Here is a 144,179-nt window from a genome sequence, read left to right as displayed (position 1 = left end):
TGATAATATCAAGTGTTGCTGTGGCTGTAGAGAAATAGAAATGCCCAGACAATGTAAATTGATATGGCCACTGCAGAGGGCAGCCTGGCAGTAGCTATTAAAATTAAAAACAGGCATTTCTCATGACTCAGCAGTTTCACTTCTCAGAAAACGCTTTAGAGTTGCATTGGCAATTAGACCCAACACATCACAAACAAGGATGGCCATTGCTGCATTCTTCATAATACCAAAAATGGGACAACCTAAACATTCATCAAAAGAAGAATGTTAAATGAAATACAGCACCTCCTGAGAGGTGGTGCAAGAAATAAGTGTAAAACTTCTATCTCTATATTTTAATTTTACATTTTTATTTGTACTTTACAGGTTTTAATAAGAATAGCAAACTTCCTATGAGTCAGGGTCTGTTTCTGCATGCAATTTTCACAACACTGTCGTGAGGTGGCAAAGATGAGGAAACAAAGACACTGAGAAGTTATGTAACTTTCCCCAAGGTCCCCAGTGGAGCTCGGATTTGAACTCGGGCAGTTTGATTTCCAAGTAAGTGGGATTAATCTTTATGCCATATAGCTTTTCCTTTTTTTGTAACATACATAATATAGTAATATAACAGTTCATGTCTTAATGTGTAAACAAACAATATGCACCAACTGAGGGTTGTTTAAAGTTCAAAACTTCAAAGGGTACTTGATCATAAAAGCTTCAAGATAGACATGGGGCAGTAAACAGCCAGCCATAAGAAGGATGAAGTAAATGTTTTTAATTTTTTGAGACAGGGTTTCACTTTGCCTCCCAGGCTGAAGTGCGGTGGTGCAATCATGGCTTACTGCAGCCTCGACCTGTCAACCTCAAGTGATCCTCCCATCTTAGCCTCCTAAGTAGCTGGGACAATAGGCATGCACCATCAAGCACAGCTATCAATTTTTTTATTTTTTGTAGAGCTGGGGTCTTCCTATGTTGCTCAGCCTAAGGATGAAGTAGATCTTTATAGGCCAGTTGTATCTTAGTTTGCTTCGTTTACCCAGTGCCTGTCAAGGTGCCCACACCTAGTAAGATCTTGTTAGGTATTAGAGAATAAATGAATAACCTTCATGCAGTGTCTGCCCTAGTCTGACTTAAGGTAGGAAAAAGGAACCCAGTCCTAGGTCATCGTGCTCCTGGCTACTGCTCCTGGGGCCCTGTGGGCCTAGGCTTCTGGCTGGGCAGGTGCAAGAGGCTCAGGTTTCCTAGAATAGGGACATGGAAGTCTGTGAGGCTGGGTAAAATAACTGGAGATTCCTGGAAGAGCAATAAGGAATCTAAAAAAACAAAAAATAACTCCTGGAACTAATAAATGACTATAGCAAGGTCAAAGGATGCAAGGGCACCATGCAAAAAATGTATCATTTTCCCATATACTGGCAATGAACAATTTTGGATGCAAAATGAAAAAACAGAATGTCATTTACAATCACTCAGGGGAAAAAACACTTAGGATATAAACCTAACAAAACATATATAGAAAGTATACACTGAAAATTACAAAATATTGATGAAATAAATCAAGAAGAACTAAATAAATGGGGAGATGCACCATGTTCATGGACTGGAAGATTCAACATAATATAGATGTCAGTTCTCCCCAAACAGATTTATAGGTTTAACACAATTTCTATCAGAAGCCCAGTAGTGTTTTTTTTTTTTGTAGATGTAAAAAATTTGATTACAAAATTTGCACAGAAAGGTAAAGAAACTAAAATAGCTAAAATAATATTGAAAAAGAAAGTGGGAGATTATAGGTTTACTCTGATGTTAAGACTTACTATATAGTTAAAATCATTGTGACTGTGAAGTATAGACACACAGATCAACGGAACAGAATTGAGAATTCAAAAACAGACCCACACAAGTACCTGCAACTGATTTTTACAAAGATACAAAAGCAATAAGACAATCATAGCCAAAAATATAAACTTCAAACCAAGCCTCACACCTTATGCAAAAATTAACTCATAATAGAACATAGATATAAAACATAAAATTATAAAACTTTTGCAAGAAGATATTTGGGGAAATCTTCATCACATAGGGTTAGATGAGGAGTTCTTACACATTACATCAAAAGCACAACCCATAAAGAAAAAATTCATAATTTGGACTTTATCAAAACTTAGAACTTTAGTTTTAATGAAAGAACCAGTCAAAAAGATGGAAAGACAGGCACAGATTGTGAGGTAATATATCCAGCTGGTAACATATCCAGCAAAAGACTTGAGTCTGGAATAAACATAAAGAACTTTAAAAACTCAGTCGTTGAAAAGAAGAAATCCAATTAGAAAATGGGCAAAAGACATGAACAGACATTTCGCTGAAGAGGATATATGGTCGGCATACAAGCACATGAGAAGATGTTCAACATCTTTGGCCATTAGGGAATTGCAAAATAAAGCTACAGTGAGCTATAACAACACATGTATTGGTATGGCTCAAATAAAAAAAAATTGACATACCAGGTGCTGGAGAGGATGTGGAACAAGTGGATCTCTCAGGCATTGCTGATGGGAATGTAAAGTAGTACAGAAACTCTGGGAAAAAAAGTGTAGCAGTTTCTTGCACAGTAAAACATGTACTCACCATAGGACCCAGCAATTGTACTCCTGCATATTTATACCAAAGAAATTAAAATGTATGTCCATTCAATAATCAGTGCATGAATATTCACAGCACCTTATTTATAATAGTCCCAAACCAGAAACAACCCAAATTTCCATAAATAGATAAATAGATAAGCCAAGTGCTAGTCAGCCACAAAAAAAGAATGAACTAATGATACATTTAACAATTTAAGCGAATCTCAAGGATATAATGCTGCGTGAAAAAAAGACACTGTCAAAGGGCTATGTTCTATATGATTCCATTTATATAATGTCTTCAAATGACAAAATGATAAGAATGGAGAACAGATCGATGATCGCCAGGGGTTAGGATTGGAGACAGTGCAACTATAACGGGGTCTGAAGAGGGTATTTCTTTGTGGTGATAGAAAAAAAACTTTATCCTGAGCATGATGGTAGATACTGAAATCTCTACATATGATGACATTTCAGAGTACTGTATACTAAAGAAATTAAACCGAACGCATGTAAACACTGGTGCAATCTGAAGAAGGTGTGTAGTTGAGTGAATGTTACTGTATTAGTGTCTGTTTCCTGGTTTTGAAAAGGGACTGTGATTGTATAAGATGTTATCATGGGGGAAGCTGGGTGAAGATGGTACATGGGAACTCTACTATCTTTGCAAGTTCTTGTGAGTCTTAAACTACTTCAAATTTTAATTTTTTTAACTTTAAAGGGGATTCCTAATGAAAGTTTGGGGACAGTGATAGAGCAGTCACAGCCGCGAGAAGGGGTGAAGTATCTCTGTGGACCAGCCCTATCTTATTTGCTGTTGTTTCTCCAGCAACTTTCCCTGGTGTGTAGCAAATAGAAGTTAACAAGTAGCTGTGAGCTGGGTGCAGTGGCTCACACCTGTAATCCCAGCACCTTGGGAGGCTAAGGCAGGCAAATGGCTTGAGCTTAGAAATTCAAGACCAGCCTGGCCAACGTGGTGAAATCCTGTCTTTACTAAAAATACAAAAATTAGTCGGGAGTGGTGGCGCACACATGTAGTACCAGCTACTTGGGAGGCTGTGGAATGAGAATAGCTTGAACCCAAGAGGCGGAGGCTGCAGCAAGCTGAGATTGTGCACTACACTCCAGCCTGGGGCACAGAATGAGACTCCGTCTCAAAAAACAAAAACAAACAAACAAAAAAACCACAACAAAACAAAAAAAAACCAAGTAACTGTGAAATGAAGGAATACTCTAGTGCAATGTTTGCCCTAGTCTGACTCTGAAGGTAGCAAAAAAGAGGCCAGACCCAGGTCTTCCAGCTCAAGTTACCCCTCCCCCAGGTCCCATGGCCTCAGGCTCCTGGATGGGCAGGTGCAGGAAGGCTCGGGTTTCCTGCAGCAGGAAGATGAGTGACAGAGCTGGTGATTCCTGGAAAAGCACCAGGCAGGTGGACAGTGAGCAGCAGTGCTGCCCTAGGACTGGGAAGGGACAGGATCTCCCCACGGTTCTATTCTGGCCATTCGGTTGGGCACATTGCACTGGGGACATGGGGCCCCTTCTCCCGCACAGCTCTCCTCTCCCACAAGCCTGGGCTAAGAGCTGCTTTGAGCTGCCTGCCTGTGACTCGGAATTTTACTGCCCCCTTTGGGAGCCTCTTAGGCCTGGGTTGGAGTCCCAACTGCAACTTCCTAGTTGTGCGATCTTGGAACAAGTCACTTCACCTCATGGAGCCTCAGTGTTTCCACCTATAAATCGGGACTAACATCTCCTTAGCTTACTAGACTCGTGTGCAGAAACTGAGATCATTCAGGTCAAGGGCTCAGGGCCAGGCAGATTGTTTGTGCTCAGGGAATATGATCCTTTCACCTTACTCCTCACCATGTGCATCAGGTACCCGTGGAGAAGGTAGGCCCCAGCACTGTGGATGGGTTTGTTCTTCCCACTGATGTCTCCTTTGTATCTAGCTGAAGTGAGTTAAAACAAGCATCCTGGGGAAATCTCAAAGGGGTGTGGATCTTAAAGGGTAACCAGAGAACAGGTGCAGTGGCTCATACCTGTAGTCCCAGCACTTGAGGAGGTCAAGGCAGGAGGATCCACCTGGGCAACATAACAAGACCCTCGTTTCTACAAAAGATAAAATAAAAAAATTAGCCAGGTGTGGTGGCACGCACCTATGGTCCCAGCTACCCGGGAGGCTCAGGATCCCTCCTGGGATTGCTTGAGCCCGGGAGGTCGAAGCTGCAGTGAACTATGATCACACCACTGCGCTCCAGCCTGGGTGACAGAGAGAGACTTTATCCATTAACAATATATAAATATTGAACCTGGGAGGCGGAGGTTGTAGTGAGCCAAGATCGAGACATTGCCCCCCAGCCTGAGTGACAGAGCAAGACTCTGTCTTAAAAAATATATATATATATATTTAATTTTTTATGTGTGTGTGCGTGTATGTGGAAAGCCATTAGAATCATGCCAGGTACCCCATAGGTGCTCACTAATGGCAGGGATATTGTGACCATCATCATTGTCTTCATCGTCACTGTGTATGCACATGCAGGAAGCGACATAGAATATGCAGGTATTTTTAGCTGTGGAGCTGCCTCCTCCTCCGCCCCCCGTGTCTGTCTCTGAGAGTCACTGTCCAGCTCTCAAGGCAGAGCTGAAGCAGCCGCCCTGTGTGTTGCTTCCTGGGCGTGGAAGTTCCCATGGGCAGCATCCTCTGGGGATGGCACAGAGACTGGCTATCTGGGTTACCTGCAGCCTCCGCAGGCTCATTCCCTGGAAACGGGCCCCGGCGTTCCAGGCTGAGTGGTTTTGTCAGGGCTGAGATAACATCTTCTGCGTCCTCAGATGCCCTGAGAGTCGGGTGGATGCTGGGCATGGGGATGGGGGAGGGGAGGAGTGAGAGCCGCCTGTGATCAGCCAACAGGCAGACCTCCGTGGGCACGGTGAGGAGGGGAGCTGGGTGTTCCCAGAAGGTGGGCTTCTGCTGCCTTTGCAGGGCCTGTGGCTGACTTCCCCTCTGGCTCAGTTTTCTGGGTCTCACAGAAGACACAGGTCTTAGGAGTCAGCAGGAGCCTCGGAAAGCATTCCGTCCAAAGCCTTTATTTTCCAATGAGAACATTGAGGCCCACAGCGGGTTAGCAACGGTCCTTTGCACAAACAGTGGCAAAGCAGCCCTGTTCTGCTGACTCCCACCCAGCTCAGTGCTCTCCCCTCCGCCCTCTAACCACACTGCCACGGAGTCAGATATAGCTGGTTCAGGCCCTGGTTCTGCTATTTTCTTGCTATGGGTGCTAAGGCTGTTGTCATCATTTCTCTATGGTTCCATTCCATCATCTGTGAAATGGAATCATAATATGAACCTCATGGGACCATTCTGGGGATGAAATAAGACATGCAAGGTACATGGCTGAACGCAGTAGACAATGCAAGTGCGCGGGGGTGTTTTAAGTTGACCCTAATTGCTGATTGTGTGCCAAAAACCATTTCCATGCTCTCATTCATCCTCCCAACTGTCTCTCAAGGCAGGTGCTAGTTCAACCTCACTTTACAGATGAGGAAACAAAGGCAGAAACTCATTGAGTAAGTCACCCAAGGTGGTGGAAGAGCCGATCCAATCAGGCAGCCTGGATCCTGAGTCTGTGCTTTCACCAGTCCCTAGTGGACCCCGGAGCCACTGGGAATTCAAGCTGATTATCCAAGGTTGTGTCATGGTATGCAAGAGGCATTGATCTATCTGTAAAATGTTAAGACTTAGAGAGCAGGAATCCTGCAGGTTAGGAACGGGAGACTCCCTAGAAGTGATTCTCAACTGGGGGCTCTGAAAATGGAGTTGGGGGCGTAGGTTGTCGTGATGACCGAGGCCCACTACTGGTATATAATAAAAGTTGGGGAATGTCTTGCAATGCACAGGACAAAGAATTATACAAATAGTTGTCCTGCCCCATGGCCAGTAGCCCCAAATGAGAGACTTTCCCATTAACAAACATCCAGGGGCCAGGTGCAGTAGCTCATGCCTGTAATCCCAGCACTTTGGGTGGGCCAAGGCGGGAGAATCACTTGAGGCCAGGAATTCAAGGCCAGCCTGGTCAACATGGCAAGAGCCCATCTCCACAAAAAATGAAAAATTAGCTGAGCATGGTGGCATATGTCTGTAGTACCAGCTACTCGGGAGGCTATGGTGGGAGGATGGCTTGAGTCTACGACATTGAGGCTGTGGTGGCCGTGAACATACCACTGCACTGCAATCTGGCAAAAGAGCAAGATCCTGTCTCTAAAAAACAAACAAAAAAAGAGGCATCTAAGGCACGAGGGACTGTCTTGTGAGGACAGAGCCAAGCAGTGCAAGCCTCTGATCTGACAAGACATTTGGGGAGAGGGAGCCAGGCACCTGCAAACTTCAGGTAAGGCTCATGCGTCCCTGGGTGCCTCCTCACTCATCCTGGAAAAGAAATAAGAAGAAAGGATAGGATTAGATTAAGTCAATGTTTAGGCTGGGCGCAGTGGCTCACACCTGTAATCCCAGCACTTTGGGAGGCCAAGGCAGGCAGATCACTTGAGGTCAGGTGTTCCAGACGAGCCTGGCCAACATGATGAAACCCCCATCTCTGCTAAAAATACAAAAATTAGCTGTGTGTGGTGGCACGTGCCTGTAGTCCCAGCTACTCAGGAGGCTAAGGCAGGAAACCCTCTGGAACCTGGGAGGCAGAGGAGGTTGCAGTAAGCCGAGATTGTGCCACTGCACTCCAGCCTGGGTGACAGAGTGAGGCTGTCTCAAAAAAAAAAAAAAAAAGATTAGGTCAATGTTTCACAAACTTTGAAAAAACATTTACCATTTTAACAGTTATGTATCTTACAATGTACTAGAAAAATAACTAGCATATCAGATCCATGATTAAATGAATATTCGTATTGGCCTTTTAGTACATAGAAAATGTTACCTATTAGGACCAAGGGTAAGTGGATGGGATATTGTGACATGATAAGAAATATATATATATTGGTCTTTCTCCCGGGTCCTGGTCAGAGGTACTAAAACCCTTGTACTTTCCTAAGTGATAGGAGCGAAAGGAGCATCATGTGTGACAATGTTTGTGTTTTTGTCCCCAGGGCCTGAAATAGCTCCAGGGTAATAAAGGTGTCATTCATAACAAGCCGCTTTCATCCATACCTGGGTCTGTGTTAGTGAGCTGACTTTTTTTTATATTTTTGAGACAGAGTGTCGCTCTGTCACCCAGGCTGGAGTTCAGTGGCATGATCTCGGCTCTCTGCAACGTCCGTCTCCCCAGTTCATGTAATTCTCTTGCCTCAGCCTCTCAAATAGCTGGGATTACAGGCCTTCTCCACCATGCCCGGCTAATTTTTATATTTTTAGTAGAGACATAGTTTCGCCATATTGGCCAGCCTGGTCTCGAACTCCTAACCTCAAGTGATCCGCCCACCTCAGCCTCCTAAAGTGCTAGGATTACAGGTGTGAGCCACTGACCTGGCCTAATGAAGTGACTTTTGAAAAGGCTAGAGACTAGGAGACAGCGTCAGGATGGGGGCTGGTTGCCATGGGAACCAATCATGTGATTGGATATTTGGAGCTTTCAGCCTCATCCCTGACCTCAGGGGAGGAGAGGATCCGGAGGTTGGGTTAATCACTAATGGCCAATCTTTCATCCATCATGCCTAGATAATTAAGGCTTCATTAAAACCCCAAAGGACAGGGTTTTGGAGAGCGTCTGGGTTGGTTAACACATTCAAGGTGCCAGGAGAGTGACGTGTCCAGAGAGGGCATGTAAGCTCCACTCCGTTCCCCATATCTTGCCCCATGCATCTCTTCCATTGAACCATTGGAATTGAACTTGAATCCTTTATCATAAACCAGTAACGTACATAAATGTCTTTCTGCTTTTTTTTCTTTTTGCTGCAAGCGTCAAGTAAATATTTCTTTGAGTTTTGAGAGCTGTCTTAGCAAATTATTGAACCTGAGAAAGGGGATTATGGGAACCTCCAATTTGTCAGACACAAGTTGTGGGTAACCTGGGGACCCACTGCTTGTGATTGGAGGCTGAAGTGGGGGCAGACTTATGGATCTGAGCCCTTAACCTGTGGGGTCTATACGAACCCCAGGTAGCTACTGCCAGGATTTAACTAAATTATAGGACACCCAGTTGGTGTCTGCAGAGATTTGGAGAATTGCTTGGTGTGGAAAACTCACACTTTTGGTGTCAAAAGTGAGACATGATCTTGCTCTGTCACCCAGGCTGGAGTACAGTGGTGCAAACACGGCTCACAACAGCCTCGACCTCCTGGGCTCAAGCAATCCTCCCACCTCAGCCTCCCAAGTAGTTGGAACCACAGACACGCTCTTCTCTGTGGGTAGAGAAGAAAAAAATGTTTGTTTCCCTTTGTAGTTTTTTTTTTTTTAGTAGGTCTGCAAAAATCAGAGAAGGTTATTAGAAAATGACAGATAGCTGGGAAGCTCTAGATCTTGGCTCCCATCAGGCCCTTGCATTCTTAGAACAGACATTAAAAACCATGTTGTATCCCAGCACTTCGGGAGCCAAGGTGGGAGCATCGCTTGAACTCAGGAGTTTGAAACGAGCCTGGGCAATGTAGCAATGCCCCATCTCTACAAAAATTTAAAATTAAAAAAAAAAATAGGTCGGGTGCAGAGGCTCATGCCTGTAATCCCAGCATTTTGGGAGGCCGAGGCAGGAGGATCCCTAGAAGCCAGGAGTTCGAGACCAGCCTGGGCAATATAGCAAGACCTCATCTCTACAAAAAATGTATCAATTAGCCAGGTGTGGTGGCACATGCCTGTGGTCTCAGCTACTTGGGAGGCTGAAGCGGGAGGATTGCTTGAGCCTAGGATATTGCAGTGAGCCGTGTTCGTGCCACTGCTTTCCAGCCTGGGTGACAGAGCAAGATCCTGTATCAAAATAATAATAATAGACCAGGTACAGTGGCTCACGCCTGTAATCCCAGCACTTTGGGAGGCTGAGGCATGTGGATCACCTTAAGATCAGGAGTTTGAAACCAGCCTGGCCAACATGGTGAAACCCCATCTCTACTAAAAATACAAAATTAGCCGGGCATGGTGGCATGTACCTGTAATCCCAGTTATTTGGGGGTCTGAGGCAGGAAATTGCTTGAGCCCAGGAGGCAGAGGCTGCAGTGTGCTGAGATCGCGCCATTGCACTCCAGCCTGGGCGACAGAGTGAGACTCAGTCTCAAAAAAAAAAAAAAAAAAAAGATGAAGAAGAAAAGAAGAAATTTTAAACATAAAAATAAAAACTGCGTGGTGAGTGTGGTTCAAAATAAGGAAATCCACCATTTAAGAGGGCTAGGCAATGGAGGAGCAAAGTGGAAGGCGCTCCTTATTTCTCCCCGCTGTGTGTGGCTGTGAGTGCGTGTCTGTCTTTGCATCATCAGGTAGTCTGCTCCTGCCATTCTCCCAGAGCTCCTAGGGCTCTGCTGGGACAGAGAGAGCTCAGGCCCCAGGCCTTGCTGCTGTTTCTTGGCATTCAGGCTTTATATAGTTTGTTAGGGCTGCTGTAACAAGGTACCACCAACTGAGTGCCTTCAACAACAGAAATGTATTGGCTCAGTGTTCTGGAGGCCAGATGTCTGAAAGCAAGGTTTTGGTTCCTTCTGGAAGCTGTGAGGGAGAAGCTGTCCCCACCACTCGTCCAGCTTCTGGTAGCCCCAGGTGTCCCTTGGATTATAAATGGCCATCTTTGGCCAGGCATGGTGGCTCATGCTTGTAATCCCAGCACTTCGGGAGGCCAAGGTGGGCGGATCACTTGAGGCCAGGAGTTCGAGACCAGTCTGGCCAACATGGCGAAACCCCGTCTCTACTAAAAATACAAAAATTAGCCAGGCGTGGTGGTAGGCACCTGTAATCCCAGCTAGTTGGGAGGCTGAGGCAGGAGAATCACTGGAACCCAGGAGGCGGAGGTTGCAGTGAGTGGAGATCGCGCCATTGCACTCCAGCCAGAGCAACAAGAGCGAAACTCCATCTCACACACACACACACAAAAAAGGCTATCTTCTCCCTGTGTCTTTACATTGTCTTTCCTTTCTGTTTGTCTTCCTCTGTGTCCAAATTTCCTCCAAAACACCAGTGTTATTGGATTAGGGCCCATCCTTGACCCTATCTTGATTTGATCGTCTGCAAAGACCCTGTTTCCAAATACCATCCATTCACAGGTACTGGGAGTAAGGACTTCACCATCTCTTGTGAGGACACAATTCGACCCCTAACAGGCCTGTTCAGCAACTAGGAAGGAAGGCCCCAACGCCCCAGGCCTGCAGCCAGGACTTCTCCTTGAATCTCCGGGCCCTTATCTCCTCTACGCTTTCTCTGCTGAGCCAACCCTGCCTTTGGTCCCGGGAAGGGTATGTCTATGTCTTCCTCCACCCCATGGAGACAGAAACATGGTCGGAAAGTAGCTGGCCTTGAGCTTTTGGAGATTTCATCTCTGAAGTGGCTTTACTCCATGTTGTGTGCCTGCAAAACCACGAGTAGTGGAAGTCACCAAAGTTGCTCAGTGACATCCTAAACAAATGTAACCCCTGCACCAATGGAAGGAGACTGCATTAGAGTGCGATCCTCCCTGAGCCCCTGTGATGATCCCTTTCCTATTAACCAGGGGACGGCAGTGCAGAGGAGTTGTGTAACAACAGAGAGACACAGCCAGGAGGTGGCAGGTCACCAGGTCCACAGCTCCTGACCCCAAATCTGCTTTTATTCCAACTGACCTGCAGGCAGCACAGCCCGCTTCCTGCCTTCTTCTATCTCAGAAATTTAGCTATTTATTGAATAGGCAATTTATCCGGCCTTGGTGCAAAATGCAGAGCTGCTATCTTGGCTTTTGATAGCAGTAGAGTAGCAGTCATAAAACTCAGACCAATAAAAATATGAAAACTAATAAGCTTAGATCATGCTTACTAAAATGTGTGCCAGACACTATTTTAAGCATTTATCATATGTTAATCTTCAATGACTCTACGAGGTGTGTAATGTCAATTCCCCACTTTCCTGATGAGAAAACTGAGGCTCTGTCATGATTTGCACAAGGCCACACAAACTAGTTTTCTTTTTTTTAAAAAAAAAAGATTTCCATATAATTATTTCCATATAATTCCATTTTGGGGGAACAGGCAATGTTTGGTTACATGAGTAACCAAAGTTCTTTAGTGGTGATTTGTGAAATTTTGGTGCACTCATCACCTGAGTGGTACACACTGAACCCAATTTGTAGTCTTTTATCCCTCACCACCTTCCCACCCTTTCCCTCTGAGTCCCCAAAGCCCACTGTGTCATTCTTATGCCTTTGCATCCTCATAACTTAGCTCCCACCTATGAGTGAGAACACACAATGTTTGGTTTTCCATTCCTAAATCATTTCACTTGGAATAATAGTCTCCAATTCCATGCAGTTTGCTGCAAATGCCATTAATCCATTCCTTTTTATGGCTGAGTAGTATTCCATCATATATATATTATATATATATAAAATATATATATATATATGAGATGTCCACCAGCCTCTGGGCAGCTCCATCTGGGTGTCCCCTCAACACTTAAAACCTGTCAAGCTCAAAATAATTCTTTATCCTTAAGAATCAGCCCCAGGCCGGGCGCAGTGGCTCAAGCTTGTAATCCCAGCACTTTGGGAGGCCGAGGCGGGCGGATCACGAGGTTAGGAGATCGAGACCACGGTGAAACCCCGTCTCCACTAAAAATACAAAAGAAAAATTAGCCAGGCGTGGTAGCGGGCGCCTGTAGTCCCAGCTACTCGGAGAGGCTGAGACAGGAGAATGGCGTAAACCCGGGAGGCGGAGCTTGCAGTGAGCCAAGATTGCGCCACTGCACTCCAGTCTGGGCGACAGAGCAAGACTCCGTCTAAAAAAAAAAAAAAAAAAAAAAAAAAGAATTAGCCCCAGTTAGACTTATATATATATATATATATTCCATCATATATATGTTGAAATATATATTCCATCATATAGATATTGAAATATATATATTCCATCATATATATGTTAAAATATATATATTCCATCATAGATATATTGAAATATATATATTCCATCATATATATAGAAATATATATATAACTACCTATGTCTATCATAGTCCAGGATTTCATAAGCCTAGTGTTTTGGAATCTGGCCTGGAGTAGGATCTCAGCTCCATCATACAGTCTTAAAGCTCATGGTGAGGGTAGAGGAAACAAGAGGCATTACTACCACAACCTGGCACCCAGGGCCAGCCCCCACTGTACCCCAAACACGCTCCAGAGCTGAGTAGCAGCTTTCCCCTTTTCATTGTTTCTACTGAGCTCCAAGAAGTTAATTAGCTTGTCAAGTTCACACTGCCAGATCATCTCATTTTTTTTTCTAGAGATTCCAGAAATCTGGTTTTTATGTGAAATGTCTTGACTTTTTAATTACTATTTTTTTTAAGCAACAAGAAAAACCATTGCTGAGGCCAAAGAAAACCCATCTGTAGACCAGATGTGGCCGATGGGCCACCGGTTTGCTTTGGAGTTGGGCAGGATTGGATTTGCATCCCAGCTCTGCCACTTACGAGATGCATGACCAGGTCACGGTTGGTAATGTTCTCATCTGTAAAAGGGCAATGACAGTCACTTTGTATGATTGCGTTTAGTTGATCGATGGTTCCTGTGAAGGACCTGGCATATTGCTGGCGCTCAATAGATGGTAGATCACAGTTATTGTTATGGCAATGACATTAAATGAAATCAGGACTATGGTAGGCGGAGGTGTTGGAGGGAGGATGATTATTTTGAGCTTGACAGGTTTTAAGTGTTGAGGGGACACCCAGATGGAGCTGTCCAGAGGCAGCTGGACATGTGGGTGGGGGCTGGAGATTTTCAAATGGGGGAAGGGTGTCTTCCATTGAGAGTTCTTTTTACATGGATATGAGACTTGTTTTACTCTGTATAACTTTCTGTTTTGAAAGTTCATGGTCTTCTGATCACTGCCTCCGTATTGGGTGCTCTCATGGCTGTGGTCATTGTTTCCTGGAAAAGAGCACAGTTCCCTGGACTGGCTGCTTTTCCATCGGGAGGTAAATCTGCAAAGAAAAGGTCTAACTGGGGCTGATTCTTAAGGAGAAACCTTAAGTGCATGAGGCAGAGAAGGCTGAGGGCAGAGGCTCCTCACTTATCATCATGAACAAGGAACAAGGAGTTCAGCGGATGTCAGCCAGCATTGACCGAGAATCCTTCTCCACCTGTGGGGCTTGCTCTCACTTTTTGGAACTCCAGTTAGGAGAAAGGAGCTCTCATTTCTGTTCTGCTTTGTATTAAATATTTTCTCTGTGACACTGGCCAAGTCACCTCTACCTTTGGACCTAGGGTCGTTATTTGTAAAGCAAGTATGTTGGGTATGTTACGGTATCTCCATGCCTGGGCTGTTATTACTTTGCTGGAGATACCATAACAAAAGTCTGGGTGACTTAAACAACAGAAACTTATTTTCTTACAGCTCTGGAGGCTAGAAGTTCAAGACCAAGGTATCAGCAGGGTTGGTTTCTTCCGAGGCCTCTGTCCTTGGCTTCTAGATGGCCATCTTCTCCTTGGGTCCTCACATGGTCTTCCCTCTGTTTGTCTGTGTTCTAACTACCTCTTATTATAAAAACACCAGTCATTTTGGGTTAGGAGCCACCCTAATAATCTCATCTTACCTCAATGACCTCTTTAAATACCCTGTCTCCAAATATACTCACATTCTGAATTGCTATGGGTTAGGATTTCATCATATACATTTAGAGGCAGAGGGGACAAGATTCATCCCATAACAGACCAGATCAGCATTTCCCAAGGTATGTGCTCCTGCGGTGGTGGGACTGACTTCATATCAAACACAGAAACAGGCCTTGAGGAACAATCAATCTTTCTGATTACATGAAGAAGGAAGTGTTTGATTTAGTACTAATGTGTCTTTAATTCCTTTCTGATACCTACCAGAGCACATGGTGAGTGGGCCTCAGACACAGAGTTTTGGCAGGCAACCATATCTGTACAAGTTACCTATTGCTGCATAACAGTTACCCTCAAACTTAGTGGCTTCAACCAATACACAGTTATTATACCCCAGTTTATATGGGTCAGGAAGTCAGAAGCAACTTGGCTGGCTGGTTCTGGTTCATGGTTGTATTAGTTAGTTCTAATACTGCTGATAAAGACATACCTGAGACTGGGTAATTTATAAAGAAAAAGAAGTTTAATGGACTCACAGTTCCACGTGGCTGGGGAGGCCTCACAATCATGGCAGAAGGCAAAAGGCACATCTTACATGGCAGCAGGCAAGACAGAATGAGAACCAAGTGAAAGGGAAAACCCTTATAAAACCATCAGATCTTGTGAGACTTATTCGCTACCACGAGAACAGTATGGGGGAAATTGCCCCCATGATTCAATTATCTCCCACTGGGTCCCTCCCACCACATGTGGGAATTATGGGAGCTACAATCAAAGATGAGATTTGGGTGGAAACACAGCCAAACCATATCAATGGTCTCTTACGAGATTGCAGTGATCTAAAGGCTTGTCTGGGACCAGCGGATCCACCTTTCAGGTGGCTCTAGTAAGTGTTGGCTGTTGGGGGAGCCCTCAGATCCTTATCATATGGGCCTCTGTACAGACTGCTTGAGCATCCTCACAACATGGCTGGCTTCCTCCAGAACGGGCATTGGAGAAAGCAGGAGAGCAAGGAAAAGGTGTGATGCCTTTTATGTCCTAGTGTTGGAAATCATATGCCATCAATTTCATAGTATCCTACAGGGAGACTGTGGAATGAATACAGCACAGGTCAGCCCTATTCAGTGTGGGAGGGAACAACACAAGGATATGAATACCAGAAGGCAAGGATCATTGAGGGCCATCTCAGGCTGGTATACTAGAAATTAAGAGTTTTATTTCCCGATTAACTATTTTTCTCATTACCTTATCTATATATGTGTGCACAAATATATCTGTACATATATATACATATATGTATATGCATAATTTGGATATACAAATTATATTTGTACTACAAATATAATTTCATATAGCATATTAGCATTTCTTGCACTTTTAATTTACACTTGTGATATGCTATATCTATTATCTATTATTGTATAACTTGATTTTTTTCACTCAATAATATGTTCTTTTTTTAATCTTTTTTTTTTTTTTTTTTTGAGATGGAGTTTCACTCTTGTTGCCCAGGCTGGAGTGCAATGGCACAATCTTGGCTCACTGCAACCTCCGCCTCCCGGGTTCAAGCGATTCTCCTGCCTCAGCCTCCCAAGTAGCTGGGATTACAGGCATGCATCACCACGCCTGGCTAATTTTGTATTTTTAGTAGAGATGGGGTTTCTCTATGTTGGTCAGGCTGGTCTTGAACTCCCAACCTCAGGTGATCCGCCCACCTTGGCCTCCCAAAGTGCTGGGATTATAGGCATGAGCCACTGCACCCGGCCAATAATATGTCCTTGAGATCTATCTACATTGATATAAACAGATCTGTCTATTGCCTTAAATTATATAAGGATTAGTAAGTATTAGGTTGGTGCAAAAGTTATTGCAATTTTTAACATTACTTTCAATGGCAAAAGCCACTATTAGGTTTGCACCAACCTAATATATACCATTTGTATTTATCCATTCCCCTACTAATGGCCATTTAGATTATTTCCAATTTTTAGCTTTTATAACGATAATAACTGACCATCCTCTTACATGTCCTAGGATAAATAATAAGAGAAATCGCTGGGTTATAGAATATGTGTATTTTATGTTTTGATAGATGGGGCCAGTTGCCCTTTAGAATAGTTATACTGATTTATACCGCCATCCACAAAGTAGGAATGTTTCCATTGCTCTATAATATTACTAACTCTTTTTTTTTTTGAGATGGAGTCTGGCTCTGTTGCCCAGGCCGAAGTGCAGCGGCACAATCTCAGTTCACTGCAACCTCCGCCTCCCTGCTTCCAGAGATTCTCCTGCCTCAGCCTCCCGAGTAGCTGGGATTACAGGCACCTGCCACCACAACCGGCTAATTTTTGTATTTTTAGTACAGATGGGGTTTTACCATGTTGGCAGGGCTGGTACTGAACACCTGACCTCAAGTGATCTACCCACCTTGGCCTCCCAAAGTGCTGGGATTACAGGTGCGAGCCACCGCACCCGGCCTATTACTAACTCCATATTGCCAGATATTTTTATTTTTGCCAATCTGACAGGTAGAAAAATGGTATCTCTGGCTGGGCACAGTGACTTATGCCTATAATACCAGAGCTTTGGGAGACCAAGGAAGGAGAATCACTTGAACCCAGGAGTTCGAGACCAGCCTGGGTAAGATAGCAAGACCCCGTCTCTACAAAAACTTTAAAAACAAATAAAATAAAATAAAATAAAATTAGCTGAGCATGGTGGTACACACCTGTAGTCCCAACTACTCAGGAGGCTGAGGCATGAAGATCTTGTGAGCCCAGGAATTTGAGGTTGCAGTGAGCCATGATCACCCTGCTGCACTCCAGCCTGGGCAACAGAGCAAAACACTGCCAAGGAAGGAAGGAAGGAGGGAGGGGCGGGGCGAGGAGGGGAGGGGAGGATTTTAAATTCTGGTAAAAACACATAATATAAAATTTACCATCTTGGCCTTTTTTAAGTGTTCAGTTTCATAGTGTTAACTATACTCACATTGTTATCCAACAGATCTCTAGAACTTTTTCATCTTGCAAAACTGAAAGTCTATACAAATTGAACAACAACTCTCCATTTCCTCCTAACCCTGGCCCCCGGCAACCGCAATTATTTCTGTTCTCTGAGTTTGACTTCTTTAGATACCTCATATAAGTGGAATCATACAGTATTTGTCTTTTTATGTCTGGCTCATTTCACTTAGCATAATGTTCATCCGTGTTGTAGCATCTCATTTTCCGAGGCTGAATAACATCCATCATAGGTATCTACCACATTTTCTTTATTCATGTATCCATCAATAGACATTTGGGTTGTTTCCATCTTTTGGCTGTTGTGAATAATGCTGCTATGAACATGAGTATATAAATTTTAGTTTTTGCCAGGCGTGGTGGCTCACACCTGTAATCTCAGCACTTTGGGAGGCCGAGGCGGGCAGATCACCTCAGGTCAGGAGTTTGAGACCAGCCTGGCCAACATGGAGAAACCCCGTCTCTACTAAAAATACAAAATTAGCCAGGCGTGGTGGCACATGCCTGTAATCCCATCTACTTGGGAGGCTGAGGCAGGAGAATCGCTTGAATCCAGGAGGTGGAGTTTGCAGTGAGCCAAGATTGCACCATTGCACTCGAGCCTGGGCAACAAGAGCTAAACTCTGTCTCAAAAAAAAAAAAAAAAAAAATTTAGTTCTTTGGGGTATATATCCAGAAGTAGGTCTGCTGGATCACATGGTAATTCTATTTTTAATTTTTTGAGGAAACTCCATACTGTTTTCCATGATGCTGACCCATCTTGTATTCCCACCAACAGTGCACAAGGGTCCTGATTTCTGCACATCCTCACCAACACGTGTTATTTTCTGGGTTGTTTGTTTGTTTTTGAGATGGAGTTGTGCTCTTGTTGCCCAGGCTGGAGTGCAGTGGCATGATCTCAGCTCACTGCAACCTCAGCCTCCTGGGTTCAAGCAATTCTCCTGCCTCAGCTTCACGTGTAGCCAGGATTACAGGCACCCGCCACCACACCCGGCTAAGTTTGTATTTTTAGTAGAGATGGATTTTCACCATGTTGACCAGACTAGTCTGAACTCCTGACCTCAGGTGACCCACCCACCTGGGCCTCCCAAAGTGCTGGAACTACAGGTGTGAGCCACTGCACCTGGCCACTGGGTTTTTTTGTTTTTGACAGTGGCCATTCAACATTTTAATTTTATACCTGCATGAGAACAAGTAGGATTGGACATCTGTAGACAATCTCACTTGAACTATGGGAAAGTTACGGTTCTGGGAAGTTCAATCAGTTGTCCCAAATCACAGGGCTCATCAGTGAATGAGCTAAATCAGAGGGTTGTGTGGTTGTGTGGTTCATAAAGCATGTCCTTCCCAATAAGTTCCTTGGCCTTTAAATTTGCAGTGCTTCTTTAAGAAAAGAAAGGAAGGGGAGAAGAACACCTCCTTGCTTCTGAATTCCTGCCTGTTACATTTCAAACAAGAGGGGAATCTACAGAGGATTGTTGTTCTTGGACCCGCAGGCCAAGCAGCGTTTACCTCCACCTAGAAGGAAGCGGTATCCTTGCTAATACCCTAGACGGGAAATGTGTGCCCAGAAGATTAGCTGCATTGTGTGGGCCTGGATGCTTTCCACTGGCTTTGTTTATGGGACAGATTGTTTTTGCTAAGTTGTTTGCTCCGGTGAGTCTCCAAACTCTTGAGGCCTCCTGGCCCTGGAGAGGGTCAGATTTACGGGTAGCCCGGAGCTTGGGCAGGAAAGGCCCTCAAAGGAACGGGTCCTCTGGGAGACTTCTGGAGACTGTCTGGGGCTCCTTGGAAAAGCAAACTTGTGGCCTCATTTTATTTTATTTTTAAAATGGGATATGCAATGGGTGTTGCACTGTTCTTCCTTCTTGACTGTGGCGCTGATATTTTTGTGTTGCTGTCTACATCTTACGTCTGCTCACCTCTGCGTACTTCCATATGTGTTGCTGGGATTTGGTGGGGACTTTGGCTTTTGTTTTCCCCATTCTTTCTGCCAGAAGCATCATGCATACACGTAACAGCACAAGCTCTCAAGCACCCATTTGTTCCAAATCAGTTAGCAGATGGGTCCTATAGAATGTGTGGTTAACACTCCCCATTCAGAGGCCGCGAGGCATTTCTCTTCGGGTGGTCTTGGCGCTGTGGTCCTGTGTCTGGCATCCACCGTGGATGCCAGCTGCTAGCATGTACTCTTTCTTCATTGTTCCATCTTCCTACCCACCCACCCAGCCAACCAGACCGCCTCAGCACCCTGAGGTTTATGCTGTTCCCAAACCTCAAGAATCTAGGCCAGGCAGTCTGGCAAAGAAAGGTGTAGAAACAAGGAAGAAATATCAGGCTGCTTAGCGTCTCTGAGCCTCAGCTTTTCTACCTGTACAATGGCATGATGAGGTGGCCCTAGCTCCTGAGGTTATTGAAGGAATCAAGGATATCTTAGCTAAAGCACTTAGCCCAGCACCAGGTACCTGAAAGCACTCCATAAATGGCTCCTGTGGTCTCCTGCATGCCCACCTTGGGCCGAACCTTGTGCTAGGCACACAGGGAGATGAAATGAGACATAATCTTGCCTCTAAGAACTCACCATCAAGTGAGAAAACCTCAATGGACAGACTAATCCATATAGTGCAGTGATAGGAGCACTCAGTAGTGACTAAACCAGACTGGGCGTATCAGGGAAGTCTTCCTGGAGGAGGTGACATCTGAACTGTCACCTTATGAGACTTATGAGACTGCAAAATGACTTCCGCCATTTAGGTGATCCCACCAAAACACGCTGGAGCCTCACATGACAATACTTGGTGTCTAAGACTCCCGTAGTCCCTAGTAAAGGCCTTGTCATTTATCCATTCATTCCTTCAGTCAGTCAGTCAGTCTACTAAGTGTCAATAAACACCAACTGGTGACAAGATGATCCTCACCTAGGTTCTCCACAAGCATTAAAATGAGGCCTGTCTCTTTCCTGTCACCAAGCTGCCATTCAGGTCCCAGTTGGCTCTAGGTATCTCTCATGACAGCAACCATGGGAAGACAGTGGGGTGGAAGGCTGGGAGGGTCTTGCGGTCCCATGTCTAGCATGTGACCTTTGTTATGCTATTCATGGCGCCAATCTTCACTTTACCCTCATAATCCTGGGAGGTGGCCCTTATTATTCCCATTTTAAAAGAAAGGAAATTAAGGCTCAGAGAAGGTAAGTGGTTTTCACGGTGACTTCCAGTTTGCTTGTCTGCTACAATCTGGAGAAAGTAGGAATTCTGTGTACCAGGACTAAACAGTAGCACACACTCCCTTCACAGTTCAGCTGTGCAAAGCAAAGGTTGCTTCTGGATGTTCCATAACTGCACCAATCTTCCTCCCAAGTTTTGCCCATAAGGTCATCATTGATCTAGAGGAACTAGAACCTGCCAATGAATGGTATTGCCATATCATCTTGGTTTGAGAGACTTTGTCATTTCAGAGTTCCTTCCCCTCCTCTGTCTCATCAAGGTGGCATTCAGGATATATAGAAGAGAACCCAATGTTTCAGAATACTGCTCAGGAGGCCCTTGCTGACCTCTGTGACAATAGGGTCCCTTGCCCCAACTCTGTCCCAGCAGGCCACAGTTGCTGGGTCTACAACTGGTAGGCTCCTGGACAGCTGGTGGTCAACTTAGTCCACTCAAGGCATCTTCCCACTGACCAGCCCTACCTTGGCTCTTTCTGGTACCAAATTTCATCTGGGGTCTGGTTGCCATGCACTTTTTGCCCCTGTCTCATTTCTGGTCACCATGTAGCTCTCAGTTTGAGGGCTACTGCACCCCTCCTACAGCGAGTTCAATCAGTCTCACTTATTATCACCATCAGCACCCTTCTATAGATCCCTCCATAGGGTACCTGGAACATTCCGGAACCTTCTGGATGCAAAATTTGAGCCCTCCCTCTGCCTAACTCTGTTGTAAACTGATTTTAATGTTGTCTGTTTCCAGAACGTCACATGGAAAATGATGCAAAAGCTGTTCTGCTTTTGACTTTCTCCAAGCCCTAACACTCGCCTCCTAGGAGTTCTGCCTAGATCCCGACACAGCTGACCGCTTCTTGCCTTTCTCTCCCTCTTTTTCTACACTCTCCACTCCACTGGGCTGCAAGATGTTAGCCTTAAAAGTGAGGAGGGAGGTGACTCAGAGAGTGAAGCCAGCAGACAGATTAGAGAACATATATCAGCAGATATTCGAAAACCTTACCTGTTACACCACCTGCCAAGTTCTTGGGAGGGTTAAATTCAAGAATGTTTATATGTGCTGTCTGTACAAATGGGGAAAGACCAAAAGAACAGAAAGAACATAGGTTCCAGAATCAAATTGCTTGGATTCACATTCTACCTTCATCAGATAGAAGCAATTCATGTACTCTCCAAATCTCAGTTTGCTCCACTGTAAAATGGAAATGACATTAACCTTTGTCTCACTGACTTCTGAGAATGAATGAAATAGTACCTCTGTGTCCATTAGGGCATATGTTTGGATGCTAATAGTCAAATTGCGGTGCCTGTGTCCTCTGGTGCCACCTGAATAAAAGTGAGGTTTTTTGTGTGAAAAAGAGAGAAATAGATGTTAAGTTCCTAATGAGTGGTATTGGCTGTAGTTGGTAAAGTGGTCTCAGCAGAGTGTCTAGCAAAGAATAGATACCGGAAAATATTAGCTAGTAGCAGTAATATTGGTCATGAACTAAGTCATGTGGGATATGAAATTTGGAGCTGGCATCTACTTTGTTGCAAGGGAATTAGGAAAGAAAAACTGTGGGGTCCCTTGGAATCACCCAGTGTGACCATTTCAGTTAAGGCAGTACTTACTGTTTCCCTGTCAGATCCCTCTCTACGTGACACATAGTAGGTTATTGAATGAGGCCGGGTATGGTGGCGCATGCCTATAGTCCCAGCTACTCCGGAGGCTGAGATGGGAGGAACGCTTGAGCCCAGGAGGTTGAGGTTGTAGTGATCTGTGATTGTGCCACTGCACTCCAGCCTGGGTGGCAGAGTGAGACCCTGTCTCAAAAATATACATATATATTTTGTTGAATGAATGAATGAACCTCTTTGATCCCAGTGGGCTGTTGCCCGTCCCCCTACAACACATGTTGAATCTCCATCCCTATAAACTCCAATTGACCTCTGAGTGGCTTTCATTGGACACCAGTTGCAATGCACGGTTCTGTTCTTCTTCCCACGGTGCACAACAGCAAAACCTCATATTGGGTTTCATTTCCAGCATTTCTTGGCCTGCCCTTTGGAATATGCCAGGCTTTATGCACCCTACCCTTTTGTGTGCCAGCATCTCTCCCCCGCTCCACCCCCTAAAGGTGCTAATCCTCCAGCTCACTGTAAATGGTGATTTTCTTCCAACTGCCACGATCATGTTTCTTAATCAATAGCCTGACTTGTCAGCACCAAGTAAATACAGCTTTGATTTGAAGAGAAAGAGGAAGCCAGAGGACACGGCTGCAGAAGCACACAGAGAAGGAATCCTTTCTTCCATAAATTAATTACTTCATTAAGTCAACAAATAATAGCAATTCTTTATGCAGTGATTATGTACCAGGCACTGCTCTAAATGCTATATATAATACATATTGACTCATTTAATCCTTTCATTCTGTCAAGGTGTTGTGACGATCCCTATTTACATGTAAGGGAACTACAGAACAGACAGGTTCGTAGTTGTTGAACTCTATCATAAGTCAGGCCTTTTGCCTAGCGGCTGGAGATGTGGTTGTGAATAAGACAGACATGAATTCCCGTCTCATAGTGCATAGAGAATACTAACGGGATATGGATGAAAAACAAACAGGAAATTTACATAGGAATCTCACATCGTATGTCAATTAGGGATGCTTTTGGCTGCAAGTACCAGGCAACCTCACTATAGTGGCTTAAACCCTAGGGCTTTATCTTTCTCTCCAGAGCAGAAAATGAGAGGATGCTGGTGCTGGTTCTATGGCTAAAGGATCTTCATGTGTGTGGTCTTTCCCTTATGGTCATAGGATAGCTGGACAGCTCCAGTCATCACCCTTGTAATTCAGCAGAAAGATGAAGAAAGGGAAGGGGCAGTCCCTGTATGAGGCAGTGATAGCCAATTTCTGCATCTCTCCTGGGCCAGATGTGGGTCAGATGGCCACCTCTGCCTGGGTGGTCACTAAGGAGAAGGGCACTATATTAGTCCATTTTTACGCTGCTGTTAAAGACATACTTGAGACTGGGTACTTTATAAAGAAATAGAGGTTTAATGGACTCACAGTTCCATGTGGCTGGGGAGGCCTCACAATCATGGCAGAAGGCAAAAGGCACGTCTTACATGGCAGCAGGCAAGAGTGACTGAAAGCCAAGCAAAAGGGGAAACCCTTATAAAACCATATAGAACTCATGAGACTTATTCACTACCATGAGAACAGTATGAAGGAACCACCCCCATGATTCAGTCATCTCCCACTGGGTCCCTCCCACAACACGTGGGAATTATGGGAGCTATAATTCAAGATGAGATTTGGGTGGGGACACAGCCAAAACTTATCACTCTGCTCCCAGCCCCTTCCAAATCTCATGTCCTCATATTTTAAAACTAATCATGCCTTCCCAACAGTCCCCCAAAGTCTTAACTCATTTCAGCATTAACTCAAAAGTTCACAGTCCAAAGTCTCATCTGAGACGAGGCAAGTCCCTTCTGCCTATGAGCCTGTAAAATCGAAAGCAAGTTAATTACTGCCTAGATACAATCGGGGTACAGGCATTGGATAAATACACCCATTCTAAATGGGAGAAAATTGGCCAAAATGAAGGGGCTAAAGGTTCCATGCAAGTTCAAAATCCAACAGGGCAGTCAAATCTTAAAGCTCCAGAATGATCTCCTTTGACTCCATGTCTCACATCCAGGCCTCACTGATGCAAGAGGTGGGTTCCCATGGTCTTGGGCAGGCACTGATGGTGAAGATCAGTCAGCCAACCTACAGTGTCAGCCACAGGAAATGCAATGGAAGAAATCAAACAGGATAATGGGATAGAGGGCTCCTGGATATAAAGTGGTTGGGGGAGGTGACCTTTGAACAGAGACTTTGTGACCCAGAGCCAACTCTGAAAAGACTTGGGACAGTATTCCATACAGAGGACATCACAGTGCTAAGACCCTCACTTGGAAACAAGTGTGGTGAGGCCTTGGGAGAGAGAGAGGTCCAGGGTGGCTGGAGCCTGGGAATAATGGGCAGTGAGGCAAATCCTGACCACAGAGGAAGACACAGGGGCCAGAGTGTGCAGGGCCTTTGAGGTCCTATAAGAAGTCTGGGTCTGATTCTAAGTGTGGTGGGAAGTTACTGGAAGCTTTTAATCAGGGGAATCACATGATCTGATTCATGTCTTCAAAGGAATTATTGGGGCAGAAGAGCTGTTGTGACAGTCACAAGGCTGAGACTTAATTCTGGGTAATGATACAGCTTTTCCCAGCTTCCACCTTTTCTGCCTCTTGGACATCCACCACCCCCTTTTGATTTCAATGGAGATCGTGGAGGGCTGGACTGCATCCTGCTCATCTGTCTCCCTGGGACCTATGCAGAGCCAGGCATGTGGCAGCACTTGGTAAACATTGGTTGAGTTGAACTGGACAGAGGCTCTACTCCAGGGTTCCCAGGCTCCTGTCGATTACACTCCACTCTCATGGTTTTTGGCTATATGAGTGGCTCTTAGCTGGGTGAGTTTGCCTCCCAGGGGACATTTGGCAATGTCTGGAGCCATGTTTGGTTGTCACAACCAGAGAGAGAGAGAGAGAGAGCAGAGGATACTACTGGCATCTAGTGGGTAGAGGCCAGGGATGCTGCTAAACACCCTACAGCTCATAGGACAGCCCCCACGACACAAAATTATTCTGGCCCCAAGTGCCAATAGTGCTGAAGTTGAGAAAACCTGGACTAAATCTACATGCCAGTTCTATGACTTCCTTAACGTTTTCCTTTAAATTAACTTACTTTTTAAATGAAAAACATTAAAGAAATCATATATCACTCCCCTAAATAAGAAGCCAGTGTCACTTGTCATAAATAGATGATAATTGAAACATAAAAAATACTCAGAAAACAAAAATTGATTTTATTCTAGCTGGATATTGTTACTAGTTTGAGGCTCTGAGCCTGAAGCTTGGATTCTCTTTGCTAAAAAGAGAGTTGGGTCAAGGTCATGAAAGACTGAGGAACTGTTCCAGATTAAATGTGAGTGAAGAAAAATGACATATAAATGCAATATGATTGCGGATTGGATCCTGGATCAGGAAAAACTAAAATGACTGAAATGACTGCATTGAGACAATTGGCAGACTTTGAATATGGATTGTATGTTGGGTAATGGCGTGGTACCAATATTAAATTTGCTGAATTTGGTAACTACAGTGCGGTTATGGAAGAGAATGTCCTGTTCTTAGGAGGTACATGGAGTATTTAGGACTTTTTCTTGAGACGGAGTTTCACTCTTGTTGCCAGGCTGGAGTGCAATGGCACGATCTCGGCTCACTGCTGCCTCTGCCTCCCCACTTCTAGCGATTCTCCTGCCTCAGCCTTCCGAGTAGGTGGTACTACAGGCACGTATCACCAGGCCTGGCTAATTTTTGTGTTTTTAGTAGAGACGGGGTTTCACCATGTTGGCCAGGCTGGTCTCAAACTCCTGACCTCAGGTGATCCACCTGCCTCGGCCTCCCAAAGTGCTGGGATTACAGGCGTGAGCCACCACGCCTGGCCAGGAATTAAAGATCATGATATTGGTAACTGATTCTCAAGTGCTTTTTAAAAAAGTGTGTATATATGTTGTATGCATATGTATGTATAGATAGACTTATAGATATGCATATACCCAGAAAGACAGACAGACACACACACACACACACACACACACACACACAGAGAGAGAGAGAGAAATGTGGCAAAAATGTAAACAGAGGTAGAATCTAGATAAAGTGTATATGAGATTATTTTACAGTTCTTGCAACTTTTTCTGTAGTCTTGAATTTTTGTAAAATAGAAATTAAAAGCAAGCAAGCAAACAAATAAAAACGCTCCTAAATTTACCTCTAACATGACCAAAGTCTCCATTTTTTTCTTCTTTTTTGATACAAGGTCTCGCTCTGTCACCTGGGCTGGAGTGCAGTGGTAAGATCATAGCTCACCACAGCCTTGACCTCCCAGGCTTCAGCAATTCTCCTATCTCCCTTGACGCACGCCTGTTATCCTACTACTCCACAGGCTGAGGCAGAAGGATCTCTTGAGCCCAGGAGTTTGAGTCCAGCTTAAGCAGCATAGCAAGACCTCCATCTCTAAAAATTAAATTTAAAAGGATTGAAAGCAAACAGAAAGCGGAATGACTATCTCACTGTGATTCAGTGTTTTCAGGCAAGGGTCAGTCCAGCCAGAGGCTGCTGCTAGCTCAGCAGTCGGGTCCTCCTCTTCAGTCCAATAAAATAACTAGTTTTCAGACCGGTTTTCTCAGCTACAAAATGGAGATAACACAGCGTACTCCAGGTGCAGAATGGGGGCAGGTCTCCCTGCTCTTGGAGGTCTCGATAATACTGTCTTGACTCGCCACCTCCACCCGCATTCCAGACCTGGGGAAATTCCAGTGCCCTTGCAAAGATGTCATTGAATTCCTGGCACCTTACATTCTCACTGTCACCTAGGGCTCTACTTCCTCCTGTCTCGGCTGACTTATTGTTCTCCCTCTGATTCTTATGGCCATTTGTCTTTACCATCACAGGAATTCAGTCCCATGCTGTGATTTCCAACACACAAACAAAGACAAAGACATACACAAACACACCTGGACACACACAAGCTCGCAAACAGAGGCACATGGAGACAAAGACACACTGAAGCAGACAGACACAACAGTACACACAGACTCAGAGACAGAAACATTCACAGACACAGATGCAGACACACAAAGACACACACAGACACAGTCATACAGACACGTACCCATAGACATACAGACACACACGGACACACTCATATAGACACACACCATAGACGTACAGACACGTACACACATAGACATTCACAGACACACAGACACATGCATACATACCTATAGGCATACAAACACACAGACACACTCATACAAATACACACAGACAGACATACAGATGCACTCATACACACCATGGACATACAAACACAGAAGCACTCACACAAACACATGTACAGGCACAAACAAAGACATAGATACACTCATACAAATACACACCCATGGACATAGAGGCACACACAGACAGTACACTCATACAAATACACACACACACACACGTATGCACTCATACACACAGACACACACATAGATATACAAACACACTCGTATAGACATACATTCACAGACACACACACAAATACACTCATACAGAACACACATGCACAGACACACCAGGTCTGCCTATGTGGCAGACTTTACAAGGTTCAGGGGCTCTGGAAGGAGTTTTCAATGCACACTTATGAGTATTGGGTATCTTTCTTCAGAATCCCACACACACCCTTCCTTTCTAATCTTCTTTTATCTTGCCTCCCAAATATTCTTCTCCACCTTTTTTCTGATCAGAACAATTCATTTCTTTTCAAGTCTCTAATTTTGAACTCTGCCCTGGACTTCCCCTTACACGCCTTCCCTCTCGTGAATGTGCTCTGCTAAGACCCAGGCCTTCCAATCTGGTCTCTTCCTCTCACATCAAGTTTTGCAAGGGGAAAAGACCAGCAGAGAGATTGATTTCCCCATCGATGTGAAGCGCGCCACCCACCCTTACACAACCTTAAAATGCAACGTGGTCATACTTTGTTTTGTTATGACCATTGAGAGAGGGTTTTGCATGGGGGGTGCTGATGTTCCCTTTGTTCTTTACCTGGTAGGATTGTTGGGCGGATTACATAAAATGAGGGAAGAGGAGTCATGGTGGCAGCGGTGGTATAAACAAGGACTAAGGATTCTATCTTTTTTAAAACAATTTTTATTGGTACATAATAATTGTACATATTTATGGGGTACATGTGACATTTTGATGTATAGAATGTGTAATGATCACATCAGGGTATTTAAAATATCCATTACCTTGAACATTTATCATTTATCTGTGCTGGGAACATTTCAAATCTTCTCTTCTAGCTATTTTGAAATATACAGGCCGGGCACAGTGGCTCAAGCCTGTAATACCAGCACTTTGGGAGGCCGAGGCAAGCGGATCACTTGAGGTCAGGAGTTTGAGACCAACCTGACCAACATGGTGAAACCTATCTCTACTAAAAATACAAAAAATTAGCCGGGAACGGTGGCTCATGCCTGTAATCCCAGCTATTCGGGAGTTTGAGGCAGGAGAATCTCTTGAACCCGGGAGGCAGAGGTTGCAGTGAGCCAAGATTGTGCCATTGCACTATAGCCTGGGCAACAAGAGCAAAACTCCATCTCAAAAAAATAAAAGGAAGAGAGAAAGAAAGAAAGAAAGAAAGAAAGAAAGAAAGAAAGAAAGAAAGAAAGAAAGAAGAAAGAAAGAAAGAAAGAAAGAAAGAAAGAAAGAAAGAAAGAAAGAATAAATTGTTGTTAACCACAGTTATCCTGCTGTACTATCAAACACTTGAATTCATTCTTTCTGTCCAACTTTATGTTTGTACCCGTTAGCCAACCTGTCCTCATCCCCACTACAACACTTCTGGAAACCACCATTCTACCGTCTGCCTCCATGACAGCACTTTTTTAGCTTCCACATTTAAGAACATATGATATTTGTTTTTCTGTTCCTCGCTTATTTCATTTAACATAATGACCTCCAGTTCCATCCATGTTGCTGCCAATGCCAGCATTTCATTCTTGTTTATGGCTGACTGACATACAATGGTGTTCCATTGTATATATACATTTTTTTTTAGAGATGGGGTCTCACTACATTGCCCAGGCTGGTCTCAAACTCCTGGCCTCAAGTGATCCTCCCACCTCGACCTCCCAAAGCATTGGAATAATAGGCACAAACCACTGTGCCCAGCCCTCTGTGTGTGTGTGTGTGTGTGTGTGTGTGTGTAAGTGGATATATGTAATATCCATTTATATCATATATATATACACATTTACATTTTTTTAATCCATTTATTTGTTAGACAATTAGGTGGAATCCATATCTTGGCTATTGTGAATAGCACTGCAATAAACATTGATGTAGCATAGGCACATAGTGAGACCATGACTCTACAGAAAAAAATATTTTTTAAAAAAATTAGGCTGGGCACAGTGGCTCACACCTGTAATCCCAGCACTTTGGGAGGCCAAGGCGGGCGTATCATGAGGTCAGGAGTTGGAGATCAGCCTGGCCAACATGGTAAAACCCTGTCTCTACTAAAAATACAAAAATTAGCCAGGCGTGGTGGCGGGCACCTGTAATCCCAGCTGCTCAGGAGGCTGAGGCAGCAGAATCACCTGAACCCGGGAGGCGGAGGTTGCAGTGAGCCGAGACTGCACCACTGCACTCCAGCCTGAGTGACAGAGCAGGACTCCATCTCAAAAAAAAAAAATAGTTAGTTGTGGTGGAGGGCATCTGTGGTCCTAGCTACTCAAGAGGCTGAGGCAGGAGGAGCCCAGGAGTTCAACGCTGCAGTGAGCTATGATTGTGCCACTGCATCCAGCCTGGGAGCCAGAGCGAGGCCGCCTCTAAAATAAATCAATACACACACAAGCAACATGGGAGTGCAGATATTTCTTTGATATATGGATTTCCTTTCCTTTGGATAAATACCCAGTAGTGAGATTGCGAGGTCGTGTGCTAGTTCTGTTTTCAGTCGTTTGAGAAACCTCCTTACTGTTTGACGAGTCTATTCTAAATCGACTTACGGCCTAGTGTTCATGGTGATCTGTGCCACTGCCCTCAAACACACCAAGCTCTTTCCTGACTCAGGGCTTTGCACATGCTGTTCCCTCTGCTGGGGTTCTCCTTTTCCCATTGTTGACATGTTTAGATCCTTTTCGTTTTTTATTTTTTAATTTAATTTTATTATTATTTTTAAGATGGAGTCTCGCTGTGTCACCCAGGCTAGAGTGCAGTGGTGCAATCTCAGCTCACTGCAAACTCTGCCTCCTGGGTTCAGGCAATTCTCCTGCCCCAGCCTCCCAAGTAGCTGGGATTACAGGCACCCGCCACCATGTCTGGCTAATTTTTGTAATTTTAGTAGAGATGGAGTTTTACCATATTGGCCAGGCTGGTCTCAAATTCCTGACCTCAAGTGATCCACCCTCCTTGGCCTCCCAAAGTGCTAGGATCACAGGCATGAGCCACCACGACTGGCCCTTTTCGTTCTTTAGCTCTCAGCTTCTATGTCATCACTTTAGGAACTCCTTTCCTGACCTCCTTATTGATTTCCTTCATGGCATTTGTTACAGCTCACAATGATTTTATTTTATTTTTTGTACTTGGTTTTGGTCTGTTTTCTCCTGCTAGCTAGTAAGCTCTCTGAAGACAGGAACCACGTCTGTATGTTCACCTTTATATCCTCAGAGTCCATCATAGTACTTAATAAGCATTTATTATTGAACGAAGCTCCCCCTTAAAGTTCTCCCCCAAGGAATGGAAGCTCTGAAGGGCCTTACTTCTTATACCAGTTTTAGAACAGAGGGTTTCCAGATTCACATTGCTGCTAGAAAACCCTATCAGGAGTAAACAGGTAAACTGAGTACCTCATTAAAAAGAAAAAACCTTTTGATCTCAAAATAATTTCAGACTTAAGGAAAAGTTGCAAAAGCAACAGCACATTCCCAAAGACCCTCCACCCAACTTCTCCTAATATTAGCATGTTTTATAACTATAGAACAATGCAAAATGAACTGAGAAGTTAACATGGAGGCCAAGTGTGGTGGCTCATGCCTGTAATCCCAGCACTTTGGGAGGCTGAGGCAGGTGGATCACCTGAGGTCGGGAGTTTGACACTAGCCTGACCAACATGGAGAAATCCTGTCTCTACTAAAAATACAAAATCAGCTGGGCATGGTGGCACATGCCTGTAATCCCAGCTACTAGGGAGGCTGAGGCAGGAGAATCACTTGAACCCGGGAAGCGGAGGTTTCCGTGAGCCGAGATTGCGTCACTGCACTCCAGCCTGGGCAACAAGAGCAAAACTCCGTCGAAGGAGGAGGAGGAGGAGGAGGAGGAGGAGGAGGAGAAGAAGAAGAAAGGAGAAGGAGAAGGAGAAGGAGAAGAAGCAGAAGCAGAAGAGAAGAAGAAGAAGAAGAAGAAGAAGAAGAAGAAGAAGAAGAAGAAGAAGAAGAAGAAGAAGAAGAAGAAGAAGAAGAAGAAGAAGAAGAAGAAAGAAGAAGAAGAAGAAAAAGAAAAAGAAGAAGTAGTTAACATGGGTACAATGTTATTAACTAATATATAGACTGCATTCAGATTTCACCAGGTTTTCCCTCTAATGACCTGTTTCTGTCCAGGATCCCACATTACATTTAGCCATCAGTTCTCTTTAGTCTCTTCCAGCCTCTGACAATTCTTCAGCCTTTTCCTTGTCTTTTATGACTTTGACACTTTTGAAAAATACTAGGGGGACGTTTTGTAGGATGTTCCTCCATTTGGGTTTGTCTGATGTTTTCTCATGATTAGACGGGGGTTATGGGTTTGGGAGAATAATAATAGAGGTGAAATGCCCTTCTCTTTGAATCATATCTATCATATCAACATATCAACGTGACTTATTACTAGGGATGTTAACTTCAACCACTTGATTAATGTGGTGTCCGCTGAGTTTCCTCACTATAAAGTTACCATTTTTCTTTTTGTCATTAATTAATCTCTTGGGGGAGATACTTCATGACTATCTTGTTTCTCCTCGGATGTTTGCTCACTTAAACTTTAGCATCCATCCATGGATCTTACCTGCAGCAATTTCTACTGTGGTGTTCTAATGGTGATTTCTTTTTATTTCTCTCACTGCTTCAACATTTATTAATTGTTTTGTTTGTTTTGTTTTTGAGACAAGAGTCTCACTCTGTCACCCAGCTAGAGTGCAGTGGCACAATCTCGGCTCACTGCAACCTCCGCCTCCTGGGTTCAAGTGACTCTCATGCTTCAGCTTCCCAACAAGCTGGGATTACAGGTGTGCACCACCATGCCCTGGTAATTTTTGTATTTTCAGTAGAGACAGGGTTTTGCCATGTTCGCCAGGCTGGTCTCGAACTCCTGACCTCAAGGGATCCCCCCACCTCGGCTTTCCAAAGTTTTGGGATTACAGCTGTGAGCCACCACACCCGGCCTATTAATTGTAATTCTTCTTAAGGAAATAGTTCCTTCCTTCTTTCCTCCTTTCCTTCCTTGCTTCCTTCCTCTTTTCCTTCCTTCCTTCCTCCTTTTCTTGCTTACTCCTTTTCTTCCTTTCTTATTATTATGGACTCATGGGTATTCATTCTATGACTTATAATCCAATATTACCATTAGTTTGTTGCTCAAATTTTTCCAGCTCTGGCCATGAGGAGCTCTATATCCTTCCAATAAATCCCCATTATTTTTTGAGCAATTCCCTATTTTCTGGCATCACAAGGTATTCTAGGGGCATTTTGTATTTTCTCAGCTCCAGTTCTGGAAGTAACCACTTCTTCAAGGAGCCCTGGTCTGTCTTTTTTTGGAGAATGGTATTTAGAAACCAAGATCTGAGCAGTAGGTGTGCTCATTGCTACTGGAGAATCCTTGCTGCTGGAGTCTCTCAGTGTTCAGAGCTTGAGAATATATTATGTATACCAATCCATGCATGCATGGATATCTCTATCTATCTATCTATCATCTATCTATCTATCTATCTATCTATCTATCTATCATCTCTCTATCTGTCTAATCTATCTATCCATCCATCTATCCATGTACACCTATCTCTACATATTAAGAAACCTTTAGTTCATATCAATGCTACTGATTTCAATTCATCATCACAGCACTCAGTCTAACATCCCTCTTTTCCCTATTTGTAACTTTGTTTTTTAATTGAAAGACTGATGCTTAAATCCTGGTAAGTTGTAAAAATATGCTCCCCTCTCACACTTCCTGTCGTCTTTTCTCCTGTGGAAATGGTTAGCATAAGAATGCAACACTGAATGCTAGATATTGCAGACGGAGGCTACAGGAAAGAGAGCTGAGCTGACATCAGTGTCCTTCCTACTGCAAAAAGCACTAATTACACATTTTATACTTTATCAGCAGTGGGGGTGCAAGAGGGTCGGCCCAGGCTCTGGAATGTGAGCTCATTGTTCCAGCCAAAAAATGAGTCAGTTGAGATGGGAATGCAAATTTATTTGAGCAGTTGTGTGTCAACATAGTTCCGGAAAAAAAAAAAATTGTGTGTGTGCCTGTTTTCTGCTCCAGCCTTCTGGAAAATACTGTCACCCGATGGCCCTCTTACTTTGGCGATAATTCTCGTTCCTGGGGGCACCTTACCTCTTGCCTTTTAACCATCTCATTGATTTCTGTCCCCTTCATCTTCCAACACACATGTTGTTCCCTTTCCTTTTCTTCTGACTTCCCATCTTTATTTTCCTTTTCACAGACCCTGTGAATTTTCACCTCCAAGCAGATCTTAGTGGAAATGTTTCATGGCTGGGTCATCAGAATCTTTTCAATCCAAAAAGCCAAGCTTACATTTCCCTTTATTTTGTTGTCTGGGACTTGGTTTTTTCCTTAAGTTCCCTGTTCTTGTAATACTTTGGGTGTGGAGGAATTTTCTGTTTTTCCGTCCTTTCATAACTGTTCAGAGTTGTTCAATATGAAACCCCAAGGAAAGCTTTGCTGAAAACCCAAATTTTGCCTACCACACTCTGGATATGTTAAAGATAACTAAGCAAAGGCAAGATTGGCTCACTCTGATGGCAAATGAACACTTGTTATTCAAAACTAAAAAGTCCAACTCTGAGCTCCTCCTGGGAGGAAAGAAAATAAGCGTGTTCCAGGTATTATTCCTTTTAGTGTTATCAACAATTCCAGAAGCCCATGGGCCTGTTTGGGATCCTGCCATTCCCAGAGCCAGGGGTGGGGGCCACCTTCACAGTGACCTGAGCTGACCAGGAATAAATCCAGAATACCCCGGAGCGGGGAGATGTCAAGTCAGTGGGAGGGAGAGCCTAGGGAGAGCCTGTATTTTCTTAGCTGTATCCAGGAAGCCTGGATGGAATGGGCTTGGCAGGCACCAACTTCGTGGGGAGCCAACTGGGCAGCTTCCCAGGGGTGCCAGGAGTGCAAAATCACCACTGGGGCACTGAACCATCATAAGACAATGAAGAACTCATTTCGCGAATTCCAAGAACACTATCCGTTCTCGGAAGGAATCTTTAGCAAAGTCACTTAGGGTTGGCGGGAAGAGAGGGAGGATGTGGTGAGTAATCATAAGAATAATGGTAGCTACAAGGGCATGCTACGTAGTTCTAATAATAAAAAGAAGGCAACAATAATAGAAATAATGAAGGCAGCTGGAATTTAGTCCATTTCTTCCTTACGAGCCAGGCAATGTGCCCAAGTTTGTTGTACACATCAATCTCATTGAATTCTCACAACAACTGTGTGAGGTAGGTACTGTCTCAGATGTTTCATATCACATCTGGGAAACAGGTCCGGAAGAATGAAATACAGTGCTTGTAGCTGCAAAACTACAAAGTGGCAAAGACTGGATCAGAACTCTCAACTTGCTTTCTTAAATAGTCTTCTGTGTGGTCTTACTGGAAGGGCTTTTCTTTAAACTAAAACATATTTATTTATTTTTTATTCGTATTTGTATTTTTTTGAGAAAGAGTCTCACTCTGTCTCCCAGGCTGGAGTGCAGTGGTGAGACTTCAGCTCACTGCAACCTCTGCCTCCTGGATTCAAGAGATTCTCGTGCCTTAGCCTCCCAAGTAGCTGGGATTATAGGTGCATGCCACCACGCCCAGCTAATTTTTTCTATTTTTAGTAGAGACGGGGTTTTGCCATGTTGGCCAGGCTGGTCTCGAACTCCTGGCCTCAAGTGATCCGCCTGCCTCAGCCTCCCAAAGTGTTGGGACTACAGGCATGAGCCACTGCCCCCGTCCTAAACTAATACGTATTTAATCCTTTGTATAACTCATTACTGACATAATATTTTTTCCTTTTATTTTTATTTGCCACATAATAATTGTACATATTTAGGAGATACAGATATTTTGATACATACAGACAATGCTCAAATCAGTGTAATGATCAAATCAGGGTATTAACATATCTAGCACTTCAAACATTTACAATTTCTTTGTGTTATAAATATTCAAAATCCTCTCTTCTAGCTTTTTGAAAATATACAGTAAAGTATGTTAATTATAGTCACCATACAGTACTACAGAAGCCTAGAACTTACACTGCTCCCATCTAGCTGTAATTTTGCTAATCCGTTAATCAACCTCTCCCTGCCCCCTCTACCAAGACCCGCTACCTGGAAGGATCTGCCTTGTAAGCTATAGGCTTTGGTTTTGCTGAGCTAAGTATTCAGGTGGTCATGGCTGATATTTTAGTATAAGTGTTAGGATGCTAGTCAGATGACCCAAGGACAGGACGAAAGCTCTGCCCTCCACACAGATGTAATCTAATAACCAAGGCATCCAGTCGGCAGGTGCAAGGCCATTTGCAGGGCCACACTGTGGAAGATGGTGACAGCACATCAAACTGAGTGTTCAAGGATTATGCCTGCAAACCGTCAGTGTTCCAGTGTTTGGAGGCAAGGTTGTGAGAAAGGAGGAAAATCATGCTGGATAGAAAGACAGGCGTGAGCCAAAACACAGAGGAAATGGCACAGCATGTGCCTAGAAAGAAAAGCTTGGAGTTGGCTAGAAGATAGGGTTCAAGGTGAAGGGGAAGACAAGAGCTAAAGCTGGAGAGATAAGCAGGGGATTCGTGCAAACCAGTGGGACCTCGGACTTTAAATATGGAAGGACCTGGGTCTGAATTCCAATTCAGCCATGTGCTCGCTGTATGATCATGGGCTACATTTCAGAACCCTTCTCAACTTCCATATTCATATCTGGAAAACAGAGAGACATGTAATTTTTTTTTTTTTTTTGAGACGGAGTCTCGTTCTGTCGTCCAGGCTGAAGTGCAGTGGTGCAATCTCAGCTCACTGCAATCTCTGCCTCCTGAGTTCAAGTAGTTCTCATGCCTTGGCTTCCAGAGTAGCTGAGATTACAGGAGCCCGCCACCATGCCCAGCTAATTTTTGTACTTTTAGTAGAGATAGAGTTTCACCATGTTGGCCAGGCTGGTCTCGAACTTCTGACCTCAGGTGATCCACCTGCCTCGGCCTCCCAAAGTGCTGGAATCACAGGTGTGAGCCACTATGCCCGGCTGAGACACATAATTTTATGATATATACGCTAGGCTGAGAGCCTATGCACCCAGTCTTGGGTCACACAGTTGACGAATGGATTCGCCAGGAAGCACATCTATTTTTATTACAGGTCAAGTTTTATAGTTCATAAAGCTCTCATATATTCTCACCTCATTTCACAGGTTTCGGGTCTCTTACCCTGTTTGAATTTTCATTTTTCTCTTTCGGCACCAGTCTTCTCCAATCTATGTGGCCCTCAAGGGTAGGGACCACAACCTATTGTTCCATCACGAGTGGTCCATGGTAATGCAGGGGTCTCAGGCTTGGCAGTGCAACAAAATCACTGGGAAGCTCCAGAAATCTGCAGAGATCTGGGCCTCATCCAAGGTGTGTTGAACCGGAATCTTTAGGACTGCTGCCTGAGCTTTTTCTCTTATCCAGGTGGGGTTTGGAACCACAGCAGAAATATGTTCAAGGGAATCAGTGAGCAAGTGACCATCCTACATATATCAGGTGGGCTAGGCTAGTGCATGCTATGACAGCCATCAACCAGGAGCTGCTTAAAACAACCAAGGTTTGGCCAGGCGCAGTGGCTCACGCCTGTAATCCCAGCACTTTGGGAGGCCAAGGCAGGCAGATCACGAGGTCAGGAGATCGAGACCATCCTGGCTAACACCGTGAAACCCCGTCTCTACTAAAAATACAAAAAATTAGCCGGGCGTGGTGGTGGGCACCTGTAGTCCCAGCTACTCGGGAGGCTGAGGCAGGAGAATGGCGTTAACCTGGGAGGTGGAGCTTGCAGTGAGCCGAGATTGCGCCACTGCACTCCAGCCTGGGCGACAGCGCAAGACTGTCTCAAAAAAAAAAAAAAAAAAAAAAAAAACAGTTTGTGTTTTGTTCGTTATGTGCCCATGATGCGTTGGCTGAGGGCTCTTCTCAACAGAGCCACCGCCATCCTGGGCATTGCTATTCGCCCTGCCAGAGACAGAGCTCTGGCCCAGAAGAGATACATACTCCCTCCATTCACACCTCTTGGCCAGAGCTAGTCAGATCACCTTACCCAAGTGGAAAAGGAAGTGCAGCCGTGCATGTGCCCCGAAGCTGGGGAGCCTGAAGTCATTGGTGAACAGCACAGATAACTACCAGGTTCTATGAAGCTGGCGTCACTAACTTCATTTCACAGTGAGACTTAAGAAGCTTGTTCAAGGCCAGATAGCAAATATGGAGCAGGATTTGAGGTCTTTTTTTTTTTTTCGGTCTAGCTCAAGGTCATCTTTTTTTTTTTTTTTTTTTTTTTTGTAACAAAGCTGGATAGTGCATGGCATTCAATCTAGCGGTTAAAAGCCTGGAATCTGTACTGCCTCCAGACCCTCAGCCCTACCACTTACCAGATGTGTGAGCTAGGCAAGTAACGGAACCACTTTACACCCATCAAAGAGAGAGTCAAAGGAGGGGGAGGGCCAAGGAAGGATGTATTTTCTGGAATGAAGTGTTTGGAACCAGGTAGGACTTACGTGAGTAGGATTGGTAAGGTGGGTGGGGAGGGAATAGATTTTAAAATTGCACAGAATTTAAGGTGGTTCCTGACATAGCCAGGAAGGAGGCATGCTTATTCCCCAGAAATTGTTCCTTTCCTCCCTGTACCAGTGTAAATATTTGGGCTTCAAAGAACAGAGAAGCCAACTGGAGTTGGTTTGACCACATGCATTAGCTCAGGGAAGAGAGTGACCAGGGCTTTGTGGGTCTGAGGTCAGTCCAGCAGCTTGGTGATGTCATCAAGGACCCAGATTTTGTTTTGTTTTGTTTTGTGAGAAAGATCTTGCTCTGTCACCCAGGCTGGAGTGCAGTGGCACAATCACAGCTCCCTGCAGCCTCAACTTTCCAGACTGAAGTGATCCTCCTGCCTCAGCCTCCTGAGTAGCTGAGACTACAGGCACATACCACCACTCCTGGCTAATTTTTATATTTTTATTTTTTGTAGAGATGAGGGTCTCGCTATGTTGCTTAGGCTGGCCTTGAACTCCAGGCTTCAAGCGATCCCTGTGCTTTAGCTTCCAAAGTACTGGGATTACAGGCAAGACCCACCCACCCAGCCTCCAGGATCTTTTGGCATCTCTGCCATGCATGCCCTATGTTAAGGCTCATTCCCATCATAGCTGTGGGGAAAGCTATTGGTGGCAACAGAGGTTCCAGGTAAGCAGAGGGAGTGGGCTGGCTTCCTGGGTTCTGCCTTACAGCAGAGAAAATTTGCCTCCCCACTACCCCCAGTGAGCCCCTGTCCAAGTCTCACAGACTCTGATTGGTTTTGGCCTACAAGGAGTCGACGTCCTTGGATGGAAACACGAGCTGGTTTAAGTAGAATCGGGAATGTCATAGAGGATGTTAGGTATCCCACAGAATCACTGGGAGGGCCAGAGAAAAGAACCTGAGGCCAAGCTTCTAAGAAAAATGCCCCAAACCACCCTGCAGGCCTGGCTGGATGAACTAACCTCCACCCTGCTCCTGCGCCATGAAGCATCAGTGCCAGGAACCTGCCCTCACTGTAGCCGCTGCTGCCGTCAGCACGGGGCCCACTATGCCACTGGGAGCTCGACCCTGCAACCACTATCCCCAAAGCCAGCCACTTCTGCCACTGACACTTCAACATTCTCATGGGGTGCCTCCGGGTGACACAGCCGACATCATACGGCTTATCTTAGTTGCAAGGGAGGCAGGAGATCTGCATCTTGATATCTTCTCCGGGGTGCCTGGACTTACAATGTGGGATTTCCTCAAAGACAGATAGGTTACAGATACGACGCTGTCTGCTACATCCTGCCCATCCTTGATCCAGCACTGGGTGCGGTAGAGGTGGCAGGACTGAGCTCAGATTGACCAACAGGAACGATGAGTATCCAAGGACCAACGACGTTACTCACAACACCCTTCTGCTTCTGGTTTGGTTTCCTTCTCTCCACACTGCCTCCATGTGCTCGGGGTGCACATGTGTCTCAAGATGTCATTTTTTTTTTTAAATCACATGCATTATTATATATTATGCCCAAATCACATAATCTATTGTTTTTAAATTACAGTTTCAGGGGCACATGTGCAGATTGGTTTTATAAATTGCATGTCGACAGGGTTTGCTGTATATATTATGTCGTCACCCAGGTAATCAGCATGGTATCCAATAGGTAGTTTTTTTACCCTCCCTCTCCTCCCCGACTCAACCCTCAAATAAACCCAAGTGTCTATTGTTCCCTTCGTGTCCACGTCTGCTCAATGTTTGGCTCCCACTTATAAGTTAGAACATGTGATGTTTGGTTTTCTGTTCCTGCATGAGTTCACTTAGGACAATGGTGTCCAGCTCCATCCAACGTTCCTGTTGGTCAATCTGAGCTCAGTCCTACCACCTCTGCCACACCCAGTGCTAGGTCAAGGATGGGCAGGCTGTAGCAAACAGCTGTCGTATCTGTAGCCTATCTGTGTTGAGATGTCCATCCTGCACAGGACGTGATCTTGTTCTTTTTCATGGCTGCATAGTATTCCATGGTGTGTAGGTACCACATTTTCTGTATCCAGTATACTGTTGATGTGCATTTAGGTTGATTCTATGTCTTTGCTATTGTAAACAGTGCTGCAATGAATATACACATGCATGTGTTTTTACGGCAGAATGCTTTGTATTCCTTTGGATACATACCCAATAATGGGATTGCTGGGTCCAATGGTAGTTTTGTTTTAAGATCATTGAGAAATTGTCAAACTGCTTTCCACAGTGGCTGAACTAATTTATATTATCACCAGCAGTGAGTAAGCATTCCCTTTTCTCCACAGCCTCATCAGCATCTGTTATTTTTTGACTTTTTAATAATAGCCATTCTGACTGGTGTGAGGTGTTATCTCACTGTGGTTTTGATTTGCATTTTTCTGATGATTAGTGATGTTGAGCATTTTTTCATACGCTTGTTGGCTGTGTATATGTCTTCTTTTGAAAAGTGTCTGTTCATGTCCATTGTCCACTTTTTAATGGAGTTGTTTTTTGCTTGTTAAGTTCCTTATAGATTTTGGAATTGGATCTTTGTAAGATGCTTAGTTTGCAAATATTTTCTCCCATTGTGTGGTTTGTCTGTTTACTCTGTTGATAGTTTCTTATGCTGTGCAGAAGTTCTTTAGTTTAATTAGGTCCCATTTGTTGATTTTCATTGCAATTGTTTTTGGCATCTTCATCATAAAATCTTTGCCAGGGCCTATGTCTAGAATGGTATTTCCTAGGTTTTCTTCAGAAGTTTTTATAGTGAGGTTTTACATTTAAGTCTTTAATCCATCTTGAGTTGATTTTTGTACATGGTGTAAGGAAGGGGTCCAGTTTCAATCTTCTGCATATTGCTAGCCAGTTATCATGGCACCATTTATTGAAAAGGGAATCCTTTCCCCACTGCTTGTTTTGGTCAGCTTTGTCAGATATCAGATTGTTGTAGATGTGCAACTTTACTTCTGGGAGCTCTATTCTATTCCATTGGTATATGTATCTATTTTTGTACCAGAACCATGTTGTTTTGGTTACTGTGGCCTTGTAGTATGGTTTGAAGTCATGGTGTGATGCCTCTGGCTTTGTTCTTTTTGGTTAGGATTGCTTTGGCTATTTGGGTTCTTTTTTGGTTCCGTGTGAATTTTAGAATAGTTTTTTCTAAGTATGTGCAGAATGTCATTGATAGTTTGATAGGAATGGCATTGATTCTGTAGGTTGCTTTGAGTAGTATGGCCATTTTAACAATATCGATTCTTCCTGTCCATGAGCGTGGAATGTTTTTCCATTTGTTTGTGTCGTCTCTGATTTCTTTCAGCAGTGTTTTGTAATTCTCATTGCAGAGTTTTTTCCCCTCCCCGGGTAGCTGTATTCCTAGGTATTTTACTCTTTGTGTGGCTATTGCAAATGTGATTGCATTTTTGATTTGGCACTCAGCATGGATGCTATTGGTGCATGGAAACACTACTGACTTTCCACATTGATTTTGTATCCAGAAACTGTGCTGGAGTTTTTCATCAGATCTAGGAGATTTGGGGCTGAGACTATGGTTTTCTAGCTATAAAATCATCATATTATCTACAAACAGGGATAGTCTGACTTCCTCTTTTCCTATTTGGATGGTTTTAATTTCTTTCTCTTGCTCGGCTAGGACTTCCAGTACTATGTTGAATAGGAGTGGTGAGAGTGGGCATCCTTGTATTGTTCTGGTTCTCAAGGGGAATGCTTCCTGCTTTTGCCTACTCAGTATGATGTTGAAGATGCCTATTAAAGCCTGGTGTGATGGTGCACCTGCAGTCCGAGCTACTCAGGAGGCTGAGGAAGGAAGACCACTTGAGCCCAGGAGTTCAAGGCTGTAGCATGCTATAATCACACCACTGCACTCCAGCATGGGCAACATAGCAAGACCCTATCCCTAAAAAAAAAATTTTTTTTAATGTATTTTAAGGCTCTGGTCCACCCTGGCCTCCCAGCCACCAACACTTAGCACTGACCTACTCTTTGCTGATCTCTAGAATGCTCTCCCCTCTCCTTCCTGCCTAGTTCTCTCTGATGCATCCTTCAGAACACAGTCCAAGCAAGTTCTTTCCTACCCTTCCATCCAGCCATTTTCTTGTCATTTGTTCCTCTTTTTCGTTCTACTTACTACATTGTATTTCAACTTTCATTGGTTTAATTATTTAATTAACACCTCTCTCTTCCTCTAGACCATAAATGCCACGAAAGCATGGACTATACCTGTCTTTCTCATAGTTATTAACATACTAGCTGGCACTTAAGTGCTTAATACATTTTTTATTGAATGAATGTGCATAAAACAAACCCCATTATAGGACTTTATAAAATTCTTCTGGATCAAAACACATTTTAATAGTGCTTTTTTTTAAAACCATATCTTATTTTTAATTTTTAATTTATTTTTATTTATTTATTTATTTTTTTTTTTCGAGATGGAGTCTCACTCTGTTGCCGAGGCTGGAGTGCAGTCTCGCGATCTCGGCTCACTGCAACCTCCGCCTCCTGGGTTCAAGCAATTCTCCTGCCTCAGCCTCCTGGGTAGCTGGGATTACAGGTGCCCACCACCACACCCGGCTAATTTTTATATTTTTAGTAGAGATGGGGGTTTCACCACATTGGTCAGGCTGGTCTTCAACTCCTGACCTTGTGATCTGCCCACCTCAGCCTCCCAAAGTGTTGGGATTATAAGCATGAGCCACCGTGCCTGGCCTATTTTTTTATTTTTTAAAATCTCTTACTTTTAAGCTCTGTTGGACTTGATGGAAACCATACCTTAAACCTTTAGGGGTGTGCATATGAGATTCACCTCTGTTTGTGTTTTTGTTTTTTATAGAGATGTGGTCTCTCTCTCATGCCCAGGCTGGAGTGCAGTGGCACGATCACAGCATCCTGCAACCTCCAATTCCCTCTCCCTCCCAGCTTGGCCTCACCAGTTGCTAGTACTACAGACACAAACCACCATGCTTAGCTAATTTTTTAATGTTTAATTTTTTGTAGAGACAGGGTATCATTATGTTGCCCAGGCTGGTCTCAAACTCCCGGCCTCATTCCATCCTCTCTCCTTAGTCTCCCAAAGTGCTGGGATTACAGGAGTGAGCCACCACGCCTGGCCAGAATTACCCATTTTGTTTGTTTGTTGTTTTCAAAGAATAATGCCCCATGGTCTTGTTATGCCCACCCCTTCCCCAAGAGGATCACTTCCACAGGGAGCCATTCTCATTGATGGGAAAGTATGGCACATCTTGTTTCAGGACGGAAACCTGAATTTGGCACAGCAAGGCCTGAGGTTAGTGGCAACTTCACTTCCTATAAAACGTTCCCTCAAATCACGATGTCACTTTGGTGTTAACCCTTTTTTTTCTTTTTTTTGATATGGGGTCTTACTCTGTTGCCCAGGATGGAGTGCAGTGGTGTGATCTCTGCTCACTACCAACCTCTGCCTCCCGGGTTCAAGTGATTCTCATGCCTCAGCCTCCAGAGAAGCTGGGATTACAGGCGTGCGCCACCACACCTAATTTTTGTAATTTTAGTAGAGACAGGGTTTCACCATGTTGGCCAGGCTGGTCTCGAACTCCTGACCTCAAGAGATCTGCACGCTTTGGCCTCCCAAAATGCTGGGATTATAGGCATGAGTCATGGTGCCCAGCCTGGTGTTAACCCTTAACCACATCAAAATTCTCTTAAGTTTCAGCTCAATTTTTTCTTTGTTTTTGTTTTTGCCTATGAAGTCACTTCCAAGTCATATCTTTAAAAATATTTGGGTGGCTTTTCCTATAAAAGCAGAGTCCTTTATAAAGCAGACTGCCCTTCCCCCAGGAAATTGGGAAGAGATTGCTTCAGGAGAGCTGGTATCCTTTCATGACTAGGGGGAAGTACTGGAGTAATTCTGTCCATTTTGGAAATATTTATTGTTCTCAGAATTATTTATTTCATTCAGAAATATAATTAAAAACTAATTTTATTTTTATTATTTTTGAGACAGAGTCTTGCTCTGTCACCCAGGCTGGAGTGCAGTGGTATAATCTCAGCTCACTGCAACCTCCACCTCCTGGGTTCAAGAGATTCTTGTGCCTCAGCGTCCCAAGTAGCTGAGACTACAGGTGCCCACCACCATGCCTGGGTAATTTTTGTATTTTTAGTAGAGATGGGGATTCAACATGTTGGCCAGGCTGGTGTCAAACTTCTGTCCCCAGGTGATCCTCTCACCTTGGCCTCCCAAAGTGCTGGGATTACAGGCATGAGCCACCACACCTGGCCTAAAAACTAATTTTATTTCTGTATATGAGCCCATCCTCCTACTTGAATTGCTATTTCTACTGGGCAATGAGGAAAGGATAAAATATCTCAAAGAATCCACCCATGGTAATAATAGCTATGATTTACCGAGTGCTTAATCTTGTAAGGCACTTTTCCATATGCTTCACATATATTAAGTTGGTTAATTTTCCCTACTCATGTTCTTATGTTAGATGAGAATACTGAGGCACTGGCCACCCAGAGGAGAACATAACAGCATCTTACATTGGAGTCCTGACCTCAGGGGATTTGGGGATTTTCTGTTTCATAAAGATACAGGCTTTTGAGTTAGGGAATAGCCTTGTTGGTCACGAAAGCCAAAGTTTGTGCGTTTGGAAACAGGCTGATCTGGGGTGGAACCAACCACTTGCCAACTGTGTGTTGTTGCATGTCGTTGCGTGTTGTGTGTGTCATTGTGTGTTGTTGTGTGTGTTGTTGGGCATGTCCCCTCACCTCTTATGTTCCTGGTTTCCTCATCTGTAAAATGCGGACAACCATAACTTCCACGGGGGATTTGTGATGGTTGATTTTAGGCATCCGTTTGGCTGGATTAAAGGATACCCAGATGGCTGGTAGAGCATTATTTCTGGGTGTGTCTGTGTGGGTGTTTCCAGAAGAGACTGGTGTTTGGATCAGTGACTGAGTAAGGAAGATCTGCCCTCATCGCCATCAGTTGAGGGCCTGGACAGAACAGTAGAAGAAAGACAAATTCTCTCTTTCTCTTCCGGAGCCAGGACACTATCTTCTCCGGTCCCTCAACACCAGAACTCCAGATTCTCCAGCTTTTTTTTTTTTTTTTTTTTTTTTTTTTTTGCGACTGAGTCTCACTTGATGCCCAGGCTGGAGTTCAATGACGCAATCTCAGCTCATTGCAACCTCCTCTTCCCAGGTTCAAGCGATTCTCCTGCCTCAGCCTCCCGAGTAGCTGGGATTACAGGCACCCATCACCACACCTGGCTAATTTTTGTATTTGTAGTGGAGAACAGGGTTTCACCATGTTGGCCAGGCTGGTCTTGAACTCCTGACCTCAGGTGATCCACCTGCGTCAGCCTCCCAAAGTGCTGGGATTACAGGCGTGAGCCACTGCTCCCAGCCCAGGTTCTCCAGCTTCGGACTCTAGGACTTGCTCCAGTGGCTCCCAAGTTCTCAGGCCTGTAGCCTCGAACTGAGAGTTACACCATCAGATTCCCTGGTTCTCAGGCCAAGACTGCGACTGAGCTATGTCACCAGTTTCCCTGGCTTTCCAGTTTGGAGATGGCACATCGTAGGACTTCTCAGCTTCCATCATACATCCCCTCTTATAAATCTATATAGTTTTTTTCTTTTTTAGAGACACGTTCTCACTCTGTTGTCCGGACTGGAGGGCAGTGGCAAAGTCAGAGCTCACTGCAGCCTCGAACTCCTGGGCTCAAGAGATCCTCTCACATCAGCATCCAGAGTAACTGGAACTCCAGGCATGTGCCACCATGCCCAATTCTTTTTATTTTTTGTAGAGACGGGGTCTCACTATGTTACCCAGGCTGGTCTCAAACTCCTAGGCTCAAGCGATCCTCCTGAGTGGACCTCCTAAGGTGCTGGGATTACAGGAATGAGCAACCGTGCCCAGCCTACATCTATATCTATAACCTAGAAGTTGTATTTCTCTGGAGAACCCTAATACGCGGTTGTTGGGAGGGCTAAATAAATTAATAAATAGACAGCATCTGGAGCAGGGCTCAGCACTTTGCAGCTGCCCAGCACGTGTGATTTTCCTTCTTCACCCACTTCCTCCATCTGGTGAGTTGAGTGAGGTTGAAACACGCAAGGGCACCCACATGCTCTGGCCTGTACACAGCAATTGTTTCCGGGGAGAGTGGACAGGTTTGGAGCATGGGCAGGCCAGCACTTGCTGACATTGATGTGATTATCAGGTGGGTTGGGTAAGCCCATGCAGACCCTGTTGCAGGTGGAAGGCTACCTAGAACCTCCAGAGCTCCTGATCTTACAGCAGCCGGCCCAGATGAGCTAGCTCATGCTCGCTTGCTTGCAGAACAGGGCCTTCCTACAAGGTAGTGCTGGGCTCCGGACTCAGACACAGGTTCAAATCCTATCTCACAATGGGAACAGGCTACTTTCTCCACCTCCAGGATCGCAAGAAGATTGGTATGACCTTGATATGCCCGCAATAAATGTTAGCCCCTCCTATTTAAAAACAATTATTACTACATTTAAGACTCCTGGGAAGAACTCACACTCTTCCGTGTGCTAACATCATGTACATTCCGATTCTCTGTCCTGTGTGCCACTCCATCATGCTCTGTACCAGCTAAACGCCACCAGTCTAAGGAGGAGACAGAACCGAATAAAAATAGTCACACGGTCTTCAGAGCTTGCACAGGGGCTGGCACAGGGGCTTCACAGGCCTTGGGAAGTTTGTGCAGTGAGGGAGAAGCACTTTACTGTCGCCAGCTCCATTGAAAACAGAGAGATTGTAGCAAATGACTTCCCAGGAGCTCCTCCTCTCACCTTGGTGAATGTTGGGAGAGAATGAAGACTGGGCCTGAGAGGCAGCGCCTTGAGCCTTGAGCGGAAAGAGGGACAGGGCCTGGGGGCTGTCACTGAGGTGCAGAAATGGGTTTAGGGCTGGGCATCAGACAACCCCAGATCCCAACACTGGCTCAGCCAATTCCTGGCTGTGTGACATGGAGCCGTTACTGTACTTTGCTTGCCAGGCCTCCATTTTTCCACTCTCTAGAATGGGGAGGCTGGTAATACCCACTTTGGGGGGTAGTGTGAGGACCGAAGGGGGCTGTTAAGTGCTCGGTGCGCAGCGAGCACTCAGGACGGGTGGCAGCGGTCACCTTTGTCGCCGCCGTCCAAGCCTTTGCAGAGGCTCAGGGCCGAGCCCCGGACACGCGCATGCGCACGCGCACCCGGCCGGCCAGGTGAGAAGGAGGCGGCCCCCTCGCACCTGGGCTTTAACCCTTCCCCGTCACGGGAGTGGGCGGACTGCACGCAGGGACGGAGTCGGGGGCGAGCAGCAAGAGCGGTCAGGCTTGACCCTTGAGGCGGGGTGGGCAGCGTCCGGGGAGCGCGCCGAGCCGCTTCCAGCCTGGGGTCCGCGCGCGCCGCAGGGAGGGAGGGGGAGTGCCGAGGGGAGCGAAGTCTCGCGAGATCGCGCGGCGGCGGCGGGAGCGGCGGCGGCGGCGGCCGGGGAGGTGAGCGGCGGGCAGTGGCGGCCGTTGGGGGCTGAGGCCGGGTGAGAGCGGCCGAGACCAAGGGCTGGGTGGGGCTGCGGGCCCGGTGAACGTCCCGCGTCCCAGGTGGCCGTCCCTGTTCGTCCCCGCAGCAGCTGCGGCGCCGCTTGGTCCGCGCCGTCACCGGGACTCGCGCGGGGCGGGGCGGCCGGGGCCGCGGGCCGGTGCCTCCTTCAACCGGTTCTCGCGCCCAGGCGCGACCCCGGGGCCGCCTCAGTGTCCCTCTCGACTTCGGGGTTGGCCCCGCTGACAGTGGCAGCGGCGTTTATTGAGCCTCTGCTGTGTACCGGGCACTTAAGTTGCGCGCTTGCACGCTGGGGCTGCACAGAGAGGTGGAGCGCCCGGGCCAAAGCCACACTGCGAGGAGGCGGTGGGAGGGGACCGGGACCCCGGCGCCGCCTTCCTCTTCCCACCTCCCACTCCCCTCAGCCCTTTTCTCCTGGGGTCCCGACGGGGCTGCAGAGGGGGTGTCTGGGAGCGCCCTGAAATTGGATGCAGCTTCGTGTATGGGTTTCTTGGGAGAGAGTTTTTCCAGGGCTTTTGTCTCGTTCCTAAAAGGGTCCCCGATCCCCAAGTGGTCAAGAACCATTGTTTGGCCCTGCTTGGAAGCAGAGGTGGGCTGAGAGCAGCGGGCTAGTGTTGGTGGTGGGGTGTCAGGCCCAATGAAGTGGAATATTGGAGCCCAGGGCTTGCCTTAGGCAAAGGAAACACTTCTCTAAAAGTTCGATTTTTGTTTCAGCACGCGATTCCACTCTTGGGAACAGTGGTTCTCAACCTCGTCAGAATCAAGGTCCCTTCTTCCCCTTTGCAGCAAACATGTATGAAGCCCACTTTACTACCCTGAAGTGAAATTCATAAACAATGTAACCTCTCTACACACGTCATTGAAAAGCAGTATGATGGTGTGATTGAAGCTTAAGGGCGAAATAGAGAACAGTATATGACAGATGTTGCTGTACCATTCACATCTAGGACATACTCTTGTGCTGGAAGACAGTATATACTGGGGTGCTTGTGCCAGCTTCTAATGAGTACGTTTGTATTGGTTAAAAAAATTAGAAGGAGCTATTTCAAACAAGAGCAAGCCTGGGCAATATAGCGAGATCCCATCTGTACAAAAAAAGAAAAAATTAGTGTGGTGTGGTGACGCACACCTGTAGTCTCAGCTGGTTGGGAGGCTGAGGTGAGGGGATCTCTTGAGCCCAGGAGTTAAAGGCTGCAGTGGGCTGTGATTGCACCACTGCACTCCAGCCTGGGCTACAGTAGAGTGAGGCCACTACTTCAACGAAAGAGCAGAGATACAGACGGAGGTTGGGGGGAAAAACACCTAGGTTGGGATAACCTGTTTCTTGCAAATTAAAGAGAGAAACGATGTAGATTGAACCAGGGATAACATTGCAAGACAAATAACAGACTGTCTCAATCAACACGTAAATATTAGCATAAGCCCTCCACAGATCCATATTTTTAAACTATATTGTAGAATTTTTTTTTGTCTCACACACTCGAAGGGACAATACTGGCTTCCTAACAATTACCATTGGTAATAATTAATAAAATATTAACAAGGTTGAAAATTTTGGGTTCAATGTCAGTATCTCACTTGCTTGTATATGCTCAGTATTCTGATATTACAATTGTATGTTAACGGTGTGTGGTGTGAGGAAACGATCGCTAATGTTTAGACAGTTTTCCCTTACTCTATTTAAGCTTCCCTTGCTACTTTCTCCTACATTACTGGAGTTTCCCTGCAATTTCTTGTAAAAACTTTTAAATATTGTAAAGTAATGCCAGTTTATAGTGGGCTTAATCTGCCCGTTCATTTGAAAGACTCTCGTACCAGGTGAATCTTGATTATACAGATCTGTCCCACCTATGTGTTGTGTGAAGTCTTTTAGATCCAGGCCCCCCAAACCCTAAATGCCAGCGGTGTCCCCCAGTCTCTTTGATAACTAAAAATGTTCCTTGGGGGCAGTTCCAGCTCTTTGGAGAACCACTCCAAACATCAGTGTTATCTAGTCAATTATAATAGGAATTATAAAAGGAAATTTAACTGACAGTTTTTGCTGAGAGTTTTGTTTTGTTTTGTTTTTTCTTTCAGAAGTGTCTGACGTACAAAAAAAGGCATGCTTTTGGTTAGTGCCGCTTTCATTGCTTATTCTAGAATCTCAGATGGGAGGTCAGGTTAGTACCTATGTCCCTCTGTCTGAAAGATTGGCTGTGTTTAATGGAAATGTTGACAACTAAACACTTGAATCAAGTAGCAGATTGAGGTTAGAATGGAGTTGGGAAGCAATAGCAATAATGTGTAGAAATAAGTATTAGTTAAGTATAATCTAAACTAGTGTAATCACCTTTTAAATAGCTTCTTCTGCTTACTAATATCTGTATTAGAGAATTTGGAAAATGCAGATGTATTCAAAGGTAAAACTTAAAATTACCTGTAATCACATATGCCAGTGGTCCTCATGGTGTGATTTGTTAGAAATTGTCTTTTCATTTCAAACTCTGCTAGTCTTGCTGCATAGGGGAAAACGCAAATCGAGTTAAGGAAGTTCAGCTCAGACCATTTATATGTTACCTACGTATAAAATTTATATATGTTACAATGTTACCTGCATTGTAACATTATACATTTAACTCTTGTTTTAAAAATTGTTTATTTGGCTTTTTTTTTGTTGAATAGATGAGTTGCTTCCTGATGTAAGGTGTTTATTATTAGTTGCGTGTTACGTTTGAAAAGTGCTATGGAAACAGACATGTAGGTAATGACTGTTGTCAAAACAGAAGGCTATACTTTAAATTATCTAGAGTTAGAGACATTGAACACTTTGGAGATAGAAATTTATCCAAATTGAGAGTAATGAATTTATATTAATTTGAACAAGCAGTATCTTGTTCCAGGGTAAAAGAGGTCATTACTGGTTTTTAAAATCAGAACTTTAAAAAATATTCACCCATATGTAAAAGATGTTGATTGAAAATGTTCCATTTTTCTAGGCATAGGGGATAGATTGTTGAATGGACAAAAGTTCATGCTTTTATGAAGTTTTACATTTGAGAGGCACAAATGTTAACTAGAAAATGAATACTGTGCACATATCTCTGATTTGTAATTAAGGTGTTTTATTGATTTTTAAGATGCATATGTGAGATAGAATGACATCTTAAAATTAGCATGTGGTTGGCAACTTCTTTCTTAGTAGGACATTAAATAGAAATGTGTCTTGAAATTGATGGCATCTTAGAGTCAATGAAATAGGGAATATGTAAAAATTATTACATAATTTTACTACATGAACAGGGAATATAAAACAATGATTAATGTTTAACACCAAAAACTTGATTCAAAGGGTGACTTGCAAAATGAAGATACACAACATTTCTAGACCCTTGCATTTAAACTAGAATTCTTTACTAAGAAGATTCCTGTAGAGATTTTCCCTTCATGTAAAACAAATGGAGAATCAATGTTCGTAAATATAAGAATCATTTTTTGGAAAATGTTTAAAAGGAAACAAACTGCTTGGTGAATTTTCACGAAGAGCAGATGGTGTGGTTAGTGTGTTTGAGGTAAAGTTAATCAGATAATATAACCAGACAGTTGTATGAATATGGTTTTTTGTGTTTTGTGTTTGTTTCCATTCTGGAAGATCCACTTATAAATGAAAGTTTTCTCAAATGGGACATCCTTAAATTGGATCTCAGTGAATCATAGTTGTTATTGTTGTTTAAGAAATATATTTGAAAACATACTTACTCTGTGTGAAGTACACAGTTTACATGGGAAGCTAGTTCCATGGTATACCTTATCTAGGAAACCTGTGTAAGGACTTTTTCTGTCTAATATTGAGTGCAGCTTTCACAGCAAACTCAATCACGTGGAGACCCTTTGTGTACCTTCTTCCCCAGGTGGACTTGGGCTTTGTGTCTTAAAGTGTGGTCCCCACACCATCAGCACATCAGCAGCATCCTGGAGCTTGTTTGAAATGTAGACTCTGAGCTCCACTCCAGACCAGCTGGACCAGAATTTGCATTTTAAAAGATCCCTTCCTGGGCAATGCATATGAACATATAAAAATCACAAGACCATATCTGTGGCTGTCAAACTTGAGTGTATATTAAAAGGATTCCTAGCCTCCTCCTCCAGGGTCTCTCTCTGATTCAGTAGGTCTGGGCTGGGCCCATAGAATTTACATTGTTAACAAATTATCAGGTGATGCTGATGCTGCTGGTTCAAGGACCATAGTTTGAGAACCATTAGAGTAGAGCTCCTTCTCTTTTCGCCTTTTTCTGTTCTCTCTCCTAATTCCGCACCCCAGCATTTTAAAATAGATTATTATAATCATATACTTTGGCTCGTTTGGAGGAAACAAAAGCACCTTGTCTTATAATTTATGGTGATGGCCACACTAAAATTGCTTGTCACCAATTTCAGAGAAAACTTAGACTCTGGTTTATAGGTGGTTCTCTTTTGCTTCTTTTTGCGAGGTGCTTTTAACATTTAAAAATTCTTTTTGTGTAGATAAAATGTTCATATGGTTCAAAAATTAAAATGACACAAGGCATATTTTGAGAAATCTAAATTCCAATTGTCTTGATTCTCTCCATAAATAACCTTTCATTTGTTTCCTATAGACGTCTTTTTTTTTGTATAGATACAGATACAAGCAAATACTAATATGCTATATATACTCTTTATATAAAATATACATACTATGTGAATATTCTCCTTTTTTTTAAAGTTAATATTATCTTGACATATCTTCATATTAGTATATAAGAAACGTTTTTCTACACTTTTTTTTCTTTTTTTTGAGACAGAGTCTCGCTCTGTTGCCCAGGCTGGAGTGCAGTGGCACCATCTCAGCTCACTGTAACCTCCATCTCTCAGGTTCAAGCGATTCTCCTGCCTCAGCCTCCCAAGTAGCTTGGGACTACAGGTGCACGTGCCACCAGGCCCGGATAATTTTTGTATTTTTAGTAGAGATGGCGTTTCCCCATGTTGGCCAGGCTGGTCTCAAACTCCTGACCTCAGGTTATCCACCTGCGTCGGCCTCCCAAAGTGCTGGGATTTACAGGCATGAGCCACTGCACCTGGCCTAGAAAACATTTTTCTAAACAACTGTAAAATATACATTGTTTAGCTGTTTAGCCTCCAGTGATCAATATTTGAGTTGTTTCCAGTCTGAGACTCACAGATGACGCTGTGCTGAATAATCTTATGCACATATTATTTTGTATATTTGCAGGCATTATCTGTGGGATACATTCCTAGAAGTGGGATTGCTGGTCAGTGGGCAGTGCATTTATAATTGGTATAAATACTTTCTTCCTCCAGAGCGGCACTATTTTGAACTTGTATAAGTAATGTATGAGACTCCTTATTTCTCCATAACCTCTCCAACAGTTAACCTTTGGATTTGGGTCAGTCTCGTAGATGAGAAATGATAACTCCATGTAGTTTTAATATGCATTGCTTTCATTATGAATCGGGCTGAGCATCTTTTCATGTGCCCAAAGGCTATTTGTATTCCTTTTTCTGTGAGCTATCTGTTCATGCCCTTTGCACATTTTTCTTTTGGATTGCTTTTTCTTTACTAATTTCTGTAAGTGTATAAATTAGAGAGATTAGCCCTTTGTGAGGTTGCAGTTTCCCTCAACTTGTCACTTGTTTTTAAAAATGACTTTCATGTGTTTTGGTGTAAAGAAGGCTTAAATATGGCTTTCTTTACATTTTATGTACTTAACATTAATCTCTTACGGTATCTGGATTTTACGTCAAAGGCCTCCACAATTTCTGGAATTTGCCGATGTTTTCTTTTAGTGCTTTTATGGTTTCATTTTAACACTTAAATCTCTGATCCATTTAGGATTTATTCTGGTGTTCAGAGTGATATATAATTCAACTTTTCCTTTTTCCATGTGGCCACCAGTTATCTTTACCCATTTGTTTCCGTTTTTGTCTCCGAATCCAGTTGATGGTGGTGTGAGTTTCTGGATGTATTGGGGATACATCTCTGCACTTTCTATTCTATGACATTAGTCTTTCTATTCATATACCAGTACTACATTGGTTTTATAAAATGTTTTAATATCTTTTAAAACTGGTTTCCCCTTGTTGCTCTTTTTTTTTTTTTTTTTTTTTGGCAATTCGTGCTTGTTTATTTTTCCATGTGAACTTTAGAATCGTTTTGTCTAGTTCCAGAAAACACTTTTAAAGAATCAAGATCATGTTAAGTTTATGAACTTAAAATCTATTTGACTTCTCTGAGCCTCAGTTTCCTAATCTGTAAAAGGAGCAATAATGTCTGTAAGAATGCTGGAGGGATTGGCCGGGCGCGGTGGCTCACGCTTGTAATGCCAGCACTTTGGGAGGCCGAGGTGGGCGGATCACGAGGTCAGGAGATCGAGACCACGGTGAAACCCCGTCTCTACTAAAAATACAAAAAAATTAGCCGGACGTGGTGGCAGGCGCCTGTAGTCCCAGCTACTCTGAGAGGCTGAGGCAGGAGAATGGCATGAACCCAGGAAGCGGAGCTTGCAGTGAGCCGAGATTGCGCCACCGCACTCCAGCCTGGGCGACAGAGCGAGACTCCGTCTCAAAAAAAAAAGAATGCTGGAGGGATTAAAAGAGAAAACGTGTGAAACTCATCGCTTAGTGCCCTTGGTCCACTCCCACCTTTGTTGCCAACATGGGCTGAGATTGCCATTCCCTCATTTTTTTCCCACTGTTACCCTTCTCACTTTCAAAAAAGAAAAAAAGAAAGGACCCATAAAGAAAAAGTTACAAGACATTAGAATCCAAGTTAAAACTAAGCTCTTGTTCAGTTTCAGCAGGACAATTAATGTACCTGAAAACCAGAGAACAAAGTCAGCCTGGCGTTCAAGGCCTCCTCCTGCTTCTAGCCTTGCTGCCTTAGTCTCTCTTGGATGTACCCTAACAATGGTGCTGCTTATGTTTCCTAGAGGCCCTGTGTTTCCTGGAACCCCATTCCTCCCACCCAGAATATAGTGCTACCTAGTTCTGCCAGTTCAGATCTGTTACTGTCCCCCACCCAGTCAAAAACAGTATCTGTCTCTGCATGTAGCTTGTCTGTCATGCAGCTTAAGCCTTGATGAACTGTAAACTCTGTAAGGAGAGAAACTGTGTTCATCCTGCATGCCAAGTAATGCCCTGCACCCAGCAAAATACTGGCAAAGATTGGACATTCAGATATGTGTTAAATGAATGATAATTGACTTTGATCTTTCTTTTGCTTTATATTAGTGTCTAGGTAGCTCTTAATTTCACTCAGGACACTGTAAGCCCCTGGAATACAAAGCTTATGCCCACCCCTCTCCCCCTTTTTTAGAGACGGGGTCTCTCTCATGCAGGCTGGAGTACATGACACGGGCAGTGGCACAATTATGGCTTACTGCAGCCTTGACCTCCTAGGCTCAATCAATCATCTTACCTCAGCCTCCCGAGCAGCTGGGACTACAGGGGCACCACCACTCCTGGCAATTTTTTTTTTTTTTTTTTTTAAGAGAGACGGTATTACTATGTTGCCCCAGGCTGGTCTCAAACTTCAGGGCTCAAGCGAGTTGCCCATCTTGGCCTCACCAAGCCCGGGATTACTGGTGTATGCCACTGTGCCCAGCCAATTAATAATAATTATCATCATAAATAATGCTGGTGGTGGAGATGGCGAGAGGCAGATTTATTATTATATCATAACATTATAATAAAAATAGTATTTATTGGCCGGGCGCAGTGGCTCATGCCTGTAATCCCAGCACTTTGGGAGGCCGAGGCGGGTGGATCACGAGGTCAGGAGATCGAGACCACAGTGAAACCCCGTCTCTACTAAAAATACAAAAAATTAGCCGGGCGTGGTGGCGGGCGCCTGTAGTCCCAGCTACTCGGGAGGCTGAGGCAGGAGAATGGCGTGAACTCGGGAGGCGGAGCTTGCAGTGAGCCGAGATCGCGCCACTGCACTCCAGCCTGGGCGACAGCGAGACTCTGTCTCAAAAAAAAAAAAAAAAAAAAATTTTATTTATTGAACACATATTTCAGGAACTGCTTTAGAGTCCCCGATGTGGATTATTTCATATAATCCTCAGCAGTCCTAAGAATTGGGTGCTGTTGTTACACATATGGGAAAACAGGCACACAGAGAAGTTACTTACCCCAGATCACACAGGTAGAAAGTGGTAGAACTGGGATTCTAATGCAGATGCTCTGAGCCTAGCACCCCAACTCTTAGCCTGCTGCAGTTCTCCAAGCTTGTTTGTTAAATACAGTTCTTTGAATACAGTCGTGTATAGGTTCTTGAACAATTTAGGAAAAGTTTTAGTTACATTTTCAAATTTTTACTTTCCTTCCTGACCATTCCATTTTAATAACTTCTATTTTGTTATTTCCAGTTTATCTTAGACTTCACATTCTCCAAGAGACACAACCTTATCTGGCATGTAGTAGGTGCTCAACAAAAAGTAATTTTTGCCTTTTTTTTTTTTTTTTTTTTTCAGATTCACAATAAAGGTGCTAAGAAAGAGAATGTAAGACAGGAAAATAATTAAATATTCTTACCGAGGTAAGTTTTTTTATAATTTTTTTTTAACAAAGAAACTGTAATTTTTTAATTTTTTTTACTTCCTCTCACAGCCTGCTTTCTTGAGGTCTAACAGGGAGATTGTTTTAGGAGTGGTTAAGTTCATAAAACCTAAAGTTCTTAAGGTAGATGCCAGGAACATGGGCTGTTCAAATAAGTTCATTTGACGTTCTCGACCTCTTCGAATCTAATCTTTATTTTCCTGTTTTCTGATGGTTTTAAAGCATGGTACTAAGAAGGAAATCTAGCAAGTAGAAACCCATAGCTATTTGGTGGTTATATATACTTGCAACATTCAGTGAATACTTTTTTCTTAAAATAGGGAGTTGAAAGAATTTTAAGCTACTTTTGGTGAGATACGAACACTTAAAATTTTGGTTTTTTTTTACTATAATGATGAAAAAAATTTCTGTCAATATAAAACAACATAATGACAGAAGTTAGCATCCAACTTCTACCACCAAGAAATGACTGGTATTAATATTTTGGTGAACATACTTTTAGAAATCTATCTATGGATATAGAAGAATTTATATACAAAATTTTAAATAAATTGGTTTGCCTGTATATAGTAGTCTTTTTTAATGGAAAAATATGTTTTGTACATCTCTGTGCAGGAATTGGAAAAGATACGCATAATCCTACATGATCATTTTACTGGCTGCTTAATGTTCCATCTTTTAGAGGCACCATACTTTATGCCTTTGATGACCTTTTAGATTGTTTCTAGTTTTCCCTTGTTGATGTATTGATCAACCCTCTGCTTATATCATTATATACTTGTTCATTTCTTTTCTTAAATGTGTAACTGCTGGGTCAGAGATTATACACATTTAAAATGTTGAGACATGGCTAACCTGTCCTCTAAAGAGACTACCAGTTTATAAGCCCCCTCAGAATCCACAAGAGTCCTGCTTTCCATATCCTTGCCCACACAGAGTTTTGTTAATGTTTACGTGTATGTAACTTTTTTCCAAATTTATTTATTTATTTATTTTAAATAGACAAATAAAATTGTATATATGTATTGTGTACCACATGTTTTGAAGTATGTATATACATTATGGAATGTTTCAATCTAGCTAATTATGCATTACCTCACATAGTTACCATTTTTGTGGTGAGAACCTTGAACATTTACTCTCTTTGTATTTACTCTATTTTTGGAAGAATACAGTATATCATAATTAACAATAGTCACCATGCTGTACAATAGATCTCTTTGAATTATTCCTTCTATCTAACTGGAATTTCGTATTCTTTGACTAACGTGTCCACACCACCACCCCCACCTGCCCCCGACCTTCTAACGCCTCTAGTAACCATTATTCTACTCTCTTCTTGTATGAGATCAATTTTTTCAGATTCCTTATATGACTAAGAACATATAGTATTTGTCTTTCTGTATCAGGCTTATTTCACTTAAGGTGATGTTCTCCAGGTTCATCCATATTGTCACAAATGACAGGATTTCCTTTTTTATAGTTGAATAGTACTCCGTTGTGTATATATACCACATTTTCATTATCCATTCATCTGTTGATGGACACTGAAGTTGCTTCTGTATCTTGGCTATTGTGAATAGTGCTGCAATAAACGTGAGAGTGCAGATTATCTCTTTGACATACTGATTTCATTTCCTTTGCATAAATACCCAGTAGTGGGATTGCTGGATCATATGGTAGTTTCATTTTTAATTTATTTCAGAAACCCCCACACTATTTTCCATAATGGCAACAATTTACATTTCTCCCAACGGTGTTCAAGGGTTTCTTTGTCTCTACATTTTTGCCAGCATTTGTTACCTTTTATCTTTTTGATAGCCATTCCAACAGGAGTGAGGTGATATCTCACTGTGGTTTTAACTTGCATTTATTAGTGCAGTTTAACACTTTTTCATGTATTTGCTGGCTATTTGTATGCTGCATTTTATTTTATTTTATTTTATTTTATTTTATTTTATTTTATTTTATTTTATTTTTTGAGACGGAGTTTCACTCTTGTCATGAAGGCTGGAATGCAATGCTGTGATCTAGTCTCACTGCAACCTCCGCCTCCCGGATTCAAGCGATTCTCCTGCCTTAGCCTCACAAGTAGCTGGGATTACAGGCATCCGCCATCATGCCCGGCTAATTTTTGTATTTTTAGTAGAGACAGGGTTTCACTGTGTTGGCCAGGCTCGTCTTGAACTCCTGACCTCCGATGATCCACCTGCCTTGGCCTCCCAAAGTGCTGGGATTCAGGCATAAGCCACCGCACCCGGCCATTTGTATGCTTCTTTTGAGAAATGTCTACCAGGCTAGAGTGCAGTGATGCAATCATGGCTCACTGCAGCCTTGACCTTCTAGGCTCAAGTGATCCTCCCACCTCAGCCTCCCTAGTAGCTGGGACCACAGGCACATGCCACCACACTTTGCCAAATTTTTTGTGTAGACAGTGTCTCGCCATGTTGCCCAGGCTGGTCTCAGACTCTGGGCTCAAGCAGTCCACCTGCCTCGGCTTCCCAAAGTGCTGGGATTATAGGTGTGAGCCACCACCTTTGTCCGTTTTTTAATTGGATTTTTTTCCTGCTATTGAGTTGAGTTTCTTACATATTTTGGATGTTAACTCCTTACCAAATGTATAGTTTGCAGATATTTTCTCCCATTCTTTAGGAAGTTTCTTCACTGTTGATTGCTTTCTTTGCTATGCAGAAGCTTATTAATTTGGTATAATCCCATTTGTCAGTTTGTGCTTTTATTGCCTGTGCTTTGGGGTTCATATCTAAAAATCATTGTCCAGACCAATGTCATGGAACTTTTCCTCTATGTTTTCTCCTAGGAGCTTTATGGTTTCACATCTTACATTTAAGTCTTTAATACATTTTGAGTTGATTTTTGTATATGGTGTGAGATAAGGGTCTCATATCATTCTCCAGCATGTGGGTATCCAGTTTTGCCAACAACATTTAGAAGAGACTGTCCTTTCCCCATTGTTTATTCTTGGCACCTTTGTCAAAAATCAGTTGACTGTAAGTGCATAGATTTATTTCTGGGTTCTTTGTTCTGTTGCATTCATCTGTGTGTCTGTATTTTAAGCTAGTACCATGCTGTTTGGTTACTATAACTTCATAGTACAATTTGAAACCAAGTAGTGTGATATCTCCTACTTTTTTATTTTATTCAAGATTGTGGCTGGGTGCAGTGGCTCAAATCCCAGCACTTTGGGAGACCAAGGTGGGAGGATAGTTTGAAAACCAGAAGTTCAAGACCAGCTGGGCAACAAAGTGAGACCCTGTTTCTGCAAAAAAATAAAAATTAGCCAGGTGTGGTCATTTGTACCTGTAGTTCCAGTTACTCAGGAGGCTAAGGTGGAAGGATTGCTTGAGCCAGGAGTTCGAGGTTGCAGTGAGCTGTATGATCGTACCACTGCACTCCAGCCTGGGCAACGGAACAAGACTGTCTTAATAAAATAATAATATATAAATAAAATAAAGTAAATAAAATGACAAGATTGCTTTGGCTGTTCATATCCTTTGGTAGTTCCATATAAACTTCAGGATTTTTTTTCTGTTTCTGTGAAGAATGTTATTGGTATTTTGATAAGGATTGCATTTAATCAGTAGTACACTTTGGATAGTATGGGCATTTTAAAAATATTCTTTTGATCCATGAGCATGGGATTTCTTTCCGTTTATTTGTGTCTTCAATTTCTTTCACTGATGTTTTATAGTTTTCAGTGTAGAAATCTTTTACCTCCTTGGTTCAATTTATTCCTAAGTATTTTATTTTTTGGTAACTGTTGTAAATAGGATTGTTTTCTTGATATTTTTTTTTCAGATAGTTTGTTAGTATATAGAAGTATTACTGATTTTTGTATGTTGATTTTATATCCTGCAACTTTATTGAATTCATTTATTAGTTCCAACAGTTTTTTTGGCGGAATCTTTAGGGTTGTCTATATATAAGGTCATGCCATCTGCAAACAGGAGCAATTTTACTTCTTCCTTTCCTAATTGGATGCCTGACTCCTGAAGCCACTGAGGGTATCAGAAGCCCAAGCCTGCTGTAGTTGGCTGGCAGTGATGTGGACTGGAAATGGAGTCTGCCTCATAGGGGATGCAGGCTTCCACCTGGCTCCAGGACAGGTCTGAAGGCACAGTGCCTGGGTACTGGCCTAGAGTCAGGGGCCATGGAGGTCTTCTGGGTACTGGGTTTTATTGTGTTGGGCCTGGTGTTAGGGTTCAAGGCAAAGTCCTATGCTTACTTCCCTCTCTTTCCCTCATCTGATGGTATCTCTCTCCATGCTATGCTGCCTAGGGTTGGGGGGTGGGAGACGCGGGTAACGTAAAACTAACCTTTCTACCACCTTCAGTGTGTCTTTTAAAATTTTTGTGCTACAACCAGGTACTGTAATCTCTCGCCTGTTTCTCATAGCTCTTGTGAAGGTGTTTTCAGGGCTGGATAGTTGTTCAAATTGATGTTTCTGCCCTGGGACGAATACCGGAGAGTCTTGTTCTGCCATCTTGCACCACCTTCTTTTGTATGTAACCTGTTAATCTTTTTAATCTTTGACAATCCAATAGGAGACAAAAAATAGTATTTTTTTGAGATAGCAAGGTTTCTAATTGGAATATACCTTTTAGGTTTTCAAAGACCTCCAATTTGATATTCTTATTAACGTGAAGAGTTTTCTTACTGAGAAGATACCTCTGGTTCTCATGCATAGATGAAATACTCTTGGACTTTAAATGTGATGAGAGTGTTGAAGTATGTTGAGTTCTTTGTTTTTCAGTCTATTGCCTTCATTAACTCATAAATATTTTTAAACTATAGATCAACTGACTGTTACTATTTCGAATACTGAAAGTTTTCCTCCATAGAGAACTCTCCCTTTGTTTTTTATTCACTTATAGTGCAGTTTCAAGAAGCTTTAAGGCTAGGCACGGTATCTCAGAACTGTAATCCCAGTATTTTGGGAGGTTGAGGCAGGTGGACCGCTTGAGCTCAGGAGTTCAAGACTGGCTTGCACAATAACATAGTGAAATCCCATCTCTGCAAAAAATGCAAAATTAGCTGGGCATGGTGGGTCACGCCTGTAGTCCCAGGTGTTCAGGAGACTGAGGCAGGAGGATCACTTGAGGCTAGGACATGGAGGTCGCAGTGAGCCAAGATCATGCCACTGCATTCCAGCCTGGGCGACAGAGTGAGACCCTGTCTTGAAAAAAATTAAAAAGATAAATAAAGAAGCTTTAGAGACTAATTTCTTAACATGCCTCAAACATAGATATCAACTGTGGAATAGCATATAGAATATGACTTACAAACTTGGGTGATGATTTTATTGAGGTATGTGGATTACGTGACTATGCGTTCATAGGTAAACCTATGTTTACTGATGTTGAATCTCTTCTGTCTAAAGGATTTTAACAGTTTCTGATATGAGTGTGATCTTTAATTTTATATTTGCCTTAGATTTTATTTTAATCAAATAAGATTTACTTGAGGAAGGTTTCATATGAAGCATATACCAACTTTGTCATTGACCAATGGTTTGTTCTTTAACTTAATAAAAAGCCAATTAACTATCAGGAGCTATTTCAAACAAGAAAATCAGAGAACCAGGGTAGGCAATATAGTGAGACCCTGTCTCTACAAGAAATATTTAAAATTAAAATAAGAAAAAATTAGCAAGGTATGGTTATAATCCCAGCTACTCAGGAGGGTGAGGTGAGATGATTATTTGAGCCTGGAGTTGGAGACCAGCCTGGACAATGTAGCACGATCTCATCTCTTAAAGAAAAAAAAGCCAATTAAAAGTCACCTTTTTTTCTTCAGATAGAAAATACATCTTCTGGCCAGGTGTGGTGGCTCACGCCTGTAATCCCAGCACTTTGGGAGGCTGAGATGAGTGGATCACCTGAAGTCGGGAGTTCGAGACCATCCTGGCCAACATGGTGGAACCCTGTCTCTACTAAAAATACAAAAAATTAGCCAGGTGTGGTGGCAGGCGCCTATAATCCCAGCTACTTGGGAGGCTGAGGCAGGAGAATCACTTGAACCTGGGAGGTGGAGGTTGCAGTGAGCCGAGATCGCGTCACTGCACTCCAGCCTGGGCAATAAGAGCGAAACTCCGTCTCAGAAAAAAAAAGCAAAAAGGAAAATACAGCATTTAATAATATAGATTGCCTTTAATACTTTAATATTGATGCTTTTCTTTTCACTCCAAGTTAACATTGTTGACCATATACCACCAAGATAGGGAACAAGTAGTACAACTGGTACTTTATTCACTGGTTTACATCCAGCACCTAATATAATACCTGGCATGCACATGGCAAACACCCACATTGTGTTTGAAGGAATGAATGGTTGGTAAATATTGTCATGGTTAGAATTAGGATGGAAATGAGAAGTGCCCTAAATTTTGGATAAGAAAACTAGCATCTGCGATTTTTATACGTACCTAAATCTAAACATAGACAATTATAGTAATACTTGCTACCATAACGTTTTGTGACATTTTGTTTGAAATGTTGAATTGGCCTGTATCCCATTTATTTTCCAACGCTGCTTTTTTGTTTGTGTGTTTTTGTTGTTGTCAAGGGAAAAGTAAGTATCTAAACTAGGTAGGGTACTAGAGCTTGTTAAATAATCATGTTTATGTTCATAGTATAGACATGGGAAAGTTTTTCATAGTTATATTATTTGAAGACAAAGCTAAAATGAATGTCCCAAAATATATTTTGAATTATAATGGAGATAAATTGAGCTATATTTTAATTGTGGCTCAGCATTTCATTAAAAATAGGAGAGAAATTGATTGCCAGCCTTTGAGAAGAATGTATAATAAATCTTTGTCCAGTATCCTGTCTTTTAAGCCTTTCTGACTCCCAACCAATTTTTCACAGCCAAACTAAACAAAGAAGATGGAATAATTAATAGATTTAAGTAGTGTTTTTGCGTCTCTTTTCATATACTTTGTTTCTGTTGGAATATGGGATTCCAAAGAGTTCATGAGCTAGTTTTAATCAGTATTCGAGCAGCAGTTATTTGCATGTATAACATCTTAAATTGATTAAATAATCCCCTAGCAATTTTTATTTGCACTTTAATTTGCTTAGCATCCCCTTTCTTAATAAATAATCCAAAATTAAATGTAGGCAGACTTGAAATAATTGAGTCTTCAATAGTAGAGTCTAAATTAATGAAGTTTTTCTAGACTTTAAAACTCTGATATCTTCTTGTGGCTAATGGTATAATCTTGTATTTGTTTTCTAAAATAACCAAATTTCTGGTTTCTTCAATCTCTTTTATGTGGCAATGCAGGAATTTGCTTAAACGGTAGTTTTCATTTTAGTGATGACTTAATTTATTTAATTGCATGCTTTAAAGCCCTGATTCTAAAAATACTCCTGGAAAGCAAGGAATTACTAGCACTAGTTAAACAGAAGTCTTAATTAAAATTAAGGCTTTATTATTTATTTCTCCTCTTAGCTGCATTTGTAATAATTTTTACATTGTACTTAAACAAAGTTTTAAGAATTTTTGCAGCATCTTTAATGACTTGGATTTTGTGCATTTGCAACAGTTTCTTCCTATTTTAGGCACAAAGCTTAAAGTTTACACTGGCAGGGGAAGTAGTCATTTGATTGGAAAGTTGGGCAGAGGAGAAAAATTTTGTCTTCATATACAGAATTTGTAGCAGTAGAATATTCAGATGGAATTGTATTAAACTCTAACCCTAGGAAAAAAAAAAATTGGAGTACTTGTATGCAGTACAGAGAATAGATCCCTAGCAAAGCCAACACTCAGGGCTTACTTCTGTAGTATCTGCAGCTGAATTGGTCTCTCCCAAGAGTATTCTCAACTCAAAGTCTTAAGAGTAGAGTTTGGAAAGGGGAGGAGAGAATAGTAGCTTTGGGCCATAAGTTCCATGATGAGCTCAATAGTCAGTGAAACTCTCTAGGTTAAGTATATGTACTTAACTTCTGAATGTCCTATCCCCCTTGAGAAATTTCCTTCCTTCCTAACTCTGGGCACTTTGTTTAGTGTTGTGGCATGCTGGAAATTTATCTTGAGTTGAGGAAAGGCAGTCTGACTGTATTGCTGCAGAGTCTAGGCTACTCTCTTTAAATAGATGTCCAATGTGGAAATATGGCTGAAAACCATCAGTTCCTCCCTTATCATAGCTAGGCAATGGCAAATATTAGAATTTCATGCAAGCTTTTCCTTCTTCAGTTTGCTCAGAGAGGACACCTAGTTCAAGGTGCGGATTAAGTGTTTGTGTATGTTAAACTCAGTAAGTTTTATTTTAAATATATTTCAGTCTGCTCTAATGTAACAAAGTTCTTCAGTCTGATTGTTCTAGCAGCTATCACTCAAACATTAATTGCTGTCAGTGTGAAAGGATATCCTCCTACATCTTTTCTGGAGTACTTGAAACCATCCCACTTCCTTTTTCTTTTACCTTAAGAACTGATTACTGACACTTGGGAATTACAATCAGATTGCATCAATCTTTATGGAAAGGTTGCCAATTATTGCACTGCAAAATATGCATTTCCCTCTAATAGTAAGTGTTTCTCTTGGTGTGTCTCTCAGTTCAGTGCTTTTAAATACCTCTTAGGTGAATGAATGCTTTGTGCCATGCCCTGATTTAATATATTTAAAAGACTTTATTCATGGCTTTGTTACCTTCAAGTCTATGGGAGGTGGAAATGGATGGAGGGGAATAATTTATGTAATACGAAATCTTTGTAGGATCTTTTGATTGATTAGATGTCCTTGGATAGAAGAAGGATGGCCGGTGACCATTACTTATACTGTGATATAAACTCTCAAATGAGCATGTTCTTTGAAGAGTTGAGAGCAGTGAGGAATTTTATGGTGGGGATGTACATTGAGCCTTGTGCAATGTCTTTTTTGTGCATTACCTTGTTTTGTTTTCACAACAGTTCTTTGAGGATAGATGTAATTACCTCAGTTTTAAAGAGTAGAAGGGCTCAGTGAGATTGTGAAATCAGGACTTGGGCATGCAGCTAGTAGGTTAAAAACAAAACAAAACTGTGACTTCAATACAGATCTCTCTGGCTCCAAAATCTATGCTTTCTTCCCTAGGACAGGGAAAGGTGGTGTTAGAATGCTCGAAAGTTCTTAGAATGTTGACCTCATAGACCATGGAAATGCTGAACAGAATGAAGATAATGCTACTTTATGAGCACCCCCAGCATTATTTTCACCATCCTCTATTTCTAATGCTCTTCAACATCAACTCATGAAGCCAAGGAGCCTGCCAGGGTGTCTGGCTCATCATGTTCAATACAGCAGAGACTTGTTTAATTTAGCAGCACTCTGAGATGAAAGGTTCATGACTGCCAAGTACAAACAGACCTTCTGCAGGATGTTAATTTGGTTATAGGAGAGAATGCTTGTTTTTCCCTGCTCTGTGCTAATAAAGAAGCTGGCACATTTTTTCATGAGCAAAAAGGACTTTGACTTATTAAATCTGTGTAATCAAAGAGAAGCAGTTCTAATAAATATTTTTCTTTGTGCAGCCTTTGGTTAATTCCATTCTGTACCTGCCAGCAAATTACAAATTGCATGCTTTTTTGTTCTTTCTTCTTTTTTATTTTGGATTTGGTTTTATGGTTGGTCACTGTAGGGATTTATTGGTAGAAAAATAAATTATTTCCTTACTTGAACAGATTGTGTGTTTTTACAACAGGTTATCTTGTAGCAAGTAGAATGATTCAACCAGGCCTCTGCACAGAGGTGTGGCTATATGACTTTGACCGTTTTAAATAATAACAGCTTTATTGAGGTATAATTCATATACCATAAAGTTTACCCTTTTAAAGTGTAGAACTCAATGATTTTTAGTATTCTCACAGAGTTGTACACCCATCACTTCTGACTAACTCCAGGACACTTCCATCACCCCAAAAAGAAATCTCATACCCACTCTCCATTCTCCCCTCTGTCTCTCTCGCCTCTAGAAGCCACTCATCTACTTTCTGTCTCTGTGGATTTGCGTGTTCTGGACATGCCATGTAAATGGAATCATAAAATATGTGACCTTTTGTGTCTGGCTTCTTTCTGTGCTGCAGCATGTATCAGAAATTCATTCCTTTTTATTGCTGAGTAGTAGTCTATTGTATGGATAATACTACATTTTGCTTATTTCTTCATCAGTTGATGGACATTGTGGTGGCTTCCACTTTTTGGTTATCATGAATCATACTGCTGTGAACATTTCATATAAATTTTCTAGTGGACACAGGTTTTCATTTCTTTTGGGTATATACCTAGGAGTGGAATTGCTGGGTTATATGGTAACTCTATATTTAACTTTTTGAGGAAATGTCCAATTGTTTTCCAAAGTGCACCTGCTTTTGTGTGAAGGTGCACCTTTTTCGTTCTCAGCAACATTTGAGGGTTCCAATTTCTCCACGTCCTTGGCAACACTTTTCCGTGATTGTGTTTTTCATAGTAGCCATCCTAATGGATGTGAAGTGGTGTCTCATGATTTTGATTTGCATTTCCCTGATCATTAATGATATTGAAGATCTTTTCATGTGCTTCTTGGCCACTTGTATATCTTTGTTAGAGAAATACCTACCCAAATTATTTGCCCATTTTCAAAATGGACTGTCTTTTTATTGAGTGGTGATAGTTCTTTATATATTTTGTATACACACACATACACCCAAACGCCCCCACACTTATCAGATATATGAATTGTAAAATTTTCTCTGCTATTCTGTGATTGTCTTTTCACTTTCATGTTGTTCTCTGAAGCAAGTGGTGTTTTAATTTTGATGAAGTCCAGTTTTCCAATTTGTTTTGGTTGCTTGTGCCATTCTCTCTCTGTTGGAAATTTTCTTTAAGTTAAAAAATTACACTTTATTTCTAGACATCTCCCATTTAAAAAATTTGTACAAAATTAGTTTATTAACTATACAATGAGTAAGAGGTATTAAACATCTTTTGTGTTTTTAGATATTCTCAGCTCATTTAGTGTGAGGAAACAAACTTCCTAACCTTACACCCAGTGTGCTTTTTTGTTTTTTAAATCAGAAAGATGTCTTTCATTGTTCTGCGTCGCTCAAAATGCACACATCATCCCATGAACATTTATGTGTCTAATACATACTGAGCACTTTGCAGGGCTTGGAGATCCAGAGGTGAGTGGGACGTGGCCCTATCTTTAAGGAACAGGAGCTCACATGCCATGCTAGAAGCTTCCACAGAGGACTGTGGTGGTGCCAGGAGGGGGAAGGGAGCAGTCTCCTGTTTGGGGTGAGAATTCTTTATAGAAGAGTTGGTGCTGGTGCTCAGTCTGCAAAGATGGGTGGGTGATCAGAACTTTTTGTTGTAGGGCTAGATGGTTGACAACTCTTGAAAGTTATTGGGGAAGGGACCTTTATAAAACTTCAGATGTTGTCTCGACCTGTGATTTTTATGTCCAGGTAATGAAATTGTGCCTTTTCTTTACTTTTTTGTCCTGTTTAGTTTTTAATGCCAGTAATTATCTGCTGACAATCCTGCCAATGATTTTTTTTAAATTTTGTTACAGATTATGATTAGACTTGTGATAGATAGGAAAATAAAGGTGATAAAGACAGATTCTATTTCCTTTTTAAGAATAACTGACTCATGGGATGAAACCTTGGATATGATTTCAGATCACTCCTGTAAACTCTCACAAGAGATGTTTATAAAACACTTGGAACAATACAGATTGTACTAAGAAAATGTGCTTTGATCAACTCTGGAGATACAAAGCAGGAAACTTAATAAATCAAGTCCTATTTGTGAATGGAAAGGACTGGAAGTTCACCTTAAAAGTAAGAATTCAGCTTACATCAAGACTTAAATTTTGTAGTCTAAATAGCAGATGTTAACTTAGTTCCATCTTTTATATAAAAATAAAATGAATTATAGACTTCATATCTTGGCATCTTGAAATCTGACTCCTGATTCCTCTCTCTTAATGACTATTGGAACACTAGGCTAGAAATGGAATTTGACTTTGGTTTTTTTACCCTTTAATTTTTGAAGTCAATGTGCTTCCAACTCAGTCTTCCCTCTGTAGTCAGGAAAACCAAACCATTGGTAGGTTGGATATGCTATAATTTTTATTATGTAAATATTAGAAAAGCACAGTTGTATTTATACAAAGAGCAATATTATATTCATACTTAAGAGAGATGGATTTTTTTTTTTTTTACAATTTAAAGCATAAATACAATTGTATTACTTTTATATGCCAAGCACTCTTGTCCTGCCACCCTTCCATATGACAAGATATTATAGTAAACTGCATGTATTTTTAGGGTTTTTCCATATTGCCTAGATTCCTTTTTTTAAATTTGCAGTAGAGATGTAAGCCATTTTTATTTATTTACTTAATTTTTCACTAAAGAACTTTAATTAAATTTGGCTCTGAATGCAGGTCAGTATCTTAGCAAGTTGTAATTTAGTAGAGCATTTCTCTCTAAGAACTCAAATCGAGTTACAGCATCTCAGCTTTTTAAATTAATCTAAGGGGTATATAGATACTATGATCATTTAAAAAATAACAGATTTTCATTTGAATTGCAGATTAATGCTTGTTCTTTCAGATAAAGTTTGAACAAATATCTAACATACTAAGACTTTGTATATTTTGAGTTTTACCAAAGTGACTCAAAGACTGGGAAAGTATATTTTAGATTTTAATGATGAGGTCAAAATCCTGGATTTGAGTTCTGCATAATTTAGTTAAGTAATTACATGGAAAATTTCTGTGCCAGGATCCCAGACCCTTGCAAATTGTATCACTTCTAAAATCAGTTATAGAGCTGAAGTTTTTAAAATGTTAATTTCTGGAGGCACCCCTTATCAGCTCCTGGAAAAAATAATTAAAATGTATCTAACATAATATAGCTTTTTCTATTTTCTGAAATGATTCTATTATTTAAGAAGTAGTCAGCTTTGTTCTTTGCTAATTAATTCTTCAAAGGTAGTGTCATTCAAAGTGGAGAAAAAAGTTCCAGCATAGATGTCAGGGAGAGAGGAAGCAGCTCTTTTATATGATGGTAAACATGTGGCCCCGATGCAAGAAGCCTGAATCCCTTACAGAGTTTGTCTCTGGGCTTGTCCGGCTCACTCCTGTTGCACCACATAAGATGACAAGATTGCTTTCAGGTATACAGCATTTCCACTCATTTAATTTCCGGTTTTTTAAATGACTGATAAATATAATTCAAAAAGGAGCATTAAATAATAGGGCATTAAATAATCTCTGTCTAGATTTAGTTGAATTAAGGGAAGAATTTGTCTAAGTATAGAAAGTATAAAACAATTAAAATGCATTTGTTTAAATGTAGGTAGAATTTAGGCTGAAGTATTGCCTAGCAGATACAATGAATTTGATAATTGATTATAAGATTTACATATATATGTAAGCAGATGAGATATTTCTAATGTGCTTCATCTGTAGTTTCTATAGTTTTAAGTAGCTGACAAATCTTGTTTATGCTCCCTATTGAATAATCTTTCTAATGGACAGAGAAAGCAGAAGCTATTTACCTAGTTCTTGCTCCTGTTAATAAAATCTAAGTTTCACCCTGCATCTCAAAGTTAGCAAAATGGTGTACAGAAATTCTAAAAGAGTGGGAATTATGTGGTTTGTAAATTTCTTTAGTTAATGTGTTTTCCGTGAAACTGCAGTATATAATACAGGTAGAATAGGGGTTTTGGTCAGGGAATAGTGGAAAGCGGGGCTGGCGCTCCACTGCACTCCAGGAGCATCATTCTAAAAGCCACTGTTCCATGCTGTCATTAATGAATGTGGAGTCTTTTTTGGAGAAACAAAGGATAAATTACCCATCTATCTATCCTTTTTGTTACAGCTTTATGCTGATTATTTGCTTGTATGATAAACACTGACATTTCCTATCAGAATTATTTTAAATATATAAAGCCACTTTAAACGTTACCAGGAATAATAATAGCACTGCTGGTTAGGGCACCCCATAGGTCTAAAATAGTCTTCTTATCTTACCAAAGAGAACTTGCCTGACTTTGTAAGATTGTGGTAACAAAGGCTACCTGAAAGGCAGTCTGTGGAAGGTGAATTGTTGGATATATCCAGTCCTGCCACAGCGTTGTTTCTCTCCCATGTTAAGACATACAGTCAAATTAAAGTGAATTAGAGAATAATAACCACACTGAGAATAATTAAACATCAAGTGCTTATGATGAAATGAGTCCACATTATCAGGCAAGTGTGGTTCCACTTGGGGCCTGGCTTGGGAGACTCCCTCGTAGAGGATTCAAGATGCCCTCTGTGCTATTAGTAAGGGGAAATGGCTTTGTGACCTTGGGCAAGTTACTTAAGCTTGTTAACACTCTACCTGCCTGTAAAATGCTCCATTATAGAGTTGTTCTGAGGATGAATGAAGATGCTACATAAAAAGTACACATTATAAATTGCCTATAGGTGTTAAACCATGGAACAATATCTTCCTTCAAAAGAAAGGGCAATAATTGGCAGTGCAGGTGTCATGAGAACTACACCTTTGTTCTGAACTTGAGTGAAACTCAAACTACATCAGGCATCATTTCACCATTTTAAAAGTAAATACTGGAAATGAAATGGACAAATTTCATCATTTTAACTATCAGCTGTTGAATGTCTCTGCTTTTGGATACTTTTCTTACCATTTTACCCAAAACAGAACCATCTTCACTTTTCAAAATCTGAAAAACAAAAAAGAGAAGGTAAAATGACTGAATACTGTGGTTTGTTTTTTGATCTTTTGTTTTCATGATTATTGCTTCTCTATGGGAATAAGAATATTTACAGACTGTACTGAATGCACCATTTACAACAGTGCTTACAAGCAGTGTCGAATGTAGATATAAATTGGGTATGATATGTTCAGAACATGTGACAGGGAATCATGTCAGGCAAAATTTACTAAAAGTTTATTGGTTAGTACAATTGTTCTTTTGAGAACAAAAACATGACAGTTTAGGGGCAAGCTGAAATTAATTAGTTAATTTATTTATTTGAGACGAGTCTGGCTCTGTCGTCCAGGCTGGAGTAGAGTGGCGCAATCTTGGCCCACTGCAACCTCCACCTCCTGGGTTCAAGTAATTCTGCCTCAGCCTCCCGAGTAGCTGAGATTACAGGCATGTGCCACCATGCCCAGCTAATTTTTGTATTTCAGGTAGAGACAGGGTTTTACCATGTTGGCCAAGCTGGTCTCCAACTCCTGACCTCAAGTGATCTGCCTGCTTCGGCCTCCCAAAGTGTTGGATTACAGGTGTGATTCACCCTGCCTGGCCGGCAACCTGAGATTTAGAAAAGGAATAACTATTTCTAAGGAATTCTGAAGCATGTGTCACCAGCAGTTATCTCTAACGAGATTTTCATTGATTATATGTCCAGTGTAGGAGTTCATTGGATTCTTTTAGAGAAAAAGTCTAAAAAAGAAGTACTACTGCAGGGGAGAAAATATAATAAAAGGTTTTCAAATGGATGCCCTCGAGTAGCTGTAAAATAGCCTACATATTGTGGCAAGAGATGTGGACCTTTGGGTTTTATTTGTGATAAGTTCATAAGCTTACATCTTCTATAAAATGTAACTTTCGTATTTGGTCTGGTTAGCATAGAATTCTCTAAAACCGACAATAAAGAATATGCTATGGTACAGAATGTTGTCTTTGATACCAACCTTTAGAGAATTTACTTAAAACTTCCTAGTATTTTTTTTTTAAAAATCATTTTGGGTCTCTGTTCCTAAGCTTTTTACATTCTTTGGTATTTGCAAGCCAGAAGGACCTCTTGGAGCTGTCAAGCTCCATTCTTCTTGCTGTGTGTAGTAGTTTTCTTTATATTTGTCCTGAATTCACTTAGGTTTCAAGACATACCTCTCATTCTAGAATTCTAAGCACCTGGACTACAGTTCTTTAGTCATCATTAGCATTTATTATCTTAACTTTGTATTTAGACGAATCATTGTTTTAGTCTACCTATAGCCTATTTCCATTGATTTTCTTTAGTTGTGTTATTTAAATGTAATGATTATAACCTTATAAATTATTCTAAGAGAAGATGCAGAGTGGCTCTGCAGTTCAGTACTGACCATTCTGCATGAAATCCAGCACTTACAACAATGCCAGACATAGAGTATATGTACAATAAACGTTTATTTGAGTTAATGAATTCCTTTAGGGCAGATTGTGGTTATAATATTTTCAGCATTAAGTGACTAAGCATTCAGTTCTGGTAGTTTAGCTAAACATTCAGGTTTCATTTGAAGCTAATAAACAGACCACTGTGCAATCCAGGAAGACCGGTTTGTTCACTTTCCCATCCAGTAGTAATTTACTTTTGTAGTTGTGTTTATATAGAGTAAAGGTCAAAGGAAAAGGTGTATTTGAAGCAGTTAGAGCAATTGGTTTGCAATAGTGAAAGATGTTCAGTATGCTAATGAAAAAGGGACAATTTAAATGGGATATTATAAAATGTAAACTGTTCTTTTTGTAAACAGCTTTATTGAGGTATAATTGACATCCAGTAAACTGCACATTTAAAGTGTACAATTTAATCAGTTCTGACATGTGTACACCCATGAAACTATCACCCCAATAAGGATGATGAACATATTCATCACCCCCCAAAATTTCTTTGTATGACTTTGTAATCCTTCCCTCATGCTCCTTTGCCCCTGTTTCCAGGCAACCACTGATCTGCTTTCTGTCTCTGTAGATTCGTTTGCCTGTTCGAGGGTTTTGTATAAGTGGAATCATATCATATGTACTCTTTTTTGTTTGACTTCTTTCAATCAGCCTAATTATTTTGAGATTTGTCCATGTTGTTGAGTACATCAATAGTTCATTTCTTCTTAGACATAGTTGGTTGTATAGATGTGCCACAATTTGTGTATCTGTTCACTGTTTTTGTTGTTGATGCGTTTACTGTTGATGGCCATTTGGGTATTTCCAGTTTTGGGCTATTACAAATAAAATCAATCTGAACATTTATATGCAAGTCTTGGTATGGACTCTGTTTTCTCTTGGGTAAATACCTAGAAGTAGGATGGATGGGTGTCTGTTTTAACTTTTTTTCAGAACTGCCAAGCTATTTCCAAGTTGTCATTTCCTTTTATATTCCCGCCTGCAGTACATGAGAATTCCAGTTGCTCCGTGTCTGGAATTTGGTATGGTCAGTCTTTTCACATTATTCATTCTAATAGATGTGTAGAAGTAGCTCATTGTGGTTTTAATTTGCATTTTCCTAATGACTAATGGTGTTGAGCTTATTTTCATGTACTTATTTGCCAATACTTGGTAAAGTATCAAATCTTTTATATGTTTATTTATTGGGTTGTTTGTTTTCTTATTACTGAGTTTTGAGAGTTCTTTGTATACTCTGGATATAGATTATCAGATTTATGATTTGCAATATTTTATCTCAGCCTATGACTTATCTTTTCACCCTCTTAACATTCTTTCAAAGAGCAGTTATTAATTTTGCTAAAGTTCAATTTATCAATTTTTTATTTTATGCATTGTGTTTTTGGTGTTATAACTAGGAGCTCCACCTAACCTGAGGTCACAGAAGGTATCTCCTTTGTTTTCTTGTAGAATTTTGATAGTTTTGGGTTTACACTTTGATATATGGCCCATTTTGACTTAAATTTTACAATATGGCCCATTTAGATTTAGTTGTTGCATGTGGTGAAATATGTAGATCAAAGTTCATATTTCTTGCATATGGCTATTTAGTTGTTCCAGCACCATTTGTTGAAATGACTATTCTCACTTCATTGAGTTGCCTTTGCATCTTTATTAAAAAAATCAGTTTTTCATATATGTGGGCCTATTTTGGCCTCTGTTTTGTTTCATTAATCTATTTATCTTCACACCAGTACCACACTGTCTTTGATTATCGTAGCTTTATAATAAGTCTTGAAATCTAGTAGTGTTAGTTCTCCAACTTTTTTATTTTTTACAAAGTTGTTTGAGCTATTCTAGGTCCTTTGCATATCCATTTGGAGTTTAGAATCCGCTTCTCAACTTCATACAAAACAGCCTGCTGGGATTTTTGACTGAGATATTGATAGTCAGTTTGGAGAGAACTGACTTCTTAACAACATTAAGTCTGAATCTTCCAAACCATGAACGTGTTATTTCTCTCAATTTATTTTTATTTTTTAAAATTTCTCTAGACAGTGTTTTTAAAGTAGAGATCTTGCACATCTTTTGTCAGATTTATTCTAAATATTTCATATCTTTTGGTGTTATTAAAATAGTATTTTTAAAATTTTCAGTATAAAATTGCGTGGGTTTTTTTGGTGGTTTTTTTTTTTCTGGTGTGTGTTCTTTTTTTTTTTTAGACGGTGGGTCTGTCACCAAGGCTGGAGTGCAGTGGCACAATCTCAGCTCACTGCAACCTCCACCTCCTTGGCTCAAGTGATCCTCCTAAGTAGCTGGAACCACAGGTGCATACCACCATGTCCGACTAATTTTTTTGTATTTTTTTTTGTAGAGACAGGGTTTCACCCTGTTGCCCTGACTGGTCAAGTGATCTGTCTACCTCGGCCTTCCAAAATGCTAGGATTACAAGTGTGAGTCACCGTGCCCAGCCATATTCTGCATCTTTTCTTTTCTTTTCTTTTCTTTTCTTTTCTTTTCTTTTCTTTTCTTTTCTTGCTGTGTCGTCCAGGCTGGAGTGCAGTGGCACGATCTCGGCCCACTGCAGCCTCCGCCTCCTGGGTTCCAGCAATTCTCCTGCCTCAGCCTCCCAGGTAGCTGGGATTACAGGCACACACCACCACACCCAGCTAATTTTTGTATTTTTAGTAGAGATGGGATTTCACCATTTTGGCCAGGCTGGTCTCGAACTCCTGACCTCAGGTGAGCCCACCTCGGACTCCCAAAGTGCTAGGATTACAGGTGTGAGCCACTGTGCCCAGCCATTCTGCATCTTTTCTATACTCACTACTAGCTTTTTTTGTAGATTTTATTGGATTTTCATAATCATGTTATTTTTAAATGAAGACAGTTTTACTTCTACCTTTCTAATCTGAGTGCCTATTACTTATTTTTCTTGCCTTATTGAACTGAGCAGAACCTCTAGCAGAACCTGTGTAATGTTGAATAGAAATGGTGAAAGTGGACATGCTTGTCTTGTTCCTCATATTAAAGGGAAAACACTAAGTCTTTTATTATTAAGTGTGATGTTAGCTGTAGGTTTATTGTGGATTCCTTTATCAGGTTGAGGATGTTCTCTTCTATTCCCAGTTTGCTGAGAGTTTTTACCAGGAATGGATGTTGGATTTTGTTAGATATTTTTCAGCATCTGTTGAGCTAATCATATGGTTATTTTTTAATTTGTTAATAGGGTGAATTATATTGTGTATCGCATGGTAAACCAGCCTTACATTCCTAGGATAAACCCCATTTGGTCATGTACCTTTTCTTATGTGTTGAATTTAATTTGTTAAAATTTTGTTTAGAATTTTTATATCTTTGCTCATGAGGGACCTAAGAGCCTCTTGTAGTGTCTGGTTTTGGTATCAAGTTAATGCTGGCCTAATAGAACAAGATCGGGAGCATTTTCTCCTGTTCAATTTTATGAAAGAATTTAGACAGAATTGGTATCACATTTTTCCTTAAACATCTGCTAGAATTCACCAGTGAAGCTATTTGAATCTGATGTTTTCTTTGAGAGATTTTAAACTACAAATTCAATTTTTAAAATAGATCTATGGTTATTCAGGTTATCTATTTCTTCTTGAGTGAGTTTAGTAGTATCTTTCAAGGAATTTGTCCGTTTCATCTAAGTTGTTGAATTTATTGGCTTAAAGTTTTTCATAATATTCCCCTATTCGCATAGAATCTATGGTGACGTTGCCTCTCTCACTCCTGATATTGGCAATTTGTGTCTTCTCTCTTTTTTCCTCATCAGTACAACTGGAGGTTTATCAATTTTATTTACCTTCTCAAAGAACCAGCTTTTTGGTTTACTGATTTTTCTCGATTTTTCTGTTTTCTGTTTCATTGATTTTTCTGCTCTTTTCTTCATTGCTTTCTCTTTTCTGCTTACTCTCTCTGTGGGTATATATAATTATGTAGGTTTTTTTTTTTTTTTTTTTGCTAAGTTTTTCTAATTTTAAGGGTAAAGTGCAGTTCATTTAACGTGCTGATTTGAGCTGTTTCCTCTCTCGGACATATAAGATATTGAGGCTCAGAGAAGTTAAGACAGACAGTTAAGATGTATAGCCTATGTCCTTTTTCTTATAGTATAATAACTATGGTAGAAGCAAGTAGGGGTGCAGAGGGAATACACAGAATAGTGCTTAGCTTGTGAGGAGTGGCATGAGGAGAGCCCCTTGGAGAAGTTGATGTCTCAGGTATCGTATTTTGGTGAAGTCTGTGGGTAAATCTATGAGACCAAACCCAAATTATTAGTTCTTAAAGTTTATTTTACATTGACTGCAGATCTCCTTCTTGGTTGCTGTATTGTGAAAAATGAGTTAGAATATGCCAGGAGTAATTTTGCACACAGCTAATGTTCCCTTGGGTTTGATTGACAAATCTACTTTCAATTTCTATTAAGACTGTTTGCAGTGGTCATGGTAACTGTAGCTGTAATAGTTTTGGCAAGTGTTGCTGACAAGATTCTGTTGAAGAGGAGGAAAACTCGGGGGTAGAGTGAGGCGAGATTATTGTAAAGATCTACATCAGTATCCCACTGAAAACTTAGGGTCACTTAGTAACAGGTATTTCTCCAACAAACTATTCCTTGTTTAAGACAAGTTCTAAGTTTTTTTAAAAAAGGATTTTCATCAGTAAAAAGGCATAGAATTCTATGATTTTTTAAATAAGTGGAGTGAAACCAGCCTAATGTAATAACATCTTCTCAGTGTCCCTATTAGAAAGTTTGAGTTCCTCTCCAATTTAAATCAAGTTACTATATTTAGGTATTTTGAAAAATACATAACAGCTGTTTGCTGAGAGGCACTAATGGGACCAGTGGTCAATTGTAGGGAAGAAACAAAAGGAGACAAATAGAGGAGTTATTTTCAAATGGCCATGAGGGCAGAGGGTTTGTGTGTATTATTTTAGTTTCTCTTTAAAGAAAAAAAAAGTGCAACCTGAGTCTGTTAAAAAAAAAAAAAGAAAGAAATTGTGGTTGAAAGAGCAAGCTATTCCTTTGATAGTTTGATTTTCAAAGTTAAAACTTAATTTTGTAGAGGAGAAAACAGCAACTGGGCTAAGCAGCTAGTTTTGTGACAGTGCAAGAACCAGAATCCAGACTCTTGAGTCAGGAAACTGGGTTCTAATCCTGACTCTTAATCACGGGCTTAACCTCACCTCTTCATTGGTAAAGTGTAGATGATAATGATACCTTTCTTCCAGTTGGGGGTGAAATGAGAAAATGTGTTGAGTTATCACTCATACGTATTTAACATTTTGGGTGGGGAACCGTTTTCCCCCTCTCAAGGACTGGAGAAAATAATTAAGGGTCATATACAGATAAGAAGCTATTTACTTTAGAGTTTTTGTGTTTTCTAGAGTAAATCCAACTCACCCACCACATCTACGTTTAGACTTACAGATATTATTTATTCTAATTAAACAAATGCAACTGAATTTCCATGTGTTTATACTTGCTTTAAAAACCTTTAGCTCTTCAGTGTTAAAGATTGGCTCTTTAGTTGCATTTGTTCTCAAACTTTCTGTGTCCAGCAAACAATGCAGTATATTAAAATATGGTATCATTTCTCTTGTTACATGCCTTGGAGTTTAATAATATGCACATAGTATGTGTGTCTGCCTTTTCCCCTTTCATGGTGGGTACTTTAGAATGTGCAGTTTTCTCTATCTGGGGGCATTCTGTTGCGTTAGCTTTAAGGTGAAAGGAGAAAGTCAAGTAGAGCATGTTGAGTGATACGAAGTCTTGGAGTAGAGAGACCATTTGTATATCAGCACCCTTTGCCAGGAGTGCCCTCTCTTTCTTCCACATCTCCCTCTCCTTTACAATCTTATTCTTTGAGACTCAGCTCCAGCACTTCCTCTGGGATCCCTTTGCTGATCCTTGCCCAGTTGTGTTAAAACCCCTCCCTCTGCACACCTCCTTGCTTTCACAACACTTTGCTGTCGTCTAATATTCCTTACCACACTATGTTGTGATGTCTGTTTTCTTGTCTGGCTTCCTTACTAACTAACCTTAAAGTCAGGGAATAGGTCTTACTTATCTCTGTATCCCAGTACCCAGCAAAACTCCTGATCAAAGGTGCTCAGGGAAATTGCATTGAATAGGAAGCTTTGAGTTCAATGAATAAAGTTCAGAGAGTGATGAGAATATACAGTTTATCCTAACAAGGGTATTTCTTCTTCCATATTTGGAGGGGGGTTATGGGGGAGGCTGTTTGTTTGTTTTTTCACTAAGGAAATGTCTGAGCTGTAAGAATGAGTTCTGGGATTTCCTTAGTGCCCTTGACAGCCCTTGTGCCTTTACTCAGTGCTGATTAGATTCAGGGACTTTGTGGGACCCTGGAATACACCCATGGATTCCTGTTTCCATTGCTGAAGTCAGGAGAAACAGAATCCTGCTGCAGTGTACTACACACTGCACTTATACACACTGGCCAGGTTGCTACAAAGATAGTCTGCTTCTAGTGCCTTCATCAAAGTCAATCCAGCCAAGGATTGGCATAAATTAGGTGTTGAAATAGAAATTATTGAAACTGAAAGAGTAGCAGTTTTAAAGAGGCAACTGGCCTCTGTTTCTCTTATCTTTACTGTAGAATAATATTAAGAATTTAAGCCTTCTGCAGTCAGGTGAATTTGTAACTTCCCTGTGGGAGAAACTGCCTGGTTTCTGGCTGCTGAGACATAGAAACCATGATTTAGTATTGGCTGGGATTGAGGAAAAAAATAATGAAATGACATGATGAAGTGACATTTGTACTAAAGTATAATCTTCCTACTTCATAGATGACAGTTTCTTTTCAGAGGGTGCTCTTTTTTTTTTTTTTTTTTTTTGAGACGGCGTTTCACTCTTGTTGTGCAGGCTGGAGTGCAATGGCACGATCTCGGCTCACCGCAACCTCCGCCTCCCAGGTTCAAGCGATTCTCCTGCCTCAGCCTCCCTAGTAGCTGGGATTATAGGCATGTGCCACCACGCCCGGCTAATTTTGTATTTTTAGTAGAGACGGTGTTTCTCCATGTTGGTCAGGCTGGTCTCAAACTCCTGACCTCAGGTGATCCGCCCGCCTCGGCCTCTCAAAGTGCTGGGATTACAGGCGTGAGCCACCACGCCCGGCTCAGAGGGTGCTCTTAACCAGAGTGAAAAAACTTATAAAAATTACAAATGAATTTTGACATGTTATAGAGTGGAGGATGTGTTTAGGTATGAGGCCAGGCCCTGAACTGAAATTTAGCCGGAAAGACTGAACACTGTGTATTTATTCAGATAGGAAGGACTCCTAAAGGTGTGACTGTCTGGGCTGAGCATAGAATGAGCATTTTCCCTTTCGTTACCTTTTCACCATTTCTAAGGGTTTCTAATAGAGACATCAGGGAGCAACAGGACATGGTCTCATTTATTCCTGAAATTCATGTTCTCCACAGCAGCAGAAGCGCTGGTGAGCAAGTAGACTTTACAAGGAAGCTTATGCAGTAGACTGATGCTTGTACATTTTACACTCAGGCAGGTTGACATGGTGCAGTTCTATGAGTCTCTTCCTGTAGCAGAACCTTAGCTTTCAGATGTATCAGTAAATCTCAGTACTATTAGAAGACTTCATTATTCAAAGTGTTGGGGTTTCGCCTTATAAACAAGAAGTACCCCATTTGTCATAAGGAATCCAAACCAAAAAAATGAGAATTGTTTTCATTTATATGCAGTTATTTTCAGCAGTAAGTTGTGAGAAAGGTTTTTAAAACATAAGCATGAGAACCTCAGTAAATTTTATATGAGATCTTTTCCTTTGGGATTTATTTAATGCAGGGATGTAGGCACCACAGTCCATTTTCACAGAATAGCTATTCCATTCATTGGATAGCCCTCCCAGTTCGGATGTTTGATTGATCATATCTACATTTTGTTGGCCTGCCATGTTGAAGACATTGTAGCTGAGTAGTTAGAGGACACTTGGCACTGAAGCGTATTGACATTTCTGCTTTGTTCTCCTTATAAGAACTTAGGGCTGTCAGGATGCCATCAGTGCCCCTTTCTTGGTCTGATAATTAGCAGTGGAGGGAGTGGATGAAAGTACGAGGCCATCTGTTTAAAAAAAAGTAAGTGAACTGATGCCCAGAACTAGTGGAAAATTTAATGTTATGGAAGTCAGTAAACTCTCAGAACGTGAGCATTCTAATTAAGAATGAAAAATGGAACCCATTATTTCTTTCCTTTGAGTGAAAATAACTGAGCTGATAGAGGCCTTGGGAAGTTCTTATACTACCCCTTGTACCTCATTGCTGTCTTTTAAATTAGACCAGAGAAGTTTCTCCTTTGTCTCTTTCCTAAATTGTTGATGACATCTTTTATAAAAGGTCATCAGAAAGGAATGATGTTTACTTAAAAAAAAAAAGTTGCTTGCACTTTATATAGCTATGCCCTGATTAGATGTATCCTTCTCTTATGATTTTTTTTTTTTTTTTTGAGACAGGGTCTTGCTCTGTCGCCCAGGCATCGGTGCAGTGGCATAACCATGGCTCACTGCAGCCTTAAACTCCTGTGCTCAAGTAATCCTCTTGCCTCAGCCTCCCGAGTAGCTGGAACTATAGGCACGTGCTACCGTACCCAGCTAATTTTTAAAATTTTTTGTAAAGATGGGGTCTCACTGTGTTGCCCAGGTTGGTCTCAAACTCCTGGCCTTAAGCGATCCTCTCACCTTGGCCTCCCAGAGTGCTGGGATTACAGGTGTGAGCCACAGCACCTGGACTCTTATGGGTATTTTAGATTTGTGAAGTAATAAGATGCTGTCCTTTTGTCAATGAAAACTCTAGTACTTATGAAAAAATAAGCTTTACTGTTATTATTAAAGTTAAGGTGTTCTTAAAGAGGTAAAGTTAAATGCTGTCATTCTGTCTCTTCACACTAAGAACAAAAGCAAGTGATTGTGAAGTATTTCAGTGGGTTGAACCTTAAGGTAGAGCTTGCCTTTCCTAGTATTGTAAGGAGCACTTTCCCTAGTTGCTATGGAAACAAATATGAACTGTTAAAAGTTATGATGTAGATGTGGTACAGATTTGCTGTGAAAGATGTTGCAAACTAAGTCTCTTAATGCTACCACAATAATGATTTCAAGAACAGATATTTACTGTACACTTGTGTGTGTGGTAGGTACTGTGCTAGAAACCTGGGAATGGAGGTGAAAAGGCAAGGGTCTCAACCCCATGGAGCTCAGATTCTCCTGGGTAAATAATAAACAGACACATGGACTAGAGCAGGAGGCAGATAGAATGGCAGTGAGTGCCAGGTGTAGTGGGAGTGCTGCTGAGGGGGGTTGGGGAATGCTTGCCGTGACTTTAAGGATGTGTAGCAATTTGCCAGTAGAGAGGTGGGACGAAGGTGGTGTTCCTACAAGAGAAACTGCATAGGTAAGGGCTGAGAGGTGAGGAGTTACTTTAAATCAGTTCTTTCAAGTCACTATACTTCCTACCCATACTGTTAAGAAATATTTGGGGGATCTTAAATTTTTTAATTTATGGGCTGATTGAGTGTAGACTGAATCAGCCTATCAGCTGTGCCACTTGACTGTGTAACTATATGAGTGAGTTATTTAGCCTCTCCAAACCTCATGGGGTTGCTGTGAGGATTAAATGGGAGACTCTGTAAAGGGCAGAGCTCAAAGTTTGACATTTAGTAAGCTCTAAGTAAACATGAATTGCTTTTTGGCAGTAACAATATTATCTTCTGGTAATTTTGAAGGCTTTTGTAAGAGTGAGGGTATCATGTTTTTAAAACATTTCCCATGCTTGCTGGATGACAAATCTTGTTTGTAGTACCCTATTGAATACCTAGTATGAAGTCAGCATTGGGCTGGGACTCAGTGAGGGGAATTATATATCACTCCTATCCCTGGGCAGCTTCCAACTTAGTTGAGAGTGAAAATGGACAAATAGAAAATAAGAGTAAAATTGTATGTTTAAGTGTGCTAAATGGCTGTATACAGGTTTTCAGTATATCACAGTAGTAGTATTGCTTGTGTGGCCCATTTACTGTTTTCCAGGAGGTCTAGGCATAGGTTACCAGAGAGAGAACAGAACATAGAAATGGCAGTTAAAACCAAAAGAGTTGAAAACTCAGAAAAAAAATTTTAGTAGAAAAGAGCTTAGCTGGGTATGGTGGCACATGCCAGTAATCCCAACTACTCGTGCGGCTGAAGCAGCAGAATCGCTTGAACCTCAGAGGTGGAGGTTACAGTGAGCCGAGACCGTGCCACTGCACTCCAGCCTGGGTGACAGAGCAAGACTCTGTCTCAAACAAAAAAACAAGAACGGAGGAAAAAGTCTTTTCTGTGTGGTGGACCTGCTGGCTGTAAGAGAGAAGCAGTTGCCCCTGTGATGTGATTCTGGGGCTGACGCCTAGAATCTGTCTCCCATCCACATCTAAGTAATTGAAATTCCATCATTTTGCAGCTCCACCAGGAGTAGCCAACCACACATCTGTCATTTTCATTTTAGCACGAAGGGGTTTATCATATTCTTTCCAGACAATAGTTTTGGACCAGATATAAGGTTTAAGAACACTAGGCATAGAATAAATGGTGAGCACAGTTGGGCAAGAGGGGTGAATGTACTAGATGACAGACTTCATTTTGGTCTCCAGGACACTCTCCAACAAATAGTTCAAGAACCAATTCTGCATGACTGCCTTGTGCCAGCTACTGTGTTAGAAACTAGGGATAGATGCATAGGCGAAAAGATGAGCTCCTCCACCTCAGTGAGCTTTAGGCTTATGGACAGATGGAAAGATAAAGATAAACAGATAAATGTAATGCACATGGGGAACAGTTGCTGGAGAGGAGGATACAGGGTCAGCATACCCAGTGTGAGGTACACCAAGGAAAAGGGCACAGTAGGCATTGTTGGGATCTCTAGAAGACATGCCTGCCTTTGGTCTAACACTGCTTTATCGTCTTCTCCAAGTGTCTAATCCCAGGTAAGGACAGGAAGACCTAAACTTTTGTTTCAGATATTGGCCACCCCTGCCTTCTATTCCTATCCCTGCATCTCTACCAGGGACCCCTTTTCTACAGTGGGTCCAGGCCACAGCAGTGGACTGTGGTTCTTCCAGGGTTGGTGCTTAGAGTAAATTGAGCTAATAATTTCTACCTGGCTTCAGTCTTTAGACCAGGGTCACATGCTTCTGGGAGCCCTGGATCTGAAAGAACTGCTGGGCCCGATGCTAGATGCTGTGAAGGAGTAGTATTGGGGTGGGTTAAAGAACATTTAGGAATTGGAATTATTTACAGTTTTGCATGTCTCTATTGCTCTTTCCTAGACAAAACAAGTTTATATGGAGTCCTCTACCATATGTGAATCTTGAATATTTGAATAAGATGAACTTATAGCGTTCAGGAAAACACTGTGAGGACGTGAGGTTGAGTTTCATCATAAGCTTAAGTTCATTTAACAACGCTTGATAGAACATTTCTAAATGCGTAGTAGTAACATACTGAATTATGCAGGGAGAGAATGTAGAGCCAATAGACAACATAATCATCGGTCTGGCTGTGTACATGTTAGCTGTTAAAATCAGTATGTGAGAGATGGTCAAGTAAGCTAACTGCTGGGGAACTTGGCCACTTTATAGAAATTTGGAAAGTAACATTTAAGACTGGTACCCCAGGAGGTTACTTCTCTCTCCCCTTGGATTGGAGATTCTGGATGCATTTTATTTTTATTTTTAAAGAGAATACTCAGTTATTTATGAGAATAGAAAATAATTATTAGAGTTACATTCTGAAAAGCTGTATTTATTAGTGAACTTGATATGTGTGTGTTTATATGTTTTAATCGAAACGATTTCATCATGATAGCAGCAACTTCACCAACAAAGAAAACCTTTCCCCCATCGTCTCCCCTGCGGAATACAGTAGCTTGATATTTGGGACTTTTGAGGCCAGAAGTGTTAATGTCTGTTATTTACTGGAAGCAAATGTGCACCCCCTATGGTAATTCGAAAATTGTATAATCCATTTTAAACTATACCCATTTCTGTTTTATTCGTCATTTTTTCTATTCCTGGCTTGATTTAAGTAGCAAAATTATTAGAAGAAATTGTTTGATCTTTAAAGGATTTAAGGCTTACCTGTCTAAAGGCTTAAATATAATTTCTTCATTGTTTCTTAGCAATTTCTATAAAAATATGGTATTATTTTTATACAGGAAGCTGAAAAAGCAGGCTGTTCCCAAGGAAGCTGTTGTGTAGTTCCTTCCTTTCTAAAGTTTAAGCTGAACGCTTCTCCTCACTCTAAGTTCAAGGGCTTAGTTTACGCGCATAAAAATAAACTGAACAGCACCTGCCACTTAGTCACAAAAGAGAATGTCTCCAAGCCACTAAGCAAACAGATGTACTTAGTTTAAGTTTTTGAGATGCTTGAAGTGTGTGGTTAAAAAAATTTCAAAATGAATAGTATGAGGAAATCAAGAAGAAAACATAAACCAAAAGGTGAGGTTTGATACCTGAATTGGGTACATTTTAATTGCAGAATTATCATCACTGCAGGTACTGGTACTTAATACGTTCAAATAGTTCAGTACAGTCTACTCTAAATAGCTATTTTAATATGGACAGTTTGCCAAAGTCCGTGGTACCTTGTTAAAGTCCTTGTTGACACTGATGGAGAAAATGAGATCACCAAGTTGTCCATTTTTATGTAGTATAAGTAATTGTCTCTGGTTACCATAAGAACCGTGGAAGCTGTGTTTTTGTAAACTTCTTTCAAAGTTCTGAAGTCAGTAGGAAATTATCTAGAAACTCCTGTTTTATTCATGAATGTTGCCTGTAAAGAAATGTAGAGGCCCTGCTAAAAATTATAGAGTACTTCTTGTTATCAGTAGAGTACTATGGGCTGACAGTATAAAGAATATCAAATACAAATTCCAGTGTTTGCCAGGGAACCATACACATGGCTCAAGATTTTCATCACAAATGAGCCAAACAGCATCTTAAATTCTGTTCCTGAGTCAGAAAAGGAGAGGAAGAAGGAAACCATAAGTGTCAATATGGTTTGCCCTTTAATCTCAAAATCATTTTAATGATCCTTAGAGTAGAGCTTGTGTCTTATTTACTCTACTACCTTGAAATATGGACTTACTAGAAACATCAAAACAGTGTCTGGAGAAGTCTCAAAGTCCGAGCTGGGCTCCCTATGAAGGGGCAAGGCAAGCTTACCTTCAGGAAGGTCCTGGGGTAAAGCCAGACCAACAGGCTTGAAGCCCTGGTGGCTGAGAGCTAATCCTCCTGGACCAGATATGTGCAGAGGCCAAAACCACATGGCTGGTTCCCTGGTAGAGTTTTTGTCAGTGCGAGTTTAGGCCTTGGGTCAGAGTGGGCAAATAGGAAACTGAGAATGGGTCCTATAAGAGGCAGTAGAGTAGTGAAGGAGCTCTGAAGGCAGTCAGGGAGGTAGGGTTCTAGTGCCAGCTTTGTCAGCAGCTAGTTTTGTGACATTAGACAAACCTCTTCATGTCTTTGGGCCTCCACTTCCTCATTTATAAACTGAGGGAGCTGAATCCCATAACCTCAGAAGTCCTGGCCCCTTTCAGCTTCAAAGTGCTGTGATTCCAGGCTCTCTACCAGTACAGTGCCATGCCTTCCATTTTGCAGCAGCCACACCACCCTCTCCTGGAATTTCGGCTTGAAACTCATCCACAGCATGCCATCAGTCACCAGGTTCTGTCCATTTTTTCTCTAGGAAATGTCTTGTCTTTTTCCTTTCTCCTCCTCGCTGCTCCATGTGAGACCAGGCTTGGGTTATATTTGTCAGGATGACTACATCACTCTCTTGCCTTCCACCCTTTCTCTGCCCCAAGGCCCCAAACTTGCCCCTATTCCCAGCGTGAATCCCTCCTTCCCCATCCTGTCCCATCCCATCCCATGCTCTGAATCTCATCTCCCTTAAACCCTACTTCCATCATGAGCATTTTCTTGCTCAGAAATCATCAACCTGCCCTGTGGTTTTTAAGATCCTCTGTAATCTGATCCCACCCCATCCATCTAACTTTGTTTTCTCTTTCTAACACACCCTGCAGTGTAACGATACCAATTTTTTGCTGTTTATATGAGCATTCCATGTTTTTTCCTACTTCTGTAACTTCCTTTGTTTCTTTCCCCTAAATACCTTAGCCTATAAATTTAAGAAATTGAGAGGTAAAAAGAGATAGGATAACCGAATAAAGTTCTGCAGATTGAAGGCGCAGGTGGTAGAGGGAGAGGTGGGGTTAACCCTAGAAAGAAGAAAATAACATTTGGGAGGCAGTAGGGAAAGACAAGTAGATGTTAAACACGCAGAGATTTTGAGTCAGAGAGAAGGAAGTTTTAAGTAGCTTGCTGACATCAAGTGGCCTTTGCCCTTAATAAAATAGAAGTCAAGCTCATCTGCTCAGGGATGAGGGGGTGGTGCTGGGTCCTGAAGGAAGTAGAAAATCCCCACTTGCTGTGGACATTGAGGTGAACATTCACTAGAGGTGAACAAAAGACTTCAGAAACATTGAGAATCCAGTTGAAGTTACTTAACGTGAATTTGGAGGACTCATTTCAGTTTTCTGGATGTGCTCAGTGGTGCTTGGCTTCAAGGACCTGCATGGGCAAACCGAGAGTTGGGTATTGGTATTGCTGAAGTGGCTCTATCCCCTCTACCACTCACTGCCAGCTTCTAAACTAGATGAAGAGGCAAACGAGAGGGAGGGGCTGACTAACCTGAAAGAGGGAGGTGCTGACTAACCTGGAAGAGGGAGGTGCTGAAGCCTCAGAGAGGTGTTGTGTCCGTTCATCGTTCACTCCCTGGTTCCCCCTTTTTCTTGGTCCTCTGGCGCCTCTTTCCTCCTTTCACCCTCACTTGATGGCTTTGCTTCCAAATGCTGAAAACACGGGAGCAATGAGAAGAGAATATCAGCAGGCTCCACTGCCCCACCCACCTGGGTGTGTGCTTGTGCTCAGCTGTCTTTCCATACGGTGGCTGGGCACTCTGAGCTCCCGTCCAGGGCGCTCCTTCTTACTGGGTACCATCACCTCTGACCTCTCAAGGGCATTGCTTTACTGATTTGTGTCCTCCCACCCCATCAGTTCTTCACTGTTCAAGGACAGTGTGGAGTAGGGGCAGAGTGGGATTTAATCAGTGCTGGAGCTCTGCTGAACAGGTATAAAGAAACAATGGGGTTTAAATGAGTGACCCTGAAGCAGAAAGAGCAAGAGCCATATCAAGGGAGGTAGGAAAGGAAAAAGGTGGTAGGATCAGTGGTATGGAGACCCCGGTAGGGTTAACGGATTGTTGGATCCAGAATTTGAGAGATAGCTAGGAGGCAGTGGTCAGAGGTAGGTGCGTGAAACTGGGGAGATCATGGAGTGTTCCTGGTTTAGGGAATGATCATGAGGTGAGTGGCTGAGGAAGAGTGGATGACGGGGTTCAAAGGTAGGAGATTCAAAGCTGAGGGCTCCAGAGAGCTGGCAGGAAGAGTGGTTTGGAAACAACAGTGATGAGCTGGCTTGCCTCCAAGCCTAGTAAAGCAGGAGGATTGTGAGAGGCAAAAATCACCACCACTTAAAAGGGCTGCAAAGGAAGCAGTGTCTTCCAGGTGAGAGCCAGGTTTCCCTGCTTCTTCTCTTATTCTACCACAGTCTGTTCTTCATGTAGAAGTCTGATGTTTTCATTTCTATCTGTCCAGGCCTGTGTGACCTGACCCCTAGCTGAGTTTGCTGTTTCTGCTCCAGGCACTGGCCTGCTTGGTGTGTTGAGCACACCAGGAATATTTTTGCCTTGGGGGCCGTTTGCACTTGCTATTGCCATCCAACACTCGTTCTCCAGGTATCTTTATAGCTTACTCCCTTACCTCCTTCTGGTCTGTGTTCTAGTGTCTCCATGGACAGAAGTGTCAGGGCTTCTCTGGACACCCTATCTGAAATGGCACTCTTCTTGCCAAGCACTTACAACCCCTTTTCCTGCCTTAGTTTGTTCTTCAACACTTACCACGATTTGACAGTATATATTTTACTTATTTACTTATTGGTATATTCCACGAGGGCAGAAATTTCTGTCTAGGTTATTATGTCTTTATTTTTTAATATTTATTTATTCATTTATTTATTTTGAGACAGAGTTTCACTCTTGTTGCCTAGGCTGGAGTGCAGTGGTGTGATCTCGGCTCACTGCAATGACCGCCTCCTAGGTTCAAGCCATTCTCCCACCTCAACCTCCCGAGTAGCTGGGATTACAGGTGCCTGCCACCACACCCAGCTAATTTTTGTATTTTTAGTAGAGATGGGGTTTCACCAGGATGGCCAGGCTGATCTCAAACTCCTGACCTCAGGTGATCCACCTGCCTTGGCTTCCCAGAGTGCTGGGATTACGGGCGTGAGCCACCATGCCCAGCCTATGTCGTTATTTTTTTAATTGCTTTTTCCCTACACCTAGCAGAGAAATTGCCAAAAAGCAGATGTTTATAAATATGAGTTGAATGTAGAATGAATGAACGAATGGATCAGTGAACAGATACAGGAGGCCTAAAGAAGGAGGAAATGATTTATTCACAGTAGGTCGTTTCAGAATTCAGGATCTAGAGTGGGTGTAGGATGTGATTGTTATTGTGGGAGGTTGAAGTGGAGAGAATGGGATGGTTCCTGTTGTTGAGGAAGTTGAGTTACTGGGACATTGGATAATTAGAAGGAATTCCAGCTCTTAGCGCGATGGCAGGAGATGACATGGAGAGAAAAACTACCAGTCAGGCCCATAATCATTAAGGAATTTAGGAGGGGCTGGGTGATCAATAGAGAACTCTAACAAAAATTAGAGAAGGGGATTGGTTTAAAAAAAGCATGTCCACAGAGAAAGTAGCAGTTATGAGGTGTTGCCCTCTCCCTATATCAAGCTTGTTTTGTTTCCTTACATTTTCCAGGTACATTTAGTTAAATGTAAACTCTTTTGGTTTCATAGGTCTCTTGAATTTTTTTTAGAATAAAAAAAATTACGTACGTAGAACTAATGTGTCGGTGCTAGTTTTTAAAAGTCTGTTACTCTGACATGGGATACCAAGAGCCTGTCAGTAAAAATAATTGCTGTGGATTGCCAGTTCCTTTGGATCTTTAGGGTCAAGTACTAGTATTTGCTTTTCAAACTGTAATAGGTTCAAAATACAGAGTATGATTTATACTGATATATTTGTGGTTGGAAACTTTAATGTTGCCAATGTCTTCCCAATTGACATCTGAATATCTCAATTACGCTTCTGGTAAATTTATTATTTTAAAATGCCCTGCCAGACCATAGTGCTTTACAAAGTTGGCAGCATATTGCTGATGACCTAATTTATTATTTGGACTCATTGTAAATGTTCTAAACGTTTCAGTATAGAACTATTCATTTTACCCATTTGAAGAGCATTTTAGGTATGTTTTAATACATGGAAGGATTATTTTCTTCTAGCCCAAATAAGCAAAAAACTTTTAAGTATGTGTTTTCAATCTCAATTCCCATATTTATTCTATTTTTAGGTTCCAGCTACCTTCCAGAACATCAGAAAGAGTAGTCCAATTTCAAATAGGATTTCTTCTGGGTAAAAGCTCCTTTCCTGCCTGCACTTGAGGCTGCATTCCACCATGCTTGTGCTGGCTCTGAGTTTTGCCTCCCACCCTCAATTTCAACCATTATTTTATCCTATTCTCTGGTTTGCTTCAGTTCAGTTTCTTCCTCTCTGTAGTTTTTTCGGACCAGTAATTTCTAATTATCCTGTAGGTCTCAGTTTAAATGTTGCATTTTCAGGGAGGTCTTTGTAGATGCCTTTCTAGTGCATTGGGTCCCCGCTGCTGTGTATTGTCATCACTGTGCTTTCCCATCATAATATTGTTACACCTTACTGTAATTATATGCTTCCTGTCCAAATCTGTAACTTCCCAGGGGCTATCTGGCTACCTTGTCTGTCTTGTTAATCGCTGTATTTTCAGCACCTACAATAAATAGTGCCTGGCACACAGAAGGCTCTTCATAGATATTTTTTGAATGAAAGGATGAGTGAATGAGAGTGAGTCCTAGGTTCTGCCTCCTTGCCACCACAGCCATGGCTAGTGACCACTTAATATAAGTATTTGCAGCACTTGACACAAGTATAGAAAGGATCAGGTCTCTTCTACTGGGAAAAGTCCAGTGCTAACAGTTATTGGGAGGATGACCTCAAGTCCTTTTCAGCACCACACTGGCACTACTTGGAATTATACTGCTGAGGGGAGGATCTTGTTCTTGCTACACATTGTACCTACTCTTTCTTCTGAGCAGCAATGTCAGGAGGAGGAATTATCAACTAAATAAGTAGATTTTTATGAAATATATATTTTTTAGTTATTTCCCCAAATCCTACTGCTTCAAGTCTGCTATGATCACATTGCCAAATTTCTGGGTTTTTAAGGTAGAGTTACAAAAAATAATCGTGTTATCTGGATGTTTCATACTGTAAGTAAGCATAGTGACAGATAAATATTTTGCACAAGTAATCATTCGGTAACCTAATTTGCCCCAATTAATGTAGTTTGATAAAAGTTTATTCAGCACCTTGTACAGGTCCTCAACACCTTTTCTTAAACTCTGCGGCCCAGCTGCATTTTAGATACAGGTTTTTTTGAATTTTAAAAAGATGACATGTACCACCCAGTGAAGTCTGGGGCAGTACCTCATAATCAAACATTAATATTTCTGCCTTGAAATAGTCACACTAAATAGGAAATGCACTACAAATAGCCTCAAATCAGCTCAGATTCTGATTTTGCTGCATATAATTCTGGTCAGGTTGGGCCACAGGTGAATTATGAAAAAACTCCTGGTTTTAGACTTTTGGGTCTTTGGAGTTACTTGCAGAGAACTGTAATAGGTGCACATTTTGGTGTGATGATTCCACTGTCTGAGCCTCCCTTGAGTGCTTCCCCTCCCCTCCGTACTGTGGGCCACCATTAGGACAAGCCGTGACTGTCACCTGGATCACAGGGGCCTCCTCCCACTCCGTCTCCTTGCCTCTTGTTCCTTAGCAATCCATTCTCCAGAGTAATTGGCCTAAAACATGTTTGGTTCATATTGCTCCTCTTTGTAAATCCTTTCATTGGCTTCTTATTGCTCTACAGATGGGGCACGCATTTCTTAACCCATCATACAAAACTCATTATGATCTGGGCCCATTTTACCTCTCCTGCCCTTCAATAGCCACTCCTCATTTTTTTTTTTCTTGCAAACATATTTCTTCTGTTCCATAGTCCTGCTTGCCTGTTGACTGTACCTTCTGTCTGAAATAGCTTCTTTATCCTGCCTCCATCCTCACGTCCCTTTTCTAAGTTAGATTCTATTTTTCAGGTCTTGGATTAGATTTCACTTCCAGGGAAACCTTTCCTCTCCTAGTTCTAGATTGAGTACCCTACCTTTGTGTTTAGGCAGTGTCTTATGCTCCTGTTGCATTGCGATATAATTATGTTACTAATTCTCTGGAGCAAGCATCTCAACCTTAGCACGATTAACTTTTTTTTATATGCTCATTTCATGACCTGGTGTTTAACACCCTCCTAAGCCTCTGACACTTGACCTGCTGTGCATCTCACACTTGGCCTCTGACATTTGCCTTGCTTTAGCAGTCAATTTCTAGACATGGTTCTAAATAATGCATACCAGATTTCTCCACCTTGGCACTATTGACATTTTGAACTGGGTAATTCTTTGTTGGTGGGGGTCGGTGGGGTGGGGGTGGTCATCGTAAGCACCATTGTAAGATGTTTAGCAGCATCCCTGGTTTCTATCCACTAGATGCCAGTAACCCTCCTTCCCATTGTGACAACCAAAAATGTCTCCAGACATTGTCAAACATCCTCAGGAGTGGGGAGGCACCGTCACCCCTGGTTGAGATCTACCGGTCTAGAAGGAAGACTCTTTGAGAAAGGGGCTGTGCTTAAGGGCATCTTCATATTCCTACCTTGGCACACATGGGTCACCTTAAACATATTGAGTTAAATTAATAAGGTGGGAAGGAGGGTACTTGGCAAGGAAAGGGATGGATAGACAGGTGAAGAGTCTAGCTCACTCTCTCGGGACATGGCATGTGAGAATATATAGCAAATGATTTTCAAGGGATTGAGGTACCATACATAAGGAGATCAGACTCTGTTCTTCTCTTTGAATAACTACTCCTTTTGCCTTTGGGCCATCCCCCAAGGAATTATTTCCTGCCTTAGAGTTACAGGCCAGAGAATCTCCTGATCTGCTGGAGGCTGCCCTAGAATCAACCAGGAAGCATTTGTTAAACCACTGTACAAATAATGGGCACAGATAGGAATCACAAGCAGTCCTTGCCCTCGAGGTGCTCCCAGCCCGGTGAGAAAGATACTGGTGGGTTTTGCGTCTCTGTCCAGAAGACCCTTACACCCTTCCTTTCCTGGCACGTTCCTACTCCCCCTATCCAGTCTTGATCAGGCCTTCCTAATATATGGTCCCATAGCATCTATTCTTTTCCTTCACAGCATTTTTCACAGTTTTAATTATATAGTTTTTTCTGTTTTACTTAAATGTTTCTATTCCTTGAGACTAAGTTCAGTGGAGAAAGGGACAATGTCTCTTGTGTTAGTTTATGTTTCTCCAGCTCCTAGCAGAATAACTGGCACATTGTAGGCATTTAAAACATAACTTATAGACAAATAAGAATGCTTGTGGCTGTCCCTCCAAGAACTTGGATTCCATTGGAGGAAATGGTGCCAACTGCAGGGCCCAGTTCTGTACCAAAGGGAGAGGAAAGTGCACGGTTGGTTTTGGGAGTGAGATGGAGAATAATCTGGACTAGAAGTACCTGGGATGACTTTATAGGGGAAAAAAAGTTAGGAAATCAGGAAGACTAGAAAGGAAAAAAGAAAAGCCATTCATAGGTTTAATATAAAGAGACAACCATTTTGGTCAATTTCAGCCTCTTCCCCCCTTTTCTCTTTCTTTAAAAATATGTTACTTCATACTTTGAAGTATTTCGTGAATACAGAAAAACATAGAGAATAATATAACCTCCACCTAGCTTAGTCAAATCTTAACATTTTGCTACCTTTGATTTACATTAAAAGAAAAAATGATATAAAATAAAATAGAACATTGCACATAGAGTTGATGCTCCCCTGTGTGCCTCTCCCAGATGCCATTTCCTCATCTTTTTTTTTTTTCTTTTTTTTTTTTTTTTGTGAGACAGGGTCTCATTCTGTCACCCAGGCTGGAGTGCAGCGGCATGATCTCGACTCACTGCACCCTCCACCTCCCAGGCTCAAGTGATCCTCCCACCTCAGTCTCTTGAGTAGCTGGGACTACAGGCACATGCCACCACACCCAGCTAGTTTTTGTATTTTTTTAATAGAGATAGGGTTTTGCCATGTTGCCCAGTCTGGTCTTGAACTCCTGAACTCAAGCAATCTGCCCGCCTCGGCCTCCCAAAGTGCTGGAATTACAGGCGTTAAGCCACTGTGCCAAGCCTCCCCATCTTCTTTCTGCAGAAGAACCATCATCCCGAAGTGTGTTTTTCTCTCCCATGTAGGAAAGATGGGGAGGCCTGGCATGGTGGCTTAATGCCTTTAATCCCAGCACTTTGGGGAGACTGAGTTGGGCGGATTGCTTGAGCTCAAGAGTTCGAGACCAGTCTGGGCAACATGGCCAAACCCCGTCTCTACAAAAAATACAAAAATTAGCCGGGTGTGGTGGTGCATGCCTGTACACACTACTGATACATATATATATATAGTGTAAGTATTTACATATATATGTATATACACACACATATATATATAAACTATATTATTTATTATTAAAACAATATATTTGGTTTGAAGATTTTGAACTTTGCATAGTATGGTATCATACTGTATATATATTTCTGTGGCTTGCTTTTTTCATTTAGCCTTTCGTGTGAGATTTAGCCATGTAGATGTGTATAACAGTAATTCTTTCAGTTTTGTTGTATGATATTTTAGGACTACCCTACAGTTTATCCATTCTTCTGTCAATGAGAGGTTTTGGTTATTTTCAACATTGTGGTATGTGTCTCGTGCATGTTTGACAGCTTCTCTAGGGTTTGTACTGTTAAAAGAAAAACTTAGACAAATTAAATATAATAGAATTTAATTGAATGAAGAACAGTTTGTGACTCAGGCAGCCCCCAAACTAGACCAGGATTAGAGAAGCTAGGATTAGTATAGTCATGTGGTTGAAGATTTATGGACCGAAAAAGAAAAATGTCATACAGAAAATGGAAGTGAGGTACAGAAACAGTCAGATTGGTTATAGTTCAGTGTTGGTCTTATTTGAATATAGTTTGACAGCTGGCTGCCTCTGATTGGCCGAAACTAGGTGATTGGCACAAGAGTAGGTTATAGTTTGTTTATGTATTTAGTTAGGTTATAGTTTCTTATGTATTGAGAAACCTTTAAGCTGAATTTAAAATATATAAGGAGGCAGGTTTAGACTAAATTTAATTTAATAGTTTTTCCCTTTTGATCAGTCTCTCAAAATTTCACTTTTGAGAGATTGACCAAAACTTTAGGCATTAATGTGACTTTGGTTTTAAATTTTACTAGGAAATAGTAGACCAGTGGACTTTGCAAGGTGGGAACAAGGACTTCAGATAATTTTTTTGTAAGGGTTAGAGTAGAGGGAACCTTTTTTTGTTGGAATTTTTTGTTTATAGGAGAAAAACAAAATCTGGTCTCTTTTAAACTTGGTTTTTTTTTTAACTTTTAGTTTGATTATATCATATTTAGTATACGTGATTGTATTTTGGTTGGTTTGGTCTGTTGGGGATTAGTGTAGGAGTTTAGTCTAAAATAATGGCCTCGCATAGCAGCTTTAGGCTAAACTAAATTTAACAGCACCTGCAGGTGGAACAGCTGACATGTAGGGTCCTACATTTCCTCAGCTTCACTGGATGTTGCCAGATCATTCTCCACAGCAGCTTTGAGGTTTCAGCTCCTGACAGCACTGTCTCAGAATTTCTATTGCTTCATGTTCTTGCCAAGACTTGCTACTGTCAGACTTTCAAATTTTTGCCAATATGAAATAGTACATTTCCTTCATTTCTAGTGAATTTGGGCATCACTTCTTATGTTTATTTGGCTGTTTCCGTTGCCTCTTTTGGGGCTTATCAGTTTTTCTTTTGCATGTTTTTTTTTCTTATATATGTTTACATCCTTATATATTTCAGATTAACCTTTTGTTTATATTTTACATTTCCTGTTTTCCATAGTTCACATATGTTCTCCATCGTGGCTTATCTTTCCACTTTGTGGTATGCTTTGTTGGGCGCCAGTTTCATATTATAATCAAGTCATACTTGTCAGTGTGTTCATTTATGGTTGGTGCTTTTTACATCATGTTTAATCCCTCCGTTCTCTAAGTACTTTGGGATCATAAAGAGATCCTACCATGTTTCCTTCTAAAAGTTTGTTCTGTTTTTTTCAGGGTAGGTGTAATCCATGTGCAATTTATTTTTGTGTGTGCATATAAGATAGAGAAAATTTTCCACATGAGTAAACTGGTTGCACAAGCCAGTGTCACTGATTGCATAGTCTATCTTTTTCCCCACTGATTTGTGATGCCACCTTAATCACGTATTCAGTTTCCTTAGTATACATGCGTGGCTTCATCAGTTTATAATACGTTCTTTTAAAATAATATATGCTTGTGTCACTTCTACACTATCTTAATCACTGTGGCTTTATATATTGATACATTATGCAAGGCCCTGTTAAGAACCTTGAGTGGATGGTTATGATTGGAACTTAGTGTGTAGGGGATAGAATAGAGGGTAGTTGTGCTAGGAAAGTAGGTGGACTTGCTTTTGTGGAGGGCTTTGAGGAGAACTTTGAGGACACAGGTGAGGTCTGTCTGTGGGACCATGGGTCACTGGGTGCTGGTATATGTAGAAGTAGGGCCTGGGCTATAATCTTTCAGCAGCAGTGAGTGGTTTTTTTCAAAGGAGATTAAGGGTCTCAAGAAGTTATTTGTGCATTCCCCATAAACTCATATATATGTATAATATGTTTTTTCCAGAAGTCTTTTTGATTAACTCTTCTTTAAACTGTTGCTCTCTTAAAACCTCACCTCAAATTTCTCTTACATCAGAAAGTCTTTAAAACTGGTTATTATGAGTGTTCTTTGCTTTGGTGTTACAGTCTTCATTTGAAAGCTGGTTCTTAGTATTGTCATTTTCTTTTTCAGTTAATATGGCCTTTTTTTTTTTTTACATTGAGCTTTAGGCTTATTTTGTCGCCTTTCTACTTTGTACTGAATTGAATCAGAAAAAAAATGAATGCTATTTTTAAGTGCCATTATTCTTTTGAAGAAAAGCTTCCATTTAAAATGTTTGTCTAAACTGTAAGGGATTTCTGTCAACCACTTCTGCTTCTGCTGAGAATGAATAACATGACTTTTTTTCTGTTTTAAAGAACAAGAGTGATGTCACGATGCTCCAAATGTATGTTGTTGTATTCCTTATTTTGGTGACATTTGAACTCTTATTAAGTAGAATTGAGCTAGTAAAAATTAAATAACTTAGAGAAAATTGACTACTACTTAGATTGTTAAGCCCTTATGCAAACTCTAGTGCTTCTGTGGTGTTTGAAAAGGAAGTATTAAAAGACATGCAGAATGAGGGGAAAAGCCCTGAAAGCGTTTTTGTTTTTGTTTTTGTTTTCAAATTGGAAATGTCTTTATTCTCTTTGCAGACTGTAAAGGTAGCACACGCTTATTATAAAAATTTGACGCAATACCAAAGGGTATAGAATAGCACTCCCCCATAGAGTTTTCTGCAATGTTGGAAATGTTCTATTCTGTACCATCAGTATAGTAACCATTAACCATATGTGACCGTCAAGCCCTTAAAATGTGACAGGTGCAATTGTAGAACTGAGTTTTTTATTTTAATTTAATTGTAATTGGTTATATTTAAGTAGACACATGTAGTGAGTAGCTACTGTATGGTACACTCAGAGATAGCCAGTTGGGTGTGTACATTCTCTGTCACTCTCTACCAGCCTCTGACTTTCTTTTCTCTTTGACCTCTGCTCTGTCCCTTTTTTCTCACCTTCTCTCTCTGTTTCTTTGGCATGCAGCCTGCCAGCCTGCCTCCACTCTCCCTGCCTGCCCCATTCTTTCTCTTGTTCTTTCTATGTAAGTGTTATATATATACACATAGGACATTCTGTTCAGCAGTTAACTTTTTCTATTTAATTATGTATCATGGACATTTTCCCCTTTCAGTACACATAGATCTGGTTTTTTTTTTTTCAATAATAGCGTAATTTCAGTGGAATTAATGTACCAACATTTTTTTTATTATACTCTAAGTTCTGGGGTACATGTGCAGAACATGCAGTTTTGTTACATGGGTATACACGTGCCATGGTGGTTTGCTGCACCCATCAACCCATCACCTACATTAGGTATTTCTCCTAATGCTATCCCTCCCCTAGCCCCCCACCCTGCAACAGGCCCCAGTGTGTGATGTTCCCCTCCCTGTGTCCATGTGTTCTTATTATTCAGCTCCCACTTATGAGTGAGAACATGCGGTGTTTGGTTTTCTGTTCTTATGTTAGTTTGCTGAGAGTGATGGTGTCCAGCTTCATCCATGTCCCTGCAAAGGACATGAACTCATCCTTTTTTATGGCTGCATAGTATTCCATGGTGTATATATATGCCACATTTATTTTCTTTATCAAGTCTATCATTGATGGACATTTGGGTTGGTTTCAAGTCTTTGCTATTGTTAATAGTGCCACAGTAAACATATGTGTGCGTGTGTCTTTGTAGTAGAATGATTTATAATCCTTTGGGTATATACACAGTAATGGGATTGCTGGGTCTAATAGTATTTCTAGTTCTAGATCCTTGAGGAATCACCACACTGTCTTCCACAATGGTTGAACTAATTTACACTCCCACCAACAGTGTAAAAGTGTTCCTATTTCTCCACATCCTCTCCAGCATCTGTTGTTTCCTGACTTTTTAATGATCACGATTTTTACTGGCATGAGATGGTATCTCATTGTGTTTTTGATTTGCATTTCTCTAATGACCAGTGATGATGAGCATTTTTTCATATGTTTGCTGGCTGCATAAATGTCTTCTTTTGAGAAGTGTCTGTTTACACCCTTTGCTCACTTTTTGATGGGGTTGTTTGTTTTTTTCTTGTAAATTTGTTTTAAGTTTTTTGTACATTCTGGATATTAGCCCTTTGTCAGAAGGATAGATTGCAAAAATTTTCTCCCATTCTGTAGGTTGCCTGTTCACTCTGATGATAGTTTCTTTTGCTGTTCACAAGCTCTTTAGTTTAATTAGATCCCATTTGTCAATTTGGGCTTTTGTTGCCATTGCTTTTGGTGTTTTAGACATGAAGTTTTTGCCCATGCCTATGTCCTGAATGGTATTGCCTAGGTTTTCTTCTAGAATTTTTATGGTTTTAGGTCTTACATTTAAGTCTTTAATCTATCTTGAGTTAATTTTTGTATAAGGTATAATGAAGGAGTCCAGTTTCAGTTTTCTGCGTATGTCTAGCCAGTTTTCCCAACACCATTTATTAAATAGGGAATCCTTTCCCCATTGCTTGTTGGTATAGGTTTGTCAAAGATCAGATGGTTGTTGATGTATGGTCTTATTTCTGAGGCCCCTGTTCTGTTCCATTGGTCTATATATCTGTTTTGGTACTAGTACCATGCTGTTTTGGTTACTAGCCCTGTCATATAGTTTGAAGTCAGGTAGTGTGATGCCTCCAGCTTTGTTCTTTTTGCTTAGGATTGTCTTGGCTATGAGGGCTCTTTTTGGGTTCCATATGAACTTTAAAGTAGTTTTTCTAATTAGCATTGAGTCTATAAATTACTTAGGGCAGTATGGCCATTTTCACGATATTGATTCTTCTACCCATGAGCATGGAATGTTTTTCCATTTGTTCTTGTCCTCTCTTATTTCCTTGAGCAGTGGTTTGTAGTTCTTCTTGAAGAGGTCCCTCACATCCCTTGTAAGTTGTATTCCTAGGTATTTTATTCTCTCAGTAGCAATTGTGAATGGGAGTTCACTCACGATTTGGCTCTCTGTCTGTTACTGATGTATAAGAATACTTGTGATTTTTGCACATTGATTTTGTATCCTGAGACTTTGCTGAAGTTGCTTATCAGCTTAAGGAGATTTTGGGCTGAGATGATGGGGTTTTCTAAATATATAATCATGTTATCTGCAAACAGAGACAATTTGACTTCCTCTTTTCCTGTTCGAATACCCTTTATTTCTTTCACTTGCCTGATTGCTCTGGCCAGAACTTCCAATACTGTGTTGAATAGGAGTGGTGAGAGAGGGCATCCTTGTCTTGTGCCAGTTTTCAAAGGGAATGCTTCCAGTTTTTGCCCATTCAGTATGATACTGGCTATGGATTTGTCATAAGTAGTTCTTACTATTTTGAGATACGGTTCATCAATACCTAGTTTATTGAGAGTTTTTAGCATGAAGCGGTGTAGAATTTTGTCAAAGGCATTTTCTGCATCTATTGAGATAATCATGTGGTTTTTGTCATTAGTCCTGTTTATATCATGGATTATGTTTATTGATTTGCATATGTTGAACCAGCCTTGTATCCCAGGGATGAAGCCGACTTGATCATGGTGGATGAGCTTTTTGATGTGCTGCTGGATTCGGTTTGCCAGTATTTTATTGAGGACTTTTGCATCGATGTTCATCAGGGATATTGGCCAGAAATTTTCTTTTTTTGTTGTGTCTCTGCCAGGTTTTGGTATCAGGATGATGCTGGCCTCATAAAATGAGTTAGGAAGGATTCCCTCTTTTTCTATTGTTTGGAACAGTTTCAGAAGGAATGTGTATTAACATGTATTAACCCTACTGATGGGCAGTAGGTTGTTTTCAGTTTTTTTTCCTATTAAAATATTTTGTAACCACTACACTATTTCCTGTTACATATTTTCCTTTGTGTTTTCTGTGTACCTTGCTGGTGTATAGGGTTGAATTGGTCAAAACTGAAATCTGCGTTTTCTTTTGTACTTTGATACCTAGTAGAATTCCCTTAGAACTTCAAATAAAGACCCCACTGGAATCCTTGGCTGCAGCCTACAGGTTAAGGTTGGCATATTGTCTTTCACTAGTGCAGTAATAATGGTTCTGACTGCTTGCTGTCCGGTTGCTAAAGAGAAAGAGACTGGAATTTTACATTAACATGAATGAATGCCCACTGTTGTCTCTCTCAGAGAGGTGGGCTGACTGCAACTGCCTCTGCCTTTCTTGAGGCCACCTCGGCAAGGGTGTGTGCAAAGGCAGCACTAGGCACACCTGCTGCCAGCCCCTCCAGCAAGGCCATTTCTGTTTCATGGGCAAAATTCCTGGGGGTAAATACTGTGGACTTGAGGTCTCATCTTAGATTTCAGAGAAAATCTGAATTCGGTTTAATGGCAATCTAGCCTGGCAAACAGATTCTGGTTATGTCAGCTGGAGTGGGCAGCTTGGAGGGGAACCCTCAGAGGTGCTGCGCCCAGCAGTAGGGATGGGTGAGGGTGAGCAGACTCTTCTCTAGCAAGCACCTCTGTTTTTCCAGTTGGTAGTTTTTTACAGTATCTCCCAGAAATTTTGTAAACATATTGTTTCCACTCACCTGATAAAACTTTCTAAATCTTTTTCTTTTTGGAATAACTTGTTTCATGAAATTGTTGGCAGTAGTTGCTTTTGGGTGCAAATGGGTTTTTGTACTTTACGTCTGTCTGAGATTTATAATATGCTGAGGTCATTTCCAAGTGATTTTTCATGTGATGGTTAACATTTTTCATCTTTATCTGAAAAATATTTCTCTTAAGGACAGCGATGTATTTATAGGAAATGACTAAAATAATGCTGCTTGAAAAACAAAGAGTTTGTGGAACACAGAAACCTGAGCTGCCCTCCCCTTCCTTAGTTTAGTCATTTCCAGCACAGAAATTGTAACCCTGAATAATTACTTTCAAGGACTAAACTCAAACTTCTTAACTTCTCTGGCTGCTCTAAGGAAAAGCTAAAGAGATAATGTAGCAAGGAATAAAAAGTACATGGAGAAATGTATTTTACTGACTGAACTTTAGAAAATAAAGCCTTAGGAAATTCTTAATTCACTAAGATTAGTTTGGGTACCTAGTTTCAAGAAGTAACGTTAGAAACAATACCCGCTCTCTAAAAGCCAGAGGGTTTTTTTTTCCTTTTTAAAAAAACCTTAGTTTATATGTGTAGCCATGTTATGTTGCCAGATACCTAGAAATCCAAATGTCTGTTAAATCCCAAATATTGGAGAAAACAATGCAAAATATAAATATTAATTTCAACCTCTGTTACTTTAAGAGCTAACCTGTATTAGTTAGCTGGGCTAGGAAAACTTTAAAACCCTATTATCATTTATTCATCAGAATATTTTTCTGTGTGTGTCAGAACAGTTGGTAGAAATAAACTTCTTTTATTTGGAAGTTTGAAGTTTAATTAGAAAGTCAAGATAAGCTAGAAAGGGGGTTAAATTTTTAAAAAATAATAATGTTATACTTTTTATATTATTTCACATAATCGATGTGGGAAACCAAGAATGTGGTAGACAGAATAATAACACTAATTGCTGACATTATTGACATTTACTGATTTATTCATAGCTCTGCTGTGCGCCTCACATCTATTATCTCTTCAATTCTCCCATCAATCCTGTGAAATAAGTACCTTTGTCACCCCCAGCTTTAACTAAAGATGCTGTGGCTTTGAAAGTTTAAGTAACTTGCCCACCAGCTAGAAAATTTCACAGCTGGAATTTGAACCCAAGCAGTCTGACGACAGAGGAGGAAACTTTAACCATCACAGTTCTAATTTGACGAGGTCTCTCCTGAAACAGGGGCTAAATACTATGATAGTTAAGTGAGTACTTCATCCAGGAAACAACCGTAGCTAAAAATGAAGCCAGTGAGCAATTTTTTAATGGTTTCTCACAGCCAAGTGTAATTCCAAACACCTGACATATAATATGTCACTTAATTTGCACTCTGTAAGGGATATATTATTTATACTCATTTTTCAAAGAGGCTTAGGGGGTTAACTAACTTGCCCATAGTCACGATTTTTGTAATTTGTGAAGCTGGGATGGTGCAGAATAATGGATTCACATCCATTTATTAAAGATTTTTATTAGTTTGTGCAAGGATTGCTTTAGTTCTGTTCAATTCAGTATTTTAATCAGTTACTAAGATGAATATGCAAAAGGTAAACAAATTTCAGATGACACAAAACGGAGTGAAGATATTACAAAATGGAACAATATTCAGAAAGATTTTCGGCCTTAAATTGTTTGATTTTTAAGCATAAACAACACATTCACACATTCAAAGATAACAAGACTAAGGGCCGGGCGCGGTAAGTACCTTTGTCTTACACCAGAGGCGGGCAGATCACGAGGTCAGGAGATCGAGACCATCCTGGCTAACATGGTGAAACCCCGTCTCTACTAAAAATACAAAAAAAATTAGCCAGGCGTGGTGGGCGGGTGCTTGTAGTCCCAGCTACTCGGAAGGCTGAGGCAGGAGAATGGCGTGAACCCGGGAGCAGAGGTTGCAGTGAGCCGAGATCATGCCACTGCACTCCAGCCTGGGGGACAAAGCGAGACTCTGTCAAAAAAAAAAAAAAAAAAAAAAAAGATAAGACGAAAATCCACTCTAGCTTTGGCCAGTGACCACTCCATTGCACCATCCCACTCCTGTTCATACACAGCTGAGAACCACTCTACTCCTTTCCTCTTTCTCCAGGGTGTCATTTTTAGCAAAAGTGAATATATATATATATATATATATTCTTCTTTTCCCCTTTTTTAATTCACTGGTGTTACTGGCCAGGTCCAAGTCTTTCCTATATCTTTGTCCAGGGTGTAATTTTAGCAAAACTGTATATATATATATATTTTTTTTCTTTTTTTCCCCTTTTCTAATTCATTGGTGTTACTGGCCAAGTCCAGGTCCATTCTGTCTGCATGCAGTAAGTTTATTACTGTGACTTGGGTTTTGCAAAAGAGAAAAGATTTATTCTCAAGGCTGCCAAGCAAGGAGACAGGAGAACAGCTCTGAAAACCACCTCCCTGAAGATAAGGCTTAGGGATGTTTATGGTTGGGGAAGTGAGGTGGTCTAAGGCATGGGGAAAAATGAAGTAAGAGGTTCATTCTGTGCAAGCGTAGTTGGGTTTCATGCCATTTCATAGGACATATGTGCCAAAAATGGCGATAGCGTGATCTGAGAGTGGAGTTTTTGGCCCCCCTGACCTCAAAAGGTCACCTCTTAAGTTCTTAACACAGGCCCAGTTGAAGGGTTGGTGATCTTAACCAGTTGGAACTGAGCAGGAGCTGGCCCAAATTCCTGGAAAACAACTGAAATGACCGTTACTTTGATGACCTATGATGTTATCTATAATATAGCCAGTGAAGTTTCAGTGTTTAGCAGTAATGCCTTCACCTACTGCGGCCTTCAGCTTCTTAGAAAAAGGAAAACAACAGCAGCAGCAACAAAAAGCAAGTGACCAAAAGCAAGCGGGACGGGCAGACCTGACCAAGTTAACCCCCTGCTTTCATTAGCAACAGATCTTAGATATCTTTCCGTATCAGTATCACCTGGAGAGAGCTTCCTCATTCTTACTTATAACTGCATAGTATTATATTGTATGAATGTACAACAATTTAACCCGTCTCCTATTGATCGTGGCTAGAGTTCTTTCTAGTCATTTGCTATTAAAAACCATATCGCAGTAATCTTGTACAATATCATTGTTTTAATTATTTGTAATTTGTGTATCATAAAATTCACTATTTTTGGCATAAGTTCTAGGTTTTGACAAACACACAGAGACATGTAACCACCACAACCAAGACATAGAACAGTTCCGTCACCCAAAAATCCCCTTGTTATCAGCCCCACTCCTGGCAGCCACTACTCAGTTCTCTGTCCCTGTAGCTTTGGCTTTTCCAGCATGTCCAAGTATTGAAGCCCTTTGAGTACAACTTCTTTCACTTAGCATAATGCGTTTGAGATTCAGGCATGTTGTTTCACCTATCAGTAGTTTACTCCTCTTATTACTCAGTAGTATTCCATTGGATGCATGTGCCATAGTTGTTTATTCCAATCCATTTAGGTCATTTGGGTTGTTTCCAGTTTGGGACAATTATGAATATAGCTGTTAGGAACATTTGCACACAGATACAAAATATCTTTTTGTAAAGCAGCCTTACTGAGGTGTCATTTACATACCATAAGATTCACTTATTTAGTGAATAAAATTTGAATTTTTTTTGGTAAATTTAGAGTTGTACAATCATCACTTTTGAGTCTTAAAATTTCATCCATGTTGTATCATTATTTCTTTTCATTTTGTTGCTGAATATTATTTCATTAGGATATATACCACATTTTGTTTATCCATTCACTAGTTGATGGACATTTAAAGTTTTGGCTCTTTTGAATAATGCTGCTATGAACATTTGCCTGCAAATTTTCGGGTGGACATATGTTTTTATTTCTCTTTGGTAGATACGTAGGAGTGGGATTCCTGGATCATATGGTAAAATTATGTTTAACATTTTAAGGAAATGCCAGCCTGTTTTCCAAAGTAGTGTTTTACATCCTCACCATTGCTGTGTTAGGGTTCCTATTTCTCCACATCTTTGCCAACACTTGCTTTTGTCTGTCTTTTTAGTATCTCACACCCACCAGTAGGTTTTAATTGCAATTCCCTGATTTAAACTGATTATATTGAACATTTATTCATGTGCTGATTAGTCATGCATATGTCTTCTTTAGTGAAATGGTTTTTGTTTGTTTTTTTTTGAGATGGAGTTTCGCTCTGTTGCCCAGGCTGGAGTGCAGTGGCGTGATCTCGGCTCACTGCAACCTCCACCTCCTGCGTTCAAGCAATTCTCCTGCCTCAGCCTCCTGAGTAGCTGGGAACACAGGCTCGCGCCACCATGCCCAGCTAATTTTTTTGTATTTTTAATAGAGACAGGATTTTGCTATGTTCACTAGGCTGGTCTTGCACTGCTGGCCTCCAGTGATCTGCCTGCCTCAGCCTCCCAAGGTGCTGGGATTGCAGGTGTGAGCCACCGCATCCGGCCTAATGAAATGTTTATTCAAATCCTTTGCCCATTTTTAAATTGGGGTCCTTATCTTTTTTTCTTTATATTCTGGATACAAGTCCTTATCAAATAATTGATGTGCAAAATGCCACAGAATCCTTTGTTCTTACTAAGGGGTCAGTAGTTTTGTCTAAAATAAACACTTCTCTTACTTGTTTTATGCCTTTTGTCAATTTCTAGAGTTCTGAAACCATTGTTTTTGACTATTTTATCCTATTTTACACTACCCTTGGGAAGAGGATTTGCTACCTGCAATTTCATTTTGAATATATAAATTCCTAGAAAATCAATTCCTGGGTCAAAGGATTAATTAATGCATTTGTAATTTTAATAGATGTTGGCAAATTTTTCTCCATGAAAAGAAAATTTATATTCCTCTAATATGTGAGTTATAGCCCTGACTTGCCAGTGGTGTGTATTATTAAACTTTCAGAATTTTGCCAATACTGTATATGTGAAAATTCATTTTGATTGGTGAAACCACTGTAATAGTAGCTACTTGTATCTGTACATTTAATCTTTATAATAATCCATGAGTTAGGTACTGTATTACTTCATTCTCATGCTGCTAATAAAGACATACACAAGACTGGGTAATTTATAAAGGAAAGAGCATGGCACTAGGGAGGCCTCAGGAAACTTATAGAATCATGGCAGAAGGGGAAGCAAACACATCCTTCTTCACAGAACTGCAGGAGAGGGAACAATGAGCAAAGAGGGAAAAACACCTTATAAAATTTTCAGATCTCATGAGAAGTCACTAACTATCACAAGAACGGCAGCACGGGGGTAACTGCCCCCATGATTCAATTACCTTCCACTGGGTCCCTCCCATGACACGTGGGGATTATGGGAACTACAGTTCAAGGTGAGATTTGGGTGGGCACACAGCCAAACCATATCATGTGCTATGACCCAAGCTTATATATACATGGGGAATTAAGCTTTATTGAGGTTATACGTTGCTGAAGTTCATATAATTTATTAGTGATAGTGCTGGGTTTTGTCCCCATATCTAACTCCAAAACATGAACTCTGAACCGATACCCTATACTATACTGTCTCTGTTGTGGAAAAGGATTTCAAAATTCATCTAATATAAATTCAAACCAAATTAGTAAGAGCCTCATCAGTGGGTGAGGCAATCGCAATTTCATACTTAACAGAATGTAGTTAAACTGTTTTTTTTTTTTTTTTTTTTTTTTTAGCTAATTTAGGATAGCGTGACCAGAATTGTGAATAGATGCAAAAGTTCATGGATGTGCATTTGGTGATGGTTTCTTAGGTATGGCATCAAGAGTACAAGCAACCAAAGAAAAAAATAGGAAAATTTGACTTAATCAAAATTAAATTTTTTTTGTCTGTGGAAGCACATTATTAAGAAATGAAAAGTCAACCCACAGAATGGGAGAAAATATTTGCAAATCTATAAGGATCTAGTATCCATTAGACTTACATATAATGAAAGAAAAAACTGTTCTAACTCAACAATGAAAACACAAGTCACCCTATATAAAAATGGGTATTTCTCTAAATAAGATATATAAATGGCCAATGAGACATGAAAAGAAATTCAACATCATTAGTCATTAGGGAAGTGCAAATCAAAACCACAATGAGTTACCACTTTACATTCACAAGGATAGCTATGATTTTTTTTTTTTTAAAGAATGTGGAGAAGTTGGAACCCCAACTTTTGCTGGTGGGAATGTAAAATTGTATAGTCACTGAGGACAACAGTTGGGCATTCTCTCAAATGGTTACACATAGACTTAACATATGACCCAGCAATTCCACTCTTATGTGTATACCCAAGAGAATGGAAAAAATATATACACACAAAAACGTGTGTACTCATTTCATAGCAACATTCGTAGTAGCCAAAAGGTGGAAACAATCCAAAGTCCATCATCTGATGAATGGGTAAACAAAAGGTGGTAAATTCATGCAATGAAATATTACTCAACCATAAAAAGGAGTAAAATATTGATACTTGGACAATATAGATGAATCTTGAAAATATTATGTTAAATGAAAGAAAATACACACAAAAGGCCACATATTCTATGATTCTATTTATGTGAAATGTCTGGGACAGACAAATCCATAGGGACAGAAAGTAGATTAGTGGTTGCCAGGGGCTGAGGGAGAGGTTAAGAAATGACTGCTGTGCTGATGGGTACAGGATTTTTTTTTTTTTTTTTTTTAGATGTGATGAGAATGTTCTGGATTTGGATAGTGATGGTTACACACCTTCTGAATATATTAAAAGACTACCAAATTTTACACTTTAAGATGGTTAAGAACCCAAAAGTATTTTGAAGGACTTTGATAAAATTAAAATAGAATAGATGATCTCATATTTAACTAATAGTGTTAGAAACATATTTCTACTACCTGCTAAAGTGCTTTTGTGAAACTCTGAAGATTAACTTTTATTTGGTATGTACTCTGAGCTGTTGTCTCAAGAGTACAATATTAACACATTTTACAAGAAGTTAAACAGTAATGAAGTAATATCTTAGTTGTAATTTGTATTAACAGACTCCAGAAAACTTAAAAAGACCCAGGTTTCTGATTTGAGATGCCCCTGGAATTAACATATTTTTTTAAATGCTTCGTGGCAGAAGCTCTCTTAGCGATCTGCCTCTTGACCAGCTTTCTGGATTACCAACTCTTTCCATTCCCTTTGTTTCAGGACACGCTGAGTGGTTATCGCCAGGAGGTGTGCTAAAGTCTGGTGATGTAGTTCTGTTCTGACTAACTGAGTTGTGTCCTAACCAAAAGTCAGCTGTGTTTGTTCCTAAATCTGTTTATGCCAGTCGTAGTAATTTAACTAAATATTATGTAAACTGACAAAATATGAATGCAAAAAAAATTTAGATGTTTAGAAACAAAGATATGTTGCTTAAATAATACTACAATATATCAGGTATGGGTGAGAAACTAAAAATATTGGGTTAAAATTGTAAAATATAGATGCATTCTGTACTCAGAGTCTTTTCAATTTTTACTCTACTTTAAAGAAGCAAAAACTCGAAGTCATAGACAGTGGTGGCTTATGCCAGAAGACCAGCACATCTGTAAAGAGACAAGAGATAGCCTTGACCCTGTATCAGAAGGCTGGCAAATGAACTGATATTTATGCACTCTAATTCAAGAAAAATGTTTTCAGATTTGTGTGTATCATTTTTAATGACTCCTCTTTAAACTTAGTTTTTCAGTTTACCAACTAACTGGCATGATTCGTCAGGATTTCTGACTCTGGCTAATTAAGTGCCAAAGAACAGAATTACAGATTAGGGGACTTATGGTCCCACTACTGCACTTAGTCATCATGTCTTAGACAAGTAAATCAAACTTCATTTCTTTCATGTATTTTAAATGTAAATTTAAATTCCATTGATTCCTAATAGCAAAAGTTAAACACTGGAAAACAAAGTCTTCCCTTTTTATAGATTCCCTTTCTCTTTCCCTTTCTTTCTTTCATCTCTTCCCTTTGTCCTCTTCCCTTCTGCTTTTTCTTCTTGTCTTAGAGAACTTGGAAATAGGAGTACAATATATTTTTTATCTGTTAAATAAAATATTTGTTTACTCTGTTTATAAACATTTACTTCTTAGCATTTAAATCATCCTAATTATAATTCAACAAAATTACAGTTTGTTTTTAACCCAATAATTGCCAAATATGGAAATCATCCTTGTTTAAAATTAATCCTCTAATCAATTCTTATTCTCTGAAATTCATTCATTATGAATACACTTAAAAACACAGTTGTTCAAACTGAAAAGACTTGGGTTTTGGCCATTTTACTTGGAGAACAAATAACATTTTCTAATTCCTTGTCTTTTATGTAGTAATTTAAAAGCTATATGTGTTTGAAACTTTTGCTAGTTCAAATTTTTATAGATGGATTATAATGAATGTTTCAAAAAATTGTGTTTACTTAAGTGTTATAGTACTTACTAAGAATGTATCATGTTGGAGGGTTAGTGTGCAGTTTGCTCCGTGTTGTGTTCATTTGAAAGTTATTCCTCTAGTGAACAAGTTAAATCCTCACATTGGCATTCTTAGAACTATAATAGCCACTTCCAGCACAGGAATGTTATATAACTTTTTCTATAAAGTGTATTGTCAGTATTTGCTATTTTTATAGTATTTTTTTTGTATACTTAATGGCTACACGTAAAAATCCAACAGCTACAGATAAAAACTCTACTTAGAAGTTGTTTATTTGAAAGAATTATAACCTAGCATCAAAAAGATGTCCTGTTTATATGTAGTGCATCTACTACCATAGATTTCATTTTCTTCCTCTCTGAAGTTTAATTCCAGTCATGCTTTCAGCATTTTGCAAAATGGAACAAGAGGAGAGGGTTTCCTTCATCGGCCATGAAGCTCCTGTTAAGCACTGAAGTGTAGTGACTGCCTGTTTGACTAGGTCTTGCCCGCTTTGAGAGCAGGGATCATGACTGGTTCATTATTGGAAGCTCAGTGCCCAGCACAGTGCCTAATAATGCAGGCCTTCAGTACACATGTTAAGGATTTGTACAAATGGATTTTTTTCACAACCTCGTGTCCCTGTTTCCCATCTCCCTTCACCCCACTCCCCAACATCTCTCCCTCCCAATTCTTTGCTCCAATTTATTTGCATTTTGGCACATACATACCATGTTATCAGGGCAGGAATATGGGCTCTGAAGTTGGAAACATGGCTTTGATGTTAGTCTCTTAAGTTTGTTTAATCTTTCCAAGCCTTGGCTTTCTCATCTATAAAATGGAAATGTTGGATACCCAGAGAGGGGTCAAAATTAAGGAAAGTCTAGATTAGATTTAGCGTCAAGCTGAGTAAATATTCTTCCCATCTCTTCTTTTCAGTTGTCATTTCCATTTTTTTAAATTAGGAAACTAGGTCTCTAAGAGAGAAGTGATTTGCCTGAAGTCAAATGGCTCTCTCTCCAGCCATACCGTTTTTTCAGCGTTCTGGCCTTGGGGACCTGTAGTTTCTCCAAGCGAACACTCTTTGTGAGTAGACCCTCACTACTTATACCTGCCTTGGTGTTAATGATACCACCAGCCTTTCCAACTGCCCAAATTTGGAAACCTCAGCCATCCTCAACTCTTTAATCTTTACCTTGCAAATGGGCCATCCTCAAGCCTTGACGTTTTGTCTCTTCAATAGTACAATCATGCACCATGTAACGTTGGTCCCATACAATTATAATGCTTTATTTTTCCTGTACCTTTTCTATGTCTAGAGACACACGTACTTACCATTGTGTTACAGTCACCTGTAACAGGTGCAGCATTCAGCACAGTAACATGCTGTACAGGTTTTTGTAGCCTAGGAGCCATAGGCTATGCCCTGCAGCCTAGGAGTGTAGTAGGCTGTACCATCTAGGGTTGTGTAAGTGCACACTGTGGTGTGCACAAAACGAAATCATCTAACAAAGCATTTCTCAGAGTGTATCCCTGTCGTTAAGTATGACTATATTTGAATTTATTCCTGTTTCTGCATTTCCACTGTCTTCGTTCCTCAGCATTTCAGCATGAGACTTTTATCAGTAACTGGGCTCTGTCAGAATTATCTTTTTAAAATACAAAATCAATCATGTCACTGGTTTTTAGAGTCCACCTTCCTTTACAATTGTGCTTTACTGCACCAGCCTTATCTTCTACCACTCTGTGTCATGCCCTCTACACTGGCCCCATCCAGTTTTTTGCTGTTAGATGATCTCTGTTTATGCTGCTTTCCTTTTACTGATGAGAAAAACTCTGTGCCTGGTGAACTCCTACTCATCCTTGAAGACTTCCCTAACTTACCCCAATACAATTAGACATTTAATTCTTTAGGTTCCTAAATAGAGGCCGGGCACGGTGGCTCATGCCTGTAATTCCAGCACTTTGGGAGGCCAAAGCGGGTGGATCAGTTGAGGTCAGGAGTTCGAGACAAGCCTGGCCAACATGGTGAGATCCCTGTCTCTACTAAAAATACAGAAATTAGCCAGCGCGGTGGTGGTGCCTGTAATCCCAACTACTTGGGAGGCTGAGGCACTAGAATCACTTGAACCTGGGAGGTGGAGGCGGCAGTGAGCCAGGATTGTGCCACTGCACTCCAGCCTGGGTGACAGAGCGAGAGACTGTCTCAAAAAAAAAAAAAGAAAAAAAAAAGTTCCTAAATAGCACTTTGTACCTACTTATCCTGCTTATGTTCTACTGTTTTTCACATGTGTATTAATAATTGCCTTTGACCTCTCTTCCCACTCACTGGGCAAATGATTTATCCTCTGTGTAAGATGAGAGGTTCTGCTAGACCATTGATTCTCAATGCTTGGTACACAGTAGGATCACTCTGTCCCAAACCGAATTGCAGCAGAATGTCCGGAGATTCCCCACCAACAATCCCCACCCATCAGGGATTTTTTTTTAAACCTCCCGAAATTATTATCATATTGTGAGGAGAGTTCAGAAGCACTTGTGAACACATATTAGCACTGGTTTGGGGACTACCTTAGCCCAGTAGCCCAGTATATTTTAAAATATAAGATAATTATTATTGGTTCTATCTTGACTCCATTCAAAAAAGTTAGTGAATGAATAGATGAAAAATGAAAGTGTAATGCCTCTTGGGTTTTTTTTTCCCCTGTATTTTTTTCCCCTACCTCTGGCATAGTATATTACAATGAACTGGTTTGTTTTTTGAGAGAAGTTGTATCCCAGGTTGATCTTAGAGTATTATGCTGTACTTTTACTTAATGCTGGATGAATGTTGGCTTTGTTTCATTTTGAACTGAACTGCAGTTACGTTATTGGGATTTGTAAGATAGTAACTTTCTTCATTCATACTGTCAGTTCTAGAAAAATTAATATTTTATCACAATTTGTCCAGTGAAAGCTAAGTGATTGTTTTACTTTTGTAACTAAATTATGTCCCAATGAGATAATCTGTTCTAATGCCATTTCTTTAATATCTCAATTATTGACTACTATACAAAGAGTAGTCAATTTTATGTGTGATATTGGATCTTATTTTCAAAAGAAAATCATCAAGTAGTTAAGCAGACTTTAAGGTGACAGCTTGCAAAATGTCAGAGTAGATTTAGTCTATATCCTCTCAAAAATGTTCATGAATATTAAGTTAAAATTTTTTGAAAACTTAATCTTTGCCTTTGCTACATTTTATAAAGATTTCTTTAGCTTATAATTTTCATAATTGGGAGGGATGTGTGGGAGTTTAAGGTGAGCATAAAGTCAAGCCATAATAGGTTGAAAAAATTCTTCAGTATGAAAAACAGATAATACTGCATGAAAATATTTTTTTAAATCTATGCCTAAAGGATCTTCCAAATCATTAGCACTGATGTTCAGAGCTTGTACATCTTTCAATTATAAGGGCATTATGGTACTTGTATCTTAGAATTAATTTGATGGGAACAGATTTTATTTTATATGAATAAGTAATTTGAAATGAGAATTCATAGTTTTGAAAAAGTCTAGGAGTTGTATTTTAATATTCCTTAGTGAAATAAGTAATTTGACATGCAGATTCACCTAACATCTTTTTTGAAGTCTACTTTATTTGATATTAATATAGTCATCACAGGCTTCTTGGAATTCCTGTTTGCATGACCTGTCTTTTTTCTATCCATTTTCTACCCTATTTGTGCCTTCATATTTAAAGTATGTCACTTATATGCATGCATTTATAGACTTTTAAAAATTTATTCTGTCTCTTTTAATTAGAGTGTTGAGACCATTTACATTTAATGTAATTATTGATAAGGTTGGATTTAAGTGTACTTTGCTATTTGTTTTCTGCTTGTCTCATCTCTTTTTAGTTATTCATCTTTTCCTTCTTTGGGGTTAATTGGGTATTTTTAAGAATGCGATGTTTTAGCTAAAACTATTTGTATTTTTTAAATAGTTGTTTTAAGTAGTTGCATACGATCTTCTCAGTCTACTTAAAGTTAAAATTACACTGTTTTCTTATGATGTATGGGAAAGTAAAGACACTGAACATATTTACCCCTCTTTCATCTTTTATGCTATAGTTATCATGTATATTACATCTACATGTAGTGTAAACCTCACAACAGGGTGTTATAATTTTTGCTTTGAATGATGATAATATAGAAATTCAGAAGACAAGCTAGTCTTTAGTTTTTTTATCTACACGTTTACTATTTCTGATGCTTTTCATTTCTGAAATCTAAGTTTTTATCTGGTATCACTTCTCTTCAGTCTAAGTAAGTTTTTAATGAATTTCTTGTAGTGTGAATCTGCTGGTGACAATTTTGCCTTCATTATTAAAGGGTATTTCCATTGGATATGTAATTCAGATTGACAGTTGTAGAGACTCTAGATTCTGTTAGGTTTCTTCTTAAGAGTGGTGTTTTGTTAAGAGCAGGCAGTTAAGTTTGCTGAACTCTTGCAAGCTGTCTTTTCTTTGGTGGGCAGCACCAGAAATCTCAGTTCAGTTCTTTTTGCCTTAGCTGGGCTGCATGGAGTCTGCCCTGTATGTGTGTAGTTGAGGGATCAGCCAGAGACTTGGAGCACAGTGCATTCACCTGCCCCCCACCCCAATTTGTGGCTCACTTGTTTTTGGGAACTAAATAGAAAGTAAAGTAATAGATCTATTTATGTATACTCAGTTGAATTTCAGCAAAGATGCAGAGGCAACTTAATAAAGACAATCTTGTCAGCAAATGATGATAGAACAATCAGATATACATATGCCAAAAAAAAACCTGAAAAAGTTGATTCATATTTCACCACATATATAAAAATTAATTCAAAATGGATCATAGACTTAAATGTAAAACGTAAAACTAGATCTAGAAGAAAACAGGAAGTAATCTTTATTACCTTGAGCTAATCAAAGATTTATTAGCTACAGCAACAAAAACATGATCCATAAAAGAAAAAAAATTGATCATTAGTGGATTTCATCAAATTAAAAATACTCTTCATAAAACACTATTAAGAACATACAAATAGCCTGGGATAAAATACTTGTAAATCATATATCTGATAAAGTACTTGTATCCAAAATATATTTTTAAAACTCTGAAAATTCAATAATAAGAAAATAAACCACCTAATTTAAAAAAAGAAATATTTGCTCAGATACTTACCTAAAGGAGATATAGGGATGGCAAATTAAAAGATGCTCAACATCATTAGTCACTCAGGAAATGCAAATTAAAACCACAATGAGATACTACTTGCCCATTAAAGTGACTGAAATGGAAAAGACTGATCATACGAAGTACCAAGGATGTGGAACAACTGGAATTCTCATACCCTGCTGGTAAGAATGTAAAGTGGTACAACCACTTTAGAAAACAGTGGTCAGTTTCTTAAAAATTTAAACATAGAGCTGCCATGTGATCTAGCCATTTCACTCCTGTACAAGTATTTATATGGATACATGCTTTTACTTCTCTTGGGTAAATACAGTCTTGGTATTTACCGTTTGGATATTTGGTATTTACCCAAGAGAAGTGAAAGCACGTGTCCATATAGTACGGGAGCATTTGTAGCATCCTTATTTGTAATAGTCAAAAACTGGAAACAACCCAGATGTCCCTCAGTAGGTGAAAGGATGAACACACTGTGCTATGAAATGCTACTAAATAAGCAGACAGCAAAGAATCTTATCGAATGTTTTGCCACTGCCATAACATGGACTGACCATCCTTCTAGCCTCCAGTAAGCCTTCTGCTGCCGACTTTGTAGTCCTTAAGCCAATGTCACATGTTTAGAATTTTTGTTGTATCTTTGGTACTTCTGTTGCTGATTTCCATATCAGTCAGAATGAACCAGGTTTTACTGTGATAACAACCCCAAATTTCAGTGACTTAAAAGTTTGTTTCTTTGTCATGAACTGTATGTCCATTGTGGGTTAGCTGAAAGTTCTGTTTTCTGTTATTCTCACCCTGAGACCCAGGCTGATAGAAGTCATTTTCTGAAACCTTACTGGTTGCTGTGAATGTTGAGTAATTTAAACTTGCTTCATATATAGGAGTTAAGATGAATTTTCAAGCCAGACTACTTCTTTATTTTCATCAGCATTCATTGACTGTCTTTTCATTTTAGCATGCATTAAATCTTTAGTGCCACCAATGGCTATGACTTTCTTTAATCTGTGGTATTAAAAAATACACAAAATATATTTCAACTTTTATTTACCTTATAATTGCTTGTTTTTAGGTGGGAAGTATGTTACTCACATTAGATAAAGAACCTGAGGTCTAGAGAGGGTAAATGGATTAGTATGACCATACAGCAGTAAAACTGGACTAGAACCCAGGATTGCCATTTTAATACTTTCGTGCAAATTGGAGAAACATAACTGCACCATCTCTTTACACATTCTTTATTTTGGCAGTGTCTTCAATAGGCTGCGTTTAAGAGGCGTCTTGCACTCCCTGTTGCCAGTGGCTGGAACACAATGGATCACACAGGGGCAATAGACACCGAGGATGAAGTGGGACCTTTAGCCCATCTTGCTCCAAGTCCTCAGAGTGAAGCTGTGGCTCATGAATTCCAGGAACTCTCCTTGCAGTCCAGTCAAAACTTACCCCCTCTGAACGAAAGGAAAAATGGTGAGTTCAGCATGTGCAATGGGATCTTTGATTTAAAGATTTCCCCTCTTTGGGAGCCCAGTTTATTCCTGTTTGGTAGTAGTATTTTGGTCAGTTCAGCAGTCTGTCATGGAGGAGAACCCTATAGAGGTACTGGATGGTTTTTAATAACAGGCAGAATTTCACTTTCCATCCAGTTCTTTCATTATTTTCCCAGTGAGTATCTTTGGTAGTGACGTTACCTTTGGAAATAAACTTTAGATTCAGCCATTTTAGCACAAGCAGATGATTTCATGCTGGAATGGCATTGGAAAGTAGGTTCCTGTGCTAATGCCAGGGAAATAGATTGTGGATATGACTACATTCTCCTCCCTCTTTCTCCATCTCCGGTGTGTTGCACCTTAATTTCAGAAGTAGCAAAGCTATCTCAGTGATGACTAAGAAGTCAGGAACTTCTTATTTGAGTATTTATTATATTAATGGGTATTGGATACAGTCATATTCTCAGTCTTTGGCTGCCTCATCTTTGTCTACAAAATGAATATTTTCTATTCATTATCTGTTCAGGAAATTTTCATCGCTCACAGAGATATTCCAGAGTCTCCAGAAGACACAGTACTGTCAATTTTTAACATAAACAAATATAGATTACATATACTTTTAATACTTAAGATACAAAATCTAACAAAGTAACGTTAAAATTTACAAGCACTCTAAGGATACACATTAAAAAACAGAATTAAGGTTTTTTTCTGGAATTACTATACCTTCCACAGTTCTGATGAGTCCTATACTCACAAGTGTATTTGTAAATTTCAGTTTTTTAAAAGCCAGAAGAAATAAAACTTTTCCCTGCAGAGTGCTTCATTATGTACCTTGTCACTTACTTTCCTGGGTCCTGAGTGTTTTCCAGTCCTCCTACTCATTGGACTTACCTTATTTAGGAAAGTGGATTTAAAAAAACCATACATATACCACTCTTCTTAGGCCTTTAGTACATGTCTTTGGTATGTACTTGTTCTCCTTCAAATAAAATATGTTTTGCTTTGTATCTGAATCTTGTTGCTAGGCACAGCCCTTGACCATTTTGATAAGTTGTTGTTGTTGTTGTTGTTGTTGTTGTTGTTGTTTTTTGAGACAGAGTCTCACTATGTCACCCAGGCTGGAGTGCAGTGGCGTGATCTCTGGTCACTGCAATCTCCGCCTCTTAGGTTCAAGTGATTCTCCTGCCTCAGCCTCCTGAGTGGCTGGGATTACAGGCACACACCACTATGCCCAGCTAATTTTTTGTATTTTTAGTAGAGATGGGGTTTCACCATGTTGGTCAGGCTGGTCTCGAACTTCTGACCTTGTGATCCACCTGCCTCGGCCTCCCAAGGTGCTGGGATTACAGGCCTGAGTCACAGCACCCGGCCAATAGGTGGGTGGTTTGATAGGTTTAAAGCAGCATCTTAGGTGCCGTCAAACCTTCAGGATGCTGTGGTTAACTCACTGGTGATGGCTTTTAAACCTTCCATCTTTTCTTTCTTTTTTTTTTTTTTGAGACGGAGTCTCATTCTGTCGCCCAGGCTGGAGTGCAGTGGCGTGATCTCGGCTCACTGCAGGCCCTGCCTCCTGGGCTCACGCCATTCTCCTGCCTCAGCCTCCCAAGTAGCTGGGACTACAGGCGTCCGCCACCACGCCCAGCTAATTTTTTGTATTTTTAGTAGAGAGACAGGGTATCACCGTGTTAGCCAGAATGGTTTTCATCTCCTGACCTCGTGATCCACCTGCCTCGGCCTCCCAAAGTGCTAGGATTGCAGGCGTGAGCCACCGCGCCCAGGTTAAACCTTCCATCTTTTAAGAACCCACATTTATCTTAGACAGTAGCTGAGAGAATATAGCCACATTTACTGAAACATGACTAAGTGTGATCAGATTTACACAGTACACTTGGACCAGTATAATGTCCAAGTTATTACCCTAAAAGAAAATAAGAGTTGAACTGGTATAAAATCAGAACACGTAGTTGTGCACAATAATGGTCTTCTGTAATGGGGAGGGAAGAGTGAGGAGACTTTATCCTTTATGGTCATTTACAGCAAAAGTTAATATGTATGCCAGAATATAAGGTGGCAAGCCCAAATATAGAGCAGTCTCCCCTTATAAACTTTTAAGGAAATAGATTAAATGGTAAAATTTTTAATTTATTAATGTAGTTACATTTTATGAAGCATTGCAATAATGTAGAAGGATTGCTTTAACCACTCTCATTGTTCATAAAACCATCCTACTCAAAGTCTATATGTGAATCTTTGTGGTCAGTGTTTTTATCAGTAGTAGAACCCCTGTGCATCATCCATCTAGCACTAATTTCCAGGGTGCATCTTTATTTCTGTCTCTTTGGTTTGAGTTACAGCAGCTTTGTAACATGTGCATGATTTGGCACTGAACATTTCTTTTTTTTTTTTCATTAGGCAAACATTTATTAAGCACTTAATATGTACAAGGGACAAGAGAGATGCATTTTTTAATGTTGTCTTTCTTTAGTAACGGTCAAAATACCACACAGAAAATAATTTAAAACTTAACCACAATGTTATTATTGACCAATTGGGTTTAATATGTTTTCTTCAAAAGATGTTTGATATTTTGTAGGAGACAAAATAATGATTTAGCTTATGAGAAGATAGGGCGTAATTTTGGAAATCCAGGCCTCTGAAGGATGGAGGTGCGTGTTTTAGACACAAAGAATCTTCCTGGTATCTTTGAATAAATCCCGTATTTGGTAGTACTGATTCTTTTTATATATATATATATATTTTTTTTTTTTATATATATATATATATATATATATATATATACACTTTAAGTTTTAGGGTACATGTGCACAACGTGCAGGTTAGTTACATATGTATACATGTGCCGTGTTGGTGTGCTGCACCTAGTAACTCATCATTTAACATTAGATATATCTCCAAATGCTATGCCTCCCCCCGGCACTGAAAATTTCATGTCTAAATCGCAAGTACCATTCACAAAACAGTTTTTTTTTTATTGTCTTAGTTATATACTCATAATCTCCATAACATAATACTTGTTTGATTTGTCATTGGTTGTTACGTTTTATGGGGTCTAGTTTCTGTTTTAGAATTTTGCCTTTTTCTAAGCAGATAATGTATTCATGTGGTTTAAAATGTTATGATTACCTAGTGAAAAGTAGGTTACCCTCCGAATCTTGTCCCTTACCTGCACAGTTATTTTCCCAGAATTAACTGTTACTAGTGTTCTTTCTGAGAGAATAATATTTGACTACTTTTTAAAAAGCAGTTTTTAAAAGGCTACTTTGTAACAACACCCAACACTTTGCATTTTTAAGGTTCTAACTGGGAATGATGTATTGATTTTTTTCTCTTTTCCTTTTTTTTTTCTAATTCTGATTAAAATATTTCTGTAAACCTGAAAATAGCTTCAAAAGAAGTTGGTTTTTAAGCCAATGTGTTTTCTTCAAGAGTCCTTTTTTGTTCAATATGGAGTAAATGAAAGAACATCTCATATTCTGAGAAGCCGTGCAAAGACTCCACTATGAGATTGTTCCCTCTTTTCTGATAAATGACTTCAGGAAGTTATTATAGAAGCCTTATTTTATATTCAGACATATAATTTCAGGCTTATGATATATTAACCTAATTTGCATATACATTCCAAAGCATAAAAGGCATCCTTATTTGGCTGTCAGAAATCTAGGTTTTTGGGGAAATGCTGCTCAAAGGATACAAATTTCAGTTAGATAGGAGGAATAAGTTCAAGAGATCTATTGCACAACATGGTAGCCAAGGTTTATAACAATGTATTGTATTGAAAATTGCTAAGATAGTAGATTTTAAGTGTTGTCACCATGAAAAAAATAGTAAACATTTGAAATAATGATATGTTAATTCATTTGAGCAATTCCACAGTGTATACATATTTCAAAAAAAAGTACATGATAAATATATATAATTTTTGCTGGGCGCAGTGGCTCAAGCCTGTAATCCCAGCATTTTGGGAGGCGAAGGCAGACAGATCACAAGGTCAGGAGATCGAGACCATCCTGACTAACACGGTGAAACCCCGTCTCTACTAAAAATACAAAAAATTAGCCAGGCATGGTGGCGGGTGCCTGTAGTCCCAGCTACTTGGGAGGCTGAGGCAGGAGAATGGCGTGAACCCGGGAGGCGGAGCTTGCACGTCCATCCTGGGGGGCAGAACTGTCTCAAAATATATATATATGTATATTTTTATTTATTTATTTATTATTTATTTATTTATAATATTTATTTATTTATAATATTTATAATATTTATTTATTTATAATATTTATTATTTATATATAAAATTTTCAAATATATTAAAATTTTTTTAAGTCTAAGTTTTTGACAGTTACGTGAGCAGAGTATATTCACATCAAGTAATATATAGATGAAAGGACCGTAACATTCTTACTTTAATAATTTTTTTCAGGCATGTTGTTCGTTTTTTAGGTCTTCTTAATGCAGTGTTTAAGTCATACAAAATGCAGGTGTTGGCATCAAAATTAATCAATACAAAGTATTGTTTAGATATTATGAAATAAATGAATTCATATTTTTTTGGTGATTGTCTTTTATTGTTATTCCTAAACATTTGAATTTCACTTATTAGAATTATTTTCTGTTGAGGGAAGAATGGACATATTTCAGTTTGGGATTAGTGTCTAAAAGGGTAATATATAATAGTTTATAATACACTTTACAAGGAAAATGAAGTTGATGTTTAATGATTCCAGGATCTTCCCTTGTTTTACATTCATATTTATGTTACTGATGATAGTGGAGCGGCAGGATATTCCCACTATTGGAGCACATAGGGGAGATACTTAGTAAAGAGAAGCTGGGATTTTCCTTTACCCTTGAATGTGACCAAAATAGTACCTCAAAGTAAATCAGCCATATTTAGGCAATTAACTTTTCCTAACAAGTGAGGCCTTAATGAAGGAAAATGGATGTACAGAAACACATGCATAATCTACCTTTACTAAAACAATGCATATACAGGGGATTGAGCTTCATTTTAACATTTTAAATACACGTTAGATCCATCTTTTTCACGATTTGCATTCCTTCACATGAGCAGACTGGGAATAAAAAGGAAACCAGTCAAAGGAATAGTACTTTAGTGTTTAAATTGGAAAAGCTCAGCAAGGAAAGACAAAGTGAGTAGAAACAACATCACTGAAAGAGCTGCAGCCCTTTGCCTGTGCCTACACTCTGAGGGGACCCTGCGGGAGGAGCTGTTCCTTCTTGAGGTTGTGTGCAAGACCGGTAAGCTGACAGGCAGAGCAACCCTCAGGGATGCTGGCTGGTGAATTTAAGGTTTTAAGTCATTGCCAGTATTATTACAGAGTAAGCAGAGAAGTTAATATAGATTTTCATTTTTAAAAACTGTTTGGTATTTTAATACTTTGTGGTATATCTTGAGTCCAGGTACTTTTAAGGTGAGGAGCAGTCATGTTGACATGGTCACAGAAATAGCACAGGCCAGCTGATTTAGACTGTTGTAAAATCAGTATCATCTACCTCCCTCTTCCTGAACTAAAAGGCTTTTTCAAACTCTGTTCACTATGAAGTAGTCAGTGTGTTTTAGGCCTCAATAAAGAGGAATGACATTTGCCGTTCTTATTTTAAACTTTGGTATTACAACGTTACTGCAGTTGTTAGGGTTCTGAGCTTATAGTCCCATCTTGAAATCTTTTCTTCTGAGATTTTCCATCCATTAAATTTATCATACAGAATAATTTTAGATAATCTCTTTTTCAGTTCTTGAAATGATCACTTACTAGAGAGATAATAATTTATTCAGAAGTTTGCTGCACACAAGAGAACCCAAGATGGCTTTTTGCTTTGGTTTCAATACATGTATTAACATATTTGCAAACAGTCAGGTGAACTTTGCCTAGCCATGGAACCCAGCCAAAGAAAACTGCTTGCCTCACACCATAGAAAATGAATGGCGTATATTTAGAGCTGGCCTTTTTTGGGGGTTTCACTTTGAAAGCATTTCCCTGCCTCTCATTAACCTGCTAGGCTTACTGTCAGTCCGAGTATCTGGAAATACACAATGGCATTGAGCATTTGTTTTGGGCAAAACTGGGTTCTTGAGGCCGTAGGTGAGCTGGTATAATGAATGAATGGAGATTGGTGAGGGAGAGAGAGGAAATTTATACTTTTCTCTGGAGCAGATAGCCAGACAGAAAGTTGTCATAGTGTCATAAACGAGCAGGAAACAAATAGATGCTCAGTAGCCAAGACAGAGCTGTGGAATTCTTGCTTTCCTTTTCTATAACTGGAAATAATAGAAATGAATAAATTTCTCTAAAATCTTGTCGTTGGCTTTGCTGTTAACATATTTAGGATCTGGAGTGTTTCATGTAATTCTCAAGGACATCAGTAAACATTCTGATAAGTAGCTTGTTTTCCTGCTTTCAGGAGTTAGAGTACTTACACTGAGAAAAGAAGTATATACTCTGTGAATATAATTTTCCTTAGTTGTTTTAAATTAATATTTTTAAAAATTGGGCTTTAGGATTTATACTAAACACAATTATAGTTTTAAAAGCAAGCTATAAGCCTCCCAACTGCAAATGAAATTCTTAATTGTGGCAACTCTCATACTCTTTTTGTTTGTGAAAATCTCTTGAACCCTTCAGAATGAAAAAGAAGCCTTGTAAGTACCTTAAGGGTGAGGTATTCTCTTTCATAATGACCTTTATAATGTCTCCTGTTAGTATGTTTTGATTCGCAATGTAAATAAGCACCTGTAACCCTGTCTGCCTTCTATTTTTCTACTCTGAGTGTCTTATTTAGACAGTTTTTGTTGTTACCGAGGATTTTGTTTGCTTCAGTGCATTGCAGAACACACCCATGCAGTGTGTTTGGAGCGAGGGAGGGGGCTGTGTGTGACTTTACCTTCTCCCATTTGTAGCTGGCAGTGAGTTTGATCTCCTGCTGGAGTAGCAGCATCAGAATGCTAACATGGGCTTGCTTTAGTTATCAATGAGGGGGTGGATGAAGCTTTGTGCATCAGCAAGACCATGGACCCTATTACAGCACCCCTGAAGCTCATTTTGAGTAATTTATTTAGTCTTTAAATTGTGTCCTCTTGTTGAAATACCTTTGGGGCATCACAATTAACACATTTATTAATAGTAAGATTTAAAACATAATAGTAATTAGCAGTTTAAACCGATGATGAGACCACATCATCTTAAACTTGTTTACTTGTTTTATGTTTACTTAACATTTTAGATGACTTTTCTATAGTTACTGAAGTCACAGAAGTACATTATTTTCTATATAGATTGAGATAATTTTCATAAAAGTAGAGCCCACCATGTCATTTATATTACACATTGGACCAGTGAATAAACTGAAACAAATTTATTAAGAAATAGTCTTTGCTGTTCCTCAGAAAGCAATTATAAAATATAATATACATAATATAAATGATTAGTTTAATAAGTATGACTCAACTATAACCTCCTAGCTACTTAGACCTCACAAGACTTTGTGGAATTAATCAATTAGTTTATAATTAGTTCCTCTGCTGGGCTGACTTAGGAAAATTAAAGTGGGGCTCCATTTACTTATGTCTGCCACGTAACTCAATCACAAGGACCTCTTATAGCTAAAAAATAGAAAAGATAGTTTTGGATACCTGTTCTCTACCATACCTATAAAAGAGCCTAATACAGGGAATGTACTGGAAAAAAGTGACCTATGACAATTTTTCTTTGTTACTTAGCTTATATTTTAAGACATCAATAATAAAGTACCCTTGTGACAGAAAACAGTAAGACTGATATGTTAAAGTAACATGTGTTGGAATTTTCTCTTTGGCTTGTAATTAATAATTACCTAGACTAATTAGCAAATATCATGTTTTTCTGACTCCTTTACATTAATCCGTACGTTGGCTCTCCTGCCCTCACCGACTACCCTCACTATTATTGACAGGAAGTATAGTCTTTTGGGAGTCAGGACCTCAGTCTCCTCTGCTGACTCGGTCTGTGAGCATGGGTAAGTCTAAGGCGCTCTCTGTGTCACAGCTTGCCCATTATGACATCCGTACAGCAGCCTCCAGCCCATGTGTCTCCCTGGCGGCCCTTCCTCATTACATCATGTGTTCTTATATCTCATTGTCATGTTTGCCATGTACTATTCATTGGGCAGCAGAAACAGAAAGAATGGAAGATAACTTCCATCTCAGCTAACCAATGGAATTTTCCTTAGATACAAATTAGTTGTGTTGCTGTTTAATACAGACCTCACAGCTGTATTACTAAACATACTTGCCAGCTCTCTCAATTAGTCAGACTTTCCTGCCATATTTAAAGAAGAGAGTAATTGACTTGTTTGTTATTCTCGAAAATAATGTGTCTGATTTAGAATATGTAGTTTCTATTGATCGTTTTTAAGGGTTGGCAGGTATGTGTTAAGATTTTTATAATAGCATCAAACCGTCAGCTAAAAGATAATTTTCAGCTCTTTTCAAATCCCAAATTCATATTTTTATGGTATTTATGTTGTTGTTTTCATTAAGAAAATGCTAATCGTTGGGTGTCTATTTCACCAGTTAAATTTTTGATATATGGCCTCTGCGTTTAATGAAGACATAACAAGAAAAGCAAAAAGTCTGATTCACGGCTTGCCTTTGGTTCTCATAGTCTAAGTTTAAAAACTGACAAGTGTTACAGTTGGTCAGCACCGTCTGCAGATTTGCGATTCATAGCTACAAAATAGAAGACCCTCTTTGACAGAAGCCTTGATCCTGACATAGCAGTTAAGAAGAATGTTGCTTGGACTGCTTGATCAAACCACTGCCACATATTATAGGAAAGAAAAGTTTGCTGTATCAGAATACTCCGCTCTCCCAAAGTATTAAAAAATTGATATTTCAAGAATGGAAATGATACTTTTTAAAATTATTGTTAGCAAACATTTATTGAATGATCATTGTGCCTCTTACTCTAAAATAATTCCTAGATTTTTAGGCCTCTAGTATAATGTTGAAAGTTCATGATGTAGTATATTCTCATAAACTTGTTACACAAAGATTTTTAAAAGACATTTCCCGACTGTATACAGAAAAATAATTGGAGATGATTCTTGTGGATGACTGAAAAAGAAGAACCTAGTTTTAAAGAAGGAGGGCTGTAGAGTTAAGCCGAGCAAGAGCCTGCTCTGTTGCACTAAATGTGTGGTGGCAGGCCCCTCAAAGTCGTGGTTGGAATAATCTTACATATGCCTCCTGGATTGTTGGGAAGATTGAATGAAATAAAGCATCTAAAGTGACTAGCACACATATGGCACATCTTAGGCTCTCAGTACATGTTTTAATTAACCCGGTCTTGCATGCCTGATGTGAGAATACCATGATGGAGGTACCAACTTTGGAGCCACCCTAAGCCTAGATCTTAGCCACACCATTACTGGCTATGTGAATTTGGACCAATTAGTTACCTTCCCTTTGCCTTAGTGTCCTTATCTGCAAAGTGGGGATCACACTAGTATTTGTTTCATAAGATTGCTATGAGGGTTAGATCAAGTAATCTAAATCAAGTATAGAGAATAGTGCAAGCACATAATTAGCACTTTATTAGTATGTATATTTTGAGAATGCAGTATCGTTAACCCTTGGACAATGTAGGGATTGGGGCACTGACCCCCGTGCAGTAAAAAAATCCACGTATAACTTTTGGCTCCCTCAAAACCTATCTCCTGATAGCCTGCTGTTGACTGGCAGTCTTCCTTATAACATGAACAGTTGATTAACACATATCATATATGTTATATGCGTTATGTACTGTATTCTTACAATAAAGTAAGCTGGAGACAAGAAAATGTTATTAAGAAAAATCATAAGGAGCTAGGTTCAGTGGCTCACCCCTGTAGTGCCAGCTACTCAGGAAGATCTCTTGAGCCTGGAGTTCAAGACCAACTTGGACAATATATAGCAAGACCTCATCATAAGAAATAAAGGAAATTATGAGGAACACATATCTACAGTATTTTACTGTATTTATCAATACTGGAAGTTTACACAGTCTGTTTATAAAATGAATCATCTGTCTGAAATGGTGGGCAACCGCAGTTGCAGATCTCAATCTATGGTACATATCAAGCAATTCAACTTTTTCTTCTAATGTCATGACTTTTTTCTGCTTCTTGGGAGCACCTCCAGAATAACTAGCGGTACTTCGTAGGAGTCTCATTATGCAAAGTTTAAGGTACTGCACTAAACATGATGAAAAATATGTGAGAACCTCAAGAGATTACTTTTTACTTCGATGCGCAATTTCCTGGAGAGACAACTGCTCACGCGGAGCTGGTGAGCATCACTTGGTGTTTTAAGCAGTACTCGCAGCTCTTGAGCTTCACCACGATAGCAACAGGAGGTGACTGCAAAATTGTCACAGTAGTACAATATCCACTACAGTTGATTTATGTTCATTTACATTGCTCAACTATAAATGGTGCCACGTATGGTCTCTATGTGTATGTAAGTTTTGGTAAATTTTAACTTTTTATAATAGATTTGTGTATATTTTATGGTAGTAAATGATAAAAATAGACTAGTTCCCACATGTATTTTATACATTCACAACATACCTTTCTTAATTCTTTTGATATTTCTAGGCTGTGTGGTTCATCTGAGCTTTTTCAAATTTTCACACATCTCCAAAAAATTTTGCAACACATTTATTGAAAAAAACCCAAATATATGTGGACCCATGAAGTTCAAAGTCATGTTGTTCAAGGGTCAACTGTGTTTTAATTCATACTAAGTCAATGTAGTTTTTCAGAATTTTCACCATGATGTTTTATAACTTAGCATTTTTTTCAGTCGTCCCAGTGACTTTTGCTCCCATTTTCTACAACTATTTCTTTTTTAAAAAGGCAAAATGACATTCAGTTTCTTAATGTCTCACCATGTACCTTCATAACATTTGAAGAGCAGCTTATCTGATGAGTGCCGAGAGGGCAAAGGCAGTGGGCACTGATTTCCCATGAAGTTCGTCTCTTGTTGGTACTGCCAGTTCCCACAATCCTAGCATTCTCTGGGCATCAGTCAGTGTCTACAAAAAAGGATTTTCAAATATTAAAGCATGTGAAAAGACAAACAGGCCAAAACTCAGAGCTCTCTAGGGACTATGACCTCCAAAACAGACTCCATTCTGACATTTTCACAGGCTACTTGAAGGAATTCCAGCAGGGTTGTTTCATTTGGTAAACTCCTAAACAAACCCTCTGTCATCGAGGACTGATTTATAGAATTTTCTCCTTATGTACTTGTTCTGAAGAGATTAAGATAGTAGATATGGTTGCTGAGACTCTTTTAAAAGTCATTTGATATATATGATAAGTACTATACAGAAGACTTTTGGTATTTTGAAGTAATAAAACAGTTATTTGTAATGTTTAAAGAGATTTTGTGTTCTGAGTTGTCTTCTAAGTTCTTTTTCTTTTTGATTCCAGGAAATCTATGTCATAATCACATCTCTAAATTAAGTTTTTTTCATTATAAACCCAATCATTTAACAAATAAATTGAATAAATTCGAAATTATCTTTGTATAAACAAGTATGTTAAAAATGTTTATGCATATATATAAATATACACATATGATATACATATATCATATGTTTTACAATGACCTTTAAAATATGTGAAACAGAAACAGTTCCAGTGTTGTAGAATATTCTTCTGTGAAATCTTGGTGTAATGGCAGCTGTTTAGATGATGCTGTAAGGTCACTAGAGGGGGTGGATCTATAAGTTGTTTTTCAATTAGTCTGGATCCTCTTAAAATATTTTATTGTGTATTTTTATGCATTTCTTTTTTAAAAAAGAAGAATATAATGCTAAAAATAAATGAGAAGGGCAGAACCCAAGAGATTTGGAGCCTAGAGAACTTAAGGAAATGGGTAATTAGGATTTATTTGGCTTGTAGTTGTCCTTAACTGCTAAGAGCCTCATGGTGGTCTCATCTGAAGTTTGTGAGTGGCATGTATGAAATTCCAGGGTGAACGGCATTCCACATTGGGAGGACCAGGTTTGTTGGGGAATTTTTGTATGGTTTGTTTCCTTCTTGGTGTGTTTCTTTTTAATCCTTTAAATGAATTCTTTAACTGAATTAACAGAGTTTTAACTGCCAAATAAAAGTCCTATACAATCAAAAATTTCTTAAGATTTGATATCTGATTCTGTTGTAGGAATGTAATATATTTTGGGAATGAGTTTAAAAATGGGACACAGGCAAGTAAATTGATTTATGATGCTTTCAACCAAGCTTCACAAAATTAGTACTAAAAATAAAATTCATGTTATCATATTCTAATAACCTGTCATAAACCTAGCATATTTTAGGTCTCCTTAGTGGAAAAAAAAAAGGAAATGAAAGTGAAATAATAAATTGCTTAATTGGTCAAAATTAATTATTGAGTTATTGACTGTACTAGAGAATTGTGTGGCTCTTGATTGATGTTTAAAATATAAATAAAATGTGTATGCTGAAAAAGATAAATGTGTGTGTTACTGTTTCTCTCAAGCCAAGAATAACAGTGATATTTAACTAGACATGATCTTAATATGAAAAAGTATTACTTTTCTAATATGTTTTCCAACAACTTTTTTATCTCTCTATATTTGTTAGTCTCTTCATCTTTTCAAAGAATTGGAATTTGGTTAAATAACAATTTGCTGAACCAATGAAACCTCTGGTTGCATACTTTTGTACTTGTTTGTGCATAGAAATCATGTAGCTGTTTGGATTGCACAGCGCTTTCTGAACCCTCAAGAGAAGGAAAATGCTTGCACCTTCAAAAAGTTGAAGATTTTATTTGAATACCCAAATATTACAATTTGAAGGATTTTCTAGATAATGGAATTTAAACTCATATCAAGTTAGGACTAAAAAAATTTTAATTTGAAGAAATTCAAGAACTTAGTCTTAAATTATAACTGTCAGAGTCCAGTGGTGTTATTACACTGAAACTATTTAAAATAAATTCTCTCATGAAAATATATATATTTCTTAAATGACCCCAAATGTTTCATGTACCTTTGAGGGTTATATAAATGTCAGTTAGGTTCAGTTGATTAATAAAGTTGTTCAAGTCTTCTATACCTTTATTGATTTTCTTTTTATTTGTTCTGCCAATTAGAGAGTAATGTTGAAAACTCCAACCACCAACATGTATTATTTCTCCTAAAGTCTACTCTGTTTTATATTAATAGCCCCTCTAAGTATCATGTGCTTACAACTACATGAAATATCTTTTTCTCATGCTTTTACCTTTAACCCATCTGTATCTTTATATTTAAAGTGAGTTTCTGGTTGGACATTGTGGCTCATGCCTGTAATTTCAACAATTTGGGAGGCCAAGGTGAGAAGATCATTTGAACCCAGGAGTTCAAGATCAGCCTGGGCAATAAAGCTAGACCCTGTCTCTACAAAAAAATTTTAAAAATTATCCAAGCATGATGACACACGCCTATAGTCCCTGCTACTTGCGGGGCTGAGGTGGGAGGATCGCTTGAGCCCAAGAGTTTGAGGCTACACTGAGCTAGGATCACACTACTGCACTCTAGCCTGGTGACAGAGCAAGACCTCATTTCCGTTTTTGAAAATTTTTTTAAATATTAAGGATAAGCTTGCTGTTAAAGTAGAAATTAAAAAAAAAATTTAAAAATAAAATGGATTTCTTACAGATAGCATAGCGCCGAATCTTTTTAAAATGTAGTCTGACAATCTCTTACAATTTTAATTACAATATTTAGATCATTTACATTTAAGGTAATTATTGGTATATGTGGTATAGTAGTTATCTATTGCTTTGTAGTAAATTTCTTTAAACCATAACGGCCAAATGCAGCATGCATTTATTATCTCACAGACAGCTTCTGTGGGTCAGGAATTCAGGCATGTCTTAGCTGAGTACCTCTGCCTCAGAGTCTCTCAGGAGTCTGTAATCAGAGTGTCAGCCAAGGCCAGAGTTTAATCTGAAGGTTCAACTAGGGAAGGGTTCATGCCCAAGCTTACTTACATTGCTCTTTTTTTCAAGTATTTCCTGATCTTTTAAAATGCATATCTAATATGCTGCTAATCCCACCCAATAAAAGTTTATTATTTTCCTTTTACCTTTAGAAGTTTTATTTTGTTCTTTTTTTTACTGTCCATGTTTCTCCATGTTATATTTAAGTTTTCTTTTAAATACTTGTATATAGTCATAGTAACTGTTAATAGGTTCATTTATTTTTGTCATTCTGGGTCTGTTTTTATTGATGAATTTTCCTCCTATTTAAGAGTTGCATTTTCCTGCTTCCTGGTGTAAGTAGTATAGTAATTTTTCATTGGATATAATTTTGTGAATGTTGCATTACTGAGTGTCTGGAATTTGTTTTTGTTGTCTTCAGTTAAAGAAAGTTGGGCTTTGGTTTGGTAGGCAGCTAAGTAACTTTTGGATCACCGTCAAGGCCTTTCTTAAATTTTTTAGGAAAGATCTAGGGTAGCATTCGTGCCAGGGAGACCCCCCTTAAACGTATCTCTGCTGCATGCCCTGCTAAGTGCCCCAGCGGGGACATTTCACTCAGGTTGGTTGGAGTTCGAACATTTCCCGACCTTGTATGCACTCTGGGAAGTATTTAGCTTATAGTCCCTGGTCATTTCTTGCCCAAACTTGTGAAATTTTACTCTGTGTACATACAGCTTAGTACTCAGCAAAGACTCCAGGGCACCATTAAGCAGGTTTCTGGAACTCTTTTTCAGCATAGATCCTGTTTTTCACAAATCTTCCCTGAAACTTCAGCTGCCTTAGCCTGCTTAAGCTCTCCCCTCATCTCTGTCTCCTCAGTTCACCAAGCCTAACAAGCTCCTGTGTGATTTCTCCCTCCTCTCACCCACAGTCTAGAAATTGCCTCCAGGCAGAAAGTTAGGGCAGTTATGGGCTCATCTCATTTGTTTCTCTTCTCTCAGGGTCGACAGCCCTGCATTACCTGTTTCCCAATGCGTGAAAGCAATTGTTTCATGTATTTTGCCCAGTTTTCTAGTTTCTTATGGCAGGAAGTTAAGTCCAATGATTGTTATTCCATCATGGCTGGAAAACGAGAGTCTGGAATTGGGATTTTCACATAGGACCTTTGCTTTTCCTGTGACACATGCCTCCTCTCAGTACATATGGATGAACTTTCTGACTAGGACTACAGTAGCAATATCAGTTTATTTTTGGACCCACTCAAATGCTCAGACCTTACTGGAAGTACCAAGTTGCTCTGCTTTTTGATCAGTGGATGAATGAAATCAAATTGTTGGTTAAAGACCAAGGCTAATAGTTATGGTTGTTCTCATGGCAAGTAGCTTTTCACTTTTGCTGTTGATACAGAATGGTCAGCAAGACTGTCATAGAAGATACCATGCTAGGACCTCTGGGATTGCTTGGAGATAATGGCATGGTCATTCCATTGGTTCAAGAAGTCATCTCTTTTTTTAAATTTGAAGCCTCAAGGAGGAAAGGTTTCACTGGTTGGCAGAATCCATTCTTCATTAATAAATAATTGATTGTATATTATTTTCTCTTATAGAAATATTGAAATTTTAAAATATTCTCTTTTCCTCAGTGTTTGAATTTGATTCAACTTGGAAAAAGATTCAGCCTTTAAAAGAGACAACTAAAGACTGTATTTTCCTTCTCACATGTACATTAAATGGGAACTTTCTTGTCAGGATAATCTAGGTTATAGTAAGAAAAAGGCAAGGAATAATAGATCTATCACGGGTGCAGCTAACCATCCTTTTCACACCCTCCCATCATGCGTTCCTCCCATCAACCACTCCCCACTCCCCCATGCAAAGGAAAAGGTCTTGGAATGAAATATATCAAATTATTTTGGAAATTTACATGCATATAAACTATTCTCATCTCTTTTTTATAGTTTGCATTTTTCTTTTTTTTTTTTTTTTTAGAGACGGAGTCTGGCTCTGTCGCCGAGGCTGGAGTGCAGCGGTGCAATCTCGGCTCACTGCAAGCTCCACCTCCCGGATTCATGCCATTCTCCTGCCTCAGCCTCTCCGAGTAGCTGGGACTACAGGCGCCCACCACCACGCCCGGCTAATTTTTTTTGTATTTTTAGTAGAGACGGGTTTCACCGTGGTCTCCATCTCCTGACCTCGTGATCCGCCCGCCTCGGCCTCCCAAAGTGCTGGGATTACAAGCGTGAGCCACCGCGCCTGGCCTATGGTTTGCATTTTTCATGATGTGCACATAGTACTTTTATATCAGTGAAGGTAAAAATCTTTTTTAAACAAATGTCATATAGTAGGGAATATCAGAGTGACTTAGTAGCTCATGATTATATTGTGATATTGGGAGGATTCTACTTAGAGCTAATTGTCAAGTCAAATCTTCACAACATGTCGTAGATTCTCATTCTTTATTGAACACCAGAGCTTTAAAGAAGAATTTAGGTTGATAAAGAGTTTTGAGTGGTAGAATAGAAAGAAGATAGAGTATCACTGAGATTATCTGATAATACCACTCAAAAGTACACATCAGCATAATCATGGAAACATAATCTGATCAAAATCTCTGTGGTGTGGCTCCCCAAAGTTTGTACTCCCTACTTTTTAGCCTTGGGCCTAGTGGTTTAAGGTTCCCACCTTGGTTCACAGGGCCACCCCTTACTGCCCACATGAGCTATTGTGTGCCTGTCTCACAGTTGCTGAGAAGCCAGCATGGGAGTTAGGAGACAGGGAACAGATGGGAATCTCTAGTAGTGGGCTTGATGAGGGAGGCTTCCATGTCAAAATTGGCCACAGAGATGGAGAATAACTGAACTACAGCAGATAGATGCAGCTCCAACAAGGAACTATTGAGTTTGGTTCCTAGGTTCATTTGGTCCAAGTGACCTGCTGATACTGCAGATACTGATACTGATACTACAGATAGAAGCCAAATAAATGAGACATCACTGAATAAATGAAACGTGAAAAGACTGTTTTTGAAAATTAGAATTGTCAAAGTATACTTTGTACTTCAGAATATATCATATTCTATTTTTATCAAATGACTTTTATATATACACTTTCATTTTATTGGCCCAAATGTTTGAAAATGTAATTATTTGAGTTAATGCATTAATTGGTTTTAATGTGTTATTGCAGAATGTTTTTCAGTAGAATTTTTATTTTTAAGCTATACAGTTTTTATAAGGGACAGTTCCCCCACTTTTGCTTTGTTAAGGACTATAATCATGTAAATTAAGTACCTACCACTTCTATTTTGACTTTCTTAGTTACCATGTGTCTTCTCACAAAAACACACCACTTTTTTTCTCATTCCTTTTGGTAATGTAACCAATCAACACATATTTTTATAGATCCACCTACAAACAAGGCACTGTGTTAGATTTTTTCCATGTGTTTCTGCATATTTCCACATTCTTCCTTCTTGCCTACATGGTAGGCCTAGAACCAATTGGTGAATAGCAAATTAAACTATGAATTCTGCCAGTAGTGAGAGAATGTCTTTCCTGACTAGGCAAAGGTATTTTACCTTTGAAGTAGGTTTTAATTGTTTCCATTTTATGAAACCTATAAATTGAGGGTCAGAGAAATTAAATAATGCAAAACACCCAGCTAGCTAATGAGGTATAAAGTTTTAAAGTATATTGTTGGTTCTAAAGCTACCTGGTTTAGATGGTTATAAATAGTGCTATTACAATAGAAAAAATATAACTTCCATTTGAAAGGTAGTTAAAGATATGTTTAAGATTATTATGATGCTTTTATTTTTTACATAATGAATATGGCTATAAAAGGTATAAATATAATATGCAAAGCTAAAAAGAGTTAAGATTTTACTTGAGGGAATAGTTTTATTTTAAAAGTCTGTTGAAGGTTAAGACATTCTATAGTCAACCATCTACCTTGTTGAACTTGCCTAGATTCCCTTTCATTTAAGTTTATTCATATATAATAGGTGCTACATAAAGTTTATTCATGTGGAGAGCTGGGCACAGAGGCTGACGCCTATAATCGCAGCCACTTGGGAGTCTCAGCCAGGAGGATCACTTGAGGTTAGGAGTTCCAGATAGCAAGGGCAACTTAGCAAGACCCTGTCTCATAAAGATTAAAAAAAAAAACAAAAACTTAGGTATTGTGACATATGCCTGTGGTCCCAGCTACTTAGGAGGCTGAGGAGGGAGAATTGCTTGAGCCCAGGAATTGGTCAGCCAGGATCACACCACTGCACTGTAGCCTGGGCAACAGAGTGAGACCTCAGTAGGTGTATTCATGTGGATATTCGTACAAAGAAAGAAAAACTCATTGTTCAGTGTTCTCAAGTTATATTCTACTTTATACTTTTCTCAGAAAATGTTGCCATGCTAGGAAGAATTACTTAACAACCAAGGACCTTGGTAGTCTAGAACACAGAGCTGTAGTCAATTTTGTGTGTTTTCATTTTAGCTCAGTACTTTTGAAGGTACTCAGCTAAATGAATGAAGAAATTTTAAAAATTTCTCGTTTTCTTTTTTTTTTTTTTGTGACGGAGTCTCGCTCTATCACCCAGGCTGGAGTGCAGTGGCGCAATTTCGGCTCACTGCAAGCTCTGCCTCCCGGGTTCACGCCATTCTCCTGCCTCAGCCTCTCCGAGTAGCTGGGACTACAGGCGCCCGCCACCACGCCCGGCTAATTTTTTTTTTTGTATTTTTAGTAGAGACGGGGTTTCACCGTGGTCTCGATCTCCTGACCTCGTGATCCGCCCGCCTCAGCCTCCCAAAGTGCTGGGATCACAAGCGTGAGCCACCGCGCCCAGCCTGAAATTTTAAAAATTTCTCTAGTGGAAGATGTCCAAATGATTTTTTTACCTTTTAAACAAACATTTTCACATTTGCCAGTAAAATTGAAAGCCTGAAAATAGATTATTATGGGAATTTATATCATTTTAAAAACTAAAATAAAAATCTCCCTTTACTAGTTCTGTAAGTCAGTTGTATCTTTTCTGTGGAAAAATACAAATGGACATTTTCCCCTTAAAGTAGGGCAACAATCTTTTTTACATGATCTTTTTAATGCCTGGAGTTAGAGCAATTTATTAACTTTGTTTAAGAATCATTTACAAATAAATTATAGGTATGCCCAAATATGTCAGTATGCATCTTTAAGAATAAATACATTCTCCTGTAAACCACAATATAGTTATCAGTCTCAAAAAGTTTGACATTGGCATAGTAATGTTATTTAATACACAGCCCATATTCATCTATCCCCACTTTCCCCAAAAATGGCCTTTATTGCTTTTTTAAAAAATCAAGGATCTAGTCAAGTATCACTGATTGCATTTAGTTGTCATATGTCTTATTTAGCATTGCAGAGTTCCTCACCTTTAAAAAATTTTTTTCATGACTTGGCATTTTTGAAGACTCCAGGCCAGTTATTTTGCAGAATGACCCCAATTTGAATTTGTCAGATCAGTCCTAGTGATCAGTTCAGGCTAAATATTGTTGGTGATAACACTAAATAGGTGATGGATCCTCATGGAATCATGTCAGAAGATAAATGACAGTTTTGTCCCATTATTCGTGAGATTAAGTTTGATCACTTGGTTAAGGTGGCATTACCCTGTTCCTACTATTTCTCTTATGTAAATGTACTGTTTCCATTTGTAATTAACAAGTAATGTGTGGGATAATACCTTGAGACTATAAGACTATTCTGTTTCCCAACCTCCTTTCATCTGTGATTTGAATGACGATTATTCCCTAAATAATTATAAAGGTACTTGCAAAATTATGATGTTTTAATTCTGACATTACTTCTCTATTTATTCACTAGCATTATTCTGAGGAAAAAAAGCTTTCTTTTCAAAGGGAAGTATCACTATGGACTTACAGATTTTTTTTTTAATTGGAAAGAGTCTATCCATTATGGTCATCATTTTTGATCCATAAACTGTCCCAAATTTGGCCACTGTGACCATTTTCATGGTGGCTTTTGTGTCCTTTTGGCCCATCCCCCTTAATTTTTTGGTACTTTCCTACCTTCTGGCATAAGATATTTCAGAATCATCTTATGCTTTCATTGGCTCCGTCTTGGAATTAGCCCTTGCTGTAAGAATTTCTGGTTCCTTTTAGTGAGGAATAATATTTAGAAACCAAGATCTGAGAAATAGACATGTTTTTTGTTAGTTGAGTGTCACTGCTTCTATTCTGTTTTAGTAGGTAATGCCAGGCCTTTTTTTTTTTTTTTTTTTTTTTTTGTCATCGTGAGTTCAGGCCATGATTTAGTAGGCAGTGCTAGGATATATATTTGTTTTAAATCATGAGTTCAGGCCAAGAATAGCCATGCCATCATGAAGTAGGTGAACAAAGCCAGAGGACTTACATTTCCAGATATGAAGACCTGTTATAACATATAGTACTCTAGACAGATAGTCTGACCAATGGAGCAGAATGGAGAGTGAGAAACAGGCAATATTCATTCACCTGATTCATTACAGAAGTAACACATTTGTGCAATGGGGAAAGCATGGTCTTTTTAAAAAATGGTTCTAGATTAGTTGGATGTCCTCTGGAAAGAAATTCATCTGGATTGAACTCATACACAAAAAATCCAACTATAAAAGATAAGATAGTAAAGTTTTCAGGGGAAAAACATCTACATGATCTTGAAGTGGGCAAAAATTTTTTAAATAGGACACAAATAGCACTACCCATAAGAGAAAAAACCTGATAGATTGCATTATATTTACATTAAGAACTCTTGTGTACCAAGACATCACTGAGAGAGAAAATCAACCCACCCAGTAAGAAGAGGTAAATCTCAATATATATATTGAACAGAAGACTCTTCTTTAGAATCTAGAAGGACTTCTACATGCCATTATAATCAGTGGACAAGAGCTTTGACAGATACAGATACTTCACAAAAGAGGATATCCAAATGATGCACATATATATGGGTAAAGATGTGTATTCATTAGTACCTCAAAAATGACTAAAATATGAAAAAAAATACCGGATTTGTCAAGGATTTAGAGCAGTTGGTGGGTACATAAACTGGTATAACCATTTTAGAAACATCTTAAGTATAATTCTACCCTGGGTGTCAGAATTACACTTCTAGATTGACAGTCAACAGAAATGCATGTATATGTTCATCAAAAGATGATGTTGTGGTCAGGCATGGTGGCTCAGGCCTCTAATCCCAGTACTTTGAGAGGCCAGGGCAGGAGGATCACTTGAGCCCAGAAGTTCAAGACCAGCCTGAGCAACATAGGGAGACCCTGTCTCTACAAAAAAAAAAAAAAAAAAAATTAATTTTTTAATAGCCAAGTATGGTGACACATGCCTGTGGTCCCAGCTGTTCAGGAGGCTGATGCCGGAGGATCACTTGAGCCTGTGATGTCGAGGCTGCAGTGAGCCGTGATCACATCACTGTTTTCCCCTGGGCAAGAGAGCGAGACCCTGTTTCCCCCTCTCTTTCCCCAAAAAGATGATGGTTTTTTTTTTTTTAATTATATGACATTACTGTGTTTTGTAGGTACTGTCAGCAATTCTATATGGTTCATTCTACTAGGCTGTTCATAGAAGCACTATTTGTTGTAGAGAAAGACTGTAAACTACCCAAATGCTCATCTGCAGTAGCATGGTTAAATAAATTGTAATACTTCACACAGTGGAGTATAGCATTGAGAATGAACATACTACAACTACTTGGAAGAATGCATGAATCTTACGAAAATAAGATTGGGCAAAGGCAGCTAATCACAAAAGAGTATATACTATATGATTCCGTTTTCACAAAGTACAGAAACTGGCTGAACTACTACTGTGTGGTGTTAGAAATTAGGATAGTGGTTACACTTGTCAGGAGGAAGTGACTAGAAAGGAAGCTACAGGCGGGAGCTCTTAGGATGTGGAAAATGTTTGGTTTCCTGGTGCCAGTTGTGTGGATGTGATCAGTTTTACAAATTCAGTGAATCGTATACTTATGATGTGTACCTTTCTGCATGTGTATTATACTAAAATAAAAAGGTAACAAATAGAAATCCTAAATCTAATTTAAATTTCAATCTAACACCATAGGCTTTTTTTCTTCTGCTTCTCCCAGTTCTTGTTTGTCTATCTTTTTGTCCTATAATGAAAAACCTTGATTCTCAAAAACATCAACATATTTATTCATTTGCTCAGTTCTACAGTATATAAAATCATTTCAGAATTACAACACCAACAATATTACTACTGCTAACAGATCTATTAAGGTCAAGATTTATTTGCAGTTCTTTTTGTTCTTAGACTGTATCTCATTGAGGGTATACAATCAAGACTGCATTCAAAAAGCTGCTTTCTTTCATTTCATACTAGTTTTTTTGTATTTTTATATCTTTTGGATAGATTTTCTTGGAACCCAGTTGTAAATGAGTCAGGTATGACCATTTAAAGAGACTAAAGAAGTGATTCAATTTGTCTTGTAAGAAAAATATTTTAGTTTGTGGGGAGATCAAGTCATTGCAGCCTAGACTGTTACTATCTTCAACACATTTTCTAATATTATAGCATTGTCCTATCAATTTATATTACATATAAGCCTCAGCTATGTTTACTGTTGAGTAATATTGCTTACTGAAAGATCAAGGCCACATGAAAGAGATTTTTCCAAATAGTTTGCATATATCTGTATTGCACTTAACAAACTTTTGGCCGGGCGCAGTGGCTCACACCTGTAATCCCAGCACTTTGGGAGGCCGAGGCAAGCGGATCATCTGAGGTCAGGAGTTCAAAAACAGCCTGGCCAACATGATGAAACCCCATGTGTACTAAAAATACAAAAAATTAGCCAGGTGTGGTGGCGGGCACCTGTAATCCCAGCTACTTGGGAGGCTGAGGCAGGAGAATCGCTTGAACCCAAGAGGTGGAGGTTGCAGTGAGCTGAGATCGTGCCATTGCACTCCAGCCTGGGCAACAAGAGCGAAACTCCGTCTCAAAAAAAAAGCAGCTTTTATTTATTTTCTCATATTTATGTTCACTAGAAAACAGATACTAGCGGGAATGGAAAGAATACCTTTTTTGATACATAATACTTGTACATATTTATGGTAGTGGTGTAATATTTGGCTACACGTAGAGAATGTGCAGTTACCAAGTCTGCGTATTTAGGATATCCATCACCTTGAGCATTTATCATTTCTATGTGTTGGAAACATTTCACATCCTGTCTTCTAACTATTTTGAAATATATAATACATTGTTGTTAACTAAGTCACCCTATTGTGCTGTTGAACTTTAGAACTTAATTCCTTCAGTCTACCTGTATGTTTATACCATTAACCAATCTCTCTTCATCCCCAGCACCCACCCCACACCGCCACACCCTTCTCAGCCGCAGAGCTATCATTCTGTTACTCTGTGTCTCTGTCTCCTTAAGATCAACTTTTTTACCTTCACGTATGAGTGAGAACCTGCAGTATTTGTCTTTCATGCCTGGTTTATGTCACTTAACATGATGACCTCTAGTTCCATCCATATTGCTGCAAATAAAAGGATTTTATTCTTTTTAATGGTTGAAAAGTATTCCATTGTGTGTTTGCCGTGTATGTGCGGGGGTGGGGGTCGGGGGTGTACACACACTACATTTTCTTTATCCATTCATCTGATGGACACTTAATTTGGATCCATATCTTTGCTATTGTGATTAGTGCTGCCATAAACATGGGAGTCCAGGTATCCCTTTGATAGACTAGTTTACTTTCCTTTGGTATGTAATTTTATTAGTGGCTTCACATGTGCCAGGCACTGCACTTGGTGCTTTTTGCATTGTCCCGTTTAATCCTCCCAGCAATTTTGCAAGATAGATAAGAATTATCTCTTATGTTTTACAAATAAGGGACTAATAGAAACTGAAGCTTTGAGAGATTTGGAAACCCAAAGTTACGTGGCTGGAAGTGGCAGACTAGGACTTGTCTGAACCCAGATATTTATGACACCAAAGCCGATGCTCAATTATCAGCATTTTTGCTTGCTTAAAGTAAAATAATTTTCGAGGGTTAGGGTTGACTCTGCATGTAGAAGAAGGAAAAAAAAAGCTGAAGACAAAATTAAAACTACCTGGTATTTCTAATCGTGTCTTCCTTTCTTTTCAGGTTTCAGATTTAAGATTTTAGCACTTTTTTCCAGGCCAAAAAGAGTCACATGGTTGCTGCTGTCTTGGCTCCTAGAAACAGTGTCCGTGATGAATCTTTTGTTCCAATGCTTAGTTTCCTATCAGATGGGGTTGTATCTAGTATTAGTAGGATGTAAGTTTAGAGAATTCAGTTGCTTGATATATTGCTGCAAAGTTTAGTCCTCATGACCAGTTGAGGATAGAGCATGTGGTGCATAGAAGGATGATCTGAGATGTGATTTCTGATCTTCTCCTTTTTCATGTTTGCTGCCGTGGAGAATTGGAATAGGCTGCTAATTGATCTGTTCCTTTCTAGTCCGATGCTCCTCTACGCCCCAAAGATGGCTGAGTGATCTTTCTGATGCATGTATTTAGGCATGCCACTCTTGTCTGCAGTTCTTCAGTGACACTGATTTGCCTTTAGGATAAAGACCAAACACCCTGCAGACTGTGTATCCTGTGATGTCCTGGACTTTGCCTAGCCATGCGGCCGCCTTTGCCTTCCGTACCCTGTGCTCCAGCCCTGCTGCACTGCTCACTCTTTGCCATACGTTATTCTCTCTTGGGATGTGGTATTTTTGTACATGTTGTTCTCTTTGCCTTCTTGGACATGTTCTCACTGTCCTCCCCTTTCCCCATCTCATCCCTACAACCTTGTTCATGTGACACCATCTTCCAACACTCCTCCTTTCTCCCTGTTCATCCAAGTAGATGATTCAGAGTAAATAGTTCTTAGTCTGTCGTTCTGAGCCATAAAATGGTTAACAGCCTTTGCCTTCAGTGTTAAACTTGAATTTGTGATTACTGTTATATGTATCTTTTCAGTTCTGGTATACTTTGTTCTGTAAAATATTTAGCATTCTCTGTTTTTCAGATACTGTTTTGTAATTTAACCCTCTTTGGATGTTTTACTTGAAATGACAAGAGGTATAGCATTTGTGCAGTGAAAGCCATATGTTTCTATTTCTCCTTCCCCATAGTTGAAAGTAAGAAGTAGGACATGATTATTTGAAAGAAGAAATTATAATACTTGCTTTCAATGCAAAATAGAGCAGCCACTTCCAAATTTGCATGTCAATCTTATTGTTTAGAAATTAAGGAGAATAGGATAACGTATTACTTTCTAATTACAGAAATTAAAGGATACCTTGTGTCTGGGGGAGGAAATTTTTTTGGTTTTGTGTGGGTTTTCTTTTTTTTTTGCCAACATCTTATTTTGAAACAATTCAACCATAGAGAGAAGCTGAAAGAATTGTACAATACATATCCATATAATAAACACCTAGATTCTGTAATTAACCTTTTTCTATACTTGATTTATTACGTATGTATTCTTTTATCCACTTATCAGTCCATCAAAATTATTCATGCATTTCAAAAAAAATGTCAACATCAGTACACTTTACCTCTAAACAACTCATAGTGAACATCCTTATGTAAAGTACAAAAGTGGTTTACATTTTTGTTGTTGTTGTTGTTTGCTTAAGTTCCAGGATACATATGCAGGATGTGTCAGTTTGTTACATAGGTAAATGTGTGCCATGGTGGTTTGCTGCACCTGTCAACCCATCACCTAGGTATTAAGCCCAGCATGCATTAGCTATTCTTCCTGATGCTCTCCTGCCCCCCACACCCACCCCCGACAGGCCCCAGTGTGTGTTGTTCCCCTCCCTGTGTCCATGTGTTGTCATTGTTCAGCTCCCACTTATAAGTGAAAACATGTGATGTTTGGTTTTCTTTTCCTGCATTAGTTTGCTGAGGATCACAGCTTCCAGCTGCATCCGTGCATGGCCCTGCAAAGGACATGATCTTTTTCCTTTTTATGGCTGCACAGTATTCCATGGTGTGTATGTACCACATTTTCTTTATCCAGTCTATCATTGATGGGCATTTGGGTTGATTCCAGGTCTTTGCTATTGTGAATAGTGCTGCAGTTAACATACATGTGCACATACCTTGATAATAGAATGATTTATGTTCCTTTGGGTATATACCCAAAATGGGATTGCTAGGTCAAATGGTATTTCTGGTTCTAGGTCTGTGAAAAATTGCCACACTGTCTTCCACAATGGTTGAACTAATTTACATTCCCAACAACAGTGTAAAAGTGTTCCTATTTCTTCACAGCCTCACCAGCCATCTGTTGTTTCTTGACTTTTTAATAATTATTCTGACTGGCGTGAGATGGTTTCTCATTGTGGTTTTGGTTTGCATTTCTCTAATGATCAGTGATGTTGAGCTTTTTTCCAGATGTTTGTTGTTCGCATAAATGTCTTCTTTTGAGAAATGTCTGTTCATATCCTGTCTTTTGCCTACTTTTTAATGGTTTTTTTTTTCTTGTAAATTTGTTTAAATTTCTTGTAGACTCTGGATATTAGACCTTTTCCAGATGGATAAATGGCAAAAATTTTCTTCCGTTCTGTAGGTTGTCGATTCGCTCTGACGATAGTTTATTAGTTTATTTTGCTCTTTAGTTTAATTAGATCCCATTTGTCAATTTTTGCTTTTGTTACAATTGCTTTTGATGTTTTCATTATGAAATCTTTGCCTGTGCCTTTGTCCTGAATGGTATTGCCTAGATTTTCTTCTAGAGTTTTTATAGTTTGGGGTTTTACATTTAAGTCTTTAATCTATCTTTTTGTTCGTTTGTGTTTTGTTTTGTTTTATTTTCGTTTGTTTTTGAGACGGAGTCTTGCTCTGTCGCCCAGGCTGGTGTGCAGTGGCGCGATCTCGGCTCACTGCAAGCTCTGCCTCCCGGGTTCACGCCATTCTCCTGCCTCAGCCTCCCAGTAGCTGGGACTACAGGCGCCCACCGCGCCCGGCTAATCTTTTGTATTTTTAGTGGAGACGGGGTTTCACTGTGTTAGCCAGGATGGTCTCGATCTCCTGACCTCGTGATCAGCCCGCCTCAGCCTCCCAGAGTGCTGGGATTACAAGCGTGAGCCACTGTACCCGGCCAATCTATCTTAAGTTAATTTTTGTATAAGGTGTAAGGAAGGGGCGTAGTTTTAGTTTTCTGCATATGGCTAGCCAGTTCTCCTAACACCATTTATGAAATAGGGAATTCTTTCCTCATTGTTTGCTTTTTATCAGGTTTGTCCAAGATCAGATGGTTGTAGATGTGTGGTCTTACTTCTGAGTTCTCTATTCTGTTCCACTGGTCAGTGGTTTACATTTTTAAAGATAAAGTAAGTGTGTGTGTGTGTGTGTGTGTGTGTGTGTGTGTGTGTGTGTGTTTTGTGTGTATGCTTATCTATATATAACAAAATGCACAAATCTAAGGCACACTATTGGATGAGTTTTGATATATGCATATGCCTAAGTGCCCGAAACGTTTACCAAGATACAGAGCATTGCTATGACCCCAGAAAGTTTTTTTCTGCTCTTTCCCAATCAGTTTCTACCCTAGCGCCTCGAGACAGCTACTGTTGTGGTTTTGTTCACCATACGTTAGGTTTATCTTTCTTTTTACAGTTTCAATTTTCATATGAATGGAATCATGCAATGCATACTCCTGTATAAGGCTTCTTGCATTCAGCATGTTTTTGAAATTCATTAATGTTGTATGTATCAATCCTTCTTTGTTGTTGCTTAGTAGTATTCCAGTGTATGAGTAGATCACAGTTTGTTTATCCATTTTGCTTTTAGTGGACACCTGGACACTTTCCAATCTGAGGCTAGTATTAATAAAGCTG

At 40.1% G+C, this 144,179-nt stretch overlaps 1 long non-coding RNA gene across 5 annotated transcripts; it reads left to right on the top strand.

Moving 5' to 3' along the window:
• The first annotated feature begins 47,628 nt into the window (after nt 1-47,628).
• Nucleotides 47,629-129,348, top strand: LOC116462765 (uncharacterized). 5 transcript variants are annotated; one of them, XR_009211740.1, is made up of 7 exons: nt 47,655-47,675; nt 48,454-48,745; nt 49,816-49,898; nt 56,229-56,293; nt 116,074-116,290; nt 124,282-124,344; nt 124,901-129,348. It is a non-coding gene; the product is annotated as an uncharacterized LOC116462765 (long non-coding RNA). The 5 variants fall into 5 exon arrangements; XR_004246444.2 differs by lacking the exons at nt 48,454-48,745; nt 49,816-49,898 and adding an exon at nt 67,977-68,138 and having other exon boundaries at nt 47,629-47,675; XR_004246445.2 differs by lacking the exons at nt 48,454-48,745; nt 49,816-49,898 and adding an exon at nt 67,977-68,138 and having other exon boundaries at nt 47,629-47,716.
• Nucleotides 129,349-144,179: the final 14,831 nt, after the last annotated feature.

This window comes from Hylobates moloch, unplaced genomic scaffold, assembly GCF_009828535.3.
Source record: "Hylobates moloch isolate HMO894 unplaced genomic scaffold, HMol_V3 SCAFFOLD_23, whole genome shotgun sequence".
Taxonomy (NCBI): domain Eukaryota; kingdom Metazoa; phylum Chordata; class Mammalia; order Primates; family Hylobatidae; genus Hylobates; species Hylobates moloch.
The sequence above is the reverse complement of the archived record's forward strand: the minus strand, read 5'-3'. Positions and strand labels throughout refer to the sequence as shown.